The sequence below is a fragment of the Melanerpes formicivorus genome, unplaced genomic scaffold, assembly GCF_026170545.1.
Source record: "Melanerpes formicivorus ecotype bairdi unplaced genomic scaffold, bMelFor1.0.p_v2 SCAF_10, whole genome shotgun sequence".
NCBI lineage: Eukaryota > Metazoa > Chordata > Aves > Piciformes > Picidae > Melanerpes > Melanerpes formicivorus.
Window position 1 is genome coordinate 9,739,091 of NW_027142362.1, and position 106,867 is coordinate 9,845,957.

The 106,867-nt window shown below is 54.2% G+C and overlaps 2 protein-coding genes across 2 annotated transcripts; both read left to right on the top strand.

The window, feature by feature from the left end:
• The first annotated feature begins 2,455 nt into the window (after positions 1-2,455).
• NOX5 (NADPH oxidase 5) lies at positions 2,456-16,201 on the top strand. Its single transcript, XM_068144361.1, has 16 exons — positions 2,456-2,659; positions 2,858-3,008; positions 4,214-4,424; positions 5,536-5,770; positions 6,427-6,580; positions 7,938-8,113; positions 8,803-8,985; positions 9,788-9,920; positions 10,563-10,705; positions 12,185-12,316; positions 13,026-13,070; positions 13,455-13,579; positions 14,095-14,179; positions 14,638-14,737; positions 14,884-15,050; positions 15,933-16,201. Exons 1-16 carry the CDS (start codon positions 2,510-2,512, stop codon positions 16,062-16,064), a joined length of 2,322 nt encoding a protein of 773 aa, XP_068000462.1. The 5' UTR covers positions 2,456-2,509; the 3' UTR covers positions 16,065-16,201.
• A 13,903-nt stretch (positions 16,202-30,104) lies between these two features.
• Positions 30,105-93,159, top strand: GLCE (glucuronic acid epimerase). Its single transcript, XM_068143560.1, has 5 exons — positions 30,105-30,474; positions 54,409-54,516; positions 78,800-79,354; positions 86,084-86,329; positions 91,901-93,159. The coding sequence occupies exons 3-5, from the start codon at positions 78,814-78,816 to the stop codon at positions 92,923-92,925; spliced, it is 1,812 nt and encodes a 603-aa protein (XP_067999661.1). The 5' UTR covers positions 30,105-30,474; positions 54,409-54,516; positions 78,800-78,813; the 3' UTR covers positions 92,926-93,159.
• Positions 93,160-106,867: the final 13,708 nt, after the last annotated feature.

Below are 106,867 nucleotides of genomic sequence, written 5' to 3' on the forward strand. Positions count from 1 at the left end.
GGCTCAGCTGAAACCCTTTCTGATTTGCCATGAAAAACCACAGCAGGGCTGCCTCAGCTGAAAGCTTTAAAAGGCTCCAAACCTCTCTGGTGCCATCACCAAAGATCAAGTCATGTGGATGGGAATCCACCTGGACAGCACAGCCATCTGAGTGGGCCAGAAGGAAAGCTCTACCAACTGTCTGATTGAAGGTGAGCTGAGGTAAGGGTGGTGAGGCATGGGAACAAGCTGCCCAAGTTGCTCATGGATGCCTCCTTCCTGGAGGTGTTCAAGGCTGGGGTGGACAGCCCCTTGAGCAACCTGGTCTAGTGGGAGGTGACCCTGCCCAGGGCAGGGAGGTTGGAACAAGATGACCTTTAAGGTCCCTTCCAGCCCAACCCATTCTAGAGTTCTATGGGTTATGAACTTCAGAGTGGATCATTCTCTAAAGAAGGAGAAACATCTGTGTAGAATGTGAGCAGACCCAAGTCCTTGGAGACAGAGGCTGGATAATTTGTTAGCTTTTGATGCACATCATCAGAGAGTTGATAAATAGCAAATTAAGGTCCAGGGAAAGAAGGAATTTTGAGGAGGAATCCTTAGTTTGTGTCATTTTGTAATGTTCTTCTCAGAAGGTAGGGGGCAAGAGGATGGGACCAGACTCATCAGTGGTGCCCTGAGGCAGAACAAGGGGCAACAAACCAGAACCCAGGAGGCTCCACCTCAACAGCAGGAGAAACCTCTTTGGGGTGAGGGAGCTCCAGTGGAGCCCTGGGGCAGGCTGCCCAGAGAGGTTGTGGAGTCTCCTTCTCTGAGGAGCTTCCAACGCCCCCTGGCCATTGTGATGCTGGGCAAGCTGCTGGGGGTGCCCTGCTTGAGCAGGGGGATTGGACTGGGTGGTCTCCAGAGGTCCCTTCCAGAGATTCTGGGCTTCTCTGAAGAGCAGCTGACAGCAGGGCAGTGCAGTCAGCTTTTCTGCACATTCTGTTGGTCTCTGCTGCCTTCTCCATATTCCTCACTGCTCCTTGCACACACACAGCTCAGGGACACTTGGATGATAAAGTCAGAGATGAGGCTTTGGGCGCTCCTGGTTTCAGCTTGAAGCACTGCACCAGCCTCTGCCCCTGGAAAATGTTTGCAGTGGAGGCCTGAGCTGTGTCTGCAGTTCCATGGAGCATGGGGAGGGGTTTGATACAATCACAGGATAACAGAATTGCTCCAGTTGGAAGAGACATCCAAGATCAGCAGCTCCAACCTTCAGCCCAACACCACCATGGCCATGAAGCCATGTCCCAGCTGCCATGGCCACAGGTTTCATGAACACCTCCAGGGCTGGTGACTCCACCACCTCCCTGGGCAGCCTGTTCCAGTGCCTGACCACTCTTGCAGCAGAGAAAGTGTTCCTAATCTCCAACCTAAACCTCCCCTGGCACAATTTCAGGCCATTTCCTCTCATCCTATCACCTGAGACTAGGGAGAAGAGAGCAGCTCCCACCTGGCTCCAACCTCCTCTCAGGGAGTTGTAGAGAGCCAGAACCCCTCAGCCTCCTTTTCTCCAGGCTGAACAACCCCATCTCCCTCAGCTGCTTCTCACCAGCCCTGTTCTCCAGGCCCTTCAGCAGCTTTGTTGCCCTTCTCTGGACCTGCTCCAGCCCCTCAATGTCCTTCTTGGAGTGAGAGGCCCCAAACTGACCCCAGTGTTCAAGATGTGACCTCACCCTGCCCCATACAGCCTGGTTGTTCCCTTGCTGCAGGATCCTGCCGCTGTGGTTGGTCACAGCTGCTACACACTGCTGCTGTTCTAATCCCCTGTCTGTGAAGCTCCCAGCACCATTAAGCTCTCTGACCTTGGGGCCACATGCTGGCCAAATCCAGGGAGGAGCTCCTTGTCCCCTGCAGCTTCAATCCCTATTTACTGGCCATCAGGAACACATGGGCAGTGTCTTTTCCATGCTGCAACCTTTATTCCCTGCTGAAAAAAAAGCCCTGCTTGGACAGCACTAAACTGAGGAGGTTGCCATGGGAATGTCAGAAGCAGAATCCAGGTGGTGAAGCATCACTGCAGGCAGTGGGCAAGGCCAGGAGCAGGGAGAGGTTTGTGCAGTAAGCAGCAGAGCTTTGATTCCACACTGGAGCTGAGGCAGCTGATGGCCAGCTGGAGAACTCCCCTGGTCCTGCTGCTGTCCTGTTTCTTGAGAAGCTCCCTCGGTTTCAGACACAAATCAGCTTGTTGGAGGACACTGAGGTGCTGGAGTGTGTCCAGAGAAGGGCAATGAAGCTGGTGGAGGGTCTGGAGAACAGGGCAGGTGAGGAGCAGCTGAGGGACCTGGGGTTGTTCAGCCTGGAGTGAAGGAGGCTGAGGGGAGACCTTCTGGCTCTCTACAACCCCCTGAAAGGAGCTTGGAGCCAGGTGGGGGTCAGTCTCTTCCACCTGGTGATAGGATGAGAGTCTGGAGGTAGTGACAACGTAGCAGCAACAGGACAGAAGCAGAGTTTGAAGGCTGCAGGGGGCTGCTGGGGGCTGCTGCCCATGCTGTGTCCTCCTGCAGGCTCCTGCACCATGAGTGTGGGCGAGGATGCTGAGTGGCTGCAGTGGGTGACCAAGCAGTTTGGGAGCATCGCTGGGCAGGACAAAGAAATCAGCCTGGAGGAGTTCAGAACTGCTCTCCAGGTGAAGGAGGTGAGTGCCTGTGGGTCTCCTCCCCCCAGACACTGAGCTGTGGTCTCTTGGTTCCTCCCTCCTGGTTTTGGGCAGCCCCCATGGCTTCCAGCTTTTGCTGGCCCACTCCCACTGCTGGTGGTGAAAGCTTTGTCTGGAGCACCAGGATGTGGCCGGTGGGGATCAGCTCACCACCATCAGCTCTCCTCCTCCCCACAGTCCTTCTTTGCTGAGAGGTTCTTTGCCCTGTTTGACACTGATGGGAGTGGGACCATTAGCTTGGAGGAGCTGCTGGGAGCCCTGAGCCTGCTGGTGCATGGCACTGAGATGGAGAAGCTGAGGTTCCTCTTCCAGGTGTACGACGTGGATGGTAAGATGATGAGATGGGGATTCACTTCTCCTCTCTGGGACAAAGTTGGGATTCACAAGGCACCAGGGCTCTCCACAGCTTGGAAACCCCTCCAGGGATGGGGACTGCCTTAGGCAGCCCAGGTCAGGCCTTGACAACCCTTTCCATGAAGAAACTGTCCAATCTAAACCTCCCCTGGGGCAACTTGAGGCTGTTTCCTCTTGTCCTGTCACTTCTTCCTTGGGAGAAGAGACCAAACTCCACCTGGCTCCAACCTCCTTTCAGGGAGTTGTAGAGAGCCAGAAGGTCTCCCCTCAGCCTTCTCTTCTCCAGGCTGAAGCAGCCCCAGGTCCCTCAGCTGCTTCTCAGAAGACATCACAATTTGGCTTCCAATCCCCTCTCAGGTTAAGCCCAGCTGGGTACAGGGTGGGTAGGTCTTCACTTCTGGACCTTCATGAAAGGTCTATCTGGCATAATGCTTCTGCCTTCATCTTGTGATGACAGCATCAAGGCTCCATCTGAAAGCCAGCAGTTCAGCAGGCCACCCCTCAGGATTTCACCCTTGGCCATGGAGAGGAGCAAGTCTCCTTCTTCAGTTAGAACTGGATGATCTTTAAAGTCCCTTCCAACCCAAAGCATTCTCTCATCCTGTGGTCACTGCTGTGGCCTCCTCTGGCCCTGCTCCAGCAGGTCCACCTCTCTCCTGTGCTGACAGGCACACCTGTGAGCTGTGTCCTGCTCCAGCCAGGCAGCTTCCCTCCAAGGACAGGAATCATAGAATCAATAAGGTTGGAAAAGACCTCAAGGATCAGCAAGTCCAACCTGTCACCCAACACCTCATGACCAGACCATGGCACCAAGTGCCACCTCCAATCCCCTCTTGAACACATCCAGGGATGGAGACTCCACCACCTCCCTGGGCAGCACATTCCAATGGCTAACAACTCTCACTCTGAAGAACTTTCTCCTCACCTCCAGCCTAAAGTTCCCCTGGCACAGCTTGAGACTGTGTCCTCTTGTTCTGGTGCTGGGTGCCTGGGAGAAGAGACCAACCCCCTCCTGGCTACAACCTCCCTCCAGGTAGTTGTAGAGAGCAATAAGGTCTCCTCTAAAGGAGGCAGTGACTGCGTGGATCAGAGGTGGAAGGTGAAGGTGGCAGCAGGGGGGGTGTGAGGGTGCTGTGGTGCATCAGGTCCCTGCCCTGCGCCTCCGTGGTCCCCGTGCAGGCAGCGGCTGCATCGAGCCGGAGGAGCTGTGCGTGGTGCTGCGGTGGTGCCTGCGGGAGAGCGCCATCGCCCTGCCCGAGGAGCGCCTGCGCGACCTCACCCTGGCCCTCTTCGAGGCTGCCGACAAGGACCGCAGCGGCTCCATCACTTTCGAGGAGCTCAAGGAGGAGCTGGAGGCTTTCCCAGAGGTCATGGAGAACCTGACCATCAGGTAGGTCGCTCTGGCAGCCTCGCAGGGGCTGTGGGTACCCCTCTGAGGACCTTTTTGCTCCTGCCTGGAGGAACAGTGGTGGCATTTGTGGGCTCATTAAGGTTCCCTTGGGGTGTCCAGAGCATGAGGTGCTTGGCCTGCATGGGGAGCTGCTCGACTCATAGAATTGTCAGGGTTGGAAGGGACCTCAAGGATCAGCCAGTTCCAACCCCCCTGCCATGGGCAGGGACACCTCACCCTGCAACAGTTTGCTCACAGCCACATCCAGCCTGGCCTTCAAAACTTCCAGGGATGAGGCTTCCACCACCTCCCTGGGCAACCTGTGCCAGTGTCTCTCCACCCTCATGGGGAAGAACTTCTTCCTAACATCCAATCTGAATCTACCCACTTCTGGCTTTGTTTCATTCCCTCTTGTCCTATCATTACCTGACAGCCTAAAAAGTCCCTCCCCAGCTTTATGGTGCCAGGCTGGCTGCAGGGGTGGCACTGAGATGGGTGCAGGGATGATGCCACACTGGGTGAAGGGGTGGAGCTGGGATGGCTGTGGAGGGGATGGGTGCAGGGGGATGGGTGCAGGGGGATGGCTGTGGAGGGGATGGGTGCAGGGGGATGGGTGCAGGGGGATGGGTGCAGGGATGGCTGTGGAGGGGATGGGTGCAGGGGGATGGGTGCAGGGATGGCTGTGGAGGGGATGGGTGCAGGGGGATGGGTGCAGGGATGGCTGTGGAGGTGATGGGTGCAGGGGGATGGGTGCAGGGATGGCTGTGGAGGTGATGGGTGCAGGGGGATGGGTGCAGGGATGGCTGTGGAGGGGATGGGTGCAGGGGGATGGGTGCAGGGATGGCTGTGGAGGGGATGGGTGCAGGGGGATGGGTGCAGGGATGGCTGTGGAGGGGATGGGTGCAGGGGGATGGGTGCAGGGGGATGGGTGCAGGGATGGCTGTGGAGGTGATGCCAAGCTGGGTGCAGGGCTCAGGCGCATGGGTGGGTGCAGGGATGGGTACAAGGATGGTGCAGGGATGGGGGTGGGGGCGATGCCAGCCTGGGGGCAGGACCAACCACCCCGGCTGCCCCTTGGTGCGGAGAGGATCAGCGCCGCCCTTGCTCCCAGCGCAGCGAGCTGGCTGAAGCCCCCAGCGGCCGCGGAGAGGAGCCGCCGGCCGCGCCGCCTGACCCGGGCCTACTGGCACAACCACCGTGGCACGCTGGCATTCCTGGGGGGCTACACCAGCCTCAACCTCCTGCTCTTCTCCCTGGCTGCCCTGCACCACGCCAGCCGTGGGGGCTGGGTGATGGTGGCCCGCGGCTGCGGGCAGTGCCTGAACTTCAACTGCACCCTCCTAGCAGTGAGTGCTGGGTCCTGGGAGGGTGCTGAGCTTCTGAGAGAGGCTGGGTGGTGCTGAGCTGGGCTGTTTAGGGCTCCTGAAGGGCAGCACTGGAGCCTGTGGGCTTCTGCAGCTGCGGGACTGGGCTGTCTTCTCTAAGTAATGGCAGAAAAAGAGGGTTAGGGGGTGGTGAGCAACCTGGGGCCTGGGTGCTCAGGGTGCACCTGCAGATGGGGCCTTGACTTCTGCCTCGGGGTGCTCTCCAGGGTGACAAGGACACCTTGTATCAGGAGGGAGCTGGTTCTGGAGCCACAGAGGACCACATCCCCAGCGCCTCTGCTTGCCCCCAGCGCCTCCATCTCTCCTTCAACGCCTCTGCTTGCCCCCCAGCGCCTCTGCTTGCCCCCAGCACCTCCATCTCTCCTTCAACGCCTCTGCTTGCCCCCCAGCGCCTCTGCTTGCCCCCAGCACCTCCATCTCTCCTTCAGCGCCTCTGCTTGCCCCCAGCGCCTCCATCTCTCCTTCAATGCCTCCGCTTGCCCCCAGCGCCTCCATCTCTCCTTCAACGCCTCTGCTTGCCCCCCAGCGCCTCCATCTCTCCTTCAGCGCCTCCGCTTGCCCCCAGCACCTCCAGCTGCCCCTCCTCACCCCCACTAGCCCCTCTCCCTCTCCCGGAGGTGCTGATGCTGCGGAGGTGCCTGACCTGGCTACGAGCCACCCCCCTGGGCAAGGCTTTGCCCCTGGACCAGCACGTTGTCTTCCACCAGCTCGTGGGGTACGTGGTGCTGGTGCTGGCAGCTGCCCACACGGGTGCCCACCTTGCCAACTTCAGTAAGTAGCAGCTCCTGGGAGGGGGTGTCCGTGTCCCAGAGGGATGGAGATGTCCCAGAGAGGGGGATGTTCAGCTCCCAGCAGGATGCAGATGTCCCAGGGATGGGATGCAGAGGTTCCAGGGGTGATGTTCATGTCCTGGAGGGATGCAGAGGAGGATGCTCATGCTGTGGAGGGATGGCTATGTCCTGGGGGTTAGATACAGATGTCCCAAGGGGGTGATCGTGTCCCAGAAGGATGCACATGCTCTGGGGAGGAGATGCAGAGGGTGTGTTCATGTCCCAGAGAGATGCAGATGCCCCAAGGAGGAGATGTCCCATGTGCCAGGGGGGTGCAGATGCCCCAAAGAGGGGTTGCAGAGGTTCCAGGGGGGATGCACATGTCCAGATGTTGGGACACAAATGTCCCAGGAGGGATGCAGGTGCTTCACAGCGGGGATGTTCACGTCCCAGAAGGATGCACATGTCCTGGGGGGAGGCACATCCCCAGGGAGGGACAATACAAGGCCTGGGGAGCGGGTGCCCCCGCGCAGGGGGCTGTGAGGCCTCGGGCAGGGTGCAGGCAGCTGGAGGCTGTGCAGCGCCAGGCAGTCTGTGCTCTGTCTGCTGTCCCCCTCTAGTGGCACCTCAGCCGGGCAGCCGACAGCTCCTGCATGCCCCAGCCCTGCACCCCGCGGTGCGGCGCCAGGGCTGCACATGATACAGACACTGAACGGTCTGGCTTGGAAGGGACCTTCAAGATCAGCCAGTTCCGACCCTCTGCCGTGGGCAGGGACACCTCCCACTAGAGCAGGTTGCTCAAGGCCTCATCCAACCTGGCCTTGAACACCTCCAGGGAGGGGACATCCACAACCTCCCTGGGCAACCTGTTCCAGTGTCTCACCACCCTCACTGGAAAGAATTTCTTCCTGATCTCCAGTCCTTGCTTTGCTCACCCCGGTGCCCCCCTTGCAGTGAGGGCAGCCCAAGAACAGGCTCTGCAGAGCAGGAATGTTGCATGAGGAGAAACTTTTCCTTCTGGTGTGAAGGTGCCAGAGCCCTGGAGCAGGCTGCCCAGAGTGGTTGTAGAGTCTCCTACTCTGGAGAGCTTCCAACCCCCCCTGGCCATTGTGATCCTGGGCAAGCTGCTGTGGCTGCCCCTGCTTGAGCAGGGGGGTTGGACTGGGTGATCTCAGAGGTCCCTTCCAACCCTCACCACCCTGGGATGCTGGGACTTTTCCCAAAGTCCAAGGACTTGGGTGCTGCTTGGTTGAGCACAGCAGTGGGCAGCAGCTTGGTGAGTGCAGGAGGGAGGTGGGTGCCGAGGGGTGTGTGCTGCGGCTGCCCCGTGCCCCATCCTCACCCGTGTGCGTGCCCAGGCAGGCTGGCGCAGCAGGATGGGCACCCTGCCCTCACCCAGTACCTCTTCTCAGCCCTCCCCGAGGTGGGGGGCCTGGGGGGCACGGCCTCACAGACAGGACTGGCGCTCCAGGGGCTGCTGGCCGCCATGCTCGCCTTCTCCAGCCCCTGCGTCCGGCGCAGCGGCCACTTCGAGGTGCGTCCCACCACGGCCCCCCGGCAACCCCCAGCGGTGCCAAAGCTGCTCCCTCCTGGGGAGGTGACACCCTCCTGGGTGGGTGCCCTCCTGGGTGCTGTCCTGTGGGTGGAGGAGAGCTCATGAGCCTGTGTGGTAGCCCTCCAATACCTGCCTTGGGCTCCCCACGCTCCTCAGGTTTGCAGTCTGGGGGCTTCTTGTGCTTTGCTTCCCCCTTGGGCACCCCACACTCCTCAGGTTTGATGTTGGGGGCTTCCTGTGCTTTGCTTCCCCCTTGGGCACCCCACACTCCTCAGGTTTGATGCTGGGGGCTTCCTGTGCTTTGCTTCCCCCTTGGGCACCCCACACTCCTCAGGTTTGATGTTGGAGGCTTCCTGTGCTTTGCTTCCCCCTTGGGCACCCCACACTCCTCAGGTTTGATGTTGGGGGCTTCCTGTGCTTTGCTTCCCCCTTGGGCACCCCACACTCCTCAGGTTTGATGTTGGAGGCTTCCTGTGCTTTGCTTCCCCCTTGGGTACCCCATGCTCCTCAGGTTTGCAGTTGTGGGGGTTCTGTGCTCTGCTTCATTAGCTGGGCTGCCCTTGCCTGCTGGGATGGCCCAGCACAGCCTCACCACAAGGCACCATTTGGCTCCACCACTTTCAGTTCACGTTCAACCCTCCCCTCTGTCCTTCATTCTCTGCCCACAGGTCTTCTACTGGACCCACCTCTCCTACATCTCTGTCTGGACCCTCCTCCTCCTCCATGGCCCCCACTTCTGGAAGTGGTTTGTGGTTCCTGGTTGCCTCTTTGTGCTGGAGAAGGTGCAGGGCTTGGCTTGGCGACGTGCCGGGGGGCTGCGCATCGTGGAGGTCAACCTGCTGCCCTCCAAGGTCTGCACCCACAGGGGTCTCCATGCTCCTTCCCACCTCCCTCCTGCTCATCTCCTCTTCTTAGGTCAGGGTGAAGATGCTGTGGTGCCCAGAAGCTCCTGTAAAGTTTGCAGAGTGTTTTGCAGCACGGAGAAAAGCACCTTGCAAGCCACCATGGTGGTGGTTGGACGCGGGGGGAAGAGGAGGGAGGGACGGTGGCACATCGAAGGGGGTGGTGGCCCCCAGTGGGTTTGGGTGGTGGTAGAGGGATGCTCCTCAGCCATCTGCAGGAGGCACAGGGCACAAGGAAGAGCTTACATGGAACAGGTCATAGAATCCTAGAAAGGTAGGGGCTGGAAGGGACCTCTGAAGATTCATAGAGGCACAGAAGAGTTTGGGTTGGAAGGGGCCTTAAAGATTATCTAGTTCCAACCTCTCTGCCAAAGGAGGAGGAGGTTTGGGTTACTTAGGGCTGCCTTGAGGAACGTTTACAGCAAGAGGTGAAGGTGATTCCTTCATTTTCAAGCCATGATCCTTTTCATTTAGACTTTTTGGAGCCTGTTTTTCAAGTTAAAAACAAATCAAAACCAACAGAAACAACTCCTTTGGCTGAGAGCCCCTTCAAAACCCTGTCATGTGGGGCAGGAGGCTCTCTGACGGTGAAGCTGGGCAGCCAGGAGGAGAACAAACTCTCAGGATGAAGCTGCAAGCCCACCCTGTGCTGGCTGCTGTTTAAAACAGGAGGCACAGAGCTTGGCTGCAAGGGGACAACCCCAGCAGAGCCTGAAGTGTTCCCAGCTTCTCTGGTCTCCTTTTCCTCCAGGTGACTCACCTTGTGATTGAGAGACCACAGTCTTTCCACTACAAGCCTGGAGACTACATCTACCTGAACATCCCAGCCATTGCCACCTATGAGTGGCATCCCTTCACCATCAGCAGTGCTCCTGAGCAGCAAGGTGATCACTGACCCTTCATTCATTTTGCATCCTGTGGGTGTCTGGGATGATGTTTTCCATCACACAGGTCCCATCAGGGCTGCTGGATCCTCGTTGAGAGTCATGCAGGTTCATGCAGGCCTGCACCCTGGGTCCAGTTCTGGGCTCCCCAGGTCAAGAGAGGCAGGGAACTACTGGAGAGAGCCCACAGGGGGCTACAGAGATGCTGAGGGGCCTGGAGCATCTCTGTGAGGAGGAAAGGCTGAGAGCCCTGGGGCTGTTGAGCATGGAGCAGAGCAGCCTGAGCGGGGATCTGCTCAGTGCTCAGCAAGAGCCTAAGGGGTGGGGGGCAAGAGGATGAGGCCAGACTCTTATTGGTGGTGCCCAGTGACAGGACAAGGGGACAAACTGGAACCTAGGAGGTTCAACCTGAACAGGAGGAGAGAGGTCTTTGTTGTGAGGGTGCTGGAGCCCAGAGAGGTTGTGGACTCTCCTCTGGAGAGCTTCCAAACCCCCCTGGCCATTGTGGTGCTGGGCAAGCTGCTGTGGGTGCCCTGCTTTGGCAGGGGGGTTGCTGCTGGGCCACTGGAGCTGTGTGGTGCTGGGGCTATGGGCAGGTTCCATGGGTAGATTGCTCACTGTGTGCTGTGCTTCATCCCACAGAGACCCTCTGGCTGCACATCAGGTCTCTGGGCCAGTGGACCAACAAGCTCTATGAATACTTCCAGGAGCCCAAATATCCCAGCCCAGAGCCAAACCCACTGAGCAGGAGCCTGAGGGAGAAGAGAGGCCAGCACTGGGCACAGGTTGGTGCCCATGGGGCTCAGCTTTTGGCAGACACAGGAGTTAGACCTTAAACTGCTGCTGGTTGGGAGCTGTTTGTGAGGTTGGCTTTGCCCCACAACGTGCCCATGGGTTTCTCAAGGTGATGTCCTCATCTGATACTTGTGGAGGTTTCTGTGGGATGGTTTGTTCCTGGCCAGCTCCCAAAACCCCAAAGAATCAGAGAATGGGTTGGGTTAGAAGGGACCTTAAACTCCTCCAGTTCCAACCCTCTGCCAGGGGCAGAGACACTTCCCACCAGCCCAGGTTGCTGCCTTCAACACCTCCAGGGAGGGAGCATCCACAAGCTCCCTGGGCAACCTGTTCCAGTCTCTCACCAGCCTCACTGTAAAGTATTCCTTCCTCTTCTCCAGTCTAAATCTCCCCTTCTCAAGCTTCCCTCCATTCCCTTGTGATGAAGAGATCATTAATTGATGAATATGAAATATGGAATGATAGAAATATTAATAGTATTAATTATTAACATTATCAACAACCGAGGAATCCCTATTTTATGCACGGATTCTAGTGCACGGCCGTGAAATACATCCCATAAGTGGTTCCGTGTGTACAATTTGGACCCAATGAGACTAGTTACAGAATTGATGTCAACCGCGGGAACGACAGGGTGCAGTTCCGCCGCTTGTCCACCAGGCGGCGACTCGACGGGACGCTGCCGGCTGCTTGGCTCTCCACAGAGCATCGCAATGCCGCAGGGGCTTGAGCTGCAAACGCTACGCTGCGAGGCGCCGGGGCTTTGGCCTGAGTGTTAGTGAGTGGGAGGCACGTGGAAGGTGCACTGTGTCATGGAATCAACGAGGTTGGAAAAGACCTCAGAGGTCATCCAGTCCAACCTGTCACCCAACACCTCATGACTGCTAAACCATGGCACCAAGTGCCACCTCCAGTCCCCTCTTGAGCACCTCCAGGGATGGTGACTCCATCACTTCCTCAGGCAGCACATTCCAATGGCTAACAACTCTCTCTGGGAAGAACTTTCTCCTCACCTCCAGCCTAAACTTCACCTGGCACAACTTGAGACTGTGTCCTCTTGTTCTGGTGCTGGGTGCCTGGGAGAAGAGTCCAACCCCCACCTGGCTACAACCTCCCTTCAGGGAGTTGTAGAGAGCAATAAGGTCTCCCCTGAGCCTCCTCTTCTCCAGGCTAAGCAACCCCAGCTCCCTCAGCCTCTCCTCACAGGGCTGTGCTCCAGACCCCTCCCCAGCTTTCTTGCCCTTCTCTGGACACCTTCCAGCATCTCAACATCTTTCCTAAGCTGGGGGGCCCAGACCTGGACACAGGACTCAAGGTGTGGCCTCACCAGTGCTGAGTACAGGGGCACAATGACTTCCCTGCTCCTGCTGGCCACACTGTTGCTGAGGCAGGCCAGGATGCCATTGGCCTTCTTGAGCACCTGGGATGGATGGGACCTCAGGACCATTGTCTTGTCCTTGGCTTTGCAGGAAGGTCTCTGCAGCAGAATCAGCTCTCAGAAGGGATTTGTGGCCACCGGTGAGGATGGATCCATTCAGCTGAGGTCATACAAAGCTACCTGCACTGCTGCCTCAGGAGAGCAGGACCTGCCAGTGGAGGGGGTGAGCACCATCACTCAGCACCACTGAGACTCCCTGGGGTTCAAGGGCAGAGGGAAGGAGGTCTCTGCTCTCCTCAACACAGCAGTGGCCAGAGAATCAACCTGGAGAAATGAGGGTTTGGTCCAAATGGACCAAAGGTCATTAAGAAGCTCCTTTTAGAAGGAACTCCTCAGCTAGAGATGGTGGCAGTGGCAGGACACTGAGAGCCACCAGTGAGAAGTTCTCAGCATATTGATTCTGTCTGGGCTGGAAGAGCAGTCCCTGCAGATAACAAAGTTTACATGAGCTGGTTCTAATGAGCTTCTCTCCCTTCCACCTTCATCTGTCCTCCCATGAGCAGAGGTTCCCCACCCCTGCTCCTGCCACCTGGACTATCACAGTCCTTAGAAACCTCTTACTTACCCTCCCTCCCCCAGCCTCCAGGTTGTGTTGGAATTTGGATAACTTCCTTTCTAATCAATACTGAAGCTGATTATGATCCAGGTATCACCAGGTGACAGGCTGCTGCTGTTGGATGTTGGTGGGATGTCCCACCAAGCTCTGGGCTGGCTTGAGCAGCGCTCTGGGATGTGGCTGGAAGTGTGTGTGTGCAACCTGCACAGACCCAGCTGGGGAAAGCCCCCCAAAGCTGAGGAACAAGCTTTGGGTTAGGGCTGGCTGTCACAGAGGGGTTAGGCAGGAGATGGTCATGGCCCTCTTCACCTTGCAGGTCTCCACTGGGCTGGGTGAGACCCATCGGCTCTGCAGCGTCAGGGTGAGCAATGCCTCGGTGCCTCTGGAGCTCTGCTGAGCAGGGCTGTGCTTGGCATCCCCAGGAGGGACCCACCTGTGCTTATGGCCACCCTACACGTGCTCCTGGCCACTCCATGCATGTGCACCTCTGCACAGATGCTCCCACCTGAGGCTGATGCAGACCTGGCATTGCTGGGGGTCTTCATGCTCCTGCCCACCCCACCCTCCTCTTCCTTCCCTCCCTCCCTCCCGTCAAACTCCCCTAAGAGCCCCCAGGTTCTGCCTTGCTCACCGGCTCTGCTCCTACCCCCAGCCAAAGAGCTGTTGATCCCATGGGCTGCTGGACCTCTCTCCTCTCAGAGGTCCCCCAGCCTTACTGATTGATTCTGTGGCCTCCCTCCCCCAGTGCTACATCGATGGCCCCTACGGGACCCCAACGCGGAGGATCTTCGGCTCGGAGCACGCCGTGCTCATCGGCGCCGGCATCGGCATCACCCCCTTCGCCTCCATCCTGCAGAGCATCATGTACAGGTTGGTGCCAGGGCAGCAGCTCAGGCTCTGCTCACAACAGCACACCCTCCAGGAGGAGCTTGGATGTGGCTTTGAGTGGCACAAGACGTGAGGACCTTTACAAGCCTTGCCCAGCCCAGCCTGTGGTTCTGTGTATGCTATGGACCTGTCCTCCACCCCTTCTGCCTGTGGGATGAGCTCCATGGGGCAGCACCCATCGTGGCTCCTCCTCACTTCTAACCTTGGGCTCCATCAGAACATGGCCACCAGACCTACAGATGGGTCTTCCCTTGGTGCTAAGCATCCTTTCTGCTGCAGGAAACCCTCTGGCAAGAGGCTGGCTCTGGGGACCTGCTTAGAGCTGGTGAAGAGCAGGATGTTAGGGGTTGGAAGGGACCTCCAAAGATCATCAGGCCCAACCCCCCTGCCAGAGCAGGACCACAGAATCTAGCACAGGTCGCAGATGGTGCCCCTGCAGAGGTGTGCTGGGCTCTGAGGGGTGCAGGTGGTGGGACAGGAGGTGTGTGCCCATGCAGGTACCGCCGGCGGAAGCAGAGCTGCCCCAGCTGCCACTACTCGTGGTGCGAGGATCTGCGGGACGAGGAGATGATGCTCAGGAAGGTAGGAGCAGGTGGGGAGGCCTGTGGGACCAAGCTTAGCCCTGGGGATGGGGGCAGGAGTGCTGCAGGCTCCTGAGGGTGCAAAGCCCATGAGCTTCTTTCCAGGGAGGGTGGTGAGACACTGGAACAGGCTGCCCAGGGAGGCTGTGGATGCTCCCTCCCTGGAGGTGTTCGAGGCTGGACAAGGCCTTGAGCAACCTGGTGAAGGTGTCCCTGCCCATAGCAGGGGGGTTGTAACTACATGAGCTTTAAGGCCCCTTCCAACCCAAACCACTTTATGAAGTGGGGTGACAGGTTGGACTCAATGATCCTTGAGGTCTCCTCCAGCCTTAGCAATACTGTGATACTGTGAATCTATGAATCCCTTCCTGGTCCAGGCCATGTGGAGCGGTTGGGTGTCTGGAGTTGGTCCCCCTGCTGCCTGCCAGCTCTGAAGCAGAAGCTTTTGTGTCCTTCCAGGTTGACTTCATCTGGATAAACCGGGACCAGAAGCACTTTGAGTGGTTTGTCAGCCTGCTCACAAAGCTGGAAATAGAGCAGGCTGAGCAGGAGCCAGGAGGTGAGCAGGAGGCAGGGGCCAGCCAGCCCTGGCCTGACCCAGGGCTGCTCATCCCTGTGCTTGGCATCGCCCTCTGGAGACCCCAGCTCAACCTGGGGAGGGGTGGACACCCCTGGTCTGCAGCTGGGCTCCCCCTGAACACTCAGGGAGGTTCCTGGAGATGCACATGTACATGACATCAGCCCTCAGCAAGAATGACATGAAAGCCATTGGGCTGCAGATGGCCCTGGACCTCCTGGCCACCAAGGAGCAGAAGGACTCAATCACAGGACTTCGGACCAGGACCCAGCCTGGCCGCCCTGACTGGAGCAAGGTGAGGGCCGGCCCTGTCCCACCACCCAAACCATGCTCCCCAGGCTCACTCTTTACAGAGGACACCACTGGAGAGTCCCCTCTGCTTTGCCCTGCTGGGACCACATCTGCTGTGTCCAGTTCTGCACTCCCCAGCTCAAGAGGGACAGGGACAGAGCGTGTCCAGTGGAGCCTATGAGGCTGCTGAAGGGGCTGAAACGTCTCTGTGGGGAGGAGAGGCTGAGAGAGCTGGGGCTGGGCAGCAGCAGAGGGGATCTTACTAATGCTTATAAATAGTTGAAGGATTAGGGTTGGGGGGCAAGAGGCTGGGGTCAGACTCTTCTCAGTGGTGCCTGGTGACAGAACAAAGGGCAACAAACTGGAAGCCAGGAGGTTCCACCTGAACAGGAGGAGAAACTTCTTTGGGGTGAGGCTGCTGGAGCCCTGGAGCAGGCTGCCCAGAAGGGTTGTGGAGTCTTCCTTCTCTGGAGACTTTCAAGGCCCATCTGGATGTGTGAGCTGCCCTAGGTGATCCTGCTTTGGCAGGGATGCTGGACTCTATCTCCAGAGGTCCTTTCCAACCCCTACCATTCTGTGATTCTATCATTTGGAGTGGGAAGATGCTCCAGGCTCTCCAGACCTGGGGAAGCTTCTCCAGAGTGCTACAGGAGCTCAGGAAGGGGGAGTTGTGCTGGCCAGCAGCTCCCTGGGACAGGAGTGGGCTGTGCCACCCCCATCTCTCTCCCTGGAGGTGTTCAAGGCCTGGTTGGATGAAGCCTTGAGCAACCTGCTCTAGTGGGAGGTGTCCCTGCCCATGGCAGGGGATGGAACTAGATGATCTCCAAGGTCTCTGCCAACCCAAACCATTCTGTGAGTCTATGAATCTCTTCTCCTTTCACTCCAGGTGTTTGGGAAGGTGGCAGAAGAGAACAGAGGGAAGGTCCAGGTCTTCTTCTGTGGCTCACCAGCGCTTGCCAAAGTCATCAGGGCTCATTGTGAGCGGTTTGGCTTCCGCTTCTTCAAGGAACACTTCTAGCCAGCAGCCTTGGCCTCCCTGCCTGCCCCACCAGCCCTGAGGCAGGCTGATGGGCACCAGCACCACCCATGATGGCTCCAGCCTGCTCCTAGCTCAGGGCTGGGGAGGGTGGGAAGAACCAGAGAGAAGGAAGGGGAGGGGAAGGGCTCAGCTGGGCCTCAGGGCTCTGGGGTGGAAGGGATGAGGTCCTAGAGCCACTTTGGGGGGTCCTGGAGCATCTTGAGAGGGGGAAAAAACAGTGCCCCAGAGCACTTGGGGATGGGGTGGGAGGGGAGAGGGGCTTGAAGCACCTTTCAGGGCTTTGGGGCAGAGGGTCCTGCGTTATCTTGCAGGGCTTTGGGATGGGAGGGGAGAGGATCCTGGAGGCTTTTGGGGGGGAGGGAATGAGTATCCTGAAGCACCTTGCAAAGCTTAGGGATGGAGCACTTCGGGATGGAGGGCAGAGGGTGCTGGAGCCCTATGGGGGGGGGGGGCGAGGTCCCACAGCCCGGCCAGCAGAGCAGTGCCCACAGGAGGGCACTGCAGACTCGGGAACCACCGCTGGGGCTGGGCTGCTCTGGCCTGGCTCCCCCTTCTACCCCCAGCCCCCTCTCCCAAGGGCTGCCCTATCCCTCTGCCCCCCACCCCCGGTGCCCAGCTCTTCCTTCCTGGTATTTTTCTGCAAACCCAAACGCTTTGGCAGCTCCTCCACTCCCATCCCAGCCTCAGCTGGCAGGCCAGGAAGGCTTTTTTCACTCTCTTTGCACCAAGAAAAGGTTGGTTTGATACTTGGTTTGGTGTAAAAGCAGCCATAAAAAGGCAAGAGTAATGCAGATGAGACACTCCTCTGCTGGCCTTCAGAGAACAGGAAGGTCTTGAGAGCCGAGGGGGCTTTGCTTTGAGTTTGATTTCCCTTTGAGAAGGAAGTGGAACACCAAGGCACAAAGAGTGGCCTCTCTGCTCCCCAGCACCAGCTTTCTGCACTCAGGTGTCTGGTTCAGCAGGAGGAACTGGGTTGCTCTCCTTGGTTTTGGGGCTTGCAAGGTGCCTGGGGGGGGTTGCAGACACATTGCAGGAAGATCTTTTTGCAGCCCTGGAACAAGGTCACTGGTGACATGATGAATATTGAGCTGCTCACGTCCCAGCAATGAAAAATTGATGACTTTCTTCCTTTTTCCAGCCACAAAAGCTCCATCAGCTGCCATTTCCTCCCTCTTGCTTCTCCAGTTTCTTTTTTGGATCCAAGGAATAAATGACTACAAGATGGGAAAGTGAAGGAGTGAGGTTGCTCAGGGAAGGGGGGTGGGTTGGGGAGCAGGCAGGGAGGTGGAGGCTGCTTGGCTGGGAGTGGCAGAATCACAGAAGGGGCTTGGAACGAACCCTAAAGGTCACAGCATCACAGAATGCATCTGGGTGGAAGAGACCTCCACTATCACCCAGCCCAACCCTCAAACCAGCACTGAAGGGTTGACACTAAACCATGTCCCTAAGCACCAGGTCCACACAGCTCTTGAACACCCCCAGTGACACCATCACTGCCCTGGGCAGACCACTCCAGTGTTTGAGAACCCTTCCAGGGAAGAAATATTTCCTAGCATCCAGCCTCAACCTCCCCTGGCACAGCTTGGAACCATTTCCTCTGCTCCTGTTGCTTGCCATCAAGAAGAGGCTGTCCCCCCCCTTGCTCCAACCTCCCTTCAGGCAGTTGTAGAGAGCAATGAGGTCTCCCCTCAGCCTCCTCTTCTCCAGACTGAACAACCCCAGCTCCCTCAGATGCTCCTCACAGGCCATGTCCTCCAGGCCCTTCTCCAGCCTCATTGCCCTTCTCTGGACACGCTCCAGCCCCTCAGTGTCCTTCCTGGAGTGAGAGGCCCAGACCTAAACACAGTACTTGAGGTGTGGCCTCAGCAGTGCTGAGCACCAGGGGATGATCACCTCCCTGTTCCTGCTGGCCACTGTGTTCCTACTCCAAGCCAGGATGCCATTGGCTTTCTAGGTCCAACCCCCTGCCATGGGCAGCGACACCTTCCACTAGCCCAGCTTGCTCAAGGCTTCATCCAACCTGGCCTTGAACACCTCCAGGGAGAGAGGTGGTGGTGGCACAGCCCACTCCTGTCCCAGGGAGCTGCTGGCCAGCACAACTGCCCCTCCCTGAGCTCCTGTACCACTCTGGAGAGGCTTCCCCAGGTCTGGAGAGCCTGGAGCACCTTCCCACTCCAAATCAGGTTGCTCAAGGCTTCATCCAACCTGGCTTTGAACCCCTGCAGGGAGGAGGCAGCCACAGCCTCCCTGAGCAGCCTGTTCCACTGCCTCACCCCCCTCACCGTGAGGAATCTCTTCCTAATCTCCACTCTCAATCTCCCCCTCCTCAAGCATGATGAGAAATGGTGAGCAGAGAGGAGCTTCTGCCTCCAATCTTGGGGTTGTTTATCACATCAAAGCTCCAAAGAAGGAGCTGGGGAGGCAGGGGGGAGGCTGGGTAATGATTTCCCTCCTGATTAATGCTTTCCCTGGGCTGGCTTCGTCGCTGTGATTACGCTGGGGCCGTAGCATAGCAACCAGCTAATTGTTGGTTGGATGCAAAGCACAGGATTGCCTGTATTAAATTTTTATTAAGATATAATTGCCTTCATCTGGCAGCAGAGGAGGCTTCAAAGATGCCAAGGAAGATGCTTGTGGGGGCTCTGCTGTGCTGCTCCCCGAGCCGTTGCTCCAGCTGCTGGGCTTTTAGCAATGGCTGAAGCTCAGGATCTCAGGTTAGGGCTCTGCAGGGTTGGACTGGTGTTGGGGTTTTGGGGGAGGGCACCCGGGCTGGGGGGCCTCTTGTACAGAGCACTGTGTGCAGAATAGTCCCTGGTGAGCCCCCAACACATCAATTTTCCCCCACTGAGGGATGACAATGGAGGTTTAAGAGGTGAGGAAATGCTGTCGTGTCACGGTCCTGCGCTGGAGTCACAGCAGCCCCATAAATGCTCCAGGCTTGGGGCACTGTGGCTGGAGAGTGCCCAGTGGAAAAGGACCTGGGGGGGGGTGGGTTGACAGTGGCTGAAGGTGAGCCAAGGTGTGCTCAGGTGGCCAAGAAGGACACCAGCATCCTGGCTTGAGGCATTAATAGTGTGGCCAGCAGGCCTAGGGCAGAGATCACCTTCCTGTAATGGGTACCGGTAAGGCCACACTTTGAATCCTGGGGTCAGGTTTGGATCCCTCACTCCAAAAAGGACAGGGAAGGGCTGGAGCAGGTCCAGAGAAGGGAAACAAAGCTGGTGAAAGGTCTGGAGAACAGGGCTGGTGAGGAGCAGCTGAGAGACCTGTAGTTGCTGAGCTTGCAGAAGAGGAGGTGGAGGGGAGACCTTGGAGCCAGGAGGGGGTTGGTCTCTGCTCCCAAGGAACAAGTGACAGGACAAGGAGAAACAGCATCAAGTTGCCATAGAGGAAGTTTAGGTTGGACATGAGGAACAATTTTTTCCACTTCAGGGTTATCAGGGCCTTTCCCAGGCCCTGGAGGGGTTTCAAAGCCATGGAGATGTGGTGCTGAGGGATGTGGTTTAGTGGTGAGCTGGCGCTGCTGGGTTGAGGGTTGGACTCCACCATCTAAAAGGTCTTTTCCTACCAAAACAAAAGAAGCCTCCTGTCTTCTCCTTGGGTAGCTGATCAGTCCCAACTCCATCATTCTCTGACCAGTGCATTCCCTCCATCCCAAAGGGTTCCATGACCCTGTCCCCTCTATCCCTAAGCCTTGCAAGGTGCTCCAGGGCACTCATTCCCTCTATCCCAAAGGGCTCCATGACTCTGTTCCCTCCATTCCTAAGCTTTGCAAGGTGCTCCAGGGCACTTATTCCCTCCATCCCAAAGGGTTCCATGACCCTGTCCCCTCCATCCCTAAGCCTTGCAAGGTGATCCAGGACACTCATTCCCTCCATCCCAAAGGGCTCCAGGATACTAATCCTCTCCTTCCCAGAGGGCTCCACCCCAAAGCCCTCCAAGGTGATGCAAGACCCCATCTCTGCCCCAAAGCCCTGAGAGGCTTTGAGAGGCTTCCTCAGGACCCCTTTCCCCCCATCCCAGTGCCCTGCAAGGTGATGCAGAGCCCTGTCCTGTCTGCCCCACAGCCCTGAAAGGTGCTGGATGTTAGGAATTACTTCTTCACTGAAAGGGTTTCCAGACATTGGAATGGTCTGCCCAGGGCAGTGGTGGAGTCACCATCCCTGGGGGGGTGTGGACGTGGTGCCAGGGCCAGGGTTTAGCGGTGGCCTTGCAGTGCTGGGTCAAAGGTTGGACTGGGTGGTCCTGCAGGTCTCTTCCAACCAAAGATAAGCTGTGAGAAGACCAAGGGGAGATGCTGTTACTGGTGACAGCTATCTGAAGGGTGTGTCTTCAGGAGAAGGGGCCAGCCTCTTGACAGTGGTGTCCTGTGAGAGGACAAGGGGCAATGGATGCAAACTGGAACGTAGGCAGTCCCAGCTCAACATGAGGAGAAAGTGCTTTGCTGTGAGGGTGCTGGAGCCCTGGCACAGGCTGCCCAGAGAGGCTGTGGAGTCTCCTCCTCTGGAGACTTTCAAGACCCATCTGGACACACGTAGCTCAGTTGGTAGTGCATCAGACCCTTAATGGGAAGGTCATGAGTTCACGCCTGCAGGGGGCAGTAGTGTCCTCCCTACTCTAGTCAGGAGGTCTGTGGTGACAGGTTGGACTCGATGATCTTTGAGGTCTCTTCCAACCTTAGTGATACTGAATCACACAGAATCACAGAATCACCAAGGTTGGAACAGACCTCAAAGATCACCAAGTCCAACCTGTCACCACAGACCTCATGACTAAACCATGGCACCAAGTGCCACCTCCAATCCCCTCGTGAACACCTCCAGGGATGGGGACTCCACCACCTCCCTGGGCAGCACATTCCAATGGCTAACAACTCTCTCTGGGAAGAACTTTCTCCTCACCTCCAGCCTAAACTTCCCCTGGTGCAGCTTGAGACTGTGTCCTCTTGTTCTGGTGCTGGGTGCCTGGGAGAAGAGACCAACCCCCACCTGGCTGCAACCTCCCTTCAGGTAGTTGTAGACAGCAATAAGGTCTCTCCTGAGCCTCCTCTTCTCCAGGCTAAGCAACCCCAGCTCCCTCAGCCTCTCCTCACAGGGCTGTGCTCCAGACTCCTCCCCAGCCTCATTGCCCTTCTCTGGACACCTTCAAGAGTCTGAATGCCCAGCCAAGATGGCAAAATTCAAAATGATCCTCCCTGAGATGCAATCCTGCACTAAGACACAAAGGTAACACCCCAAACAGAAGTTATTAATGAAGATATGCAGAGAGCAGCCCTGCCATTAAAACTCGGAAGAGGATCCTATGTGACCTGCCCTCGGTGATCCTGCCTTGGCAGGTGGGTTGAACTCAAGAATCTCTGGAGGTCCCTTCCAACCCTTACCGCTCTGTGATTCAATGATGGAGGCCCCTGCCACCCCATCCCAAATCCCCAGCACTGTGTCCCCCTTGCTCCTCCACCATCCAGCCAGGGAGGGAGACCTTCAAGCACAGTGTATTTATGGAGAGGATGATCACACTTGGCACGCTCCATCACTAAGTGGCCCTGGTACATGGATATTATTCACTTAAGTAATCAATCACTGCCAACAAATTACAGGATACAGGGAATTAAATTAAAGCCAAATGAACTCTGGATGTCAAATCCATTTGAAATTCAATTGAGGAGCAACGTTTGCTTTCAATTAGCCTTGGCCAAGTGGTTGAGCAGCATTTTGGGTCTATCAGAGTTTTCAATACCTCCTAATTAACCTTTGCTGTGGAATTGGTGTTGATTTCATCCAGATCATTATTGTGTGACTCCTGATACTGCTCTCAGATGAGATCTCATTAGCTGGTGGCTTCTAATGAGGGAAACGAAAGACCAGGGGGTGGGGGGTTCAGAGAACCACAGAATGGGTTGGGCTGGGATGGACCTTAAAGATCATCCAGTTCCAGCCTCCTGCCATAGGCAGGGACACCTTCCACTAGATCAGGTTGCTTCAACCAATTTCTGGGACTCCTTGTTCCATCTGCCTGGTGGAAATGCTCCAGAGCTTGGAGTTTGGGTGTGGAATGTGGTTCATGCCTTGACCCTACTGTCTCCAGCACAACTGCACCCCCACTGGTGCAGCTGGAAATGAAGAAGCAGAGGTGGTTGTTTCTGGGACTCCTTGTTCCATCTGCCTGATGGAAATGCTCCAGAGCTTGGACTTTGGGAGTGGAATTTGGTTCATGCCTTGACCCTACTCTCCCCAGCTGGACATGGAGGAGCAGTGGGTGCCAGGGAGAGAAGAAGAGCCATAGGGTGCAGCACCATAGACATCCCTGCCCTATCCTGAAGCCTTGAGCAACCTGGTCTGGTGGAAGGTGTCCTGCCCAAGGCAGGGTGTCTGGAACTAGATGATATTCAAGGTCCCTTCTGTGATCCCTGGAACCATTCCAAGTTAGGCTGGAGAGGGTTCTGAGCAACCTGAAGATGCCCCAGGGGAGGTTTAGGTTGGAGATTAGGAACAATTTCTTTGCTGCAGGAGTGGTCAGGCAGTGGAACAGGCTGCCCAGGGAGGTGGTGGAGTCACCATCCCTGGAGATGCCCCAGAAATGTGTGACCATGGCTTTTAGGGACATAGCTGAATGGTCATGGCGGTGGTGGACTGACAATTGGACTCAATGATCTTCAAGGACTTTTCCAACCTTTATGATTCCATGTCCCTGCTGACTGCAGAAGGGTTGAACTAGCTGGAACTTTGAAGGTCTCTTCCCCTCCAAACCAGTCTGGGATTCTATGATTCCATTCATAGAAGGATGCTGGCAGCAGCACCCAGCTGTCAGATAGGAAGAGACTGGATGGGCTGCTTGGTGCCATGGGTTAGTTGATCGGATGGTGTTGGATGATAGGCTGGACTGGAGGATCTCAAAGGTCTCTTCCAACCTGGTTAATCCTTCCCTTCCCTTCCCTTCCCTTCCCTTCCCTTCCCTTCCCTTCCCTTCCCTTCCCTTCCCTTCCCTTCCCTTCCCTTCCCTTCCCTTCCCTTCCCTTCCCTTCCCTTCCCTTCCCTTCCCTTCCCTTCCCTTCCCTTCCCTTCCCTTCCCTTCCCTTCCCTTCCCTTCTCCTCTCCCTCCTGGGGCACAGATGGAGAGGGTGATACTGCGTTTATCTCAGGTGATTTGCAGCAGGGTGGGTGGTCCATGGGGTGAAGTGGGCTTGGAAGGGCACTGGTGCCTTCTTGTGCTCCCTCCATTGCCATTTCCATTCCTATCCCCATGGCCAGCAGGGTGGAAGGTGGTAAGAAGTGGACATTTGGGGCTTCTGTGCTTCAATGCACTGTGTGTAGCCACAGTGGGACATTTAGATTTGAAAGAAGTTCTTCTTTCTAAGCTGTAAAAGTTGATCTGAAGTTGGGTGATTCCCTGCAGAGAGGAGGTCAGGGGTGGTCCCATGGGACACAGCCGTGCTTCCTCCTGCTGGACTTTGAGAAGGGTGATGGATGAGATGGGGGAGTTAGTTAATGAGAGGAACTCATTGTGGCCCCATTTGAGGAGCTGAGCAGGACTGGGATGCCCTCACACCACAAGCAGCCCCCTGACCAAAGCCAGCAGCCCAGGAGGGCCTGAATGACTGAACTACAGAAATCATAGTATCATAGAGTCAGTCAGGGTTGGAAGGGACCACAAGGATCATCTAGTTCCAACCCCCCTGCCATGGGCAGGGACACCCCACACTAGATCAGGCTGGCCAGAGCCTCATCCAGCCTGGGCTTAAACACCTGCAGGGACAGGGCCCCAACCACCTCCCTGGACAACCCATTCCAGGGCTTCACCACTCTCATGGGGAAGAACTTCCTCCTCACATCCAGCCTGAATCTCCCCACCTCCAGCTTCATTCCATTCCCCCTAGTCCTATCACTACCTGAGATCCTGAGCAGTCCCTCCCCAGCCTTCTTGTAGGCTCCTTTCAGATCCTGGAAGGCCACAATTAGGTCACCTCGGAGCCTTCTCTTCTCCAGACTGAACAGCCCCAACTCCTTCAGTCTGTCCTCATAGGAGAGGTGCTCCAGCCCTCTGATCATCAGAAATCACAGGATGCTGGGGGTTGGAAGTGACCTCTGGAGATGATTAAGTCCAAGCTCCCTGCCAAGGCAGGGTCACCTAGAGAAGGTCACAGAGGAGCACATCAGGTGGCTTTTGAATGCGTCCAGAGATGGAGACTCCACCGCCTCTCTGGGCAGCCTGCTCCATGTGCTCTGCCAGCCTGAAATTAAAGAAGTTCCTCCTCATGTTCAGATGGAGCTTCTGATGTTCCAGCTTGTGCCTCTCACCCCTTGTCCTGTCACAGGGCACCACTGGCAAAAGCCTGGCCCCACCCTCCGGACACCCACCCTTGAAGTATTGATCCGCATTGACGAGATCCCCCTCAGGCTGCTCTTCTCCAGGTTAAAAGGAACAGGCTAGAAAGAACTCCTGTGGACAGCCACAGGAGTTATTTTTGCCTGGCAGAGCTTTCCCCCCTTCAGCTACATGGGCTTTGGGAGTTATCAATGGAGCTAATATCTGATCCGCCGCCCCAACCGCCGCCCCTGCTGAAGCGGCTGGAGATGTTTCCATTGACGTCAGCAGCAGTGGGATTGATCTCGGCGTGTGTGGACTGTTTGTTCTTGAGGTCTGAAGAATTTAATTTCCTCCTGCCAGAGAAAGAGAGCAGCAGTGGAGGGAGAGGAGGCAGCTCCTGAGCACATACTCAGAGGTGAATCATCAGCTCGCCGCCCAGAGCGGGAGGCGGCCGCGAGGAGGCTCGCCCAGCTCGGTGTTGGGTGGGTGGGAAGAAAGAAAGGGCTTCGCAGCCAGATGTTGGGCACCTCCTCAGGCACAGCTGGAGAGAGAGGGGGATGCTGCCTTTGGCACAGAAGCTGGTCTGCAGCGAGGAGACCCTGGCAACGTGCATTTTGACGCGCTGGTGTGCATCTGAATCCTACAACCATAGAACTGTTGAGGTTGGAAGAGATCTTTGAGATGGTTGGGAGGTGGTGGAGGCCCCGTCCTTGGAGATCGAAGGTCAGGCTTGATGTGGCTCTGAGCAACTGTGTCTAGTTGGGGATATCCCTGCTTACTGCAGGGGGTTTGGACAAGATGACCTCTAGGCATCCCTTCCAACCCAGTGCATTCTATCATCAGGTCCAACCACTCACCTGGAGCTCGCAATCCCACCGCTGCTGCTAAGCCACCACATCAACCCATGTCCCTCGGCACCACATCCACCTGCCTTTTCAATCCCTCTAGGGATGGTGACTCCACCACCTCCCTGGGCAGCCTGTTCCAGTGTTTGAGAACCCTTTCTGGGAAGAAATTTTTCCAGGTATGCAACTTAAACCTTCCCTGGTTCAACCTGAGGCCATTGTGCTTGGTGCCATGGGTTAGTTGTTTAGGTGGGTTGGATTGGTTGAAGGGTTGGACGTGATGATCTTGAAGGTCTCTTCCAACCTGGTCTGGTCTGGTCTGGTCTGGTCTATTCTATTCTATTCTATTCTATTCTATTCTATTCTATTCTATTCTATTCTATTCTATTCTATTCTATTCTATTTCCATTGGTCCTGTCACTTGCTGCACGTGAGAAGAATGCCAGCCCTTCACCTGGCTCCAACATCCTTGCAGGGAGCTGTAGAAGGTGATGAGATTTCCCCTCAGCCTCTTCTTCTGAAGACTAAACACCCCCAGGTCCCTCAGCTGCTCCTCACCAGGCTTGTTCACCAGACCCTTCACCAACTTTGTTGCCCTTCTCTGGATGTGTTCCAGCACCTCTATGTCCTCTAGGAGTAAGGGGCCCAAAACTGCACCCAGGATTTCAGGTGTGGCCTCACCAGTGCCCAGCCAAGGGGGACAATTCCTGTGTTGGTCCTGCTGACCACACTCTTCCTGGTCCCAGCTTCATTGCTCTTTGGACTCTATTCAGATGCACCATGCTAGACTCAGGCCCCTGCTGCAATCCCTTATTCCACACTGGCACACAAACACCTGTGAGATTTCTTTAGGACACACTTTGAGGACACCATTTGCTTTGGGATGGACTCCTGAAAGCACTTTACAAAGCTGGGACACCAACATGGGGTGAGCGGAAAAGGGCCCTGAAGTCTTACCCTGACACCTTATTCCTGCTTTCACATCACCATGAGGTCAAGTGTCCATTCTGGTTTTCATTTAACCACCCCTCCCACACAGTGCTTCAGGAACTTGAAAGCAGAAAGATGGATTCTGTTTGGCCTGTGACATTTGAGGGGAGAAAAGAAGGCTCAGGGGAGACCTCCTGGCTCTCTATCACTCCCTGAAAGGAGGTTGGGGCCAGGTGGGGCTCAGCCTCTTCTCCCTAGGAACAAGTGATAAAAGAAGAGGAGATAGGTTCAAGTTGCACTGGGGCTGGACATTAGAAGAAACTTCCTCACTGGAAGGGTTCTCAAACCCTGGAAGAGGCTCCCCAGGGAGGTGGCTGAATCCCCATCCCTGGAAGCGTTTGAAAGAGGCAGAGATGCGGTGCTGAGGGACATGGTTTAGCACCAGCCTCGGCAGAGTTAGAGATTGGTTGGACTCGGTGATCTGAAAGGTCTTTTCCAACCAAAACAACCCTGTGATTCTCTGCACTGAGGTATCTGAAAGCACCGGTGGGGTTTGGAACTCATTTGCAATGGAAATGTCTCGGCAGGACCGGCTCCGGTGCAGGCTCCCTCTGCACTCGCAGAGGAGCAGCGGCAGCAGCAACCTTTCATTATCTTCCAATCTCTTTGCATTTCACCCCTGTGATTTTGTTTTCATGGTGAGTGACAAACGGAGAACTTAGACAAAGGAGCCAGGTGTGTCTGCGTGCTCATTGCCCTGGAAACAATCTTGCGGCCGAGCTGAAAGAATCTTTCTTCTGAGGCTGTTGCTGCTTCGCACAGCCACCAGAATCCAAACGTTTGAGAGGTCCCTGCAGCACATGACCTCCTCCAGCTTGTGCAACAAAACCAGAGGTCAACAACCAGCTTCCCACCTTTTGGATACATTCTTGTTTACCTTAGTGCACCCCCTTCCCCCTCGTTTGGGTGGGAAGGGACCTCTCAACTTCATCCAGTCCAACCCTGCTCCAGAAAGCAGGGAGAGCTGCAACTAGAGCAGGTGGCTCAGAGCCCCAAGCAACCTGACCTGCAATGGCTCCAGGGATGGGAACATCTCCCACCTCTCTGGGCAACCTGGAACAGGCTGTCACCACCCTCAGTGTCAAAGATTTCTTCCTTCTCTCCAGTCTGAATCTCCTTCTTTCAGTTCAAACTATCACCCTTTGTCCTGTCACAACAGGTCCTGCTCAAAGGTCTGTACTCAGCTTACTGATCAGCTCCTTGACCAGAAAGTCTCCATGGAGCCTCCTCCAGGCTGAACAACCCCAACTCCCTCAGCCTGGCTTCACAGCAGAGAGCTTCTGTCACTGCTGCAGCCTCCCCTGGCCCTACTCCAACAGGTCCATGTCTGCGCTGTGCTGAGCACTCCAGAGCTGGCCCCAGCACTGCAGGTGGGGTCTCACCAGAGCACAGGGGCAGAATCCCCTCCCACCCCCTGCTGCCCACACTGCTGGAATCACCCCAGGACCCTGCTGGGGCTGGGAGCACTCAGTGCCAGCTGAGTTGTGCTTGTTAGGGAAAATGTGGTGCAGCTGCAAACCTGCCACTTGTAAGGTCTCACTGAGAGGATTTACACCCTGGAAGGAAGAGGGTCAGGGAAGGTAGGAGATGCCTTCAGCATTGGAGCAAAGCAGAGGTCAGGGATGTTTGAGCTGGAGCAGAAGTGGTTCTGGTCAGTGATGTCAGTTCTCTGCTCAGTGAGGCACTTTCTGAAGTTCAGGACAGGATTGCACAGCCAGGGGCTGCTTCTAGCAGCAAAAAGCTGAAGGGGAGAGTTACTGCCAAGGGTTGGGCTGCAGAAAGGCTCTGGCTTAGACTTGGTCCTCTGCAGACCAAGGTCACTCCTAAATCTTGTATGGCACATTAGGGTGCATTAAGTGGCACTTGTGGGGAGCAGCAGCCAGGACAAGTGACCTTCAAATGACCACCAAGGGACCCTATCAAGGGGTCCTTTAGAGGATGCAGTCTCAAGCTGTGCCAGGGGAGGTTTAGGCTTGATGTTAGGAAGAAGTTCTTCACAGAGAGAGTTGTTGGCCATTGGAATGTGCTGCCCGGGGGGTGGTGGAGTCACCATCCCTGGAGGTGTTTAGGAAGAGACTGGATGGGGTGCTTGGTGCCAGGGTTTAGTTGATTAGATGGTGTTGGGTGATAGGTTGGACTGGATGATCTCAAAGGTCTCTTCCAACCTGGTTAATCCTATCCTACCCTATCCTACCCTATCCTACCCTACCCTATCCTATCCTACCCTATCCTATCCTATCCTATCCTATCCTATCCTATCCTATCCTATCCTATCCTATCCTATCCTATCCTATCCTATCCTATCCTATCCTATCCTATCCTATCCTATCCTATCCTATCCTATCCGCCTCATCTTCAGTGTAAAGCTGAGGGACTAGAGGGGTTAAGTTCTTCAATGGCCAGTGCCAGAGGAGCACTCTCCATTCTGCCTTCAGTCCTGCCCCACATGGAACATGGTTTAGTGGTGACTTAATGGTTGACTTCATCTTAAAAGTAACTTCCAACCAAAATGATTCCACGTGTTCCTGAACCCAGTTCCAGGATGCAGCTCCCAAATCCTGGCTTTCTCCCCCATTAAATCCAGTCTGGAACTTCCCCAGTCCCTGCCCACAGCATCAGTGGCGGCTTGACCATCCCTGGGTGACATTGGGTTTCTATGCATTTAATTGTTTTCTTCTTAATATTTTTACATTTTCTTTTTACTGCTACTGTTTCAAACAGTTTTAGTGGGTTTATGTTGGTTTGGGTTTGGTTGGTTTTGGGTCTGTGTTTTTTCCCCAGCCTACGCATCTCTCTCCCCTCTTCCCTTTCTTTTCCCTTTGGGAAGGGGTTCATAGACCAGGTTCATAGCCAGGAGGGGGTTGGTCTCTTCTCCCAGCACCAGAACAAGAGGACACAGTCTCAAGCTGTGCCAGGGGAGGTTTAGGCTGGAGGTGAGGAAGAAATTCTTCACAGAAGAGAGTTGTTAGCCATTGGGATGTGCTGCCCAGGGAGGTGGTGGAGTCCCCATCCCTGGAGGTGTTCAAGAGGGGATTGGATGTGGCACTTGGTGCCATGGTTTAGCAGTCAGGAGGTGTTGGGTGACAGGTTTGACTTGATGATCTTTGAGGTCTCTTCCAACCTTATTGATTCTGTGAAAGGCTTGGGGCTGGCTGGTCTCTATGGTCCCTTGCAACCTTATTGATTCTATGAGGGGCTTGGGGCTGGCTGGTCTCTATGAAGGGGTTAGTGGCCAGCCCTGCTTTGATCCACGACAGGGTTTGAGCTGCTGAGCAGCAACATGAACGTTTGTTTGGATTTCCTGAGAAGCGTGGATAATTCTCATTAACAGCCCCCCCCCCCCCCCCCCCCCCGCAGCCTATGTTCATTAAAGCCTCCACGCGTTAATTAACGACACCCCGCCCGCAGATTATTCCAATGAACGAACTCTCGCAGATCATTTTTATTAATCCAACCCCCTCCCACGTTATTTTAAGGAAGAAATCCCCTCACGAAGTAGTTTAATTAATGGCCCCTCCGTTCCCCCCCCCCCCGCCCCAAGCCCTCAGGCAGAGTCAGCCCCGCCCTGCGGTTCCCGCCACTCCGCCCCGCGCGCCGCCACGTGCGCGCGGACAAGGGCCGGGGCGTCGCTCGACCAACAGCCAGCTTCCGCATCACCCTCTAGTCCCGCCTCCCCCACTCCCATTGGCGGATGGAAGAACCCGCCCACCCCCGCCGTTCTCGCGGGAAGTAGGGGCGGGGCCGGGCTGCCCGCTCCGTTCCCCGTGCTGGGGCTCTGTCACCGTCGCCTCTGTTGAGCGCTGCAGCTGAGCGGCGGGGAGGAGGGACAGCGGCGGCGGCTGCTGGCCGCGCTTCTCCCGCCATCCATATCGGTGGCTCCGCGCACGTAGCGCGTCTGGTAGCGGGTTGAAGTGAGGCCGTGAACGGAGTAAGGGCGGTAGTAAAGGCTGCCCGCCCGGTTAGGAGGCGCAGAAGTGCCTCCGCCGCCGGGCTGATGTTCCCGGTGCAGCGACTCCTCCCTCTCCCGTTCGGCTGCTCCCCGCCCTGCCGTCGCTGCTGCTGCTGCTGCTGTCACGGCGTGCCGCGCGCCCGGCGCCGCGCCTTCCTATTGGTCAGTCCTGCCAGCGCGCCCCGCCCTGCTGTGCTCTTATTGGCGGCGCGGCCTAAGGGCGGGTCCGGCGCGGCCCCTCCGTGCTCCTCCCGCTCCCCGGCGCTCGGGTTCCGCCGCCAGCGAGGCCCGCGCCCCGCAGGTAGGAACCGTACCGGCCTCCCGCTGCTCGCAGCCCCTCGCCGCGCTACCTTCCCCTCGCTTCTCTTCCGCTTCCTCCGGGAGGCCGCTCCTCGTCCTTCCAGAGGAGCCGCGGCCCCTCCTCAACGCCAGGCGGGCGGCCCGTGGGCCGCTCTTCCCTCGGCGGCTCGCCGGTAACGGCAGCCTCGGGGCTTTCCGTGTTACCTAGTGGGCCGGGGGCTGCTGGGGAGGGAGCTGGAGCCGGCCTCACCCCGCGGCGTCGGTGGCTGGATGTGCGTGGCCCAAAGTGAGGGTTTCTCCTGGAGGCTGGTAAGGAAAATGCAGGATTCGGGGCTGTGGTTTGTGGCTGAGCCCAGCGCCGGGAGTCCTTCCTGGAAAGCCCCTAATCCAAGGTGAAGCGAACTCGGGAACTGTGCTAACCCAGGCCTCCCAGCGCTGGTGAAAACCTCCCGTGCTCCTTGGAGGGGAGGCAAAGCTGCTTCTCGAGCAGCAGCAGAATGAGGCTGTTACCTGGTCCTGTGCTTTGTGTCTGGTCCTGGTGCTGTGCTTTTGGTGTGATACCTGGGTAGGCTTGGAAAATAACAAGGAATCTGGGTTCAATGATTTAATGCCTCTGCTAGGTGAGAGGCAAGTGACTGTCTTCAGAGATCGGCTCCCAGTGCCCTGCTCCGGCAGCCTGTCTGAAGAGAGTTGTGAAATCCTTTAGGTTAGTAAAGATCTCTAAGGTCTTTGAGTCCTATGGGGAATCATCATCGTAATAATATAGCTCTACGGAAAATGTTGAAGTGGCCCAGTCAGGTGCTGTGTTGATCCTGCTCGGATGTGGGTGCTGTTTTGCTCTGCCGAAGTATTTCGGATGCGTTCGAGATGGTGAGGCACAACGGAAGCACCATGAAGGTGGCCGAGAGGCTTCGTCAGGTGGCCATAAAGCTTAACTCAGCTCGGACCTACTTTCTTATGCGTCAATTTTCCACGGGGAGCTTGAGATGGGTCAGACTTTGTCAAGCTGAGCTCTGAAAGTGCCTCTGTAGCGGCGAGCAGCAGTTTCCCGGTGCTCCTGGAGTCAGTGAAGCATCAGCCACCCGCAGAGCTGTTTGTGTGAAGGCTTGTTACATGCTCCGAGCAAGTGCTGCTGTAACAGGATGAGATTGGTGGCCTTAGGAAGGCTGGAGCTGAGTGGGATTTGTGCTGAAGCTCTGTCGGTGTGGAAGAGTCTCTCCCCCTTGGTGGGACTTAATTCCAGGAGAGGTGGCTGTTACCTGCTCTTCCTTTTGCCTTCTGGAATTCACACCCACTTGAACAGTGTGAAGAGAGGAGAAAACCTGATCAGCACCTGCTCTGGGGAGGGGGAATTGAACTAATGTCTGTGGGTTTTGTCAGAGTAGAGAGAGTGAGGTCAGAACGGGGATGATGAGGACGGTGTGTTCCAGGATCATACCTACTGTGTCTTCTCTGAGTACAGCATGCAGGTCAGCTGCTCCAGGCCTCATCAGGAAACTCTGGATGCTGTCTCATGATGGGTGGTGAGGCACTGGAACAGGTTGCCCTGGGAGGTTGTGGATGCCCCTTCCCTGGAGGTGTTCAATGCCAGGTTGGATGAGGCTTTGAGCAATCTTGGCCTAGTGGGAGGAGTCCCTGCCCGTGGCAGGGGGGTTGGAACTAGGTGGTCTTTAAGGTTCCTTCCAAGCCACACAGTACTTTGCTTCTGTGACAATGGCAGAGGTTTGGAGCACTTTATTGCCAAGCAAAGTCAGGAGAAGATAAATAAGATGTGTTGTAGATATGTTTGAGTGTCTATAGGCTGTTGTGCTTGCTTTGAGAAGCAGGAGGAGGGTGCATGATGCAAGGTTTTAAAGCAATATATTCTGCCTTTAGGCAGAATCCTGTTGCAGAGGCAAAGACCTGCCAGCTTCCCAGGTGGTGGAAGGTGATGAGTGTAGATACAGGAGTGTGATCTTCCAGTTCTTCCACATGATGCTTGTTGGCTTCAGGGGACCACAGCTCAAAAACTCTTGAGGGTTTTTATTGTTTCCTCTTACTACTTCATTTCATCCTTTTGACTGAAGCCTCTTGGCTTGCTCTGTTCAGCACAGAAGTTGCCAGTAGTTAATAGTTCTCTCAGTTAGAGCTGGCCAAGCAAGAAAGGCCCTTACATGCCTCTAAAGTTGGCCAGTTGGAACAAGCCTTAATATTTACTCTGCCCTTAGAGGCATCTTGCTGTGCTGAGATGTTCTTTGGCACCGTTGTGAAAGGGGGGGCGGGGTGGGGGTGGTGAAACAGTGCCCTGTGTTTCTCTAAAGGCATTGTTTTCCCTTCGGTGACCTTCTCACCTCCTGAGCCAGTCGGTGCTGGATCAGTAGAACCCAGGTCAAAAGCAGCTCGATTATCCAGGTGCTCTTTGTACCTTTTTCCAACCGGCAAATCCTCTCTTTGCCGAGGTTCTGCAGCAATCCCACCCCTGCTTTGTGTGTCCATCCCCTCCTCCCCCAGCTTGTGACACGATGCTGTAATAAGGGAGGCAGGCTTGTTGGTCTTGCTGTGCGTCCCTTCGGGAGGTGGGATGCCTCAGGAAGTCCTCTCCTCCCTTCTCATGAGGTAATGCTGGCACTGTCTGCATGTGGGATGGGAGAGACTGGTTCATTTTTATTACTATTATTTATATATGTATATATAAATGATCAATAAAGATGCCCTAAAGCACAGCCTGGCTGAGGCTGTCCCCTTTTAGACCACGCAGTGTGGTGGTTTACACGCAGCTCAAAATTAGGAGGGCCCTGGAATGATTAGTATCTGGCTGGTGGCCCAGAAAGAGGGAAAGCTGAGGCTGGAAGCATTTGACAGTAATTTTCTGTAAGACAAGTGTCCTTAGCTCTTTCATTGTCCAATTGATCCTTGAACAATAGCTCTCCCATTTGTAATTCCAACTCTGTGAAGCAGCTCTGCCAGGAGAGACAAGAGGTGTGCTAGGGCTTGTGCTGCAGGAAAACAAGAGGTCTTGGGTACCTCCTTCAAGGGAGTGTTCTAAATCACCTCAAGCCCCCTCCTGCCTCAGGATGTTTGGCAGGAGTGGAGGTGGTTGGCTGTTGCAGGGTGAGCAGGTGATAACCGACTGCTGCTGTGTGGGAAGTGGGCCCGGGTGAACCTCCTGAGGTTCAACGCAGCTGAAGTGCAAGGTCCTGCACCTGGGCTGGGGCAGCTCCTGCTGTCAACACACAGCTGGGGAACAGCCCTGTGGAGAGGGACTTGGGGGTGCTGGGGTGTGCAAAGCTGAAGGTGAGCTGGAATCAAGTGCTCCCAGCCCTGCCCCAGCTGTGTCCTGGGTAGCAAGGGGGAGGGAGGGGATTCTGCCCCTCTGCTCAGACCCCACCTGCAGGGCTGGGGCCAGCTCTGGAGTCCTCAGCACAGACAGGGACCTGTTGGAGCAGGGCCAGAGGAGACCACAGCAATGCTGGGAGGGCTGGAAGCCCTCTGCTGTGAGGCCAGGCTGGGAGAGTTGGGGCTGTTCAGCCTGGAGAAGAGCAGGCTCCAGGGACACCTCCTGGTGATCTGTCATGCTCAAAGGCGCTGACCAGAAAGCTGGGGACAGACCTCAGAGCAGGGCCTGTTGTGACAGGACAAAGGGTGATGGTTGGGAACTAAAAGAGGGAGATTGAGACTGGAGAGAAGGCAGAAATGTGTTGACCCTGAGGGTGGTGAGACCCTGTGCCAGGTTGCCCAGAGAGCTGGGAGCTGCCCCATCCCTGGAGCCATTGCAGGCCAGGTTGCTTGGGGCTTTGAGCAGCCTGCTCTGGTCTCAGCTCTCCCTGACACCTGCAGGGGCTTGGACATGAGGACCTCTAAAGCTCCTTTCCCCCAACCCCCAGTCTGTGACTCTCTGATTCTACCTGTTGTTGTTTTGCCTCATAGCACTTGGTGTTTGGGGCTCCCCCCCTGCCCTTTCTGATCAGGATCTCTACTTCCCTCAGAGCAAGGGGACTCAGGAGTTGGCTTTCACTGAGGTTCCATTTAGAGTGGGCCTCTGTCTCTGAGCAGCACTTCATCGAGGCCCTGAGATTAAAAGGCCTCTCCTTGCAGCGCTCCTTCAGCTGGTTACTGTCTGGTTGGGGGGGGGGGGGGGGGGGGGAATGTTTTTAATGAAGCAGCTTTCATCTCTGAGCTGCAGCTCAGAAACTTTGAAGATCTAATTTCTGCTGGTGTTCAAAGCCAGTTGAGTCATCACTTTAGCCTTGTGCTGCAGACCTAAGATGTCGGCAGATGTTCCCCCTCGTACAGCAGGGACATTTTGTGCTGCTCCTCTGCTTCTGTTTGGGGTTGTGGTTTCTCCCCCTACCCCCCCCCCCCCCTTACCACCCATAATGATGAAATTCTGAGGCTCCTAAAGAAAATTCAGGGAATAAACACTAGGATTTGGGGGCTGTTTGCCCGTGTGAGCCCAGCGCTGTGCCACGCTTCCAGCGCAGATCCTTCTGCTTTGTCCTCTGCTCTGCCCTGGGGAGGTCACAGCTGGAGGTCTGGGTCCAGTTGTGGGCTCCCTGGTTCAGAACAGGCAGGGAACTACTGGAGAGAGTCCGGAGGAGGCTACAAAGATGCTGAGGGGCCTGGAGCATCTCTGTAAGGGGGAAAGGCTGAGAGCCCTGGGGCTGTTGAGCCTGGAGAAGAGCAGCCTGAGAGGGGATCTGCTCAGTGCTCAGCAAGAGATAAAGGATGGGTGGGTGGCAAGAGGATGGAGCCAGACTCTTGTCAGTAGTTCCCAGTGACAGGACAAGGAGCAATGAGCACAACCTGGAACCCAGGAGGTTCCATCTGAGTATGATGAGAAAGTTCTTTGGTGTGAGGGTGCTGAAGCTCTGGAGCAGGCTGCCCAGAGAGGTTGTGGGGTCTCCTTCTCTGGATTGCTTCCAAACCCCCCCTGGCCATTGTGCTCCTGGGCAAGCTGCTGTGAGTGCCCTGCTTGAGCAGTGAGGTTGGACTGGGTGATTTCCAGAGGTTCCTTCTACCCTCCCCCGTGCTGGGATTCTGGGATCCACTGGATTTTCACTTAGTGTTCCTAGAACCAAATCTCTTTAACACTCCCTGTTTTCCCCACCCTTTGTGTTGCAGCTTTTTCTGCTTTCTTTTCACCTCATCTTCTCTTGATGTCCTTTTTCCCCCTTGCTTTGTCCTTCTTTGTGGTGTCTTGCTGGTGCTGGAACGTGGCCTGTCCTCTGTGCACGGTGAGCCAGCTACTGGCCTCGGTGCCGACCTTTGTGCCGTGCTTGCTGCCCAGAGAGGTTGTGGAGTCTCCTTCTCTGGATTGCTTCCAAACCCCACTGGCCATTGTGCTCCTGGGCAAGCTGCTGGGGGTGCCCCTGCTTGAGCAGTGAGGTTGGACTGGGTGATTTCCAGAGGTTCCTTCCACCCTCCCCCATGCTGGGATTCTGGGATCCACTGGATTTTCACTTAGCATTCCTAGAACCAAATCTCTTTAACACTGCCTCTTTTCCTGGCTCCACTCCTTGTGTTGCAGCTTTTTCTGCTTTCTTTTCACCCCATCTTCTCTTGATGTCCTTTTTCCCCCTTGCTTTGTCCTTCTTTGTGGTGTCTTGCTGGTGCTGGAACGTGGCCTGTCCTCTGTGCGCGGTGAGCCAGCTACTGGCCTCGGTGCCGACCTTTGTGCCGTGCTTGCTGCCCAGAGAGGTTGTGGAGTCTCCTTCTCTGGATTGCTTCCAAACCCCACTGGCCATTGTGCTCCTGGGCAAGCTGCTGGGGGTGCCCCTGCTTGAGCAGTGAGGTTGGACTGGGTGATTTCCAGAGGTTCCTTCCACCCTCCCCCATGCTGGGATTCTGGGATCCACTGGATTTTCACTTAGCATTCCTAGAACCAAATCTCTTTAACACTGCCTCTTTTCCTGGCTCCACTCCTTGTGTTGCAGCTTTTTCTGCTTTCTTTTCACCCCATCTTCTCTTGATGTCCTTTTTCCCCCTTGCTTTGTCCTTCTTTGTGGTGTCTTGCTGGTGCTGGAACGTGGCCTGTCCTCTGTGCGCGGTGAGCCAGCTGCTGGCCTCGGTGCCGACCTTTGTGCCGTGCTTGCTGCCCAGAGAGGTTGTGGAGTCTCCTTCTCTGGATTGCTTCCAAACCCCACTGGCCATTGTGCTCCTGGGCAAGCTGCTGTGGGTGCCCCTGCTTGAGCAGTGAGGTTGGACTGGGTGATTTCCAGAGGTTCCTTCCACCCTCCCCCATGCTGGGATTCTGGGATCCACTGGATTTTCACTTAGTGTTCCTAGAACCAAATCTCTTTAACACTCCCTGTTTTCCCCACCTTTTGTGTTGCAGCTTTTTCTGCTTTCTTTTCACCTCATCTTCTCTTGATGTCCTTTTTCCCCCTTGCTTTGTCCTTCTTTGTGGTGTCTTGCTGGTGCTGGAACGTGGCCTGTCCTCTGTGCGTGGTGAGCCAGCTGCTGGCCTCGGTGCCGACCTTTGTGCCATGCTTGCTGCCCAGAGTTGCCTCGGTGCTTGCTTTTGATCTGGGAAACCCTTGGCAGGACAGAAGGCCCTTTTGGGCTGGCTAACAGTTAACAAAGTTTACTGAAACCCCCCCCCGTAGCCTGTGTGTTTTCAAATGTTGATATTGAAGGTGAAATATTGAAGGTGACAGATAAAAACAGGTGGCAATGAGCTCTTTCCAAAGCAAGCTCATTGCTAATGCCCAAGCAAATGAGGTTTTAATTAGGGTCTTATCTCAAGTGTGGAACATTTCCCCCCTCCCCCCCCCCCCTTCTTTTTTACCTCATGTATAGGATTAAAGATCAGCTGCTTGTCCCCTGATGTCGGCCACAACAACCCCAGGCAGTGCTACAGGCTGGGGTCAGAGTGGCTGAGAGCAGCCAGGCAGAGAGGGACCTGGGGGTGCTGCTTGATGGTAGGCTGAACATGAGCCTGCAGTGTGCCCAGGTGGCCAAGAAGGCCAATGGCATCCTGGCCTGCATCAGGAACAGTGTGGCCAGCAGGAGCAGGGAGGTCATTGTGCCCCTGTACACTGCACTGGTTAGGCCATACCTCGAGTCCTGTGTCCAGTTCTGGGCCCCTCAGTTTAGGAAGGAGGTTGACTTGCTGGAGCATGTCCAGAGAAGGGCAAAAAAGGTGGGGAGGGGTTTGGAGCACAGCCCTGTGAGGAGAGGCTGAGGGAGCTGGGGTTGCTTAGCCTGGAGAAGAGGAGGTTCAGGGGAGACCTTATTGCTCTCTACAACTACCTGAAGGGAGGTTGTAAACAGGCAGATGTTGGTCTCTTCTCCCAGGCAAGCAGCACCAGAACAAGAGGACACGGTCTCAGGCTGTGCCAGGGGAAGTTTAGGCTGGAGGTCAGGAGGAAGTTTTACACAGAGAGAGTGATTGCCCATTGGAATGAGCTGCCCGGGGAGGTGGTGGAGTCACCATCACTGGAGGTGTTTAGGAGGAGACTTGACAGGGTGCTTGGTGCCATGGGTTAGTTGATTAGGTGGTGTTGGATGATAGGTTGGACTTGATGATCTTGAAGGTCTCTTCCAACCTGGTTTATTCTATTCTATGTGGGTTGGTGTCACTTTATGATATCTGATGTAGAGATTTCCCTGTGATTTGATCCCCAAATGAGTTGGGTTTTGGCCACGTTGCCAGCAGGGTTAGGTGTCCCAGGTCCCACTGTGGGAAGTGAAGATGTTCAGAGCAATGCCCATGTTGCTGCCTGGCCAGGATCTGTTGTAAAGTTCAAGGCTTTGGGGCATTGCATCTCTGTTGTTTTAGGGATGATCAGTGAATCACAGGCTGCTTTGGGTTGGAAAGGACCTTTAAAGGTCACCTAGTCCAGCTCCCTCTGTGTTTTGTTCCTTGTTTCCTCCTAATCAAGACCTTAACCTTTCCTGAAGGAACATTAAAGGCTAAACAGTGAGTTTAGCCACTCAGCCTCCCCTTTTAGTTTAGAGATTTAGTTTACAGACTGGATGGGGTCTTTGGTGCCATGGTTTAGTTGATTAGATGGTGTTGGGTGATAGGTTGGACTTGATGATCTCAAAGGTCTTTTCCAGCCTGGTTAATTCTATTCTATTCACAGAATGGTTTGGGTTAGAGATCATCTATTTCCATCCCCTGCCATGGGCAGGGACACCTCCCACTAGCCCAGCTTGCTCAAGGCTTCATCCAACCAGGCCTTGAACACCTCCAGGGAGAGAGATGGTGGTGGCACAGCCCACTCCTGTCCCAGGGAGCTGCTGGCCAGCACAACTCCCCCTCCCTGAGCTCCTGTAGCACTCTGGAGAAGCTTTCCCAGGTCTGGAGAGCCTGGAGCACCTTCCCACTCCAAATGATAGAATCACAGAATGGTAGGGGTTGGAAAGGACCTCTGGAGATAGAGTCCAGCATCCCTGCCAAAGCAGGATCACCCAGGGCAGCTCACACATCCAGATGGGCCTTGAAAGTCTCCAGGGAAGGAGACTCCACAACCTCTCTGGGCAGCCTGCTCCAGGGCTCCAGCAGCCTCACTTCCAGTTTGTTGCCCTTTGTTCTGTCACTGGGCACCACTGAGAAGAGTCTGACCCCAGCCTCTGGGGTCCCTCTCTGGGCAGCCTGCTCCAGTGTCTCACCACCCTTACTGCTGAGCTTTAACATCTGACCCCTTGGTAGGGTTGAGACCAACAGGGCTTCTGTTTGAAGGTTCTTCCCCAATGGGCTCTCCACAATAATCTTGGTTTATCACAACATGTAGAACAGCAGACAAGGTTTTCCAGCTTCAGGAAGTGTGCCTGGAGTTTGGCCTCAGCTTGAGAGAGGTGCAGTGATATGGATTGAGGACCCAAGCTGGCCCAGAGAGGTTCACTTGAGCAAAGGGGTTCCATGTCTAGCAGGGTCCAAGGTTTTCTGCTCTGTTCACAGAGTGGTTTGTGTTGGAAGGGACTTTTCAAGGTCATCCAGTCCAACCCTCTGCAGTCAGCAGGCACATCTGCAGCTAGAGCAGATTGTTCAGAGCCCCAAACAACCTGACCAAGTATGGTTCCAGAGAGCATCTACCACCTCTCTGAGCAGCCTGGGCCAGGGTCTCACCACCCTCAGGGTCAAGTATTTCTTCCTTTTCCCCAGTCTGAATCTCCCTCTTTGAGTTCAAACCATCACCCCTTGTCCTGTCACAACAGGCCTTGCTCTGAAGTCTGTTCCCTGCTTTCTCATTGGCCCCTTGAAGCACCAAAAGGCCACCAGAAGATCTCCCTGGAGCCTTCTCCAGGCTGAACAACCCCAACTCTCTCAGCCTGGCCTCACAGCAGAGAGCTGCCAGCCCTCCCAGCGTTGCTGTGGCCTCCTCTGGCCCTGCTCCAACAGGTCCATGCCTCTGCTGTGCTGAGGACTCCAGAGCTGGCCCCAGCCCTGCAGGTGGGGTCTGAGCAGAGGGGCAGAATGTGCTGCCCAGGGACGTGGTGGAGTCACCATCATTGGGAGTGTTCAGGAGGAGACTGGCTGGGGTGCTTGGTGCCATGGGTTAGTTGATTAGATGGTGTTGGGTGATAGGTTGGACTTGATGATCTTGAAGGTCTCTTCCAACCTGGTTTATTCTATTCTAAATCTGAAGAGACTGAGCTTAATTGACCAGCTGTATTTAATGGACATCTGCATTTCCCATAGGAATCTTCTCAACAGTACCAAAAAAAAACCCATCAACTAATTCCTGCAAACCACATGAAGGAATAATCATAAAAGAAAGACTTCTCTTGGAGTCAAAAGGGATGAAGGTCAATCACATTTCCTTCCCTGCTTCAGGCACAACCTGCTTCATGCAGCTGGGCTGCAGACAGGTTGCCCAGGGAGGTTGTAGGCTGGAGATTAGGCAGAACTTCTTCCCAGTGAGGGTGGTGAGACACTGGGACAGGTTGCCCAGGGAATCTGTGGATGCTCCCTTCCTGGAGGTGTTCAAGGCCAGGTTGGATGAGGCCTTGAGCAACCTGATCTAGTGGGAGGTGTCCCTGCCCATGGCAGAGGGGTTGGAACTGGATGATCCTTGAGGTCCCTTCCAACCCAAACCATTCTGTGCTCTGCAGGCTGCAGAGGTGACTGTGGCAAGCAAATCCTCTCCTGCCTGTGGATGTGTTAATTGCTCATGGTGAGATACCCCCATGTTGACTTGTTGGAACGAGTCCAGAGAAGGGCAACGAAGTTGGTGAGGGGTTTGGAGCACAGCCCTGTGAGGAGAGGCTGAGGGAGCTGGGGTTGCTTAGCCTGGAGAAGAGGAGGCTCAGGGGTGACCATATTGCTCTCTACAACCACCTGAAGGGAGGTTGTAGCCAGGTGGGGTTTGGTCTCTTCTTCCAGGCAGCCAGCACCAGAACAAGAGGACACAGTCTCAGGCTGCACCAGGGGAGGTTTAGGCTGGATGTTAGGAAGAAGTTCTACACAGAGAGAGTGATTGCCCATTGGAATGGGCTGCCCAGGGAGGTGGTGGAGTCGCCGTCATTGGAGGTGTTCAGGAGGAGACTGGATGGGGTGCTTGGTGCCATGGGTTAGTTGATTAGATGGTGTTGGGTGATAGGTTGGACTTGATCTTGAAAGTCTCTTCCAACCTGGTTTATTCTATGTATTCTACCTGACCCTTTGGCCTCTGCAGGCTTCCTAACCTGAGGGGTTGCTCTCTCCAGTTAATTCTAACATGCTTGTGGAATTTGCCCCAGAGTTGAGTGGTTTTAAGTGGACCTGAAGGCCACCTCCACACAACATTGGATTTGGGGCTTTAGACATCCCTGTTTTCCCCTGGGGATCTGTTGGGTGGTGGTTGCTTGATGCAGTATGAGATGGCTGGGTCTTGTTGGGACTGATGAAGAAATAATGGGTGGCTGCTGGCTTAATTTTCTTCCTAATGATTTGGTGTAAGCAGCATCTGAGCAGATGTAAGGATTAATTGTTAAACTGCTTAAAGAGCAGGCTGCTGAAGAGCATGGCTTGTGTTTTGGAGCCAGTTGTCCTTAGAGAGCTGACCTGGATCAGTTCACTTGCTGAGTGCCTCAATAATTTAGAGAGAGCTCCCAGACTCCCAGCATGGTGAGGGTTGAAAGGGGCCTCTGGAGATCAGCCAGTCCCAACCCCCCTGCTCAGGTAGGGTCACCCACAGCAGCTTGCCCAGGGTCACAGTGGAAGCTCTCCAGAGAAGTCTCTCTGGGCAGCCTGCTCCAGGCCTCCAGCACTCTTGCAACAAAGAACTGGGTTCCAGTTTGTGCTCATTGCTCCTTCTCCTCTCACTGAGCACCACTGACAAGAGTCTGGCCCTATCCTCTTGCCCCCCACCCTTTAGCTCTTGCTGAGCACTGAGCAGATCCCCTCTCAGGCTGCTCTTCTCCAGGCCAAACAGCCCCAGGGCTCTCAGCCTTTTCTCATGGGAGAAGGCTTTGTCAAGGCAATGTAGTCTTCTGCCACAGGATGCTGGCTCAAGGGTTGAAGGGACTTTGGAAATACTTCCCTGTCAGTTTCTGTGTGTTTGTGCCCATTTGATTTATCTTGTCTGCTTTTTGATAAGCAGAAAGCTTCAGCAGATATGATCAGCACAGAATGGTTTGGGTTGGAAGGGGCCTTCAAGATCAGTTAGTTCCAACACCCTGCCATGGGCAAGGACCACTCCCACTAGACCTGGTTGCTCAAGGCCTCATCCAACACAGCCTTGACCAGCTCCAGGGAGGGGACAGCCACAACCTCCCTGGGCAGCCTGCTCCAGTGTCTCACCACCACCCTCCCCGGGAAGAATTTCTTCCTCATCTCCAGCCTAAAACTTACTGAAAAGGGTTACTTTGAGTTTTGAGCAGTTCAGCTGTGACTTGAAGAGCCATTTATTAGTCAAGCTCTCCTGTTCAAAGGTACCTGAGGAAGAAGTGGAATGCAGGAGGCTGCTGGTTGTGTTGCCTTAGCTGAGTTGAGGCTCTGCTGTGAAGCTCAGGTGGGGTTAACTGCACAGTTCATCTCAAGCAGAAGGACTAATCCCTGCTGGCTAATGTAGGCTTTCTTAAAGACCCTAAGAAGCTTTCCTCTCCTGCTGTAGGCCTTTTGGCTCTTTCTCATGGGAAATGTCAACAAATGAGATCAAAGCATCTTGTGCTGCAGGAAGGGAGAAGTGATTTTCTCGCTCTGGGGTGGGCTTTGTGAGGGATGCTCCTTTTTCCCCCCCCTCCCCATATATATCCATGTAGCTGAGGCACCAAAATAGGTTCCATATTTCATACTGGTGGTGTGTGGTTGCCACTGGCTGCTCCTGGACTGTCTGTTTCATGTTATAACTGGGTTTGGTCCTTGCCAACCTGACAGATTCGCACTGGAGCTGCCATATGGAAGGTGAACTGAGAGAAGAAATCTCCATGCCATGCCAGTTCCCCAAGCAAGGTGTTGGAGAGCTGCATGCTTTGAGAGATGACAGCCACCTTCCTCCACATGCTAGTGGGCTTTGTTGTCTTCATGCACTGGGTGTTCTTCCAGAAAAAAAAATCTGAATTTCCCAGGAAGTTGAACTGCCAGGAGAGCTGCTTGGGGTTTTTGGGTGGGTGGGAGGAATGGCTTCATCCTGCTCAGCCATATGGTGGTGGCAACTTCAAGCCAGTGGGGTTTTAGGGCTGGAAAAGGGGGAAGAATTTGGTCACCTCTACAGCTCAGTTGTGAATGCCACCATGGTGGGAGTTGGAAGGGACCTCTGGAGATCATCCAGGCCAAATCCCCTCCTAAAGGGGGACATTGAGACTCTTGAATGTGTCCAGAGAAGGGTAGTGAGGCTGGGGAGGGGTCTGGAGCACAGCCCTGTGAGGAGAGGCTGAGGGAGCTGGGGTTGCTTAGCCTGGAGAAGAGGAGACTCGGGTGACCTTCTTGCTCTCTACAACTACCTGAAGGGTGGTAGTTAGCCAGGAGGGGGTTGGTCTCTTCTCCCAGGCAAGCAGCACCAGAACAAGAGGACACAGTCTCAAACTGTGCCAGGGGAAGTTTAAGCTGGAGGTGAGGAGAAAGTTCTTCACTGAGAGAGTTGTTAGCCATGGGAATGTGCTGCCCAGGGAGGCAGTGGAGTCCCCATCCCTGGAGGTGTTCAAGAGGGGATTGGAGGTGGCACTTGGTGCCATGGTTTAGCAGTCATGAGGTGTTGGGTGATAGATTGGACTGGATGATCTCTGAGGTCTTTTCCAACCTTGGTGATTCTATGCTGCTGAAGCAGGGGCACCCACAGCAGCTTGCCCAGCATCCCAGGGCTCAGCTTGGTTTGGAATCTCTGGCCCTCCAACATCAAGTCCAGCTGTAAACCTAAGCCAACCATGGCCATTAAACCATGTTTGAAGGCTACACCTTTCTTGACCACCTCCAGGCCTGGTGGCTCCACCAGCTCCCTGGGCAGCCTGTTCCAGTGCCTGACCACGCTCGCGAGGAAACAAATTGTTCCTCGCATCCTACCTAAACCTCCCCTGCTGCAGCTGGAGGACGTTTCCTCTCATCCTGTCACCTGTTTCCTTGGGAGGAAAGACCAAACCCCTGCCCCCTCACTCCAACCTCCTTTCAGAGAGCCAGAAGGTCTCCCCTCAGCCTCCTGTTCTCCAGGCTGAACACCCCCAGTTCCTTCAGCTGCTCCTTGCCAGCCCCTCGGCCGGCTCGGCTGGCTGCACGTGGCGACTCCTGGGTGGCCAAGGGAACTAGGTCAGCTTATTTTTGAAGGGCTATGATTAATTCATAAATGCCATCATTTCGTGGAGGCACCCCCTTGATCTCAGAACTCCATCTCCTGTGATGGCTGGCTTGTTTGCAGCAGCAAACTGGTGCTTGACAGTAAACACAGGGGAGGAGGGGGGGTGAAAAAAAACCACTTCTGCAAGGCTGAGCTCTGGAAGGGAATGGAAAAGATTCATTGGGGTTGTTCTGTGTGGTGTTTCTGTTTTAAAGCTTTAAGATTTTGCATGCCTGGAGAATTGTTTTTCTTCTTCTTTGACATGAAATGGTGTTTTAGAAGAGGAATAAAATCTTTGGTGGCATGTAATGCTTCCAAAAGCCCTTGGCAGATGGGTGACTTTGTTTCCAAACATCAAATGTTTGAGCTGGTTTAATGCCTGGTTTCAAGCATGAGCAGCACTCAGGGAGGATGTTCATATGAAGCCTGGTGGGGATTAGGCTTTCTAAAGAGCTATGTGGCCTCTTAGGGTATCGCTTAAAATGGTCAGCCTGCAGAAGAGGAGGCTCTGAGGAGAGTCCTCAGCAAGTTTGCAGATGGCACCAAGTTAGGAGGAGATGTTGGTCGGTTAGAGGGCAGAAGGGCTCTGCAGAGGGACCTTCACTGGCTGGAGAGATGGGCAGAGCCCAACAGGATGGCATTCAACAAGTCCAAGTGCCAGGTGCTGCACTTTGGCCACAGCAACCCCAGGCAGAGCTACAGGCTGGGGTCAGAGTGGCTGGAGAGCTGCCAGACAGAAAGGGACCTGGGGGTGCTGATTGACAGCTGGCTGAACATGAGCCAGCAGTGTGCCCAGCTGGCCAAGAAGGCCAATGGCATCCTGGCCTGCATTAGGAACAGTGTGGCCAGCAGGAGCAGGGAAGTCATTGTGCCCCTGTACTCAGCACTGGTTAGGCCACACCTTGAGTCCTGTGTCCAGTTCTGGGCCCCTCAGTTTAAGAAGGACATTGAGACACTTGAAGGTGTCCAGAGAAGGGCAACAAAGCTGGGGAGGAGTCTGGAGCACAGCCCTGTGAGGAGAGGCTGAGGGAGCTGGGGTTGCTTAGCCTGGAGAAGAGAAGGCTCAGGGGAGACCTTATTGCTCTCTACAACTCCCTGAAGGGTGGTTGTAGCCAGGTGGAGGTTGGTCTCTTCTCCCAGGCAAGCAGCACCAGAACAAGAGGACACAGTCTCAAGCTGTGCCAGGGGAGGTTTAGGCTGGAGGTGAGGAGAAAGTTCTTCCCAGAGAGAGTTGTTAGCCATTGGAATGTGCTGCCCAGGGAGGTGGTGGAGTCCCCATCCCTGGAGGTGTTCAAGAGGGGCTTGGAGGTGGCACTTGGTGCCATGGTTTAGTCATGAGGTCTGTGGTGACAGGTTGGACTGGATGACCTTTGAGGTCTCTTCCAACCTTGGTGATACTGTGAGAGCTTGTGATGGCCTTCTGGTACCTGAATGGGGCTGCCAGAAAGTTGGGGAGGGACTTTTAGAGGGGCCTGTGGTGGGCCTCACCTTGCTGTGAGGTGAGGATGGGCAGATGCAAGAAGAGGAGTGCTTCTGGATTTCATGTCTCCCAGGTGCTTCCCTCAGCAGTCAGGGCTCTTATTTCGATGAAGGGCTTTTCTCTCAGAGTTTATGGCAGCTCTGGCCAGAGGGTTATGCTTCCCTGTTGGTGTGAAGTGCAGAAAGCTGCTCACAGGAGACATCTAGTCCTTAAAGTGGTGTTTGATCTTTGAACTACCTCCAGAAGGAAATACTTGGTGCTTTATCTCTTACAGAAGTGTTCCATGTGTGGTGGATTTGCTCTGAGACTTCAATTCTCCTCTCTGTGACCCTCCTCAGCTTAAAGCCCAGCAGTGAATGGTCTGCTTTAGACAAAAGCTTTGCACAGTCAGAGAACCACAGAATGAGTTGGGTTGGAAAAGGCTTTCAAGGTCAGGTCCAGCTATCATCAGCTCAACACCAGCATGGCCACTAAACCATGTCCCCAAGTGCCATGGCTGCGTGTTTCCTGATCACCTCCAGGGATGGTCACTCCACCACCTGCCTGGGCAGCCTGTCCCAGTGCCTGACCACTCTCATGGGAAAGAAATGGTTCCTGTTCTCCAATCTGAATCTCCTCTGAGGCAATTTGAGGCCATTTCTTCTTGCTACTTAGGAGACTGACTTCTCCCCCTCTGCTCCAACCTCCATTCAGGGAGTTGTAGAGAGCAATGAGATCTCCCCTCAGCCTCTTCTTCTCCAGGCTGAACAACCCCAGGTCCCTCAGCTGCTCCTCACCAGCCTGCTCTCCAGACCCTTCTCCAGCCTTGCTGCTCTTGTGAGCTTTCTCAGGAGGGCAAACCTTGGCATTGATGTTCAGTGACACAGGTCCTGGTGTTTGTGGGCTGTGGATTTATGGAGTAACAGGTGAGCAGATGTGCTGCTACCACCATGTGTTTAAACACCTTCCCAAAGTGGAAGGACTCCCCCAGGGCTGGAGGGGGGGTTACCTATTCTCTGTTCTTTGCTGTCATCCCTGTGGACACTGTGGGATCCCAAAGTCCCTGTGGAATGACAGCAGAGGCTGTGGCTGGGAGACCTTGGATCAAAATGTGGCTCTTTGACTGTGTGAGGATTAAAGGTGAAGGTCTGGGCTGATGGAGGTGTTGGCCGAGCCATCTCCATGCCCTGCAGGCAGTGGGTTTGTTGTCTCTTGGCATCTGAGTGCCCTCTGCTGGCCCTGGCTCCTCAGCTTCCAGGGATGGAGTTGTAGCAGGGCCTGCAAGGTGTTGGCTGTGGGATGGAGTTTGCTCTGTGCAGTGCAGCAGGGCCTGCAGGATGTTGGCTGTGGGATGGAGTTTGCTCTGTGCAGTGCAGCAGGGCCTGCAGGATGTTGGCTGAGGGATGGAGTTTGCTCTGTGCAGTGCAGCAGGGCCTGCAGGATGTTGGCTGTGGGATGGAGTTTGCTCTGTGCAGTGCAGCAGGGCCTGCAAGGTGTTGGCTATGGGATGGAGTTTGCTCTGTGCATTGCAGCAGGGCCTGCAGGATGTTGGCTGTGGGATGGAGTTTGCTCTGTGCAGTGCAGCAGGGCCTGCAAGGTGTTGGCTGTGGGATGGAGTTTGCTCTGTGCATTGCAGCAGGGCCTGCAGGATGTTGGCTGTGGGATGGAGTTTGCTCTGTGCATTGCAGCAGGGCCTGCAGGATGTTGGCTGAGGGATGGAGTTTGCTCTGTGCAGTGCAGCAGGGCCTGCAGGATGTTGGCTGTGGGATGGAGTTTGCTCTGTGCAGTGCAGCAGGGCCTGCAGGATGTTGGCTGAGGGATGGAGTTTGCTCTGTGCAGTGCAGCAGGGCCTGCAAGGTGTTGGCTGTGGGATGGAGTTTGCTCTGTGCAGTGCAGCAGGGCCTGCAAGGTGTTGGCTGTGGGATGGAGTTTGCTCTGTGCAGTGCAGCAGGACCTGCAAGGTGTTGGCTATGGGATGGAGTTTGCTCTGTGCAGTGCAGCAGGGCCTGCAGGATGTTGGCTGTGGGATGGAGTTTGCTCTGTGCAGTGCAGCAGGGCCTGCAGGATGTTGGCTGTGGGATGGAGTTTGCTCTGTGCAGTGCAGCAGGGCCTGCAGGATGTTGGCTGTGGGATGGAGTTTGCTCTGTGCATTGCAGCAGGGCCTGCAAGGTGTTGGCTGTGGGATGGAGTTTGCTCTGTGCAGTGCAGCAGGGCCTGTAGCAGCCTGGGCCAGAGCTTCACACCCCTCAAGGGGAAGAAATTGTTCCTCATGTCCAACCTAAGCCTCCCCTGGGGCAACTGGAGGCCATTTCCTCTCATCCTGTCACTTCTTCCTTGGGAGAAGAGACCAAGCCCCACCTGGCTCCAGTCTCCTTTTAGGGAGTTGTAGAGAGCCAGAAGGTCTCTTCTCAAACTCCTTTATCCCAGGCTGAACAACCCCAGGTCCTCTTTGGAGCTAGATGATCCTTGAAGTCCCTTCCAACCTGATATCCTATGAATCTTTGGAGACCAAAAATGCCCCAGGAAGAGTCACAGAATGGTCAGGCTGGAAAGGGACCTCTCAAGCCCCTTGCCAGGGCAGGTTCCCCTGTAAGAACGTCACAGAGAAACACATCCAGGTGGAGTTTTGAGTATCTCCAGAGGTGGATGGAGACTTCACAACCTCTCTGGGCAAGAAACCTGGGGTTTGGGGGAACAAAAATCATCCTGGAAGGCAAAGCAGGTGCTGAAATGGAGCCTGGGGGTGGGGAGAGGGGGAAGGGTGCAGTGTTAGTGCAGCTTTGTTGTGTGTGGGCTCAGACAATGAGGGAGCCCAGGTCTGCTTGGCATGCTTCATGAATATTAATGCTGTCCTCCTCCTGAGCAGTTAATTGGATGCTGTCCCTCCATCCACCTGATTGAAATTGAAAAGTGCTCTGCAGAAATGACAAATGCCAGGGTGAGACTTGGTTGTGTTCTGGCTGCTGGCAGCAGGCTCTGGTGCCTGCTCCTCAGCTCTCTAACCAGGCTGCTCCATAACCTTCAAGCCACCAGCTGAGTCTCTCCTGGCCTTTGGCATCTGGGTTGAGGGCTCTAGAGGACATTTGAGGCCATGCCTTGAATCCTGGGGTCAGTTTTGGACCCCTCACTCCAACAAGAACGTTGAGGTGCTGGGGTGGGGTCCAGGGAAGGGCAGGGTGGCTGAGCACTGCTGAGGCCACACCTCACGTCTTGGATTCTGTTTTGCTCCCCTCTCTCCAAGGACATTGAGGGGTTGGAAGAGGTCCAGAGAAGGACAGTGAAGCTGGTGAAGAGTCTGGAGAGCAGGGCTGGTGAGGAGCAGCTGGGGGACCTGGGGTTGTTCAGCCTGGAGAAAAGGAGGCTGAGGGGAGACCTTCTGGCTCTCTATCTACAGCTCCCTGAAAAGAGGCTGGAGCCAGGTGGGGCTCAGTCTCTTCTAATCCTCCTTTAAGTCCTGAAAGGCCACCAGAAGGTCAACCTTCTCTTCTCCAGGCTGAACAACCCCAACCCTCCCAGCCTGGCCTCAGAGCAGAGGGCTTGCAGCCCTCCCAGCATTGCTGTGGCCTCCTCTGGCCCTGCTCCAACAGGTCCCTGTCTGTGCTGTGCTCAGGACTCCAGAGCTGACCTCTGCAGGCTTGCTGAGGTGCACCAACTAAGATCTCCATCCATCAGGGATGCCTCAGGTGGCACTTAAGCCTTTTCCTGCTTGGCTGGTGTCCTTTCTGCCTTTGCTTTCTACCACCCTCCACCTCCCACAGTCCTGGTGGAGCTGGCTGAATGTCTGACTGTGCCAAGACTTCCATCCCCCTTGTGAAGGTCCCTGCAGGGATTTCTTGGCTGTTGGAGCCATGCCCTGTCCCAGCCCCTGGTCCAAGCTGTCAGGATGAGCTGCCTCTTGCCTTGCTGGAGGAGCAGGGGGCGAAGCACCTGCTTGGCTGCTCCATGCTCAGCCTCCAGGCAATCTCCTGGGTTTATTTCCAGGCTCTGCAGCTGTTCTTTCCACAAGCCAGAAACACAACTTGGCCAGATGGACTGTTCTGACTGTTTCCAAGCTGTTGCAGGGATGCTCCTTGTTTATTCTCTGCTGACCTGTTGGAACCAACCAGCCTGGTCCTGTCCTGCCCATCTGGGGTCAGTGGGGACCAAGGGGACCTTTGCCCTGCACTGATCTCTGCATCAGTCCTGTGGAGCAGGATTGCAAGGGCTCCTGGAATTCTACCAGGGGTTTAGAGAGGGATTCTCATAATGGAAAAGATTTCTGCTGCCTAAAGACCTTTAGGAGTGAGGTCAGCAATGCTGGGAGGCCTGGAGGCCCTCTGCTGGGAGGCCAGGCTGAGTGAGTTGTGGTTGTTCAAGCCTGCTCAGCTCCAGGGAGACCTTCTGGTAGCCTTTCAGGATTTAAAGAGGCCAAATAGAGAGCTGGGGACAGACTTTTCAGCAGGGCCTGTGGAGACAGGGCAAGGGGGGGTGGTTTGAGCTAAAAGAGGGAGATTCAGACTGGGGAGAAGGGAGAAATGTTTGACCCTGAGGGTGGTGAGACTCTTGCCCCATCCCTGGAGGTGTTGAAGGCCAGGCTGGACAAAGCCTTGAGCAGCCTGATCTAGTAGATGATGATGTCCCTGCTGAATCCAGGGGAGGTGAAACTGAGCTGATCTTTAAGGTTCCTTCCAACCAAAGCCATTCTGAGAGTGGTAAGACCCTGGAACAGGTAGCCCAGGGAAGCTGGGGATGTCACCCCTCTAGAGGGGCTCAAGGCCAGGTTGGGCAAGGCCTTGAGCAACCTGCTCTAGGTGGAAAGTTTCCCTGCCCATAATGATTTGAACTAGAGGATCTTCAAGGTCCCTTCCAAGCCTACCCAGTCTGTGATTCTCTGCTTGCCAGAGGCCCAGAGTGCAAAAGGGCTGAGCTCTCACCTTGCCACTTCAAGGCAGGGGGAGTGAACTCTTACATAAGAAAGATTCCATCTCTTGGTGGAGCCAAGCCAAGGTTTTGTGATAGATGCTGCCTACTGAAGAGTCTTTAGAACTGTAGGGGGTGTGTGTGTGTGTGAAGTGATTCTGCTGCAGCCCTGCCCATGGCTGGGTTATTGGTCACAACAACCCCAGGCAGGGCTACAGGCTGGGATCAGAGTGGCTGAGAGCAGCCAGGCAGAGAGGGACCTGGGGGTGCTGCTTGATAGTAGGCTCAACATGAGCCTGCAGTGTGCCCAGCTGGCCAAGAAGGCCAATGGCATCCTGGCCTGGCTCAGGAACAGTGTGGCCAGCAAGGGCAGGGAGGTCATTCTGCCCCTGTATACTGCACTGGTTAGGCCACACCTCGAGTACTGTGTCCAGTTCTGGGCCCCTCAGTTTAGGAAAGATGTTGGGGTGCTGGAAGGTGTCCAGAGAAGGGCAACAAAGCTGGGGAGGGGTTTGGAGCACAGCCCTGTGAGGAGAGGCTGAGGGAGCTGGGGTTGCTTAGCCTGGAGAAGAGGAGGCTCAGGGGAGACCTTATTGCTCTCTACAACTACCTGAAGGGAGGTTGTAGCCAGGAGGGGGTTGGTCTCTTCTCCCAGGCAAGCAGCACCAGAACAAGAGGACACAGTCTCAGGCTGTGCCAGGGGAAGTTTAGGCTGGAGGTGAGGAGAAAGTTCTTCCCAGAGAGAGTTGTTAGCCATTGGAATGTGCTGCCCAGGGAGGTGGTGGAGTCCCCATCCCTGGAGGTGTTCAAGAGGGGATTGGATGTGGCACTTGGTGCCATGGTTTAGCAGTCAGGAGGTGTTGGGTGACAGGTTGGTCTGGATGATCTCTGAGGTCTTTTCCAACCTTATTGATTCTGTGAAAGGCTTGGGGCTGGCTGGTCTCTATGGTCCCTTGCAACCTTATTGATTCTATGAGGGGCTTGGGGCTGGCTGGTGGAGCTTGGGGCTGGCTGGTGGAGCTTGGGGCTGGCTGGTCTCTATGGTCTCTTCCAACCCAACCCATTCTGTGTGATTCTGCAGCCTGGCTGGGTAGCAAACCCCCTGTGGGGGCTTTGTGGGTTGGGATCCTGGCTTTTGTTTGCTTCGGTTTCGAAGTAAGTGCCAAGAAAAACGAGTGGGTTTGTTGTGAAGATGTTTTCAAGGCCACCTATTTAGTAGCTGGGGCTGGGGGTTTTGTTGTTGGGTGTGTGGTGTGTGTGTGTTTTTGTTTCCCCTCCAGGAGAAGCGTGGAAGGCAAGCTGACAATTTAATGGTGCGTGATGCACTAATCAAAACGTCTGGGTGGTTGTGGGCTCTAATCCTTCAAAGGGGAGAGAAAAAGAAACAGAGGAGTTATCAGCATTTAAAAAGCAAGACACAGGGCTTTCAGGCCTTGGGGTGGGAGGGGGCTGGAGAAATGCGCTCTGCCTGCCTTGCAGCCAGCTCCCCGACAGCCACATCGCAGCTCTTGAAAGCGGAGGTTGGAGTTACCGGAGCCTCTTTTGTTTAGGAAATTGAGCCTCCAGCAAGAGGATTAGAAGCAAAAAAAAAGAAAATCAGCCTGCCAGGCTCAAGCAGCAGTTTTGAATGGGGGAGAAGTTTGCTCTTTAGTGAGCTAATTCAAGAGGGGGAAAGGGGGAGGACTCCCACGAGGTTGGTCAAAGATCCCAGGTGTGGCGCTGGCCACCTAAGGACTGGAAGCGCCTGAATGAGGCTCCTTGTGGGAGAGCCCTGTGCCAGCACGACTTCTCCCAGGCAAACTCCCAACAGAGGAGTGTTTGTTTCAGCTGAAAATTGGGGGGGGGGGGGGGGGGCGGGGAGGATGCAGAGAGCTAATAAGAGAGGAATTCTCCACGGGGTTGCCAAGCTGAGGAAGGGCAGAGATGACTGAAATGCCGCTTGAGGAGTTAACTGCGTGGTGTGACAAGGAGATGCTGTGCCTCCTGGATGCTCCGGAGTCCACCCCTCTCAGGGAGTGGGGATGCTGCTTGGGCTTGGGCTTCAAAGGTCTCTTCCCACCCTGATGATTGTGTGACATCTCCTGTTTGTGTTTTAAGGGGCTTTTGGGTGGCTTGCACGTTAGCCATTGGAATGTGCTGCCCAGGGAGGTGGTGGAGTCACCATCCCTGGAGGCGTTCAAGAGGGGATTGGATGTGGCACTTGGTGCCATGGTCTAGTCAGGAGGTCTGTGGAGACAGGTTGGACTGGATGATCATTGAGGTCTCTTCCAACCTTGGTGATTCTGGGATAAAGTGCAGCTCAATAAAAAGGTCAATAATCATCCTCCAGCCTCCCAAAGTTTGTTAGGGTTTGGTTAACAGAAAAGGGCAAATCATACTGGTTGGAATGGGTGAGGAAAAGGGGGCAACAAATGGCAGTGGTGTTGGATTGGGTGAGGGAAGAGGGCAGAAAGAATCAGTGGGGGGGGACTGGGGGAGGGAAGGGGGCAGAAAGAGGCAGTGTGGGGGGACTGGGTGAGGGAAGAGGGCAGGAAGAGGCAGTGTGGGGGGACTGGGTGAGGGAAGAGGGCAGGAAGAGGCAGTGTGGGGGGACTGTGTGAGGGAAGGGGGCAGGAAGAGGCAGTGTGGGGGGACTGGGTGAGGGAAGGGGGCAAAAAGAGGCAGTGTGGGGGGACTGTGTGAGGGAAGGGGGCAGGAAGAGGCAGTGTGGGGGGACTGGGTGAGGGAAGGGGGCAAAAAGAGGCAGTGTGGGGGGACTGTGTGAGGGAAGGGGGCAGGAAGAGGCAGTGTGGGGGGACTGGGTGAGGGAAGGGGGCAAAAAGAGGCAGTGTGGGGGGACTGGGTGAGGGAAGAGGGCAGGAAGAGGCAGTGTGGGGGGACTGGGTGAGGGAAGAAGGCAAAAAGAGGCAGTGTGGGGGGACTGGGTGAGGGAAGAGGTCAGAAAGAGGCAGTGTGGGGGGACTGGGTGAGGGAAGAAGGCAAAAAGAGGCAGTGTGGGGGGACTGGGTGAGGGAAGAGGTCAGAAAGAGGCAGTGTGGGGGGACTGGGGGAGGGAAAGGCAGTATTTGTGGGGTTTCACGAGGAAGGAGGGCAGAAAGAGGCAATATTTGTGGGATTTGGTGAGGAAAGAGGGCAAAAAGCAATAAAAGCCATGGGGAGGGCGGGAGGGGGGGGGAAATCCTTAGCAAATCTTTCAGGGGGCACATCCCATAAATAAAAGCTGTTGCAATGGAATTTGGTTAGTTAAATCCCTTCTGAAGCTCATTTAATCATTCCAAAGCTTCTGCTCCCGCTCAGATGTAGCCAGCTGTAATTTGTTTCAAGGTTAGGCTTTGACTTCTGCTTTATTAGCTCTCTTTTTTTTTTTTCTCCCCCCTCCTTCCCTCTCCTGGAGTGGCTGTGGGGGTGGTTAGAATCTTGCCCTTACACAGCTTCTCAAGTGAAACTACATCGTGGGGTTTGTTTTGGCTTTAGCTGCAACTGGGATCCTTGTGAGAGAGAGAGGGAGGAGGGTTTGAAACGGGGAGGCTTCGGAAAAGCTGGGAGCGAGGCAGATGTTAGGATTTCCTCTTCGGCTGGGGGAGGCTGGAGGTGGGGAGAGCCGATTAAGGCTCCTTTTGCAGTTGCCGTGCCTGCCTGGAGGAAGTGACATTTATGCTCTTGATCCTCCGGTGATTGCTGCATGTCAAGAGCCGAGCCTTGCGATGCCTCTTAAGGGCAGGCAGGGCTGCATGAAAGGCTTGTCACAGCTCGGGGGTGGTGTGTGCTTGTGTAAATCCACTCCCGCGGCTGCTGCAGATCCTTAAGTGCTTCGGTTTTTCCCCTTTTTCCTTCCTTAAGCACTTCATGATTATCCTTCCCCCCCCCCCCCCCCCCCCCCCCCTTCTCCACGTCTTTCCTGTAGGGAAATCGCTTTAAACCACCAACTGATGCGGGTTGGAAGTTGGAAGGAAACAAACCCCCGACAACTCTCTGAGATGCATTAGGATTCCAGGACCTCCTTTTGCTTAAGGTAAGAAAAGAGCAGATTGCCCCTGCCTCCCCAGCGTCTGCTTTCGGTATGAATTGCCTGGTCTTCACTCTGGGGCTGGAGTTGGCTGTGTCGGAAAGGCTTAGCCTGCCGGGGATGCCTAAATGGTTAACGCTCATCCCGTTTGGTAACTCGCAGCTGCGGAAGGCATGCGGCTGGGGGGAGCAGGGGGGGAGGTTTGCAGGAGGGTGTCCTGGTGCTCCCAGCTTCAGAGGGGGGAGGACACAAGCTGCTCAGCGCGGCTTCTCCACCACCAGCTTGTTGGTGCTGCTGGGGCAGAGAAGAGCTCGGGCTGGTGGTGGTGTGGCTCTGCTGCCTGAACCCTTCTCTTCAGGGGGCTTTTCTGTTGCCTCTTTGGATGGTAAGTAAGGTTGGGAAGTTGGGGAGGATGCTGGCGTGGAGATGGGGGGGGGGAAAGGTGGAGGTGGTGAAGAATCTGACTGTGGAGAGGTAGTAGGTGCGTGAATGTCATGAGACTGGGTGAGCTGTGGTGATGTTACCATGGCAGCCGTAAATTACTCCAGTGTGAGTGCTTCCTGGCTGGTACTGGGAATTGTTCTGTGTGAGAGCAGGTCTGCATGCTCTCAGCTCTTGGGGTTCTTCCGGGAGGGGCTTCTTCATGCCCTTCTTTTGGAGGGTGTGTAGGATGCAGCCCTGCTGCAGGCAGAGAAGGGGCAGGGTTTGCAACCTGTTGGTTTGGCACAGAGGCTTTGGGGTGCTTGCTGCAATCCAGGTATGAAACTGAAGCTTGGCTTGCAGTGTCGAACTGAAGTTTCTCCTCTGGTTAAATTCAGGCTTGGTTTGATTTTTGTTTGTGGGGGTTTTGGTGTTGTTTTCCCCTACTTTCTTTACCTTGAGGTAAATTCAGTGATGATTTTTGTCCTACTTTCTTCACCTTGGGTTAAATTCAGTGATGATTTTTGTTCTACTTTCTTCACCTTGGGTTAAATTCAGTGATGATTTTTGTTCTACTTTCTTCACCTTGGGTTAAATTCAGTGATGATTTTTGTTCTACTTTCTTCACCTTGGGTTAAATTCAGTGATGATTTTTGTTCTACTTTCTTTACCTTGAGTTAAATTCAGTGATGATTTTTTTCCCCTACTTTCTTTACCTTGGGTTAAGTTCAGTGATGATTTTTGTTCTCTCTTCTTTACTTTGAGGTAAATTCAGTGATGATTTTTGTTCTACTTTCTTTACTTTGAGGTAAATTCAGTGATAATTTTTGTTCTACTCTCTTTACCTTGGGGTAAATTCAGTGATGATCTTTACCCTGGGGTCAATTCAGTGATGATTTTTTTTCCCCCCTACTTTCTTTACCTTGGGGTAAATTCAGTGATGATTTTTGTTCTAATTTCTTTACCTTGGGGTAAATTCAGTGATGATCTTTACCTTGGGGTAAATTCAGTGATGATTTTTGTTCTACTTTTTTTACCTTGACCTAAATTCAGTGATGATTTTTTTTCCCCCCTACTTTCTTTACTTTGAGGTAAATTCAGGGATGATTTTTGTTCTCTCTTCTTTACTTTGAGGTAAATTCAGGGATGATTTTTGTTCTCTCTTCTTTACTTTGAGGTAAATTCAGGGATGATTTTTGTTCTCTCTTCTTTCTTTACCTTGGGCTAAATTCAATGATGATTTTTCTTCTCCTTTCTTTACCTTGGGTTAAATTCAGTGATTTATTTTTCTTCTCCTTTCCTTACCAGCTGGGGCATATCTGCCTGTGTGCAACTTTAAGAAACCTAATTCAAAAGGCTTGATCCCAAACCTGGAAGGTAGCAAATCTCCTCTGGAGGTTCCCAGCGTAGCTCCTGTGCGAGATGAAAGCTCTTTGGGAGCCGCTCTGCCAGACAGGAGGATTTCAAAGCCTTTCCACATGATTAAAGGGAACTTTAAACTTCTGCCCAGTAATTAATACATGCTGCTCCCTGTGTGCAGCTCCTGAAATGGGTGAATTTGGGGGTTATTTATTATTTTCAGGCTGAATTGGTTCAGCTTAGGGGGTGGGGGGGGTGAATCCGCCTGTTCTCCGTGTCCACGCGTCAAGCCCTCAGCGAGCTGTCACTTCCAATTACTCTCTGCAGCCAGCCCTGTCTAAGGGCAGGGAAGGTTTGAAACCCTCTCATGACTTTCTGAGTGAGCAGGGAGGGGGAAAAAAACCTCAACAAACCCAGAAAGAGCATATGTGTTAGCAATTAAAACCTGCAGTGGGAAGTGAGGAAATGAACCCAAGTTGTTTAGAAAATTCAGGGGGGGTTGGCAAAAAAAAACTCCCCCCACAAAACCACACATCCATTTTGTGTGCCTGCAGCTGCAGGAGAGGACAAACAAGCTCAGTCCCTTGTGGTCTCTGATATTTATTTTTATATCAATTGCTTAGAATTTGTTTCTTTCTTTTTATTTCCTCCTCTCTCTCTCACTTGCTGTATTCTCCAGGTCTCCTCCTGAATTGACTTGTCCAACTCCTCTCATCCTTCCCTGACTTCCCTGTTCAAGCTTAACTGAGCACAGAATTTGTTGGATTCTCTTTTCTTTTTTTTTTTAACCCCTTCACAGTATCACCAAGGCTGGAAGAGACCTCAGAGGTCATCGAGTCCAACCTGTCACCCAACACCTCATGACTAGACCATAGCACCAAGTGCCACATCCAATCCCTTCTTGAACACCTCCAGGGATGGTGACTCCACTACCTCCCTGGGCAGCACATTCCAATGGCTAACAACTCTCTCTGGGAAGAACTTTCTCCTCACCTCCAGCCTAAACTTCCCCTGGCACAGCTTGAGACTGTGTCCTCTTGTTCTGGTGCTGGTTGCTTGAGAGAAGAGACCAACCCCCACCTGGCTACAGCCTCCTTTCAGGTAGTTGTAGAGAGCAATAAGGTCTCCCCTGAGCCTCCCCTTCTCCAGGCTGAGCAACCCCAGCTCCCTCAGCCTCTCCTCACAGGGCTGTGCTCCAAACCCCTCCCCAGCTTTGTTGCCCTTCTCTGGACACCTTCCAGCACCTCAACATCCTTCCTAAACTGAGGGGCCCAGAACTGGACACAGGACTCAAGGTGTGGCCTAACCAGTGCAGAGTACAGGGGCACAATGACCTCCCTGCTCCTGCTGGCCACACTGTTCCTAAGCCAGGCCAGGATGCCATTGGCCTTCTTGGCCAGCTGGTCACACTGCAGGCTCATGTTTAGGCAGCTGTCAATCAGCACCCCCAGGTCCCTTTCTGTCTGGCAGCTCTCCAGCCACTCTGACCCCAGCCTGTAGCTCTGCCTGGGGTTGCTGTGGCCAAAGTGCAGCACCTGGCACTTGGATTTGTTGCATGCCATCCTGTTGGGCTCTGCCCATCTCTCCAGCCAGTGAAGGTCCCTCTGCAGAGCCCTTCTACCCTCAAAGGTCTCTTCCAACCTATTCTATTCTATTCTATTCTATTCTATTCTATTCTATTCTATTCTATTCTATTCTATTCTATTCTATTCTATTCTATTCTATTCTATTCTATTCTATTCTATTCTATTCTATTCTATTCTTCAACACCTCCTCCCAACTTGGTGTCATCTGCGAACTTGCTGATGATTGACTCAATCCCCTCATCCAGATCATCAATGAAGATGTTAAAGAGGATGTGGCCCAGCACTGATCCCTGGGGGACACCACTGGTGCCTGACTGTTGTTTCTTCTTCTTTTCATTAACATCCAGCCACTAGACTCAGAGAGAATGCTCCTACCAAGTTTTGCTGCCAGGTTTTAAATCCATATCCTCTTAACCACGCTTGGCAATCTGCTGCTGTGAGCATCAGGAGGGGTTGTTTCCTTACAGTGGAGTGATGAGATGGTTGGGTTGGGTTGGGTTGGGTGGGCTGGGTTGTTTTTTTCTGTGTGTGTGTGTTTTTAGGATGAAAGTAGTTGAAGATCTGAATTGTGAGGGACAGATGAAATTAAGCTGCAGGAGCCCTGATGGCAATCTCCAGAGCTTTAATGTGTTAATGTAGTCAGGGGTATTATACATCTTTAGAAGCAGTCTAGATGGAATCCTGGAGGAAAAAAAAAAAGCTGAGTTATTCATAGGCTCCTGGCTTGATCCTGTTTGCCTGTGTCTGATGGATGGGGCTGAAACTGCTTTGAAGCAGATGCTCAACATCATTTTGCTGCTCTTAGAACTGTATCAGCTATTAATTGCCCTGAAGTTCAATATTGGTATAAAAAAAGCACCCATAATACAAGGGAAAGGGGGTAGATGAGGGAGGGAGGGGGGGAAAAACACCCCAACCCACAAGCCTGTTTGCAGAATTTCCCTGTTCCATGTAGAATTTGATGGCTCCATGAATTATTCACATGCTGAAGTTTGGGGGGGGGATATATTGCTGTATTTAATCTGTTTTAAATGACATTGCATCAGTGAAGGGGGGTGGGGGGGAGGGAGGTGATTTGGGCAGCCTGATAATTAATCCTGCCAAGGGGGGGAAAAGCAGCAGCAGCAGCAAAGCTGTTGATGTAGAGTGAGGAGTGGAGTTGAGGCAAACAGAGCAGCTCAGCATGTGCTGAAGGGCTGCTTTGGTTAAACCAGGGCTGCAGAAGCTTGCTGGAGCCCATTGCCTTGACCCTGGCTGGAGTATCACAGTATAACTAAGGTTGGAAGAGACCTCGAGGATTGAGTCCAACCTATCAACACAGACCCCATTGACTAGACCATGGCACCAAGTGCCACCTCCAATCCCCTCTTGAACACCTCCAGGGATGGTGACTCCACCACCTCCCTGGGCAGCACATTCCAATGACGAATGACTCGCTCAGTGAAGAACTTTCTCCTCGCCTCCAGCCTAAACTTCCCCTGGTGCAGCTTGAGACTGTGTCCCCTTGTTCTGGTGGTGGTTGCCTGGGAGAAGAGACCAACCCCTTCCTGGCTACAACCTCCTTTCAGGTAGTTGTAGAGGGCAATGAGGTCACCCCTGAGCGTCCTCTTCTTCAGGCTAAACAACCCCAGCTCCCTCAGCCTCTCCTCACAGGGCTGTGCTCAAGGCCTCTCCCCAGCCTTGTTGCCCTTCTCTGGACACGTTCAAGAGGCTCAATGTCCTTCTTAAACTGAGGGGCCCAGAACTGGACACAGTACTCAAGGTGTGGCCTAACCAGTGCAGAGTACAGGGTGCAATGACCTCCCTGCTCCTGCTGGCCACACTGTTCCTAATGCAGGCCAGGATGCCATTGGCCTTCTTGGCCACCTGGGCACACTGCTGGCTCATATTCAGGCAGCTGACAATCAGCACCCCCAGGTCCCTCTCTGCCTGGTTGCTCTCCAGCCACTCTGACCACAGCCTGTAGCTCTGCATGGGGTTGCTGTAGCCAAAGTGCAGCCCCTGGCACTTGGACTTGTTGAATGCCATCCTGTTGGGCTCTGCCCATCTCTCCAGTCGGTCGAGGTCCCTCTGCAGAGCCTTTCTACCCTCTAACTGACCAACATCTCCTCCTAACTTGGTGTCCTCTGCAAACTTGCTGATGACTGACTCGACCCCCTCATCCAGATCATCAATGAAGATGTTGAAGAGGACAGGGCCCAGCACTGATCCCTGGGGGACACCACTGGTGCCTGGCTGCCAGCTGGATGTGGCACCATTCACCACCACTCTCTGGGCTCAGCCTCCAGCCAGTTCCTAACCCAGCACAAAGTGTTGCTGTCCAAGCCATGGGCTGACAGCTTGGCCAGCAGTTTGCTGTGGGGGACGGTGTCAAAGGCCTTGCTGAAGTCCAGGCAGACTACATCCACAGCCTGCCCCACATCCACCAGGCAGTCACCTGATCATAGAAGGAGATCAGGTTGGAGAGGCAGGACCTGCCCTTCCTAAATCCATGCTGGCTGGACCTGAGCCCTTGGCCATCCTTCAGGTGCAGTTATTGCCGCCAGGATAATCTGCTCCATCGCTTTCCCTGGCACTGAGGTCAGGCTGCCAGGCCTGGAGTTTCCAGCTTCCTCCATCTGACCCTTCTTGTGGATGGGGACCACATTGGCCAGGTTCCAGTCTCTGGGTGCCCAGCAGTGGGAAGTCTTCATTCACAGGCTGGCAGTGGGGGTGGAAGAGAACCAAGAGTGAAGGCTTTGAACTTCTCAGTGAAGAAGTCATCCTGAAAGCCTGTCAGGTTAGAAGGTTGTTCTGAGCTCCACCCAAACAAGAGGCTGTTTTAGTCATGTCACCATAAAACCATGGAATTGTTTGGGTTGGAAAAGACTAAGATCATCTTAGACCATCTAAGATCACCAAGTCCAACCATCAAACTAACACCACCATGGCCCCAAGTGCCATGGCCACATGTTTCTTGAGCACCTCTAGGGATGAGGGCTCCACCACCTCCCTGGGCAGCCTGTGCCAATTTGGCCTCTTGCAGGACAGAAATTTTTCCTGCTCTCCAACCTGAACCTGCCCTGGCACAATTTCAGGCCATTTCCTCTTGTTCTATCACCTGATGCTAGAGAGGAGACCAACCCCATCTGGCTCCAACCTCCTTTCAGGGAGCTGGAGAGAGCAATGAGGTTTCCCCTCAGCCTCCTTTTCTCCAGGCTGAACAGCCCCAGCTCCCTCAGCTGCTCCTCCCCAGCCCTGTTCTCCAGACCCTTCAGCAGCTTTGTTGCCCTTCTCTGGACCTGCTCCAGCCCCTCAAGGTCCTTGGTGTGGGAGGTCCAAAAGTGAGCCCAGAACTTGAGGTGTGCCCTCACCAGTGCAGGGCCCAGGGGCATAATTCTTTCCCTGGTCCTTGCTGATCTAAGGCAGGATGCTGGTGGCCTGCTTGGCCCCCTGGGCACACAGCTGGCTGGTGTTCAGCTGGCTGTCAACCAGCACCCCCAGGTCCTTCTCTGCTGGGCCACTTTCCAGCCACTCTGCCCCAGGCACCACCTCAGTGCTTTTGTACAGCACCTTCCAGCTTGCTGGAAGCTTCTGGGGTCTGATGCACCGAGGCTGGGTGGAAGGAGAGGGTTGCAGCCAGCCTGTTAAGTGCCTCTCCAGTGACCTAGTTCCCTTCCTGGAAACAGATGCCTAAGCTTTCCCTTCCTCCTCCTCACTTTGTGATCCTGGTAGCAGGTCCAGAGCAGCTTCCCCAGCAGCTTTGGTTTGGTGTTCTTTTTCCACAGGAGGCAGCTTCTGTTGGGAAATTTCCACCAGCTTGGTGGCTTTGTGTTGTTCCTGCATGGAGGTGAGAGGTGGGCTGTGGGTTGGGGCTTGGTTGGGCTGCAGCTGCTGGGGGAAGTGTCCCCTCACCCCCTTTTATTACCCTGCTGTGGGAGTTCCTTTCTCCCAGCAGGTGGCCAAAAGGTGGCCTGGTTAATTTGTACCTAATTCAAATCAGTCACTGAATGGGAGTGAAACCACTCCCTGGGCAGCCCAGGGGCCAAACCCAACCCTTCCCCTATAAAACCTCTCTTGTGCTGTTTGCTCTCAGGCTTGGCTTGTAGGGTAATGGACATCTGGTGCTCACTGAGGTGATACCAAGTGTGTCTTGGCTTTTATTGGCCCCATTGGGCATGGCTATGTGCTCACCCAGCCTTGCATTAGTCCTCTGCCAGCAGAACTCTGACCACTTCTGGGGCCTCCAACAGAAGGAGGAAATCCAACTGTTGGAGAGGGTCCAGGGAGGGCCATGAAGATGATCAGAGGGCTGGAGCAGCCCCTGTGTAGAGACAGAGTGAGAGAGTTGGGGCTGTTCAGCCTGGAGAAGGCTCTAGGGAGGCCTTGTGGGGGTCTTCCAGTACCTGAAGGGGGCTACAAGAGAGCTGGGGAGGGACTTCTTACAAGGGCTTGCAGTGATAGGATGGGTTTGAGCTGGAAGAGGGGAGCCTGAGACTGCAGATGAGGAAGCAGCTCTTTCTAGTGAGTGGTGAGACCCTGGAACAGGCTGCCCAGGGAGGCTGTGGGTGCCCCCTCCCTGGAGGTGCTCAGTGCCAGGTTGGATGAGGCCTTGAACAGCTTGGGCTGGTGGGAGGTGTCCCTGCCCAGAGCTGAGGGCAGACCTTCTGACTCTCTACAACTTCCTGAAAGAAGCTTGAGCCCAAGTGAGGGTCAGTCTCTTCCCCTGTGGATCAGGTGACAGGAGGAGAGGAAACAGGCTCAAGTGACCCCAGGGGAGGTTTAGGTTGGGCATGAGGAGCAATGTCTTCAGGGAAAGGGTTGTGAAAGCTTGGCCCAGGCTGCCCAAAGCAGGGGTTGAGTCCCCATCCCTGGAGGGGTTTCAGAGGTGTAGTGCTGAGGGCCAGGGTTTGGTGGTGAGCTGGCAGTGCTGGGGGAATGGTTGGGCTCCATCAGCTGAAAGGTCTCTTCTGATGCAAACAGTTCTAGGATTCTCTGGTTTTTCATTCCTGCCCCCTGTTTTCATCTGTGAACTCCTCCCCTCAGAGGGCTCTTCCAACCACAGCAATCCTATGTCCTTCACAGGAGGTCAAACTACTTCTGTTTCTCCCTGGAGAAATGCCCCTGGTGGTAGGGGTGAAGGTACTCCTTAGTTCACTGATTCTGGGAGGCCTGCAAGGAAACAGTGCTGACTCTCTGGCCAGCTTTGCAAGGTGTGGTCTTCCACAAGCATGTGATCTTCTCCTGCTTGAGGAGGTGCCAGTGCAGCAGAGCTGCCCCTGTGTTCTCCTTGCCTGAGGAGTTAATCATGCTCTGGGTGTCCTGAGCTCCTGCCCTGCCTGCAGCTGCAAATCCTCTGCGCTCCCTGCATTGGCAGCGCGTCTCTGAGCATCACCAAGGGGCATAAATCGAAGTGGAAGTGGCCCAGCAGCCAGCAGAAGGCTGGGCAATGGTGTCCTGCCCTCCCTGAGGATGTCTTGGGAGTTGTGTAAGCAGTTTCTCAGCCATGAGGGTTGTATCTGATGGAGCAAAAGGAAAGCTGAGCTAACAAGAGCGAGAAAGGAAACCCAGGCTCTTGCTCAGTGGTGTCCATTGCCAAGGTGATCAAAGCTGGTAACTTGGTGTGCTCAGATCCAGTTGCTGAGGTCAGCTCTTCCTGCAGCATCCAGCAGCAGGCCCCCAGGCAGCTCCATGCTGGGGCTCTCTGTGGGCTGGAGCACACACAGGCTGCAGAGAGAGCATGGAGGACCTTCCATCAACTGAGTATCTTCCTGTATCAGGGTTGGACTGGGTTAGACTGTAAGGGATCTTAAAGATCACCGAGTTCCAGCCCTGCTGCCATGGGCTGGGACACTTTCTAACAGACCAGGCTGGTCAAAGCCACATCCAACCAGCCTTCAGGTGTGGGGACCTGAGAAACTCCAGATGTTGATACTGAGGAAGGAGGTGGATAGCCACCTGCCTGGCACAGTGCCCCTTGAGTTCCAGTACCTGACAGGGGCCTAGGAGAAAGCTGGGGAGGGACTTCATCCAAGGGCTTGTAGGAATGGGATGAGAGGCAATGGCTTTGAGCTGGAAGAGGGGAGATTGAGACTGCAGATGAGAGAGAAGTTCTTTCCAGTAAGGATGGTGAGACACTGGAACAGGTTGCCCAGGGATGCCTCATCCCTGCAGATGCTCAAGGCCAGGCTGGATGAGGTCTTGAGCAGTCTGGGCTGGTGGGAGGTGTCCCTGCCCATGCCAGGGGGTTTGTCACTAGATATGGTTTGGAGCAGCTCCTGGTATCAGCACAGACTGGAGGATGAAGGGCTGGAGTGCAGCCCTGTGGAGAAGGACTTGGGAGTGCTGGGGGATGATCCAGCCCTGAGCACTCCCAGCCATGTCCTGGGCTGATCCTGTGTGGGCAGCAGGGGCAGGGAAGGGCATTCTGCTCCTTTGCTCTGCTGAGACCCTGCAGTGCTGGGGCCAGCTCTGGAGTCCTCAGCACAGCAGAGACATGGGGCTGCTCAGCATGGAGAAGAGAAAAGCTCCAGGGAAACCTTCTGGTGGCCTTTTGGAAGCTAAAGGGGTGGATAAGAAAGCTGGGGACAGACTTTTTCTCAGGGCCTGTTGTGACAGGATGAGAGGTGAAGGTTTGAACTGAAAGAGGGAGATTCAGACTGGAGAGAAGGAAGAAATGTTTGACTCCAAGGGTGGTGAGAGCCTGGCCCAGGTTGCCCAGAGAGGTGGGAGATGCTCCATCCCTAGACCCATTGCAGCTCAGGTTGTCTGGGGCTCTGAGCAACCTGCTCTAGCTGCAGCTGTCCCTGCTGGGTGCAGGGGGGGTTGGACCTTTCTCACTCACAGCAGTCTGGGAGTCTGTGATCTTTCTCATTGTGTCTTTGCAGCAGTTTTCTCTTTCCACTGCCTTTGCTTGATGTCTACCAGGCACCATCTTCTCAAACCATCATCAGCCAGGGAAGAAGTCAACCCCCCCCTCCATTTGCATTCTCAGTCAGTGCCTGCAAGGTGGAGAATGGAAATGCTTAGGGTGCACAAACTGGGAAGGCTGAGCCCTGCCCAGAATGCTGAATGCTTCCATTTCTGCTCCAAATGTTTGCTTGGAAAACTCTTTGTGTTTAAAGGCTCAGCAAAGCTGCCAGCCCAGAGCTGCTGTCAATCCCTTTATCCTCTCCCCATGTGCAGGAGCTTCTGCAGTGCCTCTTGCTGAATGTGTTCCCCACCAGCACCATCATCAGCACAACCATTGTTCCTCTCTGATTGCCAACTGGATCTTTCCACATTTGCAGAGTGGGGTGGTTGTTTTTTTGTTGGCAGTTCCATCCAGAGGAAACAAATCCTCACAGTGTGATACACTGAGAGGCCAGGAGCATCTCTGTGAGGGGAGGAAAGGCTGAGAGCCCTGGGGCTGTTGAGCCTGGGGAAGAGGAGCCTGAGAGGGGATCTGCTCAGTGCTCAGCAAGAGCAAAAGGGGGAAGGAAGGGCAAGAGGATGGGGCCAGACTCTTCTCAGTGGTGTCCAGGGACAGGCACAAACTTTAACCCAGGAGGTTTCACCTGAACAGGAGGAGAAACTTCTTTGGTGTGAGGGTGCTGGAGGCCTGGAGCAGGCTGCCCAGAGAGGTGGTGGAGTCTCCTTGTCTGGAGAGCTTCCAAACCTCCCTGGGCACTGTGATCCTGGGCAGTCTTGAGTGCTGGGCTCAGCTTTGTGGCCCTTGCTGCTAGGCATTGAGAGCCTGGAGTGGGTGCAGTACAGTGAAGCTGGAGAAGAAGGGTCTGGAGAGCAGGTCTGGTGAGGAGCATCTGAGGGACCTGGGGTTGTTCAGCCTGGAGGAAAGGAGGCTGAGGGGAGACCTTCTGGCTCTCTGCAGTTCCCTGAAAGGAGGCTGAAGCCAGGTGGGGGTTGGCCTCTGGTGACTCCTCCACCTCCCTGGGTAGCACATTCCAATGGCCTCCATGACCTTACAGGTCTCTTCTACCTGAAATAACTCTGTGACTCTTAACCAGCTCTGGGTGCCTCTGCTTCAGCAGGGGAATGATCTTTAGAGGTCCCTTTGCTGGTGGGCAGGCTGAGGTGCACCAAGGAAACCAAGAAGGGATATTCCATGCATCCCAAACAATTTGCAGCCAATTGTGAGCTGTTTGGGGTGTCCTGCTCATGCACCATTCTTACAGTGGCCTGATGAGTTCCATCTGCAGAGTGATTGAAGCAGCAGCAGCATCTTAATAGCTCCTTTGCCTGTAGGGATGTTAGGTGGTCAAGATTAATGAAGAGGGATGGTGTGGCTGTCAGCCTCAACTCATTTTGCTTGATATGTTTTCATTAGATTAATCACCTCATTGGGGGCTAGACAGAACTTGCCTATAGAGCAGTCCTGATGTTTGTGTTGGGCTTGATTGATAAAGCTTTCCTCCCTTCATGGTTCTTCTTCCCCCCTCCCCCTCACCCCCTCTTGAATTCTGCCCCTGTGCTCAGCACTGCTCAGGCCACACCTTGAGTCCTGTGTCCAGTTCTGGGCCCCTCAGCTTAGGAAAGATGTTGAGTTGCTGGAAGGTGTCCAGAGAAGGGCAACAAAGCTGGGGAGGGGTTTGGAGCACAGCCCTGTGAGGAGAGGCTGAGGGAGCTGGGGTTGCCTGGAGAAGAGGAGGCTCAGGGGTGACCTTATTGCTCTCTACAACTACCTGAAGGGAGGTTGTAGCCAGGTGGGGGTTGGTCTCTTCTCCCAGGCAAGCAGCACCAGAACAAGAGGACACAGTCTCAAGCTGTGCCAGGGGAGGTTTAGACTGGCTGTCAGGAAGAAATTCTACACAGAGAGAGTTCATTGGAATGTGCTGCTCAGGGAGGTGGTGGAGTCACCATCACTGGAGGTGTTTAGGAGGAGACTTGATGGGGTGCTTGGTGCCATGGGTTAGTTGGTTGGATGGTGTTGGATGATAGGTTGGACTGGATGATCTTGAAGGTCTCTTCCAACCTGGTCTGGTCTGTTCTATTCTATTCTCAGTGGTCCCCACTGGCAGGAGAAGAGGGCAGAAATGTGAACATCAGGAATTCTAGCTAAACATGAGAAGGAACTTCTTGACTTCGAGGGTGGCAGAGCCCTGGAGCAGGCTGCCCAGAGGTGTGGTGGAGTCTCCTTCTCTGGAGACATTTCAAACCCACCTGGATGCATTGTTGTGTGACCTGCCCTAGGTGATCCTGGTTGGACTCCATGATCTCTTTTGGAATAGAATAGAGTTAACCAGCTTGGAAAAGGCCTTTGAGATCATGGAGTCCAACCTATCACCCAGCACCATCTAATCAACTAAACCCTGGCACCAAGCACCCCATCCAGTCTCTTCCTAAACACCTCCAGGGATGGTGACTCCACCACCTCCCTGGGCAGCACATTCCAATGGTCAATCTCTCTTGCTGGGAAGAACTTCTTCCTATCTCCAGAGGTCCCTTCCACCTCCCACCACTCTTAACAATCAAGACATTGGGTGGAAGGTTGCTGGAGATGTAATAAATTCTGGTCTTCCTAGCCCTGCAAGCTGGTGAGCAGGGGAGCAGGCTGAGCTGACTTTCACCATGGCCATTCCTCTCAGATTTGAAGTTTTTCTCTCTGCCTTCAGTGCAGAGGAAGATTTTTGAGGTCAGCTCATGCTGTTTCTGAACACCCTGGCCTGTGGAACTAGGCTGAGTGTCTGAAGTGTGAGGATGTTCCTGAAGTCTCAGAAAGGGAAGGAGCTTTGCATGTTGGCAACGAGCTGCCTCCTACACATCAACTTCATCAACAGCCTTTTCTGGCTCTCCTGGAGATTTTGCCAGCCTCATCTGCTGAACCCCTTGTGAATCCAAGCAGCTTGGAGTCATTTCATCTCCTTTTCCAGCCTGTGAGAAGCTGCTCAGTGCAGCTGTGCCTCCAGTTCCCTCTGAGGGATGGAGGTTGGTGTGTAGGAGGATGTGTGGCTTCCTGCCCTGGGAACTGCTCAGGAAGGCTCTCAGAAACCCTCAGTCCCCTCTTTGCAAGGGTCTCCTGGACCTCCTCAGGGCAGCTGCTTGGGAGGGCAAATTTCAAACCACCCTTATCTAACAGCAGTGGAGCAGTCCCTCCCCTAATGATGACAATCACAGAGCTGTCAGGGGTGGAAGGGACCTCAAGGATCAGCCAGTTCCAACTCCCCTGCCATGGGCAGGGACACCTCACACTGCAGTGGCTCACAGCCACATCCAGCCTGGCCTTAAAATTCTCCAGGCAGGAGGCTTCCACCACCTCCCTGGGCAACCTGTGCCAGTGTCTCACCACCCTCATGGGGAAGAATTCCTTCCTAACATCCAATCTGAATCTACCCATCTCTAGGTTTGTTCTGTTCCCCCTGGTCCTATCATTACCTGGGAGCCTAAACAGTCAGTCACAGAGTCATCCTGATGAACTGCAGACAAGAGTGGTTCCTGGTGCCAGGCATAGTCCTGCTGCCCCATGCTGTGTCCTGCTGGCCCAGCCTGACCCCCAGGCTCTCACCAGAAGCATGGAATCATTTGGCTTGGAAAAGACCTTTAGGATCATCAATGTTCAGCCAGCACTGCCAGCTCACCACTACACCATGGCCCTCAGCACTGCATCTCCAGGGCTTTGAAAACCCCTTCAGGGGTGGGGATTCCCTCACTGCCCTCGGGCAACTTGTTCAGGCCTTGCCGACCCTTTGGGGGAAGAAAAAGCCAGAGGAGGTGGCAGGAAGGAGCAAAATCAGACTGTGTTGTGCTCCCACCAGGTGAGAAGCAGGTTTATGACCTCTGTGCAGTGACAGGGCAGGGCAGAACAGGCTTGAAAGCCAGGGACAGAGCAGTGAGCTCCTTGCTCACTGCCCTTCCTTATCTTCCAGAACATCCAGATGAAGTCTGGATGGTTGTGGTTTGGTTTTTTAACTCCCCAGAAGGCTTAGGCTCTTTTTCAGGATGGAATTTCTGTGTCTTGAGTTTGAGCTAGAGAAGGACAGCTTGCTTGGGAAGGCTTTAATGCATCATTAGGACCTTTGTTTGTTAGGTTAAGTATGTGAGCTGACCTAAATCCCAAACCATGATGTGGCCACCAGACTCTGCTGAGCCCTTTCCTTGCCACAGGACAAACTGAAAAGGATACTTCAGAAGCCTCTGCTTGAAGCTTTTAGAGTGAGCAGAGCCATTACTGGCACATCCTCCCTCCATTAGCTGGTTCCAAATGGTGTAAAGAAAGCAGGGAGAAATAATTTGGGGTTTCCTGATTTCCACACAATTAGGAGCTCTTTGCTAGCAAGGAGCTTCTGGAGGGGATGTGTGGCCATGCTGCTGTAAGGTAGCTTCTCCTTAGCACAAACCACTTCAGTTTGCTCAAGTCCCATTAGTCTGAGAGGAAATTAAATCAGCTGCCTCCAGGGAATGAGGGAAAGATTCCATTGATAAAACCCACAAACCAACTCCAAGCCCCACAAGCCAACCACCCAACCGACCCCAAGCCCCCTCAACCAACCAACCAGCTCCAAGCCCCACAAGCCAACCACCCAACTGACCCCAAGCCCCATCAACCAACCAGCTCCAGGCCCCACAAGCCAGCCACCCAACTGACCCCAAGCCCCCTCAACCAACCAACTCCAAGCCCCACAAGCCAGCCACCCAACTGACCCCAAGCCCCCTCAGCCAACCAACTCCAAGCCCTACAAGCCAACCACCCAACTGACCCCAAGCCCCCTCAACCAACTAACTCCAAGCCCCACAAGCCAGCCACCCAACTGACCCCAAATCCCCTCAACCAACTCCAAGTCCCACAAGCCAGCCACCCAACTGACCCCCAAGTCCCACAAGCCAGCCACCCAGCTGACCCCAAGCCCCATCAACCAGCTAACTCCAGGCCCCACAAGCCAGCCACCCAACTGCCCCCAAGCCCCCTCAACCAACTAACTCCAGGCCCCACAAGCCAGCCACCCAACTGACCCCAAGCCCCCTCAACCAACCAACTCCAAGCCCCACCAGCCAGCCACCCAACTGACCCCAAGCCCCGTCAACCAACCAACCAACTCCAAGCCCCACAAGCCAACCAACCCATCCAAGATATTTGAGGGAGCTCTGAGCAGGCTGCCCAGAGAGCTCTGGAGTCTTCTCTGGAGAGCTTCCAACCCCCCCCTGGCCATTGTGATCCTGGGCAAGCTGCTGTGGGTGCCCCTGCTTTAGCAGTGGGGTTGGGACTGGATGATCTCCAGAGGTCCCTTTTGTCCCTCACCCTGCTGGGGTTCTCTGCTAATAAACTGGAAACATCAGTGAACCAAAAGTGGGAGGTTTGGGGCTTTCCAGAGATTTGGCCTTTCTGAGGAGCACTTAAAAGCTGTGGAGGAAAGAGCTGCTGAGGTGTTTCCTGCTGTGACACTGGCTCTGGCAGCACTGCTGTCTGCAGAACCCATCACTTGGTGGAAAATAAGCTATGATTATTTACTGCAGACATGGCATGAAGCTCACTAGGCATTGCCACCCCACAAAAAGGACTGCCCTTGAGAAGGCAGAACCCTGGAATTGGTTGGGTTGGAAAATGCCTTTAAGGTCATTGAGGCCAAATGTTCTCTAAAGCTGCTGAGGCTGCCAAGCTAAACCATCTCCCTCAGCAGCACATCTCTGCAGCTTTTCAACACCTCCAGAGGAGGGGGTTCAAACCACCTCCCTGGGCAACCTGTTCCAGGCTTTGAGAACCCTTTCAGTGAAGAAGTTTCTTCTAATATTCAACCTAAGCCTCCCCTGGTGAATCTTGAAGCTCTTTGCTCTTCTTCTATCACTTCTTTGAGAGAAGACACTGACCCCACCTCACTCCAGTGTCCTTTCAGGGAGTTGCAGAAGGTCTCCCTTCAGCCTCCTTTTCTCCAGGCTGAACAACCCCAGGTCCCTCAGCTGCTCCTCATCAGACCTGTTCTCCAGGTGAGATGTTGGACCATGTCTTCAGATTTCATCAGCCTGGGAGGAGCCACAGAGCTGTGAGGGTGAGCTGTGTGTGCTGTCTTGTGCCCACTCTGTTTTAAGTGCTCTCCAGCCTGGAAGGGTGGTGGTTCTATTTTTACTTGAAGGCTGCACAGCAAGCAGGCATGCCAAGCCCTTACCAGCTGTCCATGGTGGAATTTGGAGCAGGCTTTGTGTTGAATTCTTGTAGGCCTTGCCATGAGCTGGCAGCAGAAGCTCCTGTGCCTCTGCCCCTTCTGTTACTGTTCATGAAACCCTGGTGGGAAAGAAAACACCACTCCCTCCCACTGCAGTGTGGGTTCCCTAGCAGGCTGCTAAATGGCAGGAAGATCATTCCTGGCCTGTGTTGGGGATGGTGTGGCCAGCAGGACCAGGGGACTCATCTTGCCCCTGGGCTGAGCACTGGTGAGGCCACACCTTGAATCCTGGGCTCAGTTTTGGGCCCTCACTTCAAAAAGGACATTGAGGTGCTGGAGGAGCAGGTCCAGAGAAGAGCAGGAACTGGCTGGTGGAGGGTCTGGAGAACAGGGCTGGTGAGGAGCAGCTGAGGGAGCTGGGGTTGTTGAGCCTGGAGAAAAGCTGAGGGGAGACCTTCTGGCTCTCTGCAGCTCCCTGAAAGGAGGTTGGAGTCAGGTGGGGGTTGGTCTCTTCTCCTAACAAAAAAGTGAATAGAGCAAGAGGAAATGGTTTCAAGTTGCACCAGTGTGGACATGAGGAACAATTTCTTACCTGCAGGAGTGGTCAGGCACTGGAACAGGCTGCCCAGGGTGGAGTCCCCACCCCTGGGGGTGTTCAAGAGATGTGGACTTGGCACTTGGGGACATGTAAAGGCCATGGTGGGGCTAGTTTGATGGTTGGTCTCAAGGACCTTAGAGGTCTTTTCCAACCCAAACAATTCTCTGATTCTATGCTCAGGGGCAAGAGGTTTCTTTAGTGGGAGCTCCTAGAAGGATCCCAGTGTGGAAGAACTGAAAGGCACAAAGTGAATGTGAGACTTCCTGGGCAGCAAGGAGAGTCAATGAAGCTGACAGAGCTGAGGTCACCAAGCTGTGCTGTCCCTTGTTGGCACCAGAGGAAAAGATCTTCTTTTTCTGTTGATGGAAGAGGTCTCCAAGAGCATGTGCTAGAGGGAAATGGAGATGCCCTTTCAGAGCAGAGGAAGCCTGTGCTGCTGTGACTGCTCAGTGCTTACAGCTGTTATTTCCCAGCTAGTCTGGGAGAGCAAAGGAAATGAGAGCTTCACTGTGAGCTGGCTCTGTGTCATGCCTGGGTGACAGTGCCCTGTCATTTGATGGAAGAATTTAGCTGCAGAAAGGAGTTGTCAATGCATACATAACCCCTTGAGACATCTCCTAAGTGATTCTGATAAGGCAGTAAAGAGCTAGTGAAGAAAACTCCTGCTTGGCCTCAGGTTATCTGTTCTCTTTCCATGGAAGAGAACACTCTTTCCAAATGTGCTTGCAGGGAAAGCACACTTGTGTTTGGCATCAGAAGTGGCAGGGGCAAAGCAGCTCCACAGATCTGGCAGAGAGGGGAGCTCCTGATCATGGGATCATGGAATTGTTTCAGTTGGAGAAGGCCTCTCAGATGGAGCCCAACTACCAACCTAAGACCACCATGGCCACTGAACCACATCCCAAAGTGCCATGGCCACGACACTTCTTGAGCATCTCCAGGGCTGGTGACTCCACCACCTCCCTGACCAGCCTGTGCCAATGCCTGACCACTCTTGCAGCAAGGAAATTGGTCCTCATCTCCAACCTAAACCTCCCCTGGTGCAGCTTGAGTCCACTACCTCTTGTGCTGCCATTAATTACCTGGGACAAGAGGCCAGCACCAGCCTCCCTCCAAGCTCCTTGCAGGGAGTTGTAGAGAGCAGTGAGGTCTCCTCTCAGCCTTCTCTTCTTCAGGCTAAGCCCAGCTCAGGCTTTGCTTTCACAGCCCAGATGAGAAGGAGACTGATGGGATGGGCTCAGCTTTTGCTTCATTAACCTGGGCAGGAACAACATAAGAGTTGATAGCCTGGCAAAAGGCAAAGGAAGGGCTCTGTGAGCAGCAGCCCCAGCTTGGAGCTGCTGTTTGTGCCGTTAGCAAGGGGATTAATGGCTGAATCCATCTGGGAAGCAGGTGGATTTATTAGTCTCTGCAATAAATGGGCTCTAATTACAGCAGCAGCCTCTGCTATCTGGTTTGCCTGATGTGGTGGAAAAATACAAGCCAGAAATAACTTAATCTGCAAAGTTTTGGAGTGATGTGCTCTGCTGGAACACTCTTCAGCAGCTGGAGAGCTTCTTGGCCCTTTGGAACCTCCTCATCTTCCTGCAGGAAGCAGCTCCTTGAGGTGATGATAGAATCATAGCATGGTTTGGGTTGGAAGGGATCACACAGTATCACACAGGTTGGAAGAGCCCTCGAGGATCATCGAGTCCAACCTGTCACCACAGACCTCATGACTAGGGAGGGAGGACCCTGCTGCCCAGTGTGAATACTCCTGCTCACTGCAGGCTTGAACTCACAACCTTCCCATTGAAAGGCTTATGTGCTACCACCTGAAGGATCTTAAAGATCATCCAGATGATGATCCAGATCCAGGGACACCTGCCAGCAGCCCAGGTTTCTCAAGGCCTCATCCAACCTGCCTGTGAACACTTCCAAGGAGGGGGCAGCCACAACCTCCCTGGGCAACCTGTTCCAGAGTCTCCCCACCCTCACTGGGTCTAAATCTCCCCTACTCTAGTTTCAAAACGTGACCCCTTGTCCCTTTCAGCCTGCTCTTCTCTGAGCTCTCAGAGAAGGTTCTCAGCCTTTCCTCCTCACAGAGATGCTCCAGGCCCCTCAGCATCTCTGTAGTCTCTCTGGCCTCCAGTAGTTCCCTGTGTCTCTTGCACTGGGGAGCCCAGAACTGGACCAGGCTCTCCAGATGTGGCCTCACTGGGGCAGGGTAGAGGCAGGCAGATGATAGGAAAAGTTAAGTGCAAGAAGCCAACAGGAGCAGGTTGAGGACACAGGTAAAACATGTTGGGGACATTCAGAGCTGTCAGGGAGTGAGGTGATGACAAATGTCCCATTTTAGGACATAAACAGGGCTTTGGCAAAGGATCTGAAGTTTTGATATCATTGGAGTTATCACAAAGGATTTGGACAACGATGAAAAACAGTTCCTGAGCTGCTGCTTTGTTCTGTTCATGTGAGAGCAGAGGGACCCGAGGAGGGCTTTTGTGTGGGTAGTAAACAGGAAGTGTGGGGCTGGGAAATTCTGCCAGGTTGTGTTCATTTGAGTCTAGCATTTAGGTCTGGGTTTAGATGGAAGTTCTAATCTTGGTGCTTCAGTTTATAGAGTCCTAGAATTACTTTGTTTGGAAGAGACCTTAAAGGGTCATTGAGTCCAACCATCAGCCCCACACCACCATGGCCACTAAACCATGGCCACAAAGTGCCATGGCCACAGGTTTCTTGAGCACCTCCAGGGATGGGGACTCCACCACCTCCCTGGGGAGCCTGTGCCAGTGCCTGACTACTCTTGCAAGAAAGAAAGTGTTCCTAATCTCCAACCTAAAACCTCCCCTGACACAACTTCAGGTCATTTCCTCTCATTCTATCACCTGATACTAGAGAGAAGAGACCAACCCCCACCTGGCTCCAACCTTTCAGGGAGCATTCTTTTGGGCTGCCCAGGCAGGTATTGCTTACAAAGAAGTAATCAAGGTTTAGGTTGCACAGCAGGAACAATTTCTTTGCTGCAAGAGTGGTCAGGCATTGGCACAGGCTGCCCAGGGAGGTGGTGGAGTCACCAGCCCTGGAGATGCTCAAGAAGTGTCGTGGCCATGGCACTTTGGGATGTGGTTTAGTGGCCATGGTGGTCTTAGGTTGGTAGTTGGGCTCCATCTCAGAGGCCTTCTCCAACTAAAACAATTCCATGATCCTATGATCAGGAGCTCCCTTCTCTGCCAGATCTGTGGAGCTGCTTTGTCCCTGCCACTTCTGATGCCAAACCCAAGTGTGCTTTCCCTGCCAGCTCATGGAAAGAGAACAGCTAGCCATGAGTGCAATGTTGTTTCTGCTCAGCCTCCTTTTCTCCAGGCTCAAAACCCCTCAGCTGCTCCTCACCAGCCCTGTCCTCCAGACCCTTCAGCAGCTTTGTTGCCCTCCTCTGGACCTGCCCCAGCCCCTCAAGGCCCTTCTTGGAGCGAGGAGCCTGCGTGCGGTGTGCTTTTAAATCCCGAGTTTACCTGCTCTCGGATGGGCTGTGGCTGTTCAGGCCTTTTTTCCCTTCTGCACTAAATAGCTTAGGCCAGCCTAGAAGCTCCAAAGTAAATAGGTGGCTTATCAGTATTCAGCAGAAATCCCTGGATTTAAGTAAAAATAGTGTTGTTCTTCCTGCTGAGCAAAGGCAGAGCTGGCATGGGAGGCGATGCGGAGACCTCCGAGGCTCAGCGGGCGACTTCGCTTCTGAGGATTGTTTAAACAGAGGGAATTTCAATGGGAATGTTTCAACTTGGCTGCCAGCAGAGGTGTGCTTGGGGCACGTCCTTTGTGTTTGTTCAGGAGGCTGTTTGGGGGTTTGAGCTGGCTTCAGGTGCCCCCTGCTCTTCGCTTCTGCTGGGAGGGTGGTTGCGCGGCTGTGACAGCCTGAAGGGGAGCCGGCGTGTGGCCAAGGAGGCCACCAGCATCCTGGCTTGGAGCAGCAATGGTGTGGCCAGCAGGGCCAGGAAGTGATTGTCCCCCTGAACTGGACACTGGTGAGGCCACACCGTCAGTCCTGATCTCACTTTTGGACCCTTCACTCCAAGGAGGACGTTGAGGGGCACCCACAGCAGCTTGCACAACAGCCAGGGGGGTGGGTTTGGAAGCTCTCCAGGGAAGGAGGCTCCACAACCTCTCTGGGCAGCCTGCTCCAGGGCTCCAGCACCCTCACACCAAAGAAGTTCCTCCTTTGCTGAGGACACAAAAACCTGGTGATAGCCTGGACTTAGAGGAATTCTGGCTTTTAATGTATTTAACAGAGTTGTGCAGATCTAAAGAGCCTGTCTTGTGAGCACTCCCTGGAACAGAGAGAGAGGGAGAGGTCTGTATTTATAGAACACAAATAACTTGGCTTTATGTAAGAACTGAGAACCAGCCCTGGATCTGTCAGGCTGAGTCTTGTGAGGAGCAGCTGAGGGACCTGGGTTTCTTCAGCCTGGAGAAAAAGGCTGGGGAGAGGCCTCCCTGCTCTCTGCAGCTCCCTAGGAGGTTGGAGTGAGGTGGGGGTTGGTCTCCTAAGAGACAAGTGACAGGATGAGAGGAAATGGCCACAAGCTGCCCCAGGGGAGGTTTAGATTGGACATGAGGGTTGTCAAGGCCTGTCCCTGGTTCCCCGGGGGCGGTTGGTGAGGTCCCCATCCCTGGAGGGTTTTCAAAGCCATGGAGATGTGATGCTGAGGGCCATGCTTTGCTGGTGACCTGGCAATGGACTCAATGATCTTGGGGATTTTTTCCCAGCCTGAATGATTCTGTGAGTCTCTGATGACTTGTGGGCAGTGTGGTTCTTTGGTCCCAGCAGAGGAATTCAAGAGAGTTGGCTTTTTTAACCAGACTTCCAGAAGCCTTTGCTCTCTGAAACCTGGAGCTCCACTCTTACCTGAGGGATAAAGATTGAAGCAGTCCTCCCCTTTGCATGTAGCTGTGAATTCTGTCAGTGCCAGAGGTGGCATCCAGCAGACTTGAGCTGGAAGCAAAGGAGAAGGTCTCCTGCATCTTTAAACTTCAGCACTTAAAACTCCTTTCCCATGCTGTGCTGCTTAAATCTTGAAAGTGTGGTTTGATGAAATCCTTTTCATGAGGGCAAGAAGGGAATAAAGCAATTTATCACACTCCCTTTGTGGGCTTAAATCATCTCCTTTTACTCTGGAAATTCTGAAGGCTTTCATTTTTTTCCACATCTGACAATGGTGGCCTTGGGGCCAGCAGCCAGCAGTGGGCCCTCACAGCTGAGGCAGCCTATGGTCTTCTGGGGTATGGGAAGAGGAGTGTGGCCAGCAGGTCAAGGGAGCTTCTCTTGCCCCTCTACCCTGCCCTGGGGAGGCCCTATCTGGAACCAATGTTCCTCTGGGGTATGGGAAGAGGAGTGTGGTCAGCAGGTCAAGGGAGATTCTCTTGCCCCTCTGCTGTGCCCTGGTGAGGCCCTATCTGGAGCCAATGTTCTTCTGGGGTATGAGGAGTGTGGCCAGCAGGTCAAGGGAGGTTCTCTTGTCCCTCCACCCTGCCGTGGTGAGGCCCTATCTGGAACCAATGTTCTTCTGGGGTATGGGAAGAGGAGTGTGGTCAGCAGGTCAAGGGAGGTTCTCCTACCCCTCTACTCTGCCCTGGTGAGGCCACATCTGGAGTCCTAAGTCCAGTTTTGGGCTCCCCAATTCAAGAGGGACAGGGAAATACTAGAGAGTGTCCAAGGGAGGCTGTGAGGATGCTGAAGGGCCTGGAACATCTGTCTGAGGAATAAAGGCTGGGAGGCTTGGGGCTGTTCAGTCTGGAGAAGACCCAGGGGAAATCTGACCGATGTTTATAACTATCTGAAGGGCTGGTAACAAGAAGAAGGGTCCAGACTCTTTCCAGTGGAGCCCAGTGATGGGACAAGGGTCAGTGGACACAAAGTGGAACCCAGGAGGTTCCATCTGAAGAGGAAGAGCAAATTCTATTGTGGAGCCCTGTATCAGGCTGGCAACAGAGGTTGTGGAGTCTCCTATGGAGAGCTTCCAAACCCACCTGGTCATTGTGATGCTGGGCAAGCTGCTGGGGGTGCCCCTGCTTTGGAGTGCCACTTTGGAGTGGATGATCTCCAGAGGTCCCTTCCAGCCCCCTCTGTGCTGGGATGCAGTGAAACTGAGTTTCTGTTTAATGAGGATTTTCTGAAGTGGATCTTGGAGTATTTGTGCACGTGTGAGGAGTGCATGAGGTGTTTGTCTGAAGGACTTCATTCCTCAGCAGCAGTGCAGCCTTCTGAGCCAAGGGCTTAAATCTCTTGGGCTTTTGGATTGCTTTCCCTGCTGCTCAGCTTTGCTCCTTGCCAGGGCTGTGTTGGTGACATCAGGACATGCAGCACCTGCCTTATCTTCAGGAAAAAAAGTCCCTTCAAGGGAATCCCCAGAGAGGCTTCACATAGTTTCCATCTTCTCCTGAGGGACCAGGGCATGTGAGCCCCTGACTGCACCCAGTGGAGGTCCTGTCCCCAGGGGCACTTCCATACTTTCCCAGTCCCTCTTTTGCTGCTTCTGGAGTCTCCTGGCTTGGAGCCACTGACCCCATCCTCGTTGGGGCTCTGGCTGTAGAGTTCTCCATTCCCACAGCTCCAGAGAAGGGCAGCGAAGCTGGAGAGCAGGTCTGCTGAGGAGCAGCTGAAGGACCTGGGGTCGTTCAGCCTGGAGAAGGGAAGGCTAAGGGGAGACCTTCTGGCTCTCTACAGCTTCCTGAAAGGAGGTTGGAGCCAGGTTGGTGTTGGTCCCCTCTCCCAAGGTGGCAGGGTAAGAGGCAATGGCTTCAAGTTGCCCCAGGGGAGGTATAGGATGGACACAAGGAACATTTGTTTTTCGTGGGAAGGGTTGTGAAGGCCTGGCCCAGGCTGCCCAGGGCAGTGGTGAAGTCCCCATCCCTGGAGGGGTTTGGAAGCCATGGAGATGGGGTGCTGAGGGCTGTGGTTTGGTGGTGACCTGGCAGTGCTGGGGTAAGGGTTGGACTCCCTGATGATCTTCAAGGTCCCTTCCAACCCAAACCATTCTATGAATCTTGGAGGTGTTTTCCATCCAAACCAACTCTCTGATTCTTTGATTCTTTTCTATGATGCTGTTGTTTATGAAGAGCTGGGGAAAAAAACCCTCCAGTTCTCTTCTGGGTGCCCTGTGTGTCCCCTTCCACCAAACAGCGTGGTGATGCTCCAGGGCTCCGGCAGCACCGAGCGCCGCGGCTGCCAGGACTCCTGCCTCATCTGCTCTCCCCTCTCTCTCTGTGTGTGTTTGCAGGTATGGTGTGAAATATGCGTTGCTTGGCAGCTCGGGTCAACTACAAGACTCTGATTGTCATCTGTGCCCTCTTCACCCTGGTGATGGTGCTGCTGTGGAACCGATGCTCCTCCGACAGGGCCGGGCCCTTCCCCCGCAGCCTCGCCAGCCTGGAGCGGCGAGCAGCCGCCCCCGAGGGCGACCCAGGCCGGCAGCAGAGCGAGGAGGCCTCCCCCCAGGAGCAGCAGAAGGCTCCCCCCGTCGCTGGGGGCTTCAACAACAAAGCCCCGGGGCTGAAGTATGAGGAGATCGACTGCCTGATCAACGACGAGCACACCATTAAAGGCAGGAGGGAAGGCAACGAGGTCTTCCTGCCCTTCAGCTGGGTGGAGAAGTACTTCGAGGTTTATGGGAAGATTGCTCAGTATGATGGCTATGACAGGTTTGAGTTCTCTCACAGCTACTCCAAAGTGTACACACAGCGAGCACCTTACCACCCTGATGGGGTCTTCATGTCCTTTGAGGGCTACAACGTAGAGGTTCGGGACAGAGTGAAGTGCATCAGTGGAGTCGAAGGTTGGTCTTGAGCCTCCTGTTGGGCTTCTGTTGTGCTGCCATCAGAAAGGGCCTTGGGATGAGGGCTTGTGGTGACAGGGTGAGGGGGAGTGGGTTGAGGTTGGAGGAGGGCAGATTAGGAGAAGGGGCCACAAGCCCTGTGAGGAGAGGCTGAGGGAGCTGGGGTCGCTTAGCCTGGAGAAGAGGAGGCTCAGGGGAGACCTCATTGCTCTCTACAACTACCTGAAGGGAGGTTGTAGCCAGGAGGAGGTTGGACTCCTCTCCCAGGCAAGCAGCACCAGAACAAGAGGACACAGGCTCAAGCTGCACCAGGGGAAGTTTAGGCTGGAGGTGAGGAGAAAGTTCTTCCCAGAGAGAGTTGTTAGCCATTGGAATGTGCTGCCCGGGGAGGTGGTGGAGTCACCATCACTGGAGGAGACTTGATAGGGTGCTTGGTGCCATGGTTTAATTGATTAGATGGTGTTGGGTGATAGGTTGGACTCCATGATCTTGAAGGTCTCTTCCAACCTGGTTTGGTTTGGTCTGGTCTATTCTATTCTATTCTATTCTATTCTATTCTATTCTATTCTATTCTATTCTATTCTATTCTATTCTATTCTATTCTCTGACTTTGGGCTGGAAGAGAGGAGATACAGACAGGATATTAGGAAGAAAATCTTTCCAGTGAGGGTGGTGAGACACTGGAACGGGTTGCCCGGGGAGGTTGGGGATGGCCCCTCCCTGAACAGCCCTTCAAGGCCAGGTGGGATGAGGCCTTGAGCCACCTGGGCTGGTGGGAGGTGTCCCTGCCCATGGCAGGGGGGTTGGAACTGGATGATCTTTAAGAATTGAATTGAATTGAATTGAATTGAATTGAATTGAATTGAATTGAATTGAATTGAATTGACCAGGTTGGAAGAGATCTTTGAGATCACCAAGTCCAACCTATCACCCAACACCATCTAATCAACTAAACCATGGCACCAAGTGCCTCATCCAGTCTCTTCCTAAACACCTCCAGTGATGGTGACTCCACCACCTCCCTGGGCAGCACATTCCAATGGCCAATCTTTCTTTCTGGGAAGAACTTCTTCCTAACCTCCAGCCTAAACCTCCCCTGGCACAGCTTGAGACTGTGTCCTCTTGTTCTGGTGCTGGGTGCTAGAGAGAAGAGACCAACCCCCTCTTGGCTACACCACTCTATGATCCAGCTCATGCTATGAAAGGAGCTGCTGCCTGCAGCAAGGTGAGGAGGTTCCAAAGGGTCAAGAAGCTCTCCAGCCACTGGAGTGTGCCCCTGGATCAAGTTAACCCCCAGCCAAACCTTTCCAGTGTGCTCACCCCTGCCATCAGTCATTAGCACGCGAGGCCTGCCTGTGGCTCAGCACAGATTTGATCTTGGGTGGGTTTGGGATGACAAAAATTAATGACTTTATGAAGCTGTTACAGAAGGTGACACAGGGAGCCCTCAGAAATTAACAGGCCAGCTTTCACTTAAGGAATCCAATGCATTCATTTTCATGCATCACAGTTGGCAGGGATGCTCTGCCGTGGTGGAAAGAGCTCTTCCCCCCGTGGGTCACTGCAGAAAGCTGGCAGGGACTCCTGGTTTGGCTGGGAAGGGACCTTTAAAAGTCATCTAGGCCAACCCCTCTTGCAGTCAGCAGGGCCATCTGCAAGGGGATGTCTTGCAATTAGTTTGTCTGTCAGTGACTCAGAGAAACAGCTGCATGGGGAGGGTTAGTTTGGGGGTTTTTAAGGTTATTCTCATGTTTATTGTAGGGAGGTGGTTTGGGTTTTGGTCACTCTCATCCTCCTCACATCTGCCAAGCAAGAGAAGCAGGGCTCTGGAACTCAGGGTTTTCCCAGAGGTGCAGGCTCACTCTGGTAGCTGCACAGATGCACAGGATTGTTTGGATTGGAAAAGTCCTTGAAGATCATTGAGTTAATCATTCTCTAGCTCTACCCAGGCTGGTGCTAAACCATAGCATAGAGTAGAATAGAATAGGAATGGAATAGAATAGGAATGGAGCAGAATGGAATAGAATAGGAATGGAATGGAATGGAATAGAATAGGAATGGAATGGAATAGGAATGGAATGGAATAGGAATGGAATAGAATAGGAATAGAATGGAATAGGAATAGAATAGAATGGAATGGAATGGGAATAGGAATAGAATGGAATGGAATGGAATGGAATGGAATGGAATGGAATGGAATGGAATAGAATAGGAATGGAATAGAATAGGAATGGAATAGAATAGAATAGGAATGGAATAGAATAGGAATGGAATAGAATAGAATAGGAATGGAATAGAATAGGAATGGAATAGAATAGAATAGAATAGAATAGAATAGAATAGAATAGAATAGAATAGAATAGAATAGAATAGAATAGAATAGAATTAACCAGGTTGGAAAAGACCTTTGAGATCATCAAGTCCAACCTATCAAACCTATCATGTCCTTCAGCCCCATACTTCTGCCTCTTTGAAACCCTTCCACGGGTGGGGATTCAACCACCTCCCTGGCTGGGCAGCCTGTTCCAGGGCTTGTCAACCCTTTCAGTGAAGAAGCCTCTTCTGATGCCCACCCTAAACCTCCCCTGGTGCAACTTGAGGTCTTCTCCAACCAAAATGATTAGAAACCCAGTCAGATTCTGCTGGGTTGCCAGATGTGTGTGCTGGGGACATGAGGTGCCCTCTAGGAGACCAACCAGTTGAACACTCAGCAGTGTGGTTATTTATCTGCAAAGCTGTGGTGGAAGAGCTGCCAGCGTGAAACACGGTGCCAGAGCCTGGGATTTGGAAAGGCCATAGTTAGATACACAACACAGGTTGGAGAAGGGAGTTGTGAGAGGGTTTAATGTTTCAGAGATGGGCTCAGGAGTGGTTTAGCCTCTTGCCTTCCATCCCTTCAGCCCTGGTGATCCTCACATTGCTGCATGCTGGAAAAAAAACCCTCATGGTCTAGTTGCACCTTCTCCTTTCCTGCAAGGTTAATGTGTTGCTGTGTCCTATGACCTGGAGGATTTCATCTTGTCACCTCCTATAAACTTCAAGTGAAGCCTCTTAGAGCAAATTTCTTCCCTTTTTTCTTTTTTTTCCCCTGTTTTAATTTTTTTCCCCTCATCTTTCAGCCTCAATGAATTGCTCCTTCAGCTGAAGCTGCTGTCATGAGGGAGCTGCAGTTGAGAGAATCTGTGGGTTTCAAATACTTCCTGCCCTGGTTTCCTCCTCAGGCAGCAGGAAGCCATCACATCTCCATCAACAACATCCCTTAGTGACACACAGCACCAAGCTGTGGATTAAAATATAGCCTCCTTTTTTCCTTCTTCTTCTTCTTCTTTTTGTTTCACCATTTAATTTAAGTCCTCTTTCCACTGCAGCAGTCTGCAGAAGAAATTGCCTTTCTGAGCTTGACATTGCCAAGGGGCAACGTGGTGCCACAGCCAACTTGTTTATTTTCATCCTTGTCCTTCTCACGAGCCAGAATGCACTGGCTTGGAAGGGACCTCTAAAGGTCATCCACTCCAAGTCCCCTGCAGTAAGCAGGGGCACTTCTCAGGTTCTCAGGATCTCAGGTAGTGATAGGACTAGGGGGAATGGAATGAAGCTGGAGGTGGGGAGATTCAGGCTGGAGGGGAGGAGGAAGTTCTTCCCCATGAGAGTGGTGAAGCACTGGAATGGGTTGTCCAGGGAGGTGGTTGAGGCCCCATCCCTGGAGGTGTTTAAGCCCAGGCTGGATGAGGCTCTGTCCAGCCTGATCTAGTGTGGGGTGTCCCTGCCCATGGCAGGGAGGTTGGAACTAGATGATCCTTGTGGTCCCTTCCAACCCTGACTGACACTATGATATTATGATCCTCAACTAGAGCAGGTTGCTCAGAGCTCCAGCCAGCCTGATCTTGAATCTCTCTGGAGATGGGCTCTCCACCACACCTCTGGACAACCCATTCCAGTGTTCCACCACCCTCATAGTAAAGAACTTCTTCCTAATCTCCAACCTCAATCTACCCTGCTCCAGTTTCAAACCTTTGTCCCTTGTTCCAGTGCTGCAAGCCCTTGTGAAAAGTCCCTCCCCAGCTTTCTTGTAGGCAACCTTCAGGTATTGGAAGGCCACCATAAGGGCTCTCTAGAGCCTTCTCTTCTGCAGGCTGAACAGCCCTAACTCTCCCAAGCCTGTCCCCATAGGAGGGGTTCTCCAGCCCCCTGATCCTCCTTGTGGCTCCTCTGCACTTGCTCTAGCAGGTCCATGTCTTTCTTGTGTTGAGGGCTCCAGAGCTGGACACAGCACTGTAGGTGAGGTCTCACCAGAGCAGAGGGGCAGGATCACCTCTCTCCATCTGCTGGCTATGCTGCTTTTGAAGCAGCCCACGCTGCCATTGGCCTTCTGAGCTGCAAGTGCCCATTGCTGCCTCATGCCCAGCTTCTCACCCACCAGCACCCCTAAGCCCTTTTCTGCAGGGCTGCTCTCAATCCTCATCCTTCAGCCTGCATAGATACCAAGGATTGTCCCAACCCAGGTGCAGCACCTTGCACTTGAGCTTGTAGAACCTGATGAGGTTGACACAGACCCACTCCTCCAGCATGTCCAGGTCCCTCTGGATACTCTGTATGCTTGGGTTCCTGCAGGAGGGTCAGAGTGATTTGGATTTGTGTTTAGATTTGTATGTAGAGGTTGGGAATTAGTCCCAGGTAAAATCCAGGACTTGAGGAGACTCCTGGTTTTCTCTCAAACCCCCTGTGGTTGGTTCCATCTGGAGGTGTGTGTAGAAAGAAGTCTCCTCCACGCTGTTTGTTTTTGTTTCCCACACAGCTGGTGATGCAATCAGCAGTTAATGGCAGGAGGGTTTTTTCCACCCAAAACTGGAGACTGCAGCTTGTGGGAGCTGGTGAAGGGCAGGTAGAGGAGAGGCCAGAGCCTGGCAGAGGAAACAATGTCACCATGAGCCAGCAATGGGCCCTCATAGCCAAGGCAACCAATGGTATTCTGGGGTATGTGAGGAAGAGTGTGGCCAGCAGGTCAAGGGAGGTTCTCTGCCACGAGTGAAGCCACAGCTAGAGTACTGGGTCCACTTCTGGGCTCCCCAGCTCAAGAGGGACAGGGAAGTACTGGGGAGAGTCCAGCGGAGGCTACAAAGATGCTGAGGGGCCTGGAGCATCTCTGTGAGGAGGAAAGGCTGAGAGTCCTGGGGCTGCTGAGCCTGGAGAAGAGCAGCCTGAGAGGGGATCTGCTCAGTGCTCAGCAAGAGATAAAGGGTGGGGGGCAAGAGGATGGGGACAGACTCTTCTCAGAGGTGCCCAGCAACAGGACAAGGGGCAATGGGCACAAACTGGAACCCAGGAGGTTTCCACCGGAACGGGAGGAAAAACTTCTTTGGTGTGAGGGTGCTGGAGCCCTGGAGCAGGCTGCCCAGAGAGGTTGTGGAGTCTCCTTCTCTGGAGAGCTTCCAAACTCCCCTGGCCATTGTGATGCTGGGCAAGCTGCTGGGGGTGCCCTGCTTTAGCAGGGGGGTTGGACTGGATGATCTCCAGAGGTCCCTTCCACCACCCACCACTGTATGATTCTATGAGCAGGACTTAGAATCATAGAATGAACCAGGGTGGAAGAGACCTCAGAGACCATCAAGTCCAGCTTCTCTCAGTTGCAATGAGCAGTGAGGCCAGGAACTGGGCAGAGCCCAAAGGCAGGCGATTGAACACATCCAAGTGCAGGGTTCTGCACATTGGCCACAGCAACCCCAGGCAGTGCTAAAGGCTGGGGGCAGAGTGGCTGAGAGCAGCCAGGCAGAGAGGGACCTGGGGGTACTGGTCAATGGTAGGCTGAACATGAGCCTGCAGTGTGCCCAGGCGTCCAGAAGGGCCAATGGCATCCTGGCCTTCATCAGGAACAGTGTGGCCAGCAGGAGCAGGGTGGTCATTCTGCCCTTGGTTAGGCCACACCTTGAGTCCTGTGTCCAGTTCTGGGCCCCTCAGTTTAGGAAGGAGGTTGACTTGCTGGAAGGTGTCCAGAGAAGGGCAACAAAGCTGGTGAGGGGTTTGGAGCACAGCCCTGTGAGGAGAAGCTGAGGGATCTGGGGTTGCTTAGCCTGGAGAAGAGGAGACTCAGGGGTGACCTTATTGCTCTCTACAACTCCCTGAAGGGAGGTTGTAGACAGGCAGAGGTTGGTCTCTTCTCCCAGGCAACCAGCACCAGAACAAGAGGACACAGTCTCAGGCTGCACCAGGGGAGGTTCAGGCTGGAGGTTAGGAAGAAGTTCTATACAGAGAGAGTGATTGGCCATTGGAATGTCCTGCCCAGGGAGGTGGTGGAGTCACCATCACTGGAGGTGTTCAGGAGGAGACTTGATAGGGTGCTTGGTGCCATGGGTTAGTTGATTAGATGGAGTTGGATGATGGGTTGGATGTGATGGTCTCGAAGGTCTCTTCCAAGCTGGTTTACTCCTATTCTATTCTAGTCTAGTCTAGTCTAGTCTATCCCATCCTATCCTACCCTATCCTATCCCATCCTATCCCATCCTATCCCATCCTACCCTATCCCATCCCACCCTATCCCATCCTATCCCATCCTATCCTATCCTACCCTATCCTATCCTATCCTATCCTATCCTATCCTATCCTATCCTATCCCATCCTATCCTATCCTAACTGGCAGCGGTAGAAGTGAAGCAGGGCTGGGTTGGCAGCGGTGTTTTCACGTGGTCCTGGCTGCCCTGCTGACCAGCTGCTCCTTTTGCCCCTCTCTGGCAGGTGTGCCCTTGTCCACGCAGTGGGGCCCCCAGGGCTACTTCTACCCCATCCAGATCGCGCAGTACGGCCTGAGCCACTACAGCAAGAACCTGACGGAGAAGCCGCCGCACGTGGAGGTGTACGAGACGGCGGAGGAGAGGGAGCGAGGCGGCAGGGCTGCGGACTGGACGGTGCCCAAGGGCTGCTCCTTGGCCACGGTGACAGACAGAGCCAAGCTCACCGGCGTCAAGCAGTTCGTGGCGCCAGGTGGGTGACGCTCCGGGCCGAAGCTGCGCCTCGCCCTGCCCCCCGCTGCGGCCTGGGCAGCTCTGGCTTGCTGGGGTTGATCTCTGTTCCCTTTCTCCTCCGCGACTGAAGAGGACGTGGGTCTGTTGGAGAGGGTCCAGAGGAAGACACAAAGAGCATCAGAGGGCTGGAGCGCCTCTCCTGTCAGGAGAGACTGATGAGAGAGTTGGGGTTGTTCAGCCTGGAGACCTTAGAGCAGCCTTCCAGTATCTGAAAGGGGCTACAGGAGAGCTGGAGGGGAATTGGGGTGGGTAGGACAGGGGAGAGTGGTTTGAAATGGGAGCAGGGGAGATTTAGGCTGGACATTAAGAAGAAATTCTTCCCAGTGAGGGTGGTGAGATGCTGGAACAGGTTGCCCAGGGAGGTTGTGGATGCCTTGTCCCTAGAAGTGTTTTAAGGCCAGGCTGGATGGAGCCTTGAGCAGTCTGGTCTAGTGGAAGGTGTCCCTGCCCGTGGCAGGGAGGTTGGGACTAGATGTTGTTCAGGACTCTTCCAACCCAAACCTTTCTGTGATTCTGTGACCTTAAGTTCTCACCTGAGAATGTCATCTCATTTTTCTGCAGCAGTTCTCCTGCTGGTTTTGGTCCCTCCCTGCTTTCTCAACACTATTCTAATGAAAAATGAGTGAGTCATAGAACAGGATCACAGAATGGTTTAGGTTGGAAAAGTCCAACCACCAACCCAGCACAGCCAGGTCACCACTAAACCCTGTCCCTCAGCACCATATTTCCACAGCTTTCAAACCCCTCCAGGGATGGTGGCTCCACCACTGCTCTGAGCAGTCCTTGACAATCCTTTCCATGAAGAAATTGTTCTTCATGTCGGCCAGCAGGAGCAGGGAGATCATTTTCCCCCTATACACTGCTCTGGTTAGGCCACACCTTGAGTCCTGTGTCCAGTTCTGGGCCCCTCAGTTTAGGAAAGATGTTGAGGTGCTGGAAGGTGTCCAGAGAAGGGCAAGAATGGTTTGGAGCACAGCCCTGTGAGGAGAGGCTGAGGGAGCTGGGGCTGCTTAGCCTGGAGAAGAGGAGGCTCAGGGGAGACCTTCTTGCTCTCTACAACTACCTGAGGGGAGGTTGTAGCCAGGAGGGGGTTGGTCTCTTCTCCCAGGCAACCAGCACCAGAACAAGAGGACACAGTCTCAAGCTGTGCCAGGGGAGGTTTAGGCTGGATGTTAGGAAGTTCTTCACAGAGAGAGAGATTGGCCATTGGAATGTGCTGCCCAGGGAGGTGGTGAAGTCACCATCACTGGAGGTCTTTAGAAAGAGACTGGATGGGGTGCTTGGTGCCATGGTTTAGTTGATTAGATGGTGTTGGGTGATAGGTTGGACTGGATGATCTCGAAGGTCTTTTCCAACCTGGTTAATCCTATTCCATTCCATTCCATTCCATTCCATTCCATTCCATTCCATTCCATTCCATTCCATTCCATTCCATTCCATTCCTCTTCTGGGGCAACCTGAGGCCATTTCCTTTCATCCTGTCACGTGTTACCTGGGAGAGGAGACTGGTTCCAACCTTCTTTCAGGGAGCTGTAGAGAGGCAGAAGGTCTCCCCTCAGCCTCCTCTTCTCCAGGCTGAACAAGGCCTGTTCCCAGCCTGGCACGTAGGGTGCTGAGAAGCTGCAGTCACATTTCCTGAGGCTTTCAGCTCCTGTCTCAAAATAGAAGCCAAAAGAAAAAGAAAGAAAGAAAGGAAGAAAGAGAGAAGATGGAGGCAGTTGTGAAGGCTGGGAAATGAGGCTTCTGTGTGATAAGCAGATGTTGACTGATGATGATAAGGTCTATTTTCAGCCTGGAGCAAGCAGAGCACATGCAGCCCTCCCTCTGGTTGGACCCTGAGATCTTCCTCCTCACTGGAATGTGGAATGCAACCCTTTTGGCAAAATTTGAGATCTTAGTTCTGGGTAACCCAAGTTCACTCAAACAGGGCAGCAAGAGGGAGCAGCTGCCCACATATTTGCAGAGGACTTGGGGAGGATGATGAAGATCTGGGGCTGCACAGGGGCCCTTCTTCACCTGCAGAGGTGCACGATGCATTGTGTTGCTGTGTCCTCAATTTTATGGAATCCCAGACTGGCTTGTCTGGGAATGTCCTTTCAAGCTCATCCAGACCAGCCCTGCTCCAGGTAGCTGGGAGAGCTGCACCTGCAGCATGTTGCTCAGAGCCCCAGGCAACCTGACCTGCAATGGCTCCAGGGATGGGAACATCTCCCACCTCTCTGGGCAACCTGGAACAGGCTCTCTCCACCCTCAGGATCAAACATTTCCCCCTCTCTCCAGTCTGAATCTCCCTCTTTTAGTTCAAGGCATTACCCCTTGTTCTGTCAACAGCAGGTCCTGCTCTGAAGTCTGTCCCCAGCTTTCTTCTGGACACTTTAAGCACTGAAAGGCCACCAGAAGGTCTCCCTAGATTCTTATCTTCTCCACTCTGAACAGTCCCAACTCTCTCAGCCTGGCCCCACATCAGAAGGCTTACAGTCCTCCCAGCATTGCTGTGGCCTCCTCTGGCCCTGCTCCAACAGGTCCTTGTCTCTGCTGTGCTGAGGACTCCAGAGCTGGCCCCAGCCCTGCAGGTGGGGTCTGAGCAGAGGGGCAGAATCCCCTCCCTCCCCCTGCTGTCCCCACTGCTGGGGATCAGCCCAGGACACGGCTGGGGCTGGGATGGGAGTGCTCCGTGCTGGCTCATCTCCAGCTTTGCCACTCCCCCAAGACCCTCTCCACAGAGCTGCTCAGGCAAACAGACTTCACTGTGGTTCCTGTTGTCTCCTTAGCAGGGAAATTCATTATTTCAGGCAGGAGTTTCCTTTCTGCTGGGACAGAGCCATTAATAAGGAGGTGATGAATTTCTCCTCAATCAATACCCATTAGAATTAACGAGTCCATTACTTAAAAAGACAATGAAGTCATTTTCTCTTGGCACCTTGGGCCTGGATCCCTGGGGAAAAAATTGTTGAACACTCTGGTGGCTCTGTAGTAGATAAATATGGTTAGAGGAGAGGCTAAAGACCTGCTCTGTATTCTCTCTGCATCCCCTCCTCTTAGGTGGCCTCGAGTAATGGATTTAGGGTGCTTAGGGCAGCACAAACAAGAGGAGCCTTCAGTTCTCCTTCTTGCAACTCCTTTTTGTGCCCCACTCTTACCATTCACTTCATTATCCCACAGCCATTTGTTTACCAGGAGCCATAAAACTCGTTTGACAGCCATTGTGGGGGGGGGAGGGGGTGAATTAGATTCTTCTGATGCTGGGTATCAAAGTTCTTGGTTTCTCCTCCCGACCCAGGTGCTGCTCTCCATAACTCCCAAGGAGGGAAAGTTGTACTTTAAATGGTTGGAAAACGTGATGTTGAGTCCCCCAAAAAATGGATACTGGTCATGAATACCTTAGGAGGCCTTGTAAAATGGGATTGTCCCCCTGGAGTGGGCATGGTGAGGCCACACCTTGAATCCTGGCCTCAGGTTTCAGGTCCCTCACTCCAAGAAGGACATTGAGGGGCTGGAGCAGGTCCAGAGAAAGGCAGTGAAACTGGTGAAGGGTCTGGAGAACAGGGCTGGTGAGGAGCAGCTGAGGAAACTGGGAGGTGTTCAGCCTGGAGAAAAAGGAGGCTGAGGTGAGACCTTCTGGCTCTCTGCAACTCCCTGAAAGGAATTCAGGTGGAAGTTGGTGGAGGTTGGTCTCTTCTCCCAAGGAACAGGCAATAGGACAAGAGGAAATAGCCTCAAGTTGCACCAGGAAAAGTTTAGGTTGGACACGAAGAACAATTTCTTCCCCTTGAGGGTTGTCAGGGCCTTCCCCAGGCTGCCCAGGGCAGTGGTGGAGTCCCCATCCCTGGAGGGGTTTCAAAGCCCTGGAGATGTGGTGCTGAGGGCCATGGTGGTGAGCTGGCAGTGCTGGGGTAAGGGTTGGGCTTGGTGATCTGGGTGGTCTTTCCCACCCAGAACGATTCCATGCCTGTATGAAAATACCACGGGTTAGTTTGGGGGAGTTTTGAAGGTTGAACTCGATGATCTTGGAGATCTTTTCCAACCTTAATGATTGTGTGAGATGAGGAAAGGCCTCTGCCAAGCTGCCCATTAACTTGATGGCTGCACAGAGAAACGTTTCGGGGGGTGTTTGACCCATCAAGATGTGGCAGGATGGAAACAGTTGCCTTGCAGATGGGAGGCTTTGTTCTCTGAGAAGCCTCTAATTGAAGATGACTTTCCCTTAAGTGTTCACCACCCCCCTGAGCATTCGGAGCTCCAGGATTCACACACAGCCTTACAAACTAATTAGCCCTTTGATCATCCAGTAGAGGTTTTCTGTGGGGGAGAAGTTGATTTTGCACATCGAAATGGAGCCTCCAGGAGAGCGCTGGGGCTTCAGTCTGTGCCATCGCCTAGCAGCTTTATTTCAAAGGGGAGGTTTAATTAAGCTGAGTTTTGCCCAGGGAGAGGTTAATAAACACTTTCCCATCTTAGTCTTTATGTTTGCTTCTTTCTTTATCTTTTTATCCTTCCTGAAACTGATCAGCCCTCACTGGGTTTTGGAACTGCCAGGTTGGGAAAGACAAAAGTAGCAGTTTTGGATATCACAGAACCATTCAAGTTGGAAAAGACCTCCAAGATGAAGTCCTACCTTCAAAACTCTCCTAAAACTAATCCATGCTGTTTTCAGAGTCATGGAATCGTGAAGGTTGGAAAAGGTCTCCAAGATCATCAAGTCCAGAGATTAAACAACACTGCCAGGTCACCACCAAGCCATGTCCCTCAGCACCAGATTATCCTCGCAGCTTTCAAACCCCTCCAGGGATGGGCACTCCCCCAGCGCCCTGGGCACCCTGGGCCAGGTCTTCACAGCCCTTTCCAGGAAGAAATTGTTCCTCATGTCCAACCTAAACCTCCCCTGGGGAAACTTGAGGCTGTTTCCTCTAGCTTGTTCCTTGGGAGAAGAGACCAACCCCCCATCTGGCTCCAAACTCCTTTCAGGGAGGAAAGGATTCCCCTCAGCCTTCTTTTCTCCAGCTGAACAACCCCAGGTTCCCCAGCAGGGCAGCCTGGTGCAGGCCTTGACAACCCTTTTTGGCCCCACTCAAAAGTCTGTCCCCAGCTTTCTTCTGGCCTCTTTAAGTCCTGAAAGGCCACCAGAAAGGCTCCCTGGAGCCATCTCTTCTCCAAGCTGAACACCCCCAAGTCTCTCAGCCTGGCCTTATAGCAGAAGGCTTCCAGCCCAGGGCTGAGACCATCTCTGGTGCAGGAACCATCCACAGGTCAGGGATCATCCCCAGGGCTGAGACCATCTCTGGGGCAGGAGCCAACCCTCCCAGCATCGCTGTGGCCTCCTCTGTGACGGCGCAGAGGAGGAGTGACTGAATTATTGATGGGCTGCTCTGAAAGCTTTTAGATGCTGCGTGGTAAGAGAGGTTACCTCGGGGAGCTGCATGTTGGTGGAGCTTGGAGGCCTTGGGGAAAGGTGGGTTTGGGGGGAGGAGGGTTTGTCCCCCCTGACCAAGGGTTTGCCCCCTGACCAAGGGTTTCTTGGGCTGTCTTGCAGACAGTACGGAGGGGGTGTCCCTGCAGCTGGGCAACAGCCGAGACTTCATCATTTCCTTTGATCTGAAGTTCACAACCAACGGCAGCATTTCGGTGGTGCTGGAGACGACGGAGAGGAACCAGCTCTTCACCGTGCACTACGTCTCCAACACCCAGCTCATCGCTTTCAAGGACAGAGACATCTACTACGGCATCGGCCCCAGGACTAGCTGGAGCACCCTCACCAGGGACCTGGTCACCGACCTGCGGAAGGGCGTCGGCCTCTCCAACACGAAAGCCGTGAAGCAGACCAAAATCATGCCCAAGAGAGTGGTGAGGCTGGTGGCCAAGGGTAGAGGCTTCCTCGACAACGTCACCATCTCCACCACCGCTCACATGGCCGCCTTCTTCGCCGCCAGCAACTGGCTGGTGAGGAACCAGGACGAGCGGGGCGGCTGGCCCATCATGGTCACCAGGAAGCTGGGGGAAGGCTTTAAGTCCTTGGAGCCGGGTTGGTACTCGGCCATGGCCCAAGGGCAGGCCATCTCCACGCTGGTGAGGGCCTACCTGCTGACGAAGGAGCAGGTGTTCCTCAGCTCGGCCCTGCGGGCCACGGCTCCCTACAGGCTGCCGGCGGAGCAGCGCGGGGTGAAGGCGGTCTTCATGAACCGCCACGACTGGTACGAGGAGTACCCCACCGCCCCCAGCTCCTTCGTGCTCAATGGCTTCATGTACTCCTTGATCGGCCTTTATGACCTGAAGGAGACGGCCGGGGAGAAGCTGGGCAAGGAGGCCCGTGTGCTCTACGAGCGGGGCATGGAGTCCCTGAAGGCCATGCTGCCCCTCTACGACACCGGCTCAGGGACCATCTACGACCTTCGGCACTTCATGCTGGGCACCGCCCCCAACTTGGCGCGCTGGGACTACCACACCACCCACATCAACCAGCTCCAGCTCCTCAGCACCATCGACGACTCCCCCATCTTCAAAGAGTTCGTCAAGAGGTGGAAGAGCTACCTGCGAGGCGGCCGGGCAAAGCACAACTAAGAGCTTCCAACCAAACCCCCCACCCCCAGCCGGGGGCCGCCGCCTCGCGCGGGGCCGCCCCCCGCCAAGCTCTCCTCCGGCCTGGGGTCTCCGATGGTGGACTGTCTCAAAAGAAGTGATCCTTAAAGCTGACCTCCAGATGAAATCATTGCATTCCAGTGGGGAGCAAAACAAAACCCAACCCCACCCCACCCCGCCTTTGGGTGTGATGGGGGGGGGGGGGGGAGCTGAGAACTTCACCTGCCCTTAAGCGCTCCACAGCCAAACTGTCTGCACGAAGCAAAACCTCTTTGTGCTCTCGAGTTTGAGGGTGTTGGTCTGGGGGGGGGGGAGGAGGGGAGAAGGTTTCTTGTGTTTGGTTTTGTTTTCTTTTTCCCTTTTTTATTTTTCCCCTAGGAAAAGATTTGCAGAAGCCATACAGGTCTCTAAAAAGAAAAGGAAAGAAAGAAGGAGAAAAAAAACACCCAGCACTTATTTTTGGCCTGAAAAGTTAAAGTTGTGGCCTCTTAAAACCTTGGGGGTGGGGGGGTGAGGGGTTCTGTGTGTGTGTGTTGGAGCAGCTGGTGTGGATGTGTGTTCTGCTCATGGCCTGGGGGAGTGGGCAGTGGGCTCTTTGGAATGATTTCTCTTTAGTTTCTGGTGGGGGGGGAGGAGGGTGGGGGGAAAACAAAATATCCTTCACATTTGGATTCCTCTTGACCAGTTTTTCTATAGGGAGATTTATACCTAGATCTATCTCTATTAATTTTTTTTTGGAGCTGTATGGTTTCTTCACAGATGTAGCGATGGAGGTAACCTGCAGGCTTGGAAGTCACATCCCATAAGCACAACTTATGGACTGCACAAAGCCTGTGAGCGCACCACCCCCTTGAGAGAGCCAAATTTGCCATCCTCACCCAGCAGCTTTGCTGTTGGCTGCTTCTCCTCCTCCCCAGAAGCTGGGATCGCTGGTCATGTAGCCCCTTGGTTTGTGCTTCGGCTTTTAGTGAGGTTTCCCTGAGCTTTGGCAGCATCATTTCCACTGCCTTGGGCAGAGAAGGGCCATGAGGATGATCAGAGGGCTGGAGCTCCTCTCCTATGAGGGCAGACTGAAGGAGTTGGGGCTGTTCAGTCTGGAGAAGAGAAGGCTCCCAGGTGACCTAATTGTGGCCTTCCAGGATCTGAAGGGGGCCTACAAGAAGGCTGGGGAGGGACTGCTCAGGATCTCAGGTAGTGGTAGGACTAGAGGGGATGGAATGAAGCTGGAGGTGGGGAGATTCAGGAGGAAGTTCTTCCCCATGAGAGTGGTGAAGCCCTGGAATGGGTTGTCCAGGGAGGTGGTTGAGGCTTCATCCCTGGAGGTGTTTAAGACCAGACTGGATGAGGCTCTGGCCAGGCTGATCTAGTGTGGGGTGTCTCTGCCCATGGCAGGGGGGTTGGAACTGGCTGATCCTTGTGGTCCCTTCCAACCCTGACTGATACTATGATACATGGGGCTTGTTGTGAGCAGCACAGGAAACTTGAGTTGGAATTAAGGGAAGTTCCCTCAGTGGGTTTTAGTTTTAACCTGCTTGGGTTAATCAAGCATTTTGAAAGCTAAACATGCCCTCAGCAGGCTTTCCAGCTCCACACATGCTTCAGCACTGCATTTCGCCTCACCTTACTGTCTTACTCGTGGTGTGAGGGGGTCATCACATCTCCAGCATGGGCTTCTTGGGTGGGCTTTGTCCTTGTGGCTCAGCCCCCCGAGCAGGGGTAGCTGTGCGATGGCTGAACACCCACGTCCCAACCCTGGGCTGTTGTGGTGCAGAAGAACCCAAGTGAAACCAAACTTAAGAGGAAACCAAGTGGGGTTTCTTCTTCCCCATCCATCAGTCCTTGACACCCACTGATACCCTGCCTCCCTGGCACGTAGCAGCTCCTGGTTAACCCAGAAGAGCAAAACCCTCATTAGGTCAGGGGTGGCTTGTTTGGCAGTGTCTCAAACTTCAAGGTTCTCAACTCCTTGAGACATGCTGGTGGCTGCTCTAAGTCCAAGACTCAACATATGTGGGAAGGCCACATATGAGCTTTGTTCCACTGCTCCTACAACACCTGTGTGGAAGTGGAGGTCAAGCTGAAGATGTTCATCTTGAGGCCAGAGTCGATTCCAGATCTCAAGAATGCTCAGCACAAGGACATTCTGCGTCTTGCTTTTACCTTCTTTCCCCCCCCCCCCCCCTCGGTTTTTTGGATGCTTTTTTTCTGTTTCTGGCAGAGATCTGAACTGACTTTTTGATTACTTGATCTTTGCCAAGGTCAATCCTTGAGAAGTGGCTGTCCCAGCAGGAAGCTCAGTACCAAAGGTAGCAGAGGTGACCTCGTGTTCTCTTGCCGTGCCCACGTGTATACGCACACACCAACCCCGCCGCACAAATGTGCTTCCTTCCCCAGCTGCTCCTTACTGCAGGCACAGAAACACCTTTCTCCTGCCCTTGTCCATCACCTCTTTGCCCTGTGGAGAAGCTAGAGAGACTCTTTAGGTAGTGCTCAAGAGATGGTATCGGTGCCTTACAGAGGCCACAGTTGCCCCTTTGATTCTTGCTTGCGGAATGCTGTTGACAAGTCATGGTGGTGTTGATCAGACAGTGCTCTGGGAGAGCCAGCCTGGTTGCCTCTTCGTTGGATGGGTGAGCTTAGAAGTGTTGGTTGGCCATGCCAACTCTGTTGGTCCTGCCAGACCACCTTATCCCTGCCCCCTCCCTGGAGGTGGTCAAGACCAGGCTGGATGAGGCCTTGAGCAACCTGCTCTAGTGGGAGGTGTCCCTACCCAAGGCAGGGGGGGGGTTGGGACTGGATGATCTTCAAGGTCCCTTCCAACCCAAACTATTCTACGAATCCTTAACATCCCCTTCACACTTTGGTTGGCCTTAGCACACGTTTGCCTTCAACCAAGCAGCCCTGAGGTTGTGGAGCTGAAGAGGGTTCATGTGGAGTTCCTGCTGGCATTCTATTTCATTGAGTTGTGCAGTGGAAGAGGCTCATTGGACGCTGGTGCCCAAAATCACTTCAGCTGGGGATTGTGTGTGTGTGTGTATGGGGGGGGAGGGGGGGGGTGTGTTGGCTTTGCTTTCAGCCTTCAAACTGACCAAGGCCTTGGGGAACGAGGATCTTTTTCCCACCTTCTTGTACACAGCTGTGATGGGGAGCGTGGTGCACGTGGCTGTACACCACCCACTAACCCAGAAGCACAACCATCCAAACGTGGCAGGCAGTGCTGCTTCCCTTGAGCCACCATGCCAGACCTTCATGGAAAGCTGCTGCTATTTTCCTTCACCTTCTCCTGGGACCTTCTGCTTTCTACCTTGCTTTGGGGTTTTTCCCCACCCCCCCACCCCCCCACCCCCTCCTTTGGTGATTTCTCTTTTATTTTGTGTTGGTTGGTTTATTGGGCACATGTGGGCTCTAGACCATGTGTTAAATATGCAATAACTTGTTTACAGGATGCTCTGGTAAAGGGTGGTCCTTTGTGAAGCTGTACAGACTTTGCAGTTCAAGCACAATGTGCACACGTTAGTTTTCTACGCGGCCAGAGGGGACTTTTTGCAGCGGGAGAGGTTCTACTATGTTTCTACACAGAGTTAAATGGCTCAGCCCTTTGTGCTTCATGGAGAAGAGAAAAAAAAAATGAAAAGAAAAAAAAAAAAAAAGCTGCTTTCTAAGACTGTAAAATAAAAGGTTTTTTTTATCATAAGAGAAAGGCAGAGGTGTCTTCCTTCCTTCCTTCGGGCCCTGCCGGCTGCTCTGCGAGGGGGTGCGGGTGAGGCCCTAGGGAGCTAGCTGTGGAGCCATGGAGGGAGCCAGCTGTGGAGGCATGCAAGGAGCTAGCTGTGGAGGCATGGAGGGAGCTAGCTGTGGAGGCATGGAGGGAGCTAGCTGTGGAGGCACGCAAGGAGCTAACTGTGGAGTCATGGAGGGAGCTAGCTGTGGAGTCACAGAGGGAGTTAGCTGTGGAGCTATGGAGGGAGCTAGCTGTGGAGCCATGGAGCTAGCTGTAGAGCCATGGAGAGAATTAACCATGGAGTCATGGGGCTAGCTGTGGAGCCATGGAGGGAGTTAACTGTGGAGTCATGGAGGGAGCTAGCTGTGGAGTCATGGAGGGAGCTAGCTGTGGAGTCATGGAGGGAGCTAGCTGTGGAGCCATGGAGGGAGCTAGCTGTGGAGTCATGGAGGGAGCTAGCTGTGGAGTCATGGAGGGAGCTAGCTGTGGAGTCATGGAGGGAGCTAGCTGTGGAGCCATGGAGGGAGCTAGCTGTGGAGTCATGGAGCTAGCTGTGGAGCCATGGAGTGAATTAACCATGGAGTTATGGGGCTAGCTGTGGAGCCATGGAGGGAGCTAGCTGTGGAGCCATGGAGGGAGTTAACTGTGGAGTCATGGAGGGAGCTAGCTGTGGAGTCATGGAGGGAGCTAGCTGTGGAGTCATGGAGGGAGCTAGCTGTGGAGTCATGGAGGGAGCTAGCTGTGGAGTCATGGAGGGAGCTAGCTGTGGAGTCATGGAGGGAGCTAGCTGTGGAGCCATGGAGGGAGCTAGCTGTGGAGTCATGGAGCTAGCTGTGGAGCCATGGAGTGAATTAACCATGGAGTTATGGGGCTAGCTGTGGAGCCATGGAGGGAGCTAGCTGTGGAGCCATGGAGGGAGCTAGCTGTGGAGTCATGGAGGGAGCTAGCTGTGGAGTCATGGAGGGAGCTAGCTGTGGAGTCATGGAGGGAGCTAGCTGTGGAGCCATGGAGGGAGCTAGCTGTGGAGCCATGGAGCTAGCTGTAGAGCCATGGAGTGAATTAACCATGGAGTCATGGGGCTAGCTGTGGAGCCATGGAGGGAGCTAGCTGTGGAGCCATGGAGGGAGTTAACTGTGAAGCCATGGAGGGAGCTAGCTGTGGAGCCATGGAGGGGGGTAGCTGTGAAGTCATGGAAGGAGCTGTGGAGTCATAGAGGGAGCTAGCTGTGGAGCCATGGAGGGAGCTGTGGAGTCAGAGGGAGATAGCTGTGGAGCCATGGAGGAGGGTAGCTGTGGAGCCATGGAGGGAGCTAACTGGGAGCCATGGAGGGGGTTAACTGTGGAGCCATGGAGTGAGCTAGTTGTGGAGTCATGGAGTGGGCTAGCTGTGGAGCCATGGAGGGAGTTAACTGTGGAGCCATGGAGCTAGCTGTGGAGCCATGGAGTGAGTTAACTGGAGCCATGGAGCTAGCTGTGGAGCCAGTTTAGCAGTCAGTCATCAAGTCATGGGGGCAAAGAATCTTGGCATTCTGGAGTCCTAGATTCCTGGTGTCATAAAAACATGGACTCTTGGAGTCATGGACTCCTAGATTCTTGGGAGTCCTGTGATTCATTATGGAGCCAGAGTCATGAAACCATAGAATCTTGGAGTTACAGAGCCATGAAATAATAGAATCTTGGAGCTGTGAAATCATGGAATGGGAGAGTCATAGAATCATGGGCTCATAAAACCATTGAGTCTTGGAGTTATGGAGTCATGAAATCATAGACTCTTGGAGACATGGAGACATAGAATCAAAGAAGTGGGAGATGCCACATCCCTGTTCCCACTGCAGGTCAGGTTGTTTGGGGCTCTAAGCAACCTGCTCTAGCTGCAGCTGTCCCTGCTGACTGCAGTGGGGTTGGACTGGATGAGCTTTAAAGGTCCCTTCCCACCCAAACCCGTCTGTGGTTCTTGGATGTCTAACCGCGTCTCGTGTTGTCTGTGACTGTCGTTAAATACCAATTTTAAGTGGTCACTAAAAACATCCTAATGGTTTCATAGTTTCATAGTTTCATAGTTTCATTCAGGGTTGGAAGGGACCACAAGGATCATCTAGTTCCAACCCCCCTGCCATGGGCAGGGACACCCCACACTAGATCAGGCTGGACAGAGCCTCATCCAGCCTGCTCTTAAACACCCCCAGGGACGGGGCCTCGACCACCTCCCTGGACAACCCATTCCAGGGTTTCACCACTCTCATGGTGAAGAACCTCCTCCTCACATCTAGCCTGAATCTCCCCACCTCCAGCTTCATTCCATTCCCCCTAGTCCTATCACTACCTGATATCCTGAGAAGTCCTTCCCCAGCCTTCCTGTAGGCCCCCTTCAGATCCTGGAAGGCCACAATTAGGTCACCTCGGAGCCTTCTCTTCTGCAGACTGAACAGCCCCAACTCCTTCAGTCTGTCCTCATAGGAGAGGTGCTCCAGCCCTCTGATCATCCTCGTGGCCCTTCTCTGGACACGCTCCAGCACCTCCACATCCCTCTTGTAATAGGGGCTCCAGAACTGGACACAGTACTCCAGGTGGGGTCTCACCAGGGCTGAGTAGAGGGGGAGGATCACCTCCCTCGACCTGCTAGCCACACTTCTCCTGATGCAGCCCAGGATCTGATTGGCTTTGCGGGCTGCAAGTGCACACTGAGAGCTCATGTTGAGCTTTTTGTCCACCAGCACCCCCAAGTCTCTCTCCCCAGGGCTACCCTCCAGCCAGTCACTGCCCAGCCTGTATTTGTGCCTGGGATTGCCTCGACCCAGATGCAGGACCCTGCACTTGCTCTTATTGAACTTCATGAGGTTGGCCTGTGCCCACCTCTCCAGCCTGTCAAGGTCCCCCTGGATGGCCTCCCTTCCCTCCAGCGTGTCTGCTGCACCACACAGCTTGGTGTCATCAGCAAACTTGCTGAGGGTGCACTCAATGCCACTGTCCATGTCCCCCACAAAGATGTTGAATAAGACAGGTCCCAGGACTGATCCCTGAGGGACTCCGCTTGTCCCTGGCCTCCACTGGGACATGGAGCCATTGACAGCCACTCTTTGGGTGCGGCCATCAAGCCAGTTCCTTATCCATCTAGTGGTCCACCAATCAAACCCATGTGTCACCAGTTTGGAGACCAGGATGTGGTGTGGGACAGTGTCGAAGGCTTTGCTCAGGTCCAGGTAAACGACATCAGTTGCTCGCCCCTCGTCTATTAATTTTGTCACCTGCTCATAGAAGGCCACCAGGTTGGTCAGGCAGGATTTGCCCTTGGCAAAGCCATGCTGACTGTTCCCAATCACCTCTTCACTATTCTTTTGAGCGAGTAGTGACTCCAGGAGGATCTGTTCCATGATCTTTCCAGGCACAGAGGTGAGACTGACTGGCCTGGAGTTCCCTGGTTCCTCCTTCTTGCCCTTTTTGAAGATGGGGGCAATGTTTCCCCTTTTCCAGTCCGTGGGGACTTCACCAGACTGCCAGGACTTTTGAAATATAATAGAGAGGGGTTTAGCAACTTCATCTGCCAGTTCTCTCAGTACCCGTGGGTGTATCCCGTCGGGTCCCATGGACTTGAACACTTTCAGGTTCTTCAGATGATCACGAACCTGATCTGCACTTACAATGGGCAGTTCTTCCTCCCCGTCCCTGGCTTTGACTTCCATAACATCAGGAGTGTGGCTAGAGGCCCTTGCAGTGAAGACTGAGGTAAAGAAGTTATTAAGTACCTCAGCCTTTTCCTCATCACAGGTGACCATGTCACCATGTGGAGACAAGAGGAGGTGGGGTAGAAAGACAAGAGGAGGTGGGCTGAGGTTGCCAGTCACATGCAAGAGCTCACCACTCTTAATTCCTGTTTCCAGCTAAAGATAGATGATGTCCTGTCACCATTCCCCCTCAAATTGGGGCTGAGCTCACCTCTGTCTTGACCACTCCCTGCCTGAAGTGACACTTCCCACCCCGGGGCAGAAACGCTGGCAGGTTGGAGCTGGCTGGTGAAAAGCTGATGTCTCCATGGCTTGGAGAGGTCACCAGCACCCCCAGATGCCACCTTTTGACTTGGTCATTGGTAATGTTTTAGTCCTGGCAGGAACACCACAGAAGGAAAACTCCTGGAGCTGGGACGAGCTTCAGGAGTTGGCTCCCACCGGCTTGGGTGAGTTTGCATGACTTGGCAGTTTGCTCCAAATGTGGGGATCAAAAAATAGAAGTGGTTTGAAATATGCTGTCTGGGTGATGAATTTGAGTGCTTGCTGCTCAGTTTGTGGTGAAAGGAGAGACACATTTACCATCTGCCTGCAGTGACTGATAACTCCCAACCACGCCTCGCGCTTCCAGAGCCTTCAGCAGCTGCTTCTGCACTTGGCTGATCTCCTCTGACATCCCCAGGAGCTGTTGGAACACCAAGCTCTCACTGTCTCAGCCCAGTCAACAAGGTGCAGCTTGGTGGTGGTGAAGTGCAAATGTTGAGAGACCTCCTGGCATTCACCAGCTCCAATCAGAGAATCCTTGAATGGCTTAGGTAGGAAGGGACCTTAGAGATCGTCTGCTCCGACCTCCCTGCCAAGGGCAGGGACACCTCTCAACCAGCTGCTCAAGGCCTCATCCAACCTGGCCTTGGACACCCCCAGGGAGGAGGCACCCACAGCCTCCCTGGGCAGCCTGTTCCAGAGTCTCATATTGAAGAACTTCTTCCTAAGATCCAGTCTAAACCCACACTCACTCAGCTTCAAACCATTCCCCCTTCTCTTATCACTGCATACCCTTAGGAAAAGACCCTTGAGGTCCAGCCTTCCTGCAGGATCCCTTCAGGTAAGAGCACATCTTGGGGGATTTGTGTCTCTAAGCAGCTTGTTGGGAACAAGTGAGGTTGAGTCAGCTTCATGGAGATCAACAGGGCTGACTGCAAGGTGTCACACATGGGTTGGGGCAACCCCTGGTATCAACACAGGGTGTGGGGTGAAGGGCTGTGGAGAAGGACTTGGGGGGTGCTGGTGGCTGAAAAGCTGAACCTGGGCTGCTCCACCTGCACAAAGCTGGAGGAGAACAGAGGAGGTGGTTTCAGGTGGCACAGGACAGCAGATTGGGCTAACAGTGCGAGCAGCCCTGGGGAGAAGGACTTGGGGGTGCAAAGCTGGAGGTGATCTCCCACTGAGTGCTCTCAGCCCAGCCCCAGCAGCGTGGGCAGCAGGGGGAGGAGGGGATTCTGCCCCTCTGCTCTGCTGAGACCCCACCTGCAGTGCTGGGGCCAGCTCTGGAGTGCTCAGCACAGACAGGGACCTGTTGGAGAGGGGCCAGAGACCACCACAGCATTGCTGGGGGGGCTGGAAGCCCTCTGCTGTGAGGCCAGGCTGGGAGAGTTGGGGCTGTTCAGCCTGGAGGAGAGGTTGCTATGATGACTCAGGTTGTTCCTGCTCTTTTCCATGTGGGAAATGCAACTGCCCTTTGCTTTGTGTCCTTTAATACATGGTAGGTGCTTTTAGATTGGAAGAGACCTTCAAAGCTCCTCAAGTCTAACCATTACCAAATCACCCCACGTGGCAATGTGGGCCCTCCAACGAGTGGGACCTTCAACATCTAAACACATTGGACATGAGGAGCAACTTCTTCACCTCGAGGGCTGTCAAGACCCAGCCCTGGCTGCTCAGGGCAGCAGTGGAGTCCCCATCCCCGGAGGGGTTTCACAGCTGCGTGGAGGCGGTGCCGAGGGGCAGGGCTTAGCGATGAGCTGGCAGTGCTGGCCGGATGGGTGAGCTCCAGGACCTTGGAGGTCTTTTCCAAGCCATGCAATTTCCCAACCTATAAACAGATTTCTTTCTGTAAAGCCCATTACTGGGAGAGGAAGAAAAGAAAAACAACAAAGAGAGAAGTCAGAGAGGATGGGTGGGGTGGAGAACAGTAACCCATTAATGTGATCATCAAGAAGCCTTTTGATGGCAGTCCCAGCCTTCTCCCCAGCCCTCTGCAAAGCCTTGCCTGGGTCTCATTAACTGCTCCCATCTCCCACTGTAGCTCTTTTGTTGTGGGGGGGTTTTGCCTTATTTTTGTTTATTCTTTCACCCTGGGCTTTGTTTGAACAACCCAAATGTCAGCAGAGAGCAGCTGGCGGGGAAATGGCATTTCCCTCTGCCCAGGGAGCTGCTGGAGCCAGCTGGGAGCTGCTCAGGGGAATCAAAGATTAGATCTCGGGGTATCAGCGCTGCCTGTGCCCGGCCCCGGGGGAGCTGGGATGGGATGTCTGGGGAGACCCCACCTGGAGCACTGCCTCCACTTCTGGAGCCCCTGGTACGAGAGGGATGTGGACCTGCTGGGAGGTGTCCAGAGAAGGGCCATGAGGATGATCAGAGGGCTGGAGCACCTCTCCTATGAGGGCAGACTGAAGGAGTTGGGGCTGTTCAGTCTGCAGAAGAGAAGGCTCCCAGGTGACCAAATTGTGGCCTTCCAGTATCTGAAGGGGGCTACAGGAAGGCTGGGGAGGGACTGCTCAGGATCTCAGGTAGTGATAGGACTAGGGGGAATGGAATGAAGCTGGAGGTGGGGAGATTCAGGCTGGAGGTGAGGAGGAAGTTCTTCGCCATTAATGGGTTGTCCAGGGAGGTGGTTGAGGCCCCATCCCTGGAGGTGTTTAAGCCCAGGCTGGCTGAGGCTCTGGCCAGGCTGATCTAGTGTGGGGTGTCCCTGCCCATGGCAGGGGGGTTGGAACTGGATGATCCTTGTGGTCTCTTCCAACCCTGACTGATTCCATGATTCTATGGGCAAGGGGTGAGGCTGGCAGCAAGAACTGTCCCAAGGCAAGTTTGCATTGAGGTTCCTCTGCCAAGGATGGTGAGGAAGAGGTGGGGGGTGAGTTGAGTGCAGCCAGCAGGTCGAGGGAGGTTCTTCTCAGGGAATCACAAAATTGCTTTGGTTGGAAAAGATGTCTGAGATCATTGAGTGCAACCATCCTCCCCCTCTGCTCTGCCCTGGGGAGGCCACAGCTGGAACACAGGGTCCAGTTCTGGGCTACCCCTCTTCAAGAGACAGGGAACTGCTGGAGAGAGCCCAGTGGAGGCTACAAAGATGCTGAGGGGCTTGGAGGATCTCTGTGAGGAGGAAAGGCTGAGAGCCCTGGGGCTGTTGAGCCTGGAGAAGAGCAGCCTGAGAGGGGATCTGCTCAATGCTCAGCAAGAGCTAAAGGGTAGGGGGCAAGAGGGTGGGGGTAGACTCTTCTCAGTGGTGCCCAATGACAGGCACAAGCTTTAACCCAGGAGGTTTCACCTGAACAGGAGGAGAAAATTCTATGGTGTGAGGGTGCTGGAGCCTTGGAGCAGGCTGCAGAGAGGTTGTGGAGTCTCCTTCTCTGGAGAGCTTCCAAACACCCCTGGCCATTGTGATGCTGGGCAAGCTGCTGTGGGTGCCCCTGCTTTAGCAGGAGGGTTGGACTGGGTGATCTCCAGAGGTCCCTTCTAATCCCCACCATGCTGGGATTCGTGGGATTTCCCCCCTAGAGTCCCAGCATTCCAGCAAGGATTTGGCTCCTCTCCCATGTTGTGGCTTCTCATCACTCCCTGCCCTCCTGGCTGCTTTCCACAGCCACTCCTGTGCCATCTCTGCTCCCCTGTGGCCTCCAAACCTGGAACAGGAACATCAGCACTGGCACTTTCCTCCATCTCACACACCCTGGAAGCAGGAGGTGTCAGCATAATCATTTTGTGATTAAAAATATTAATTAGGGCAGGCTGGGGCCAGGAATGTGCTGCATGAGCTGGGCTAGGCCAGCGCCTGGGGCTGGCTGCGTGCAGGGGCCAAGGCTGGCAGGGGGCCCCTGCTCCATGCCTGGGGTGTCCCAGAGTGGTGATTTGGGCTGCACCCTCCTTTTTTCTTCCCCTTGAGTCTTGCCAAGGCCTGGCCCAGGCTGCCCAGGGTGGATTCCCCGTGCCTGGAGGGGTTTCAAAGCTGTGGGGATGTGGTGCTGAGGGCCATGGTTTGGTGGTGCCCTGGCAGTGCTGGGGGAATGGTTGAACTCCGTGATCTGAAAGGTCTCTTCCAACCAAAACCATTCTGTGATTCCCTGATCCTGCTTTTCCCCATCCTGTTGCTCCCAGTGAGTCCTGTTAACCCTTTCCTGGCCCTGCCTGCAACCAAGACCTGGCAGTGCCAGGGGGATCCCTGTGTGCTCAGGACGCAGGTGCAGGTCCCATGGGCAGCACATTCCATTAGCACCCCCCCAAAGCAGAGAGGGGGAGTGGGGGGGGAGGGGTGCCCCCTACAAATGTTTTGCTGTTCTGCAAGCCAGGGACATCATGAGCTCCAGCACAAGGTCTGGAACAGCTGATTGCCCTCATTCAGAGCAGCTCCAGCTCACAACGACTCAATTTAGAGACAATAAGTGCCTTTTATGAGAAAACAAACAAACAAACACAACTGGGAGCAGCAGAACAAACCATCACGTTCCTGGTCCACAGCTGTCACCCTCTGAATTGTCCCTTGTTGGCATTCCCACCGTGGTTGTGGTCAGCAGCGCTGGCTGGCAGCAATGTCTGCTGCAAGGATCATGGAATGGTCTGGGTTGGAGGAGACCTTCCAGCTCTTTGTCACTCCCGTGGGATTTTGGGCTGCACAGGCCTCCAGCTGAGCTTGGTGCTGTGCCCACAAAACCTTTACCCAGGGCAATGTCCTAGGGGGCAGCTGAGCTGGGAGCTTCCCCTCTCTCTGCAAGTGCCTTCTCCCAGGGCTTTGACCCCAGGAGCAAGAGCCAGGAGAAGCTCTTGGCTGGTTTGTGCTTGCTGCTGGTTTCCAGACCCCGAGGATATGCTGCTGTTAAGGCTGCATCTTGGCTCAGTTCCTAAATGGCCTCAAATTGCAGCAGGAGAGGTTTAGGGTTGGATGTTAGAAGAACCTTCTCCACTGAAAGGGTTCTCAAACCCTGGAACAGGATGCCCAGGGAGGTGGTTGAATCCCCATCTCTGGAGGGCTTTGAAAGATGCAGAGATGAGGTGCTGAGAGACATGGGATAGCACCAGCCTGGGCAGAGCTGCAGAAGGGTTGGACTCCAGGATCTTAAAGGGGCTTTTCCAACCCAGACTATTCTGTGGCTCCATGATCCTATTTTGTTCCAAACCCCACAGCTGCTGTTCAGCCAGCCAGCACTGGGAAGCCTCCACTGGGTTGAAACTGGTTGCCCCAGTCAGATGGGAGACACCCCAGAGCTGGGACACCCTTTGCAAGGGCTGAACCCCCCAGTGCTGGAGACAGGAAGTTTTCCTGGCTGCCTGTACATGGTGCTGAGAAGAAAGTCCTGCCTGGGGCCGGAGGTTGTGGGGGAAGTGGGGTCAAAGTCCTCGGGGATGAAGCCTCTCCAGGCAGAGCTGCTGGTGCTGCAGGAGCCTCCAGCACCCTGGGTTCTCTGGTGGGCTGGTGCCCAAGGTGGTGTGAAAATAATCAGGAAGTGCTTCGTGGTTTTATTGCAGCTCTGCAGCAGGCTTCATCCTTTTCCACCTCATTTGAGTGGCTGCAGCTCATAAACCCAGCTGGGCCAGGCAACAGAAGGCATCTTGCCCAGCCCCTCTGCAGTCAGCAGGGACAGCTGCAACTAGAGCAGGTTGCTCAGAGCCTAGAGTGGTGCCAGGGATGGGACATCTCCCACTTCTCTGGGCAGCCTGGGCCAGGCTCACCACCCGCAGGGTCAAACATTTCTCCCTTCTCTCCAGTCTCAATCTCCCTCTTTTAGTTCAAACCATCACCCCTTGTCACAACAGGCCCTGAGAAAAAGTCTGACCCCAGCTTTCTGACTGACCCCTTGAAGCACTGAAAGGCCACCAGAAGGTCTCCCTGGAGCTTTCTCTTCTCCAGGCTGAACAGCCCCAACTCTCTCAGCCTGGCCTCAGAGCAGAGGGCTTGCAGCCCTCCCAGCATTGCTGTGGCCTCCTCTGGCCCTGCTCCAACAGGTCCCTGTCTGTGCTGAGGACTCCAGAGCTGGCCCCAGCAGTGCAGGTGGGGTCTCAGTGGAATGGAGCAGAGGGGCAGAATCCCCTCCCTCCCCTGGCTGCCCACACAGCTGGGGATCAGCCCAGGAAACCTGCTGGGGTGGGCTGGGATCATTCTATGCTGGCTCATCTCCAGCTTTGCACCTCCTAGCACCCCCAAAACCCTCTCCACAGGGCTGCTCTCCAGCCCTTCACCCCCAGCCTGTGCTGACACCGGGAGTTGC

Coding starts and splice junctions, on each gene's coding strand:
- NOX5 (XM_068144361.1), top strand. CDS start 2,510: ATGCTGTGTCCTCCTGCAGGCTCCTGCACCATGAGTGTGGGCGAGGAT. Junction 4,425..5,535: donor ATGGAGAACCTGACCATCAG/GTAGGTCGCTCT, acceptor CCTTGCTCCCAG/CGCAGCGAGCTGGCTGAAGC. Junction 14,180..14,637: donor AGGAGATGATGCTCAGGAAG/GTAGGAGCAGGT, acceptor GTGTCCTTCCAG/GTTGACTTCATCTGGATAAA.
- GLCE (XM_068143560.1), top strand. CDS start 78,814: ATGCGTTGCTTGGCAGCTCGGGTCAACTACAAGACTCTGATTGTCATC. Junction 79,355..86,083: donor GTGCATCAGTGGAGTCGAAG/GTTGGTCTTGAG, acceptor CCTCTCTGGCAG/GTGTGCCCTTGTCCACGCAG. Junction 86,330..91,900: donor CAAGCAGTTCGTGGCGCCAG/GTGGGTGACGCT, acceptor GCTGTCTTGCAG/ACAGTACGGAGGGGGTGTCC.